Below are 144,179 nucleotides of genomic sequence, written 5' to 3'. Positions count from 1 at the left end.
GAATAGTCCTCATTTACTGAGCAGCACCCCTAGGATGAGGATCAGCAAAGAAAATCAAGTCTGAAGACTTTAATGTAATGTTTGTGATTAAACTGAACATTTTACTGGAATCTACACATATTCAGCAATTATCAAGAAGTTATATCTAATATATAGGAAGTAAAGTTTGTTGAAAGGACAAATATATTAAATCTTCAAAGATTTCTTTTCCTCAGACAAATTGTCAGGAGCATTGATCTGTCATGTGAAAACAAATCTGTGGTGAACTCTATGGAATATCACAACCCAATACACCCCAAACATTTCAGTGATTTTATTTTATATGAAGGTCCTACTTGCTATCTCTTCTCTCTCCCTCTTACAACAAACCTGCTGACCATTATCATTCTCTCCAATGGAAAGTGTGGACATTCCAAACGTATCTCGGTGTACATTTTCTCCATGGCAACTGCAGATTTCCTGGTCCTGTTTTTCGGTATTGTATCACGTTTTGAGATATCATGTTCCAGATTCATTTCTGTCCTACGCTGCAGTTTGTAAAGTCATCCTGTGTTTTATTCCTGCCACATTGGATATGTCAGTCTTGTTGACTGTCTTCTTTACAAATGACCATTTTGTAATTATCTGTTGTCAGATATTTAAAACAGACTATTGCACAGTGCGAACTGCTGCTCTGATGATGACAGCATTCCCTGCCCTGATTGCTTTACAGAACACATCCTGCTGGTTTCCATATGACCCTGGCTGAATAATTTCCAACGTTGCCTGAGGCAGTCGCTCCAATGTGACCTTTTACACATCAACAGCAGATGAGGCAGCCTCCTGGGTGAAAAGGATTTCAGTTGCATGGCTGCCTTTTTGTTTGAGATTACTGTTTAACTCTTTAACAATCTGGTGTATTTTAGTGGACAACAGATCTGCAGGGGATTGTGGGATCTCAGCAATGAGAACAGCACCGACACAGAGATGAAACTCAGTAGGAAATCTATAGTTTTACTGTTCAGTCTATCAGACAGTTTTGTCCTATTGTGGTTTACAGCCATCATTAACTTTTTAACCAGTAAAATGACAGTGACAGTACATGACCGAGGTGCTTATACAGCTCCAACATACATCGCCACTGATACTGGGGACATTCTAATGTATTTGAGTTTCTGCACAAACACATGTAATTATGCAGCTACCCAAAACCAAATTCAGGGAAGAGATGAAGAAGGTGATGAAATCTCCCTTCATTTTGATATTGACTTTGGTTAAAAAACACATTAAACTGAAACTTTCTTCCCAGACTGAGTAAATGCCAACCTGTGGTCTCACTCAGAATGGCCTGTTCTATTACAGATAAGAAGGATTCCACTTGTGAAAATGAAACGTACTTGGAATACATTTTTCAAACTGTCGGCTTTGTTTGATACCTGCTCATTTCTCAGGGGGTAACAGTCCTGATGGTGGTTACCCTCCGTCCAGTCAAATTGTTCTCACGGTTTAACCTGCCAGGGGCTAACACCACAACAGCCTCTTTTTGTTCACCAGCATCTCCACTTTAATCTTTGAGCAGTAGTCCAGCCTCACCTCCATTTCCCAGTTGGATGGGAATGCCAATTTCTGATTCCATTCTCACTGTGAGAGTGTGTTGGTTAGCGGACAGCTGTTTTGAAATGCACAGTGATGTCAACAGCATGGGTTCAATCCCTGTCACTGACTGAGGGTCAATCCCTGTCACTAACTGAGATCCAATCCCTGTCACTAACTGAGGTTCAATCCCTGTCACTGATTGAGGTTCAATCCCTGTCACTGACTGAGGTTCAGTCCCTTTCACTGACTGAGGTTCAATCCCTGTCACTGACTGAGGTTCAATCCCTGTCACTGACTGAGGTTCAATCCCTGTCACTGACTGAGATTCAGTCCCTGTCACTGACTGAGGGTCAATCCCTGTCACTGACTGAGATTCAATCCCTGTCACTGACTGAGATTCAATCCCTGTCACTGACTGAGATTCAATCCCTGTCACTGACTGAGATTACAGTGGACGACTCTCCTCCTCAACCCCACGATGGAAAACAGAAAGCAGCAAATAATCCATATGTTAGTCTAACATTTATCATGGGGAAAACATTGCTGAAATGCCCTTTGAGGAGGTTGGGGCAGAATATGTTGAAATGAAGCAAAGTGATCAGTGTTTGATGAAAAATACAGCATGATGACCATTAGCCCGTATCCTATGGGGATAAATCAAGCAGGATGGATAAAGGGCAGTCAGCAGATGCAGCAGGTTTACATTTCTAAAGGAGTGTATAATATTCCAGAAATAATGTTACAACCCAATATGAGAACACATGGTGATGGGGTTCTTACTTTAGTTTAGAGTGAGAATTAAATCATGACGAGAAACAGATTCAGGAAAGAATGGGTCAGTTTCAGGTCATCAAACTATAACAAGGAGAGTGTCAGAGATCAGTGCTGGGCCCTTCATATTTACAAACTGTACTCACACTAATACAAAGTCAAAAAGGAAATGAATGAGTTGGACAGTAAGAGTCTGCAAAGGGAACACGGTGTTAAGGTGAGTGAACAACATAAATGGCAGATGGTATGAGTATACGACTGTATATCGTCCATCTGGTATACTGCATGGAAAAGTGAAATATTCATTAACTGAAGATAGTTGGAGAATGTTGTGATACAGGGCAGTCTGGGTGATCTATACAAATAAAAAATAGTTCTCACACAGGCACAGCAAACGGTTAGAAAGGAGAAAGAAAAGCCTTTGCTTGATGAGGTTGGAGATTAGCTGGAGTTGAGAGTTCCTACAACTGAACAGTGTTTTGGTGAGATGGCACAGAGGAAACACTGCAGAGTTTTGGATCTTTACTTCAGGAAGAATGGATTTAAAGGGAAATAGTTTAGCACGGAGCGACTCGGTTGGTTTCCATGATGACGGGTTAATCTCTGTTAGCAGGGGGCTCAGTAACAATGGGCCTGAGATGTAAATATTAGAAGGCAGTTGAAAATGATTATTCACCTCACAGGGAGTAAGTGTTTGGTACTCACTGCTTCAAAGCTAACAAGACCTTCACGAAGTTTAAATAAAATCTTGGATAGGAGCCTAAGGGTCATAACTTTACAGGCTCCATCCCAACAGCTGGGAAGTGGGTGAGACTGGCGCCCTGCTTTCCGTTAGTACCAAGGCATTGGGCTGAAAGGCCTCCTCCTGCACTGTACATTTCCCCTGTTCCTGTGAGCTGTTTATTACCTTCTCCTCTCTGGACAGACTGAGCCTGGGATTGTTACTTCGTACGAGTACGCTGGCTTCTCCTGACCTAAACCAGATACAAACACTGGTTCATGTCCAAGGGATACAACTGGATTCTTGCGCGAGGGGAAATCTTCTGCAACATTATTTTTAAATTCCTGTGTAATCTTTGACATCTGAAACAAAGCTCATTCATAAAGATGGACTGATATTTCTTTCTGTCCCAGTGTTTGCTGTGGTTCAGCAGTAACACAATAACTTCTGATCGTTTCACTCAGGTAACGGTGAACTGAAGGTATCCAGATACAAATCCAAGGCTCAGTCTGTCTAGAAAGGACAAAGTTAAAAATCACACAACACCAGGTTATAGTCCAACAGGCCGATTTGGAAACACTAGCTTTCAGAGCGTTGCTCCTTCATCAGGTTGTTGTGGATTTTAATATCAGAATTTATAAACAAAGGAGTCCAGTGTCATGGGGATGTGATACATTCAACAATTTTAAATTAAATCTTTCAACTTTTAGAATGGGATTTGCTGGTTTCTGTTCTTTGAAATGTAAACCCCAGAAGTTCTTTTTAATTTCATTCTCAAAATAGCTCAGCTTTTCTAACAATAGGTGTAAAGTCTATCCGTATTTACTGTGTTCCTGAACTTCACTCTGAACCGAGACAAAGTTGCTGCATAATTAAATGTTTGGTGGGTGGGGGTCTGATGATGTCATGTGATCACCTGCCACAATTTCTCACATTGAGACAGCTCTTAGGTGGCTGTTTGTGGCAGGAGTATGGGGGTCTGTTAAATTGTTGCTGAGAAGGGCGGCACGGTAGCACAGTGGTTAGCACTGCTGCTTCACAGCGCCAGAGACCCGGGTTCAATTCCCGCCTCAGGCGACTCTCTGTGTGGAGTTTGCACATTCTCCCCGTGTCTGCGTGGGTTTCCTCCGGGTGCTCCGGTTTCCTCCTACAATCCAAAAATGTGCAGGGGTTAGGTGAATTGGCCATGCTAAATTGCCCGTAGTGTTAGGTGAAGGGGTAAATGTAGGAGAATGGGTCTGGGTGGGTTACGCTTCGGCGGGTCGGTGTGGACTTGTTGGGCCGAAGGGCCTGTTTCCACACTGTAAGTAATCTAATCTAAGTAATCTAATCTAAAAGGGAGACCACGTATTTAATAGACAACCATTTTCTGATGAACTATTCTATCTAATTACAGCGGAACACTCCAAAGGATTTGATTTTGATGGAGATTTAGACAGGGTTTCAAGCTGACAGGAATTCCACAGTGGGAAAGGCCATTGTCCCTGACAATTCCACTGGGTTGTGCTCCGATGGGGAATCAGCAGGATCCCGCACTGGGACAGGGACTCTCTGTCAGGAATGTGATGGAATAACCCCCCATTTGCCTGGATGGGGGCAGCTCCAACAACACTCAAGAGCTCAACACCAGCCAGGACAAAGTGGTCTTGGTTTGATTGGCACCACATCCACAAGCATCCACTCTCTCCACCACTGACGCTCCATGACAGCAGTGTGTACCAGCCACAGGATTTCTCCAGAAATTCACCTATGATCCTCAGCCAGCACCTTCCAAACCCCCAACCACTTCCATCTAGAAGGACAAGGGCAGCAGATACATGGGAACACCACCCCCTACGAGTTCCCCTCCAAACCACTCACAATCCTGACTTGGAAACATATCGCCGTTCCTTCAGTGTCATTAGGTCAAAGTCCTGGAACTCCCTCCCTAAGGGGCACATTGTGGGTCTACCTACATCACACGGAATGCAGTGAGTTCGAGAAGACAGCTCGCCATCACCTTCTCAAGGCGCAACTAGGGACGGGCAAAAAACACTGGCCCAGCCAGTGCTGCCCATATCCCACGGGTCAATGAAAAATATCATTCCACAGTCTGGGAACAATGGGGCCATCCGTTTGGCTTCAATGAAGAGTTTTATTTATTCAGAAGGTAATGAATTTGTGTAGCCAGAGGTTTTACTGTGTTACTGATCTTCCCTCTGAATGTAGACAGCGTTGCTGCATAAATAAATCTGTTTGTACAACAACGTAACCTCTGCAGCATATAACCAACAACACTGAACACTAACAGAAACGGTGGGTAATCATCAGGATTGATGCCTCGAATGACATAATCTCAGAAATCTACAACATTGATGAACCACGGGAGGGTGAAGCTCCCAGAGATGGTGAAGAGCAGAATCTCAGTCTTCCTTCTGCTCTCCATCTCTGGGTCTCTGCGGGTCTCTCCTTTGTTCTCACCCTTCAGCCTTTTAGTGATCAACTGGTCACTAAAATAGAGGATGGAACATTAGAGTGCAGAACAGGCCCTTCGGCCCTCGATGTTGCGCTGACCTGTGGAAAAAATTTGAAGCCCATCTGTCTGACACTATTCCATTTTCATCCATATGTTTATCCAATCACCAATCAAATGTCCTTAAGGCTGGTGAGTCTTTAACTGTTGTAGGCAGGATGTAGGCCTTGGTGAAGAATGGACTGATGACAGCCATGAGGGGGCATGAAAAGGCTAAAGGAGGTGGGATGTAGGAAAACCCCAAGGTGTTGCACACTTATGTGAGGAACAAGAGGATGACCAGAGTGAGGGTAGGGCCGATCAGGGAGAGTGCAGGGAATTTGTGTCTGGTGTCGGAGGAGGTAGTGTCGGTCCTCAATGAATAATTTCCTTCAATATTCACTACTGAGAGGGAACTTTACGTTTGTGAGGACAGCATGAAATCTTGGGAATTACAGACCAGTCAGTTTTATGTTTGTGTTGGGCAAATTATTGGAGAGGATTCTGAGAGACAGGATTTATGATTAATTGGAAAACCATAGCTTGGTTAGAGATAGTCAGCATGGCTTTGTGAGGGGCATGTCATGCCTCACAAACCTTATTGAATCCTTTGAAGATGTGACAAAACACATTGAGGAAAGTCGAGCAGTGGATGTGGTGCACATGGATTTTAGCAAGGCATTTGATAAGGTTCCCCATGATAGGCTCATTTACAAAGTCAGGAGGCATAGGATACAGGGAAATTTGGCTGTCTGAATACAGAAAAGGCTGGTCCATAGAAGACAGAGGCTGGTATAGATGGAAAGTATTCAGGCTGGAGCTTGGTGATCAGTGATGTTGTACAGAGATCGGTTCTGGGACCTCTGCTCTTTGTGATTTTTATAAATGACCTGGATGAGGAAGTGGAAGGTTGTTTAGTAAGTTTGTCGATGAGATGAAGTTTGGTGGGGTGGTGGATAGTGTGGAGGACTGCTGTAGGTTACAACGGGACATTGACAGGATGCAGAACTGGGAGAAAGTGAGGACTGCAGATGCTGGAGATCAGAGCTGAAAAATGTATTGCTGGAAAAGCGCAGCAGGTCAGGCAGAATCTAAGGAGCAGGAGAATTCCTGATGAAGGGCTTATGCCCAAAACGTCGATTCTCCTGCTCGTTGGATGCTGCCTGACCTGCTGCGCTTTTCCAGCAGCACATTTTTCAGGATGCAGAACTGGGCTGATAAATGTCAAATGGAGTTGAACCTGGAAAACTGTGAAGTGATTCATTTTGGGAGGTCAAATTGGAATGCAGAATGCAGGGTTAAAGGCAGGATTCTTGGCAGTATGGAGGGACAGAGGGATCTTGGGTTTCCATGTCTCTCGATCCCTCAAAGTCATCCCCTCCACCCCTCCCACAATTGTTAAGACGATGTATGGTGTGTTTGTTTTCATTAGCAGAGGGATGGAGTTTAAGAGCCGTGAGGTTATGCTACAGCTCTACAGAGCCCTGGTTAGACCATACTTGGAATATTGTGTTCAGTTCTGGTTGCCTCATTATAAAAAGGATGTGGGAGCTTTCAAGAGGGTGCAGAGGGAATTTACCAGGATACTGCCTGGACAGGAGGGCATGTTTTTGAAGAAAGGTTGAGGGAGCTAAGGCTTTTCCCACTGGAGTGAAGAACGCTGAGAGCTGACTTGGTAGAGGTGTACAGGATGATGAAAGGCACAGATAGAAGGAATAGACAGAAACTTTTGCCTTGGGCGGAAATGGTCATCATGGGGGGACCATAATTTTAAGGTGATTAGAGGGAGGTTTAGGTGAGATGTCAGAGGCAGATTCTTAACATAGACAGTGGTGAGTGTGTGGAATGTACTGCCAGCAGTGGGAGTAGAGTCAGATACATTAGGGACATTTAGATCTTGGAACATAGAACATTACAACGCAGTACAGGCCCTTCGGCCGCTGATGTTATGCTGGCCTGTGGAACCAATCTGAAGCCTATCTATCCTGCACTATTCCATTTTTATCCACATGTTTATCTAATGACCATTTAATGCCCTTAAAGTTGGCGAGTCTACTAATGTTGCAGGCAGAGTGTTCCATGCCCTTACTACTGTCTGTGTAAAGAAACTACCCCTGACATCTGTCCTATATATATCACCCCTCAATTTAAAGCTATGTCCCCTTGTGCCAGCCAACACCATTTGAGGAAAAAACCTCTCACTGTCCACCCTATCTAACCCTCTGATTATCTTTTATGTCTCAATTAAGTCACCTCTCAGCCTTCTTCTCTCGAACAGAAACAGCCTCAACTTCAACAGCCTGGGTGGCAACTTTCAGGGATCTATGTACATGGACATCAAGATCTCTCTGCTCATCTACACTAACAAGAATCTTATCATTAACCCAGTACTCTGTATTCCTGTTCCTCCTTCCAAAGTAAATCACCTCACACTTTTCCACATTAAAATTCATTTTCCACTTTGCAGCCTAGCTCTGCAGCTTATCTTTGTCCCTCTGTTAGCTGCAATATCCTTCAGCACTATTCACAACTCCACCGACCTTAGTGTCATCTGCAAATTTACGAACCCTCTTTCTACCCCTCATCCAGGTCATTTATAAAAATGATAAATAGCAGTGGACACAAAACAAATCCTTGCGATACACCACTCATAACGAACTCCAGGGTGAACATTTCCCATCAGCCTCCACCCTCTGTCTTCTTTCAACTGGCCAATGTCTGATCCAAACTGCTGAAACACCCTCAATCCCATGCCTCCGTATTTTGTGCAATTTAAGCGACTCTTGGATAGGCACATAGAGAAGAGAGCAATAGAGTCAGATAAATGGTCGGCACAACATCGAGGGCTGAAGGGCCTGTACTATGCGGTATTATAGTATGTTCTATGTTAACAGCACAGGTTCAATCCCCACACTGGCTGAGATCATCATGAAGGTCCTACCTTCCCAACCTCACCGTTCCCCTGAGGCACGGTGACCCTCAGGTTAAACTCATGGCCAGCTGTTTCTCACTAATGAGAGAGCAGCCCTATGGTCCACTGGGACTTCAGGGACTTTACTGAAGGAATATATATCCAAGTCAGGATGGTGAATGGCTTGGAAGGGAACATCCAGGTCATGGTGTTCTCATACATCTACTGCCTTTGTCTTTAGGAAGGTAGTGGTCATAGATGTTGAAGATGATGTCTACGTAGCATTGGTGAGTCTCTGCAGTGTGTATTGTCAATGATACTCAGTGCTGCTACTGAACACCGGTGGTGGATGGACTGAATGTTTGTAAATGCGGTGCTAATCAAACTGGTTACTTTGTCATAGAAGAGAAAATGTTGGAGAAACTCAGCAGGCCTGGTGTACCTGTGAAGAGAGAAAGTGAATGAATGTTTCTAGTCTGACATGACTCCTGATCAGCACTGTTCTGAAGAAGTCTTATATTGGACTCAAAAGGTTAACTCTATATTTCTCTCCACAGGTGTTGCCAGATTTGCTGAATTTCTCCAGCACTTTCTGATTTCATTTCGGATTTTGAGTGTCTGCAACATTGTGCTTTTATATGGCTGCTTGGTCATGCTGGGATCCCATTTCTTGAGGGATCTTGGAGATATTTCCATCCAGGCAAGTGGGGAGTATTCCATTACACTCCTGACGTGTGCCTTGGAGATGGTGGAGAGGCTTTTGGAGCCATGAGGTACATCCCTCACTGCAGTGTTCCTGCCCCCTGAGCTGCTCTTGTAGCCACAGTACTTACATTGTAAATCCATTTCATTTTCAGCTCAATGGGAACTCCCAGCTTGTTGATTGTGGGGGATTCAGCAACAGCAAAGCCTTGAATGTCACAAGGCGTTATCGATGTGATCTCTTCTTGGAGGTGATAATTGTTTTGTATTTGTGTGGCACGCATGTTAATTGCCATTTGTCAGCCCAGGCCTGGAACATAGAACATAGAACATGACAGCGCAGTACAGGCCCTTCGGCCCTCGACGTTGCGTCGACTTGTGAAACCAATCTCAAGCCCATCTAACCTACATGACTTCGTTATCATCCATATGTTTATCCAATGACCATTTAAATGCTGTCAAAGTTGGCAAGTCTACTACTGTTGCAGGTAGGGCGTTCCATGCCCTTACTACTCTCTGAGTAAGGAAACTACCTCTGACATCTGTCCTCTATCTATCACCCCTCAATTTAAAGCTCTGTCCCCTCATGCTAGCCATCTCCATCTGAGGAAAAGGGCTCTCACTGCCCACCCTGTCTAATCCTCTGATCATCTTGTATGTTTCTATAAAGTCACCTCTCAACCTTCATCTCTCTAACAAAAAACAGCTTCAAGTCCCTGAGCCTTTCCTCATAAGTCCTTCCCTCCATACCAGGCAACATCCTGGGAAATCTCCTCTGCACCCTTTCCAATGCTTCCACATCCTTCCTATAATATGGCGACCAGAACTGTACCACATTTCAAGTGCGGCCGCACCAGTGTTTTGTACAGCTGCAACATGACCTCATGTCTCTGAAGCTCAAATCCTCTACTCATAGAAGCTAACACACTGTACACCTTCTTAACAACCCTATCAGCCTGGGTCGCAACTTTCTGGGATCTATGTGTATAGACATGGTGATACGGTGGCACAGTGGTTAGCACTGCTGCCTCACAGCAGCAGAGACCTGGGTTCAATTCCTGCCTCTGGCGACTGACTGTGTGGAGTTTACACATTCTCCCTGGGTTTGCTCCGGTTTCCTCCCACAGTCCAAAAATGTGCCGGTTAGGTGAATTGGCCACGCTAAATCGCCTGAAGAAGGGCTTATGCCCGAAACGTTGATTTTGATGCTGCCTGACCTGCTGCGCTTTTTCAGCTCTGATCTCCAGCATCGGCAGTCCTCACTTTCTCCATGCTAAATTGCCCATAGTGTTAGGTGAAGGGATAAATGTAGGGGAATGGGTCTGGGTGGGTTGCGCTTCGGCGGCCCGGTGTGGACTTGTTGGGCTGAAGGGCCTGTTTCCAACTGTAAGTAATCTAAGACACTGAGATCTCTCTGCTCACCACACTACCAAGAATCTTGCCATTAACCCAGTACTCCGTATTCCTGTTCCTCCTTCCAAAGTGAATCACCTCACACTTTTCTGCATTAAACTCTATTTTCCAGCTCTGCAGCTCACCTATGTCCCTCTGTAACCTGCAGCATCTTTCCACACTACCTACAACTCCACTGACCTTCGTGTCATCCGCAAATTTAACAAACACATCCTTCTATATCCTCATCCATGTCATTTATAAAAATGACAAGCAGTAGACCCAAAACAAATCCTTGCGGTACACCACTAGTAACTCCCCGTTAAACATTTCCCATCAACCACCACCCTCTGTCTTCTTACAGCTCACCAATTTCTGAGGCAGAAAGGCTAAATCACCCTCAATCCCATGTCTCTGTATTTTATGCAATAACATACCGTGGAGAACCTTATCAAATACCTGACTGAAATCCACATACACCACATCAACCACCTTACCCTCATCCACCTGTTTTTCATCTTCTCAAAGAACTCAATAAGATTTGTGAGGCACGACCTACCCTTCACAAAACCATGTTGACTATCCCTAATCAACTTTGTCCTTTCTGGATGATTATAAATCCTAACTCCTATCACCTTATCCAACACTTTATCCACAATCAAAGTAAGGCTCACTGGTCTATAATTACCAGGGTTGTCTCTACTCCCCTTCTTGAACAAGGAGACATTTACTATCCCTCAGTCTTCTGGCACTATTCCTGAAGACAATGACAGCATAAAAATCAAAGCCAAAGGCACTGCGATCTCCTCACTGGCTTTCCAGAGAGTCCTAGGATAAATCCCGTCTGACCCAGGGGACATATCTATTTTCACACTTACCAGAATTGCTAACACAATTGAGGTTCCTCCTTATTCAATTGCTAACATAATTGAGGTTCATAAGGAATTCCTCCTTATGAACCTCAATCCCATCAAGTCTAATAGTTTGTACCTCAGTATTCTCCTCAACAACATTGCCTTTTTCCAATATGAATACTGATGAAAAATATTCATTTAGTGCATCTCCTAACTCCTCAGACTTCACACATATCTTCCCATTAATGTCCTTGACTGGTCTTAATCTTACTGCAATCATTCTTCTTTTCCTGATATACCGATAGAAAGCTTTAAGGTTTTGCTTGATCCTACTTGCCAAAGGTTACTCATGTCCCCTCCTGGCTCTTCTTAGCTCTCTCTTTTGGTCCTTCCTGGCTAACTTGTAACTCTCAAGCACCTTAACTGACCCTTCACGTCTCATCTTTGCATAAGCCTCCTTCTTCCTCTTGACAACAGATACAACTTCTTTAGTAAATCACGGTTCCCTCGCGCAACCTCTTCCTCCCTGCCTGACAGGTACATACTTATCAAGGACACACAGTAGCTGTTCCATGAAAAAGCTCCACATTTCAATTGTGTCCATCCTCTGCAGTTTCCTTCCCATCCTATGCATCCTAAATCTTGCCAAATCACATCGTAATTGCCTTTCCCCCAACGATATCACTTTCCCTGCGATATATCCCTGTCCCTTTCCATCACTAAAGTAAACATAACCTAATTGTGGTCACTATCACCAAGGTGCTCAACTACCTCCAAATCAAAACCTGGACGGGTTTATTACCCAGTACCAAATCCAATGTGGCCTCGCCCCTTGTTGGCCTGTCTATATACTGTGTCAGGAAATGCTCCTGCAACATGCTTTCCTTTGGAGTTTGCACATTCTCCCCGTGTCTGCGTGGGTTTCCTCCGGGTGCTCCGGTTTCCTCCCACAGTCCAAAAATGTGCAGGTTAGGTAAATTGGCCATGCTAAATTGCCCGTAGTGTTAGATGCAGGGGTAAATGTAGGGGAATGAGTATGGGTGGGTGCACTTCAGCGGGTCGGTGTGGACTTGTTGGGCCGAAGGGCCTGTTTCCACACTGTAAGTAATCTAATCTAATCTAATCTAATCTAATCACACATTGGACAAAAACTGACCCATCTAAAGTACTCGAACGACAATGTTTCCAGTCAATATTTGGAAAGTCAAAAGCCCCCATAGCAACGACCCTGTTACTTTCTATCCTATCCAGAATCATCTTTGCAATCCTTTCCTCTACATCTCTGGAACTTTTTGGAAGCTTATGGAAAACTCCCAAAAGGGGGATCTCTTCTTTCCTGTTTTTAACCTCAGCCCATTCGACCTCAGTACACAAGTCCTCATCAAATGTCCTTTCTGCCACCATAATACTGTCCTTGTCTAACATAGCCACACCTCCCCCTCTTTTACCACTTTCCCTGTTCTTACTGAAACATCTAAACCCCGGAACCTGCAACAACAATTCCTGTCCCTGCTCCATCCATGTCTCTGAAATTGCCAAAACATCGACGCCCAGATACCAACCCATGCTGCAAGGTCACCCACCTTATTCCGGATGCTCCTGACGTTGAAGTGGACACACTTGAAACCACCTTCCTGCCTGCCGATGCATTCCTGCCACCTTGAAACCTTATTTCTGACCTCACTATTCTCGCCCTCCTGGACACTGGAGCTACAATTCAGGTTCCCATCCCCCTGCTGAATTAGGTTAGACCCTCCCGAAGAGCATTAGCAAACCTCCTCCCCAGGACAGTGTACCCCTGTGGTTTAGGTGTAGACCATCCTGTTTGTACAGGACCCACCTACCCCAGAATAAGCCCCAATTATCCAGGTATCTAAATCCCTCCCTCCTGCACCATCCCTGTAGCCACATGTTCAACTCTTTTCTATTCTTTGCTAGCATGTGGCATGGGTAACAAACTGGAGATGACATCTCTGTTTGTTCTAGCACTAAGCTTCAACCTAACTCCCTGAATTTCAGCCTTAAATCCCCATCCCTTTTCCTACCTATGTCGTTGGTGCTTATGCGGACTATGACTTGGGGCTGCTCCCCCTCCCCCTCACGGATCCCGAAAACACGATCCGAGACATCACGGAGCCTGGCACCTAGGAGGCAACTAAATCAAATGTGATTCTCTCTCGTTTCCACAGAACCTCCTATCTGTTCCCCCAAACTGTTGAGTTCCCAATGACTAATTCTCTGCTTCTCTTTCCCCTTCCTTTCTGAGCAACAGGGACAGACTCTGTGCCAGAGACCTGTACCCCATGGCTTACCCCTGGTAAGCCATCCCTCCCAACAGTATCGAAATCAGTATGTTGTTAATGAGGGGAACAGCCACAGGGGGTCCCTGCACTGTCTGCAGGTTCCCTTTCTGCCCCCTGACTGTAATCCATCTACCTTTCCCCTGTACCTGAGGTGTGACTCCCTCCCTGTAACTCCTCTCAATTACTCCCTCAGTCTCCCGAATGATCTGAAGTTCATCCAGCTCCGGCTCCAGTTCCCTAATGCTGTTTCCGAGGAGCTGAAGTTGCCAGGATCTTGCTGCAGAGCCACATGGAGTGCTTCAGTATCTGAGGAAGGAAGAATGCTGCTGAACATTGTGTGAGTATTAGCGAACCCTCGGACCCATGACATTCTGCCTGAGGGAAGGTCAGTTATACAGTCACTAAAGATAGTTAGGGCTAGGACACAATCTTGAGGACCTCCTGCTGTGAGGGCCTGGAGCTTAGATGGCTGACCTCCACCAACCACACCAATTGCTGTGGGTCTGGTGTCACGTGTAGCCCAGACAAGACAAGGACAGCCCTAATCCCTAAAGGGCATTAGAGAACCAGATAGGTTTTAACAACAATTGACAAGGGTTTCATGACCAACATTAGAGTCATAATTCCACATGTTTATTAAATTGAAGTTCTGACATCTGTCATTGATAGGATTTGACCCGGGTCCACGATAAGAGTTGGGAAGTGTCTGAATATGAGCCAGTTCGATGGCTGGCCTCTTGGCTGATTTAGAATCCAACTTGATATTTCTGTCCCAATTATGAAATAAAAGTTTAAGTTTTATTATTTATCATTGAGCGTCATATTAATTTGTCTGTATTTGGTCCCTTGAAAATGGCAACACAGACAGACTGAGTGAGGGCTGTCAACTCCATGAACTTGAATCCTATCTGAACGATTGTGAGATCACCCAATCTGATCCTGATTGAGATAGGTTCGTGACTTCACTTAGTACATTGTTTGAAGGAAATCTAGATGAGCAGAGTAAATTGTTTTTCCCACGCAAAGGAAAGTATCACATAGAAAGGCGGAAACATTATTTACATGTGTGTGATGCATATCTTGTCTGTGTGTGAGAGCGTGTGTTAGAGGGAGAGAGAGAGGGGGAGAGAGAGAGGGAGAGTCGGAGAGAGAGATCTAGAATCATAGAGATGTACAATACAGAAACAGTCCCTTTGGTCCAACTCATCCAGGTATCCTCAGTTAATCACATCCCATTTGCCAGCACTAAACCCTTATTGTTTGTATACCCTTCTGGATGCCTCTTAAATGTTGCAATTGTCCCAGCCGCCACCACTTCCTCTGTTAGCTCATTCCATACTTGCACCACTCTCTGCATGAACAAGTTGCCCCTTAGGTCTCTTTTAAATTTCTCCCCCGAGCCCAGGTAAAGTCCTTGTCTATTTGTCCTATTCATGCCCCTCATGATTTAATAAACCTCGATAAGGTCTTCCCTCAGCCTCCAACACTCAGGGAAAACAGCCCCAGCCTGTTCAGCCTCTGCCTACAGCTCAAATCTTCGAACCATGGCAACATGCTTGTAAATCTTTTCTGAACCCTTTCAAGTTTCATAACATCCTTCCGATAGGAAGGAGACCAGATTTGCACACAGTATTCCAAAAGTGGCCTAACCAATGCCCTGTACAGATGTCACATGACCTATCAACTATTATAGTCAATGCACTGACCAATAAAGGAAAGTATACCAAATGCCTTCTTCACTATCCAACCTGCCTGTGACTCGACTTTCAAGGAACTATGAACCTGCACTCCAAGGTCTCTTTGTTCAGCAACAAAACCCCAAGACATTACTATGAGTGTCTAAGTCCTGCTCTTATTTGTCTTTCCAGAATGGGTTGACACTGAGGTCACATTGATGGCCCCGGCTGGTCTAGAAAGGGTTTCAGAAGACCACCCTCTCTCTGTGGTAGTTCACAGCCTGCTATCGGTCAGACGGGTTTTGTAACAACCCACCTCGCAGTGACACCTGGTGTTTCCCATTCCTTGATGGAAAGGGATTGTGTGGGTGGATCTTGTTCAGGCAGCTCACTCCAAATGGGAGCCCAGATACAACAGGGCAATGGGTGGGTTCAGCAGGTCATTAGGAATGAGGAGACAGTGGGGGCTGCAGATAGAGCATGGTGCTGGAAAAGGCACAGCAGGTCAGGCAGCATCTCAGGAGGAAGATAGTCAAGGTTTCAGGCAGGACTCTTCTTCAGGACAGTTACAGTGACCAATAGATGGATTCAGATTTTATTTGTCTGAGGGCTGTGCTGTACCACCGTTGGCTGGGGGTGGGGTGGGGGGGAATCTCCTGCCCGAAATGTCGACTCTCTTGTTCGTGGGATGCTGCCTGACCTGCTATACCTTTTCCAGTGCCATGCTCTATCAGGTCAGGTCATTAGCGGGGATAAGTAATGGTCAGCACGGATGATGTTAACCATCTTGTGAGTTTTCGTCAGTCTGTGGATGTTTGGGGGCATAGTATTTGTGAGGACAGATCACTGGGAGGAATGTTGAGCACAGGGATCCAACTATGATGTGTATTGTTGAATTATTGAATTGTCAGAAAGACGTGTGCAATGTGCCATTTGTAAAATGATGCAGCGTGCCGTGGTGCAGTGTCTCATCGGACAAACACTGAGATCTGGAGTATCGTGGCAGCAGCTCGTCAAAAAAGGCTAAAACATTTTGTCCAACAGGATGTTTCCCAAGTTGCCCTTAGGTGCTGTTATCCCTTGATGTTCCCCAAACAATAATGGTCTGCATGGACGTGCTTTCATTTGGGATTATTATTTTGCCTTTGGCTATCAATTTCGATCAATATTCATTAGGCTGCAATGCCAAGCTGTGGTACAATTCAAGTGATCTCCATGGAGAATGCTGGGTAAACTGTGGGGTTGTCTCGCCCCAGCGTGCACTCCCAATCTGGGAGAGGGAATCTCCATTCACAAGGAGAGAGATGAGAAGAGGAGCTTGGGAGCGTGAGCCTGGATATCAGGCAGCAAACTTTGCTTCAACCCAGATAAAACGTCTGCTTTCTACCCCAGAGCGTTACCATGACCAGTGTTGTGGGGATTCAGATTTTATTTGTGTGAGGGCTGTGCTGTTCCATCTTGGACAGGTAGAAGGAGTCGTATCAAACGTTGAAGTTTTTCTGATTGAGGTGGATATCCAATCTGGCACATGATGATGGATCCACTGCTGAATACCTTCATGAGAAAAGGACTCAATGCCCTATCATTTGCTCATCGTTATCGTAGCGACCATCCCTTCCTGGATACTGTGGGGTGATTCAATGCCCTGTACTGTAGTTCATACAGTGTGGGAAAAGAAGTCTGATAGCAAATTGAACTATGGAGACTCCAAAACCAAATACAGAAATTTTGCAATCAATGTCCATATTAGGTGTGTCATATTCCTTGTTTTCCTGATCCCAGGTGTGTTTGTGTGGGTGCTGTGGGCTTATGGGTAATGCCAGTTAGTCAGAGTAACCTGGAAAGCAGGTGAAATCAACTGCTGCTGACCCAAAACCACCTTGAGTATATGACCGTTTTTCTGTGAGTAATCTGCTACTCATGTTCTTCCCTATGTCCTTTAAATGTGCAAATGATTCATTTAGAGAGAGTTTGCTGCTGTGGTTCAGATTCTTTAAACTTCATATGACATGTAACAACCATTATCTTTGTGTCATTACCTACAGTCTGGGCTCAGGCACAGAGAATGTTTGAGTATTAACTTCAAGACTCTTTTTTTCCTTTCTCTTACAATAAGTCTAGCAGTGATTACAATCTTAGCTCGGGGCAAATGTGGCCTTTCTCCATGCAGCACTCACTATCTGGTGGCCATGACAGCGTCAGATCTACTGTTCATCGTTTTTTTTATCTCATCCTTCACCAGTTTCAACATTATTATTATCCACTGTGTTTTCTGCAAATCACTCCTGTTTGTGGTGCTCTCTATGTCCTCATCCATTTGACCTTTGATTGTTCTGCGTGGTTCACCATTACTATTTCCTTTGATCGATTTGTTGCCATTTGTTTCCCTGAGATAAAAACTAAGTATTGCACAGGAAAAACTGCAATGAAGGTTCTAGCAACAATCTACATCTTCTTTTGTTTCAAGAACATTCCCAACTTTTTCATGCATAAACCTGGAAAGATGATCAACAATGTTAGGTGGCACTGTTGTGTCACGTACAGTTATCTTTATGACTCTCAGTGGATATGTTTTAAATATTTTCACACTTTTTTAACACCAGTGTTCCCATTCTCTTTTATTCCCATATTTGAATTCAGGCCTTTCCGAAGCCGTTTTCAATGTATTTGGCTGGGCAGTGTGTTGGGAAGGTGACTCAGCTGGTTACTGCAGTCACTGAATTGAGAAATAATCGGGTGTGTACTCTGATTATTGAAGCAAACGAGAACTAAATTTAGTTCCGCTTGATTTTAAAATTGAAAGAAATCAAGAGGTGTTAACTCTTTCTTGTATAACACTTAAAACTGCCCTGTAGTATATTCCTCACAGACTAATCGAGCAACAATCGAACATAGTCACACTCACAGAATCCCACTTTACAGACAATGTCCCAGACAACACAATGATCATCTCAGGGAAGATCCTGTCCCACTGGCAGGACAGAGCCAGCAGAGGGAACAGCTCCGTGGGATACAGTCAAGAGGGCTGTGCTCTGGAAGTGCTCAGCATTAATGCCAGACCCCATGAAGCCTCATGACATCAGGTTAAACATGGACACGGAGACATTCTGTGTGTCTTAAAAAGTATTAAGGTAAATAAGTCCCTGGGTCCTGATGAGATCGATCCCAGAATATTGAGGGAGACAAGAGAACAAATTGCTGCAGCATTGACAGACATCTTTGTATTCTCTCTGGCCAAAGGTGAGGTCCCAGAGGCCTGGAGAATAGCTGATGTTGTCCCATTGTTTAAGAAGAGTAGCAGGGATAATCCTGGGAATTACAGAGCTGTGAGCCTTATGTCAGTGTAGGGAAATGATTGGAAAATATTCACACGGACAAGATCTATTTGCATTGAGAAGAAAATGGATTTATTAGTGACAGACAGCATGGTTTTGTGAGGGAGAGGTCGTGCCTTCCTAACTGGACCACGTTTTTTAAGGAGATGATGAAGATGATTGATGAGGGAAAACCAGTCGATGTTGTCTACATGGACTTCAGTAAAACCTTTGACAAGGTCCCTCATGGCAGACTGGTACAAAAGGTGAAGTCACATGGTATCGGGGGTGAGCTGGCAAGATGGATTTTCCTGTTTAGAACTGACTCAATCATAGGAGACAGAGGGGAGTGGTGGAGGATGCTTTTCAGAATGGAGGGCTATGACTCGTGGTGTTCACAGGGATCAGAGCTGGGACCTCTACTGTTCATGGCCTTTATAAATAATTTGGAGGAAAATGTGATGAGTCTAATTAGTATGTTTGTGGAAGATACAAAGATTGGGACGATACAAAGATTGGTGGATTTGCGGATAATGAGGAGGATTGTCAGAGGATACAACAGAACATAGATCAGTTGGAGGCATGGGCAGAAAAATGGCAGATGGAGTTGAATCTCAACAAATTTGAGGTGATGCATTTTGAAAGGTTAAATACAGCTGGCAATTATATAGTGAATGGCAGAACCCTTCGGAGCATTAACATGCAGAGGGATCTGGGTGTACACATCCACAGATCACTAAAGGTGGCAGTGTCACAGTGTCATAAAGTCATAGAGATATGCAGCATGGAAACAGACCCTTACATCCAACTCATCCATGCCATCCCAAAACAATCTAGTCCCACCTGCCAGCACCTGGCATATATCCCTCCAAACCCTTCCTATTCACATACCCATCCAGATGCCTTTTCAATGTTGCAATTGTACTAGCCACCACCACTTCCTCTGACAGCTCATTCCATTTACGTAAAACTCTCTGAATGAAAAAGTTGCTCCCTAGGTCTCTTTTATATCTTTACCCTCTCACCCAAAACCTATGCCCTCCTATGTTCTGTACTCCGACACCCCAGGGAAAAGACTTTGTTTATTTATCCTATCCATGCTCCTCATGATTTTATAAACCTCCATAAGATCACCCCTCAGCCTTTGACGCTCCAGGGAAAGAAGTCCCAGCCTATTCAACCTCTCCCTATAGCTCAAATTCTCCAACTCAGGCAACATCCCTTCAAATCTTTACTCAATCCTTTCAAGTTTCACAACATCTTTCCAATAGGAAGGAGACTGGAATTGCACACAATATTCCAGCAGTGCCTTAACCAATGTCCTAGAACATAGAAACATAGAAAAAATACAGCGCAGTACAGGCCCTTTGGCCCTCGATGTTGCGCCGATCCAAGCCCACCTAACCTACACTCGCCCATTATCCTCCATATGCCTATCCAATGCCCGTTTAAATGCCCATAAAGAGGGAGAGTCCACCACTGCTACTGGCAGGGCATTCCATGAACTCACGACTCGCTGAGTAAAGAATCTACCCCTAACATCTGTTCTATACCTACTACCCCTTAATTTAAAGCTATGCCCCCTCGTAATAGCTGACTCCATACGTGGAAAAAGGTTCTCATGGTCAACCCTATCTAAACCCCTAATCATCTTGTACACCTCTATCAAATCACCCCTAAACCTTCTTTTCTCCAATGAAAACAGCCCAAGTGCCTCAGCCTTTCCTCATACGATCTTTCTACCATACCAGGCAACATCCTGGTAAACCTCCTCTGCACCCGTTCCAGTGCCTCCACATCCTTCCTATAGTATGGCAACCAAAACTGCACACAATACTCCAGATGCGGCCGCACCAGACTCTTATACAACTGCAACATGACCTCAGGACTCCGGAACTCAATTCCTCTACCAATAAAAGCCAGTATGCCATATGCCTTCTTCACCGCACTATTTACCTGGGTAGCAACTTTCAGAGATCTGTGTACATGGACACCAAGATCCCTCTGCTCATCCACACTACCAAGTATCCGACCATGAGCCCAGTACCCCATCTTTTTGTTACTCTTACCAAAGTGAATCACCTCACACTGACCTACATTGAACTCCATTTGCCACCTTTCTGCCCAGCTCTGCAGCTTATCTATATCCTACTGTAACCTGACACATCCTTCCTCACTGTCAACAACTCCACCGACTTTCGTATCATCCGCAAACTTGGGTCACCCAACCTTCTAACCCCTCCTCCAGGTCATTTATAAAAATGACAAACAGCAATGGTCCCAAAACAGATCCTTGCGGAACACCACTAGTAGCTGCACTCCAAGATGAACCTTTACCATCAACTACTACCCTCTGTCTTCTTCCAGCCAGCCAATTCCTAATCCAAACCTCCAACTCACCCTCAATGCCATACCTCCGTATTTTTTGCAGTAGCCTACCATGGTGAACCTTATCAAACGCCTTACTAAAATCCATATACACCACATCTACCGCTTTACCCTCGTCTACCTCCTTAGTCACCTTCTCAAAGAATTCAATAAGGTTTGTGAGGCACGACCTGCCCTTCACAAAACCATGCTGACTATCCTTGATCACATTATTCCTATCCAGATGTCCATAAATCCTATCCCTTACAATTCTCTCTAAGACTTTGCCCACAACAGAAGTGAGACTCACCGGCCTATAGTTACTAGGGCTATCCCTACTCCCCTTCTTGAACAAGGGAACCACATTTGCTATCCTCCAGTCTTCTGGCACTATTCCTGTAGACAACGAGGACATAAAAATCAAGGCCAATGGCTCTGCAATCTCCTCCCTTGCTTCCCAGAGAATCCTAGGATAAATGCCATCAGGCCCAGGGGACTTATCTATTTTCACCCTTTCCAGAATTTCCAACACCTCTTCCCTACATACCTCAAAGCCGTCCATTCTAATTAATTGTGACTCAGAATTCACATCGGCAACAATGTCCTGTTCCTGAGTGAATACTGACGAAAAGTATTCATTCTGTGTCTCCCCAATCTCTTCAGCCTCCACACGCAACTTCCCACTACTATCCTTGACTGGACCAATTCCTACCCTAGTCATTCTTTTATTCCTGACATACCTATAGAAAGCCTTTGGGTTTTCCCTAATCCTACCAACTAAGGACTTTTCATGTCCCCTCCTTGCTGCTCTTAGCTCTCTCTTCAGATCCTTCCTGGCTACCTTATAACTCTCAATCGCCCCAATTGAATCTTCACGCCTCATCTTTACATTGGCTGCCCTCTTCCCTTTAACAAGGGATTACAATTCCTTATTAAACTACGGCTCCCTCACATGACCCTTTACTCCCTGCCTGACAGGTACATACTTATCAAGGACACTCAATAGTTGCTCCTTGAACAAGCTCCACATATCAATTGCGCCCTTCCCTTGAAGCCTACTTTTCCAAGCCATGCATCCTAAGTCGTGTCTAACCGCATCATAATTTCCCTGCCCCCAGCTATAACTCTTGCCCTGCAGTGCATACTTATCCCTCTCCATCACTCGAGTAAAAGTCACCGAATTGTGGTCACTGTCCCCAAAGTGGAAGAGGTTTGAAGGGGTGTGGGCCAGATGCTGGCAAATGGGACTTGATTGATTTCACCTTATACAATTATTCTCTCTCATTTAGTCTGAAAATCCCCTTTTCAAATGAAGGAATACTCACAGAGCTCCCATCTGCAGCATATGAGACAATGCTGAAGCAAACCAATATTCTGTTCCTCCTTCATTCAGCTTGAATAGTATGTACTACTTCGATATTCAAGTAATTCTCCTCTTTTGAATAAGGCTGAACTAATCCCACTAATTATCCCTCTAATCTGCAAGGGCACATGGCAATACTGCAGTTGGGAATTTGCCACACAGGGATTGACATTCTTAAGAGACCATAAAGTGCATTAGGCCTGTATTCTATAGGCCAAGAACTCATGGGAAAGCTACATAAAAATAAATTTTCAGGGAGTTTGTGCAAAAGTTTATCAACTGTAAAGTAGTGATGGTAGGAGCCATTTTGGGAAAGCAAATATTAGCAGGAATTATACACTTAATGGTAAGGTCCTAGGGAGTGTTGCTGAACAAAGAGACCTTGGAGTGCAGGTTCTTGCACCTTGAACGTAGAGTTGCAGATAGGATATGATAGTGAAGAATGCGTTTGGTATGCTTTCCTTTATTAGTCACAGTATTGAACACAGGAGTTAGTTGCAGCTGTACAGGACATTGGTTAGGCCACTTTTGGAATATTGTGTGCAATTCTGCTCTCCTTCCTTTTAAAAGGATGTTGTGAGACTTGAAAGGGTTCAGAAAAGATTCACAAGAATGTTGCCAGGGTTGGAGGATTTGAGCTGCAGGGAGAGGTTGAACAGGCTGGGCCTGTTTTCCCTGGAGCGTCGGAGGCTGAGGGGTGACTGTATAGAGGTTTATAAAGTCATGAGGGGCATGGATAGGATAAATAGACAAATGGGGTGGGGGAGTCCAGAATTAGACGGCATAGGTTTAGGGTAAGAGGGGAAAGATATAAAAGAGACCTAAGGGGCAACGTTTTCACACAGAGGGTGGTACGTGTATGCAATGAGCTGCCAGAGGATGTGGTGGAGGCTGGTACAATTGCAACATTTGAAAAGGCATCTGAATGGGTATATGAATAGGAAGGGTTTGGAGGAAGATGGGCCGAGTGCTGGCAGGTGGGGCTAGATTGGGTTGGGATATCTGGATGAGTTGGACCGAAGGGTCTGTTTCTGTGCTGTACATCTCTATGTCTCTATGACCCGATGACTCTAAATGGGCGGAGTGGACAAGCTCGATCTCAGGTGTCCTGTTTCACCTCTATCTTGGAATTGTCGCTATTTTAAAATCACTATTTTAACTGCAGTGTAAGAATAAAGTGCGCTTTGCTTCAAGCCTATCAATTTGTCCAATTGAATTGCCTCTGGAACACAATGACTGACACTTACCTTTAGAAAATAAGAAATAACTATTCTTTTGCTAGTTATTCTTACTCCTTTTTACTTAAAGAACCTCTTTGGATGCATCCTAACCTTCTCAGCCAAGGCCATCCCATGCCCCCTTTTTGCTTTCCTGATTTCTTCTTCAGTAAACCTCTGTATCCCCTGTATACATCCAGGGATTCCCTTGGTCCCAGCTGCCGGTACCTCAGCCATACCTCATTCATTTTCTGGTCAAAGCCTCAATATCTCTTGTCATTCAGGGTTCCCTATTCCTGTCAACCTTGCCTTTCACCTTCATAGGAACATATAGACCTTGAACTCCAGCGATCTCACTTTTAAAGGCCTCCCACTTGCTTGAGGTCCCTTTGCCTGCAAACAATTACTCCAATTAACCCCTGCAAGCTCCTGTCTAATTCCATCAAAATTCACCTTTCTCCAATTTAGAATTTGAACCTGTGGACCAGTTCCTCTCCATAACTACTTTAAAATTAATAGGACTGGTCCCAAAGTGCTCCCCCACTATCACCTCCATCACCTGTCCTGCCCTATTTCCCATGAGTAGGTCGAGTTTTGTCCCTTCCTGAGTAGGATCCTCTGTATACTGCTTGAGGAAACTTTCATGAATGCATTTAACAAATTCATTTGCTCGCTTGAACCTATTCCACTCTTTCATAAGTTTATGGCTGATAAGTCTATGTTTTGAGTTCCCATCTACGCAGTGTAATCTTAGATTCTTGTTATGCAAGGAAATAAATCTACCTGTGACTTAAAAATATCCATTGTCCTCACCTCTCCTACTTTCTGGGACAGACAATTCCAAAGTTACACACCCAAAAAAAGAATTATCTTCATCTCTGTCCAAAAAGTGTGACCCCTCACTAATTTTATAAACATGGTCCCTAATTCTGAACTCACCCACAAGAAGAAACATCCATTCCAAGATCATTAAGAGCCTTTATACAGTTTGATCAGATCACTCTTAACCCGTCTAAACTTCAGCAGAAACAAACCCAGTCTGAGCACCTAACCCGATTGCACAAGCCACTCATTCAAAGTATTCATCGAGTAAACCTCCTCTGAACTGTCTTTAATGCATTTACATCCTCTTTCAAAATAAGGGACTGTTGAAATGAATTATACGGTCAGGGTTAAATAGACATTATTATACCGTAGTAATAGAAAAACAGCAGGCTTCAATTAATGAACCTTGTACCAAGTGAACCTTATGCATCCTCGAGGTTAGTGTCAGCAAGAGTCTCCAAACAGCAGTTAGTGCCATCAAGTCATTCCAGACAGGCCTTGGGGCCAGAAGAGGTTTAAAGGCCGGGAGGCAATGGTCACTGACAAGGGATGGGGCAAAACATTGACAGACTAAATGATCTCTGACTGAGTGAAGTCTAATGAATCTTGGGACATTCAAAGAATTTGCATTAATGCATCTACAACCAAATTAACAACCTCTTTTAAGACTCTGGGATGAAGACAGAAGGTGATGAGACCTATTATCAGTTTGACTGAGTCCAGCCTCCTTAGTGACTGTAATTACATTGTGTTCATCCCTCCCTCCTACTTCCTGACTTACAGTTGGGTTGACACTGAGGAGTAAATGCAGTATTGTCTCGGGAGATGCTTGCTCATGCATGGGTGAATGCGATTGGTTGAAGTGTTTCAATCATGCATCTTCTTTCCATGTCTGCTCAGTTTCACTGGATGTTGAAATTTGGAGGGATAGAGTGGGGGTGGGAGAGAAAGTCTAAGGGTGAGAGGTGGATTGTGACCTGGAGAAGAGAGAGATTAATGTCCAGTCTGATGGTGGTTGGGGCTCGTGGAGGTGGTGCGGAGAATGGTGGTGATGTTCAGATTCAGAGAGGAGGGAAGAGGGTGAGGGAGATTGGGATGATGATGCAGACAATCTGGAACTGTGCATGAGCTCAGTTCTGAGTCAGCATGCAGACACAGTTGGCCTGAAGTTTCAATGTCAGCAAAACAGTGTCTTACCACTATTACTGAAATGCTTTTTGTATCTTCTATAGTGAAGATAGAAGCAAAGTACTTATTCATTTAATTCGTCATTTCCTTAACATCTATGGTTTATGCCAGAAACATCGATTCTCCTGCTCCTTGGATGCTGTCTGACCTGATGTGCTTTTCCAGCTCTGCACTTTTTGCCCCCTAACATCAACCAATAACTCCCATATTCTCACTCCCTAGAGGATTAGATTAGATTAGATTACTTAGAGTGGAAGCAGGCCCTACGGCCCAACAACTCCACACCGATCCGCTGAAGTGCACCCACCCAGACCCATTCCCCTACATTTACCCCTGCAACTAACACTACGGGCAATTTTAGCGTGGCCAATTCACCTAACTTGCACATTTTTGGACTGTGGGAGGAAACCGGAGCACCCGGAGGAACCCACGTAGACACGGGGAGAATGTGCAAACTCCACACAGTCAGTCTGAGGTGGGAAATGAACCCGGGTCTCTGGCACTGTGAGGCAGCAGTGCTAACCACTGTGCCACCGAGCCGCCCAAACATGGCACTCACATTGCATACATGTTTTGTTTTTAAATACCCATGGAAACTCTTGCTTTGTTGTTTTTAACATTTTGAGTTGGGTTCTGAGATTCTAATTTCCTCCTAATTAACCTTTTTCTCTGCCATACTTTATTTTCTAATCAATCATCTGACCTGCCACCCATGTTTGCAATATCCTCAAGTTGGACGGTTTCTTCAACTTTTCAGTCAACCACAGAAAGCGAGTCCTCCCTTTAAAGTCTCTTGTTTCAGTCAGAATATACTTATTCTGAGGTATCCTCTTAAATCTCTGCCATCACTGTCTCTACTGATCTCTCTCCGAGCCAGTTACGCCATTCACTTCAGCTGGTTTAATTTATATGCCTGCAGAGTGGAACTTTATTGCTGGAACAGCACAGCAGGTCAGGCAGCATCCAGGGAACAGGAGATTCGACGTTTCGGGCACAGGCCCTTCTTCAGGCCCTGAAGAAGGGCCTGTGCCCGAAACGTCGAATCTCATGTTCCCTGGATGCTGCCTGACCTGCTGTGCTGTTCCAGCAATAAAGTTTCAACTTTGATCTCCAGCATCTGCAGACCTCACTTTCTCCTGCCTGCAGAGTGGATCTTGTTTAAGTTTGAAATACTTACCTCAGAGTCAATCTTCTTCCATTCAAATTGGATGTAAAATTGAATTATATTGTGATGGCTGCTATGTAGGAGAGCCTTTACACTGAGATTGCTTCATAAATCCTGTCACATTACACAGTATCAATAAGATGATAATAACATAACCTTCTGTCTGGTTGCTTCAGAACACGCAGCTCTAAGATACTTTCTCGAAGGTCATCAATAACCTCTCATCCACGTTACTGCTGCCAACCTGATTTACACAGTCTTTGTGTAGATTCAAGTCAGCAATGATGATTGCCATCTCACTATCACAAGCAGCCAATATCTCTTCATGTCTAACATCAGGGGGCCTATCGATCAGCCCCTTGAGTGGCTGCTTTCCCCGAACTTTCCCCTCATGCTGTATTTATTTACATCAATGTGTGCTATGGATTTATTTAAGTTGACACAAAAGCTGCCCACGTTCAGATACAGAGCTATTATTTTGATTTGTTTAAATACAAACATATTGGACAGGCTCATATGAACAGAAACCATTTATATTTGTATCTTGGGAAAACGGTCTGTCTTTATGTTGCCCATCAAAAGAAGCCAAAGCCTTTTTAACAGGGCAAATGAGAGGGATTTAAATTGCATGCACATTTCCAAAACACAAACTTTCATGTCTGGAAACTGAGCTGTCTGAGTTGATATTACTCAGCAAATGAAGATTAAAATATCTGCTCCAAAATGGGGGTGGCAGAGCTGCTTATTGAAGCCAGTGGAGAGAAAGTAGAGTTAACATTTCAAGTCCAATTCTGCAAAAGGGTCAAAATGTTAACTCCATGGGTCTGGCAGCATTGGTAGAGAGAATTCAGAGAGAAATATCCAGCAATTTCTATTTGTGTTTCAGATTTTCAACATCCACAGTTCTTTCTTTATATGATTGAAAATAGTGACTGTTCATTTGATTATCTCCTGTTTGCAATATCTAATTTATCCAGACTGCACCATAATCCAAACTTTTAGCACCAAATGCCAATGAGCATTCAATGGGCATTCAATACTGTCTCACATGCCACCTGACTTACTGTCTGTCTGGCCTGTTGCATTAGCCCTTGAGTAAGTCAGTTACGCAACACAGCAAAAAAGAGAGTCAGTATTTCACAAGTTTACAGGTGGACAACAGACTTATTAACTGTTAGTCTCTGTCTCGTAGTGATTGGTATTTGAACATTTTATATTGGACAATTGCTGAGCATTCAGGTCCTTGATAATCAAATAAAATGGAAGGAACTGCAGATACTGTAAATCAGAAACAAAAACAGAAATTGCTGGAAAAGTTCAGCAGGTCTGGCAGCATCTGTGAAGAGAAATCAGAGTTAACGTTTTGAATCCAGTGACCAGAAACCAAACTTTGGTCTCAAGAATTCTGTTTGGAAATCCATCGAATGTAACAATTCTGTCCCCAACCCGGAGTTCTGATCTCTGAAACTCTCCAGAGCAGCTTGATGGAATGTGACTGTGACAGATTCATCGCACATAATCATGAAATTCTGTCGCTTAGCTGATACAGAGCTGCAATCTTCACAGAAGATTTTTGTCAAATCTATGTGTTTCCTGAATCTCATCCTTCCTTCACATTTCAGACGATGGCTTTGAAATGGTTAAATAAACAAAGATTGGATAATGCAGATTGCTGAGCTGGTACAAGGATGAGCTGGTCATTCTGCCTTGAGTGTACCCGGATAGTTGGGAAAAGGGGCAGTATAATCGGGCCTGACTCTATTGTGTCAATGCATTTCAATGGGGGTAATTGTGTCTGTTTGGGGGCAAAAGCTGGATGGTTGAGGTTGAATTGCAGAGTCCAGTTGGTGGGAGTAATTAGAATGTGTGGGTGGTGGTGTTTTCTGGTCAGTTCTGGTTTGGAGGATGGTTGTAACAGTCAAGGTGTTTGACAGGTCAGATAAGGGGAGGGTCAGGGGTGGGGCTGAAATCGGATGATCCATGATGTATGTTTGTAGTTTCAGCTGACAGGGTTCAGAGGGTCTGGAGGTTTGTGGGACTGGATCTGGAGGTTAGCTTACTCACTCGGTCACTGAGTATTCAGAAGGTAATGTGTGGGTTTGGATAGTAATCACATGGACAAAGGAACAGAATGATAGATGGGAAAGGGGACTCAGTGTGTGTGATGATGCTATCAGGAGTTTAGTTACCCAAGAGGTGGTTGAAGCCTAGATTTAGCAACAGCTACCAGGAAACGAACGAGGACTTTGCAATGTCTGTGACTGAAACTCACTGCAGAAGGCAGAGGATTTCTTTGAAATGTCTAAATAAACCAAGGTAAGATATCACAGGCTTGGGAGCTGGTACACAGGGGAGCTGGGAGTTAAGCCTTGGGTGTTCTTGATGGCAGGAAGAGGGGTCAACAGAGGGTCATGGGAATTTGAAATGTGCAAGTCATATCATCAGGATTTCCGTATGTATCTTACTTACATATCTAATCTTTAGTGATCCAGTGACCATGATAGTTCCAAAATATCCCATCTGTGTTTCAAATGTCAGCACAGAGAAAATATTCACTGTCCTGTGTCCTCAGCAAGATTTTATTGCTCACTGTACAAAGTATTTATTGTTGAAATAAAACAAATTCTAGAAACAGGTGCATTGTTCATTGCAGTTTTATTATGTTCAGAGGGAAGGGCAGACTAAACTCAATGATCAAACATTCTTGCAATCAATTTATTTTGTTTGTTTGCCTTGTTCTGAGCCAATGGAAATGCATTATTTTCAATTGTAGCTTGGTTTGGCTTGGTAGCTGGGCTTTAACCCTTGACCTTGTCCAACAGGTATGAGATTCTTGCTCCCTGTACGGATGAGGAAAAGGGCTCTGGACAGGATGAGCCAGCTGCCCACGGCACCATGGTGCAGAAGGCCATTCAAGAGGGGGGAGCTAATAGACAAGTAGTTTTTTATAGGGGATTCTATAATTAGGGGGACAGATAGTATCCTATGCAAGCTGGATCAGGAGTCTCGCATGGTGTGTTGCCTACCCGGTGCCAGGGTTCGGGACATCTCTGACCGGCTTGAAAGGATATTGGAGTGGGAGGGGGAGGATCCAGTTGTTGTGGTCCATGTTGGGACTAACAACATAGACAAAGCTAGGGTGGAGGACCTGTTTGGGGATTATCGAACACTAGGAAGGAAATTGAAATACAGGTCCTCAAGGGTCATAATCTCCGGATTACTACCCGAGCCACGTGCCAATTGGCATAGGGATAAGAAAATTAGGGAAGTAAACACGTGGCTAAGGGATTGGTGTGGGAAAGAGGGATTCCACTTAATGGGGCATTGGCATCAGTTTTGGAACGGGGGGATCTGTACCGTTGGGACGGTCTCCACCTGAACCGATCAGGAACCAATGTTCTAGTGAAAAGAGGATAAATAGGGTGGTCAGTAGGACTTTAAACTTCTGAGTTGGGGGAAGGGAAAGTGAAAGCGACAGGGAGTATGGAGTTAAATGGAAAGATAAGCGGCAGGATAGCATATGTACAGGCAGATTTAAACTTGAGACAAACTGCGAATGCAGCAAAAAGGAAGGATAACTTAGGACATCTTATGACTTCCAAATCTCTGATGATAAGAAAGTTAACATTAAGGCACTTTACCTGAATGCTCGTAGCATTCATAACAAAGCAGACGAACTAATGGCACAGATCATCGTGAATGATTATGATGTGGTAGGCATCACAGAGACGTGATTACAGGGGGGTCAGGACTGGCAGTTAAACATCCAAGGGTTTTCAACTTATCGAAAAGACAGGGAGGTGGGCAGAGGGGGCGGGGTTGCCTTGTTAGTTAAGAACAAAATTAAATCTATGGTGCTGAATGACATAACGTCGGATGATGTGGAGTCTGTGTGGGTGGAATTGAGGAACCACAAAGGCAAAAAAACCATAATGGGAGTTATGTACAGACCTCCTAACAGTGGTCAGGACCAAGGGCGCAACATGTACCGGGAAATAGAGAAGGCATGTCAGAAAGGCAAGGTCACAGTGGTCATGGGAGACTTCAATATGCAGGTGGACTGGGTAAATAATGTTGCAAGTGGATCCAAAGAAAGGGAATTCATGGAATGCTTACAGGATGGCTTTTTGGAACAGCTTGTCATGGAGCCCACAAGGGAGCAGGCTATTCTGGACCTAGTGCTATGTAATGAACCAGACTTTATAAAAAATCTTAAAGTAAGGGAACACTTAGGAAGCAGCGATCATAATATGGTAGAGTTCAGTCTGCAGTTTGAAAGAGAGAAGGCAAAATCGGATGTAATGGTGTTACAGTTAAATAAAGGTAATTATGAGGGCATGAGAGAGGAACTGACGAAAATAGACTGGAAGCAGAGCCTAGCAGTGAAGACAGTAGAGCAAAAATGGCAGGAGTTTGTGGGTAAAATTGAGGACACTGTACAGAGGTTCATCCCCAAGAAGAGAAAGATTATTCGGGGAGGGATTAGACAGCCATGGCTGACAAAGGAAGTCAGGAAATCTATCAAAGAAAAAGAGAGAGCCTATAAAGTGGCCAAAAGCACTGGGAAATCAGAAGATTGGGAAGGCTACAAAAACAAACAGAGGATAACAAAGAGAGAAATAAGGAAGGAGAGGATCAAATATGAAGGTAGGCCAGCCAGTAATATTAGAAATGATCGTAAAAGTTTCTTTCAATACATAAGAAACAAACGACAGGCAAGAGTAGACATTGGGTCACTTCAAACTGATGCTGGAAGCCTAGTAATGGGAGATAAGGAAATAGCAGGAGAACTTAATAAGTACTTTGCGTCAGTCTTCACAGTGGAAGACATGAGTAATATCCCAACAATTAAAGGGAGTCAGGGGGCTGAGTTGAGTTTGGTTGCCATTACAAAAGAGAAAGTGCTAGAAAAGCTAAAAGGTCTTAAAATTGATAAATCTCCTGGCCCTGATGGGTTACATCCTAGAGTTCAGAGGGAGGTGGCTGAGGAAATAACGGAGGCGTTGGTTGAAATCTTTCAAAAGTCACTGGAGTCAGGGAAAGTCTCGGATGATTGGAAGATCGCTGTTGTAACCCCCTTGTTCAAGAAAGGATCAAGGAAAAAGATGGAAAATTATAGGCCAATTAGCCTAACCTCGGATGTTGATAAAATTCTAGAATCCATCATTAAGGATGAGGTTTCTAAATTCTTGGAAGAGCAGGGTCGGATTAGAACAAGTCAACATGGATTTAGTAAGGGGAGATTGTGCCTGACAAATCTGTTGGAGTTCTTTGAAGAGGTGACAAGTAGGTTAGACCGGGGAAACCCAGTAGATGTGGTCTACCTAGACTTCCAAAAGGCCTTTGATAAGGTGTCACACGGGAGGCTGCTGAGCAAGGTGAGGGCCCATGGTGTTCGAGGTGAGCTACTGGTATGGATTGAGGATTGGCTGTCGGACAGAAGGCAGAGAGTTGGGATAAAAGGTTCTTTTTCGGAATGGCAGCCGGTGACAAGCGGTGTCCCGCAGGGTTCAGTGTTGGGGTTGCAGCTGTTCACATTTTATATTAATGATCTGGATGAAGGGACTGGGGACATTCTAACGAAGTTTGCCGATGATACAAAGTTAGGTGGACAGGCAGGTAGTACTGAGGAAGTGGGGAGGCTGCACAAGGATCTAGACAGTTTGGAGGAGTGGTCCAGGAAATGGCTGATGGAATTCAATGTGAGCAAATGCGAGGTCTTGCACTTTGGAAAAAAGAATAGAAGCATGGATTACTTTCTAAACGGTGAGAAAATTCATAAAGCCAAAGTACAGAGGGATCTGGGAGTGCTAGTTGAGGATTCTCTAAAGGTAAACATGCAGGTTGAGTCCATGATTAAGAAAGCGAATGCAATGTTGTCAATTATCTCAAGAGGGTTGGAATATAAAAGCATCATTGTGCTACTGAGACTTTATAAAGCTCTGGTTAGGCCCCATTTGGAGTACTGTGTCCAGTTTTGGCCCCCACACCTCAGGAAGGACATACTGGCACTGGAGCGTGTCCAGCGGAGATTCACACGGATGATCCCTGGAATGATAGGTCTAACATATGAGGAACGGCTGAGGATCCTGGGATTGTATTCATTGGAGTTTAGAAGATTAAGGGGAGATCTAATAGAAACTTACAAGATAATACATGGCTTGGAGAGGGTGGACGTGAGGAATTTGTTTCCGTTAGGCGAGGAGACTAGGACCCGTGGACACAGCCTTAGAATTAGAGGGGGTAAATTCAGAACAGAAATGCAGAGACATTTCTTCAGCCAGAGAGTGGTGGGCCTGTGGAATTCATTGCCACAGAGTGCAGTGGAGGCTGGGACGCTAAATGTCTTCAAGGCAGAAATTGATAAATTCTTGATGTTACAAGGAATTAAGAGCTATGGAGAGAATGCGGGTAAGTGGAGTTGAAATGCCCATCAGCCTTGATTAAATGGCGGAGTGGACTCGATGGGCCGAATGGCCTTATTTCCGCTCCTATGTCTTATGGTCTTAATTGCAAAACCCTCATACTAATTCCCAAAATTTACACAGGCTTTAACTGCTTAAACTGTAGCCATTTGAGTAGGATCTGGCCCTTGTACAAAACTTGAACATGAACATCAATCCTGAGCCACCAGAACAGAACTAGTGGGAGGTTCTGTCATTCAGAGGAGACCTTAAATTGTCATGAAAACTGAACATTGAACTCAAAATGTTAACTCTGTCTGTCTGTCTCTCTTTCCACAGACGCTGCAAACTTGCTGCATTCCCTCAGTACTTACTCTTTTTCCTTGTTTTAAATTGTCTCCCACCTGCACTCTCAAATGTCTTTATTGTTTAATGTATCAGCCATGGATTACTTGCGAACAGTGTCCCGTAAGACACAGATATGATGGCTTTATCTTCAGATCTGCTAAAGGCAAAAACTGTGGATGTTGGAAATCAAAACAAACATCGAAAATGCTGGAGAAACTCAGCAGGTCTGACAGCATCCGTGGAAAAAGAAACAGAGTTCTGAGGAACAGCCACACTAGACTCAGGGTTAACTCTGTTTCTCTTGCCACAGATGTTACCAGAGCCTCTGAATTTCTCAGGCATGTTTTGAATTTGGTTCGTTCAGATCTCCAGTTCCATCTGCAGTTCTTTGTTTTCCTTTCTATTTGCAATATATTATAAAATATTTCAAAACACAAAGTAAAGTCCCATTTCCTATTCAAAAACTGCAGTCATTCCAAAAACAAAAAAGACTCAGCAGGTCTGGCAGCATCTGTGGAGAGAAATCAGGAGTTAATGTTTTGGGTCCAGTCATCCTTGCTCAGAACAAAATCTGTCAATGATTTTTGTTACAAACTAGCACAATATAACAAATAACCATTAATATTCCAGGAGGCACATTCCACCTTTAAGTCATGGTTCCAGAAAGACATAGCTAGATAAATATTAAGTGCTTTCAAATAATTAGGACAAAACATATTTGTTATTAGTTCAAAATCCCATACGTTTTACACACACATATATTTTACATCGGGTCTTTTGTAGCATCTCCCGGTTGAGGTGACCTGCAAATACATCCAAGCTGTCACTGATGCCTCTTTCTCCAGCTTACACTTGTGTACATCATTCACCCATAACAAGGAGAGCCAAGCAACCTGGGCAGTGGGATTCTCTGCCATCACTACCTTCCCTCAGCTGTAGAGTGCCATAGCCTGTATCCATATTGCTTTCAGACTGCCCTATCACCAACCTGCAGAGCTGGAGAGTGGAAAGGTTTTGTCACTTCAAAAATGTTTAACTTATATGGAACCATCGATGCCAGAGTTTGGAGGATTGTTTCAGACCGTCTTGGAGCTACCATGATGTTGATGTAGAAGACAAGTCCCGAGATCCTGCCTCCTTCCAAAGACCTTGGGCCACAGAAGAAGAGCTGCAGGGAATTAAATGAAAAATTCTCTAAATTTGGTTCATAACATGTTTTTCTTTTCTTGTTATTCTTTCCTGGGATGTGGCTTTTTTGGTAAGGCTGCCATTTGTTTTCCATCCATTATTACCTTTGAACTGAGTGTCTTACTTGACTATTTCAGATGTCAGTTAAGAGCCAACGTAATTGCCATGGGTCTGGAGTTTCATTAATAAACCTGTAATCTGAGAATCAACAATGGTTATATGGTCATCATAGACTAGTTTTTAAATCCAGATTTTATTGAATTCATATTTCACCATCAGCTGTGGTAGTATTCGACACCATGATTTCCAGAACAGTGGGTTAGTGCTCAGGATGACCACATGACAATAATGCCATAAGAAACAGGAACAGGAGTAGGCCCTTAAGCTCTTGATCCTGCTCCACCATTCAATAGGATCGTGACTGATCCAACATTCCTCACTTTCACCTTCCTGTGCTTTCCCTGGAAGCCTTGATTCCCTGACTGATCAAGAATCTATCCATCTCAGCCTTAAATATACACAAGGACTCTGCCCCCACAGGGAGAACTGTGACAAGGACTTCCAAAGACTCAAAGAGAAGAAATTCTTCCTCGTTTCAGTCTTAAACTGGCACCCCTTGATTCTGAGACCATGCTTTCTGGTCCTAGACTCCCCCATGACGAGAAACCTCCTCCCAGCATTTTCCCTGTAAAACCCCTTAAGAATCTCATATTTTTCAGTTAGATCATTCTTCCAAAGTTCCAGTGAGTAGACTCCCAACCTGTTTAGCATTTGTTAATAAGACAATCCCTGTACTCTGGTGATTAGCCTAGTAGACCTTCTCTCAACTGCCTCCAATGAAATTTCCCCAAACAAAGGGACCAAAACTGCCACATTACTCGAGACTGATAGAAGTTTATAAAAGAATGATGGGTATGGATAGAGTTAATGCTACTTGTCTTTTCCCAAGGGTGGGCATTTCAAGACTAGGGGGCACATTTTGAAAGTGAGAGGAAAGAGATTTTAAAAAGATGAGGAACTTTCTTTATGCATAGGGTGGTTCGCATGTGGAATGAACTTCCTGAGAAAAGGGAGGATGTGGGTACAATTATAAGGTTTAAAAGACATTTGGATAAGTACATGAGTGGGAAAGGGTTGGAGGGCTATGGGCCAGGAGCAGGCATGTGGAACTAGTTTAGTTTGGGATAATGTTCGGCAAGGCTTTGTTGGACCGAGAGTCTGTTTCCGTGTTGTATGACTCTATGTGGTCTCACCAGTACCTTTGTCAGTTGCAGTAAGTCTTCCCTACTCTTACACTCCAATCTCCTTGAAATAAGGGTCTATGAATGTTATCAAGGTGCTAGTGCATCCCTGAGGCAACAGGAAAATGAAGATACAACACTGCCCATGCTTCCACCAGGGCCATAGTTGAACAATCATAACTCAACCACTTCAAGATGAGTTGGAAGCTCCAGTGGGGCATTGCAGTATAGATCAGAAATGGTGCACTATGCCTTTCTCAAGTGCAGTTGACAAACAGGGTGTGGACTGTTGGCAGAGGAAATAGGGGATCAGCAGTAATCTTCTGAGAGTGAAGATGAAGATAAAGACAAGGACATTGAACAGGGTGAACATACATGAGAGCAGACATACCTACATTGTAGGGTAATGCACTGTCAAAGACAAGAAAACAGAAAGAACTGAATTGCAACACACGTCTTGGATGAATAAACTGGGTTTAGACTTCCTCATGTATAATTGTTTTTGGTGATATGGTAGCAACCATGGTTCAGGCAAAATATATGTGGACCAAGTTATTTTTGTAATCATCCAACATTCCTGTTGTTGAGTAAATGTTTTCTTAATCATATTAATGTATGCTTGGTGAAGGTAAAGGTAAAGTCCACATAGTCTGAGTCGACCATGGGTTGTTCTCATTACAGAGAGATGTGTATGCTCAGTTTGTACTGTCTAGTATCTACACATCATAGACCCTTCAAACTGTTGAGGAGATAGCAGCAGTCAGTGAGAAAGGGACACTAACATAGCTTGCTGCTAAAGTTCGGTCGTTTTATAGCCTGCAGTCAAAACATGTAATTCAATGTAATGTCATCTCTCACAATAGTAAGTTAAGAGCATTCCTGAGGCATTTTATAAGAATGATCCCAGGAATGAAAAGCTTGTCACATGAGGAGTGGCTGAGGATTCTGGGTCTGGACTCAATGGAGTTCAGAAGAGTGAGGGAGATCTGATTGAAACTTACAGAATACTGAGACCCCGTGGTAGACTGGATATGGAAAGGTGTTTCCACGAGTAGGAGAGACTAGAACCAGAGGACATAGCCTCAGAATGAAAAGGTGATGCTTTAAAGCTGAGAGAAGCTATAGACCGGTAAGCCTGACATTGGTGGCGGGCAAGTTGTTAGAGGGAATCCTGACGGATAGGATTTACATGTATTTGGAAAGGCAAGGACTGATTAGGAATAGTCAACATGGCTTTGTGTGTGGGAAATCATGTCTCACTAACTTGACTGAGTTTGTTCAGAGAAGTAACAAAGAGGATTGATAAGGGCAGAGCGGTAGACGCAATTTATGTGGACTTCAGTAAGGTGTTCGACAAGGATCCCCATGGTAGACTGGTTAGCAAGGTTAGATCTCATGGAGTACAAGCAGAACTAGCCATTTGGATACAGAACTGACTTTGAAGGTAAAAGACAGAGGGCGATGGCGGAGAGTTGCTTTTCAGACTCGAGGCCTGTGACAGTGGTGTGCCACAAGGATCGGTGCTGGGTCCACTGCTTTTCATCATTTATATAATGATTTGGATGTGAACATAGGGGATACAGTTAGTAAGTTTGCAGATGACACCAAAACTAGAGGTGTAGTGGATGGCAAAGAAGGTTACCTCAGAGTACAACAGGATCTTGATGAGATGGGCCAATGGGCTCAGGAGTGGTGCGTGTATGGAATGAGCTACCAGAGGAAGTGGTGGAGGCTGGTACAATTACAGCATTTAAAAGGCATCTGGATTGATATATAACGAGAAAGGTGCAGAGGGATATGGGCCAAGTGCGGGCAATTGAGTCAAGATTAGGTTAGGAGAACTGGTCGGCATGGATGAGTTGGATTGATGGGACTGTTTCTGCATTGTACATCTCTATGACTCTGTAACCCCTCCACCCAGTACACTCCTCCCTATCTCTGTAACCTCATCCAGCCCTGACACCTTCCCTAATTCCAGAAACTCCTCCACCCCCTACACCCCACCCTATCTCTGAAACCTCCTCCAGTCCCAATAACCCTCTCTTAGCTGTAACATCAATGCTCATTATCACTCCATGATGTCAGCCCTCCTGCGATTCCAGCCTCTTGACCATCCCCTAATTCCATCACTCCACCGGCCTTCAGCTGCTTGGGCCCTCCATGTTATCATCTCATAAGACTTTGAGCAATTTGCATTTCCCTTCTCTGATGAATCCTGTCCATTTTTCCTGGAAACAAACCTATGGATTTACTAGAGTAATTCAGGAAGGGTCCCTCAACAGCACCTTGTAAACCCAACATCAATATCACCTTGAAGACAAGGCCAGCAATATGACGCAACACTACTCCTTCTGCAGTTACTCTCCCTTTCACCCTTAATCCCAACTTTGAAATTAACCATCCTTCCTTCAGTTTTTCTGGGACAGAATCCTGGAGCTCTCTCCCCATGTGACTTTGCATTTGTGATCAGGGTTCTTAAAACACAAGGACAGTGGAGTTAAAGAGGAGAGTTCCTTATCATTTATGCCGTAGAGATTAGGGGGATGGCTAACAAGGCTGTCCCAGTCAGTGATGCCCACTTCATGTGAATCCACAAACAAGTCTGTCATTGTGATGTTGCCATGGGAATGCACATTACATTCCTGTTCTGAGGGATACACAGGAAAAGTAGGAAATGAGACTTGGTCGAATCAGTCAAAGAGCCAAGATGTTTCACATCAGTGTCCCAGCGAGATGTGGACAGTTACAAGGGGAGTCAGGGTGAAACAATGCCTGCTGGAGTGTGATGACCTTCATTGTTCAGCTCTCTGAATATTGGAGTTGGGATGGTGTGCTGAGGTTGGACAGGAAGTTGGTAAAGCCAATTCTGGAAGACTGTGGCCTGTTCTGCTCATGCTGCTGTAGGAAGGATATTATTAAACTGGAGACGGTTCAGAAAAGATTCACCAGGATGTTGCCAGGAGTGCAGGGTTTGAGATATAAAAATAGACTGGAGAGGCTGGGGACATTTTACAAAGAACATTACAGCACAGGAACAGGCCCTTCAACCCTCCAAGCCTGCACTGACACATTTTGCCTTCCACATTAAAATTGTCTTCACTTACAGGATCCGTATTCCCTTGTTCCCTTCCTATTCATGCCTGCTGCTGGATGCTTCTTGAAAGCTACAATTGTGTCTGCTTCCATTGTTTGTTCTGGCAGTGTGTTCCATGAACTCACCACCCTTTCCATGATAAACATGCCTCACATATCTCTTTTGAACACCCCCCTGACCCCTGCACCTTGAACCTGTGTCCCCGAGTAACTGACTCTTCCACCCTGAGAAAAGGCCTCATACTTTCCACCCTATCCATGCCCATTCACAATTTTACAAACCCCTCAACCTCCTGCATTCTAGTGGAAACAAACCCAGTCTATCCAATCTTTCTTCACAGGTAAAATCCCCCATTCCAGGCAACGTCCTGGTAAACATTTTCTGTCCCCTCTCTGAAGGATCCACATCAGAACTGTACGTGTTTTTCACTGCAGCATAGGAAATTGAGGGGTAACCTTGTTGAGTTTATAAAATCATGACAGTGATTGATAAGGTGAATGACAAGGGTCTTTTCCCTAGTGTGGGGGAGTTCAGACTCAGGGCCATGTTTGTAAGGTCAGAGGAAAAAAAATTAAAGATTGAGGAGCAACTCTTTTTTCCCCAGAGTGGTTTGTGATGGAATGTATGTGGGCACAGTTACAATGCTTAAAGGATGCTAGCTCTTGATGCCAGTCATTTTTTTTCTCCATTCTGTGCTACTGAATGCCCAAATTTCTGTGACATGCATTTCCGGAGGACTAACATGGCAAGGGAGTACACATTAAATAGGAGGATCCTGGCAAGCACAGAAGATTAGACAGATCCTGGTTTGTGTGTCCAGCCATCCGTGAAGGCAGCAGGACAGGCAGGTAAGGGAATTAAGAAGGATCAAAGCCACTGAATACATGAGCAGGGAGGTGTCATGTTGGAGCTTTACAGGATTTTGGTGAGACCACAGCTGGAATACTGTGTGCAGTTCTGGTCACCGCATTATAGGAAGGATGTGATTGTACTGGAGGGGGGGGCAAAGGAGATCCACCAGGATGTTGCGTTAGATTGAGCATTGCCTAAACCTGCAGGAGTGTTCTGCTGTGTGTGTATGTGTGTGTGTGGGGATTTGGTAACCCACCTTGCCTAGACATTATGGGCAATTCAGCATGGCCAATCCACCTAACTTGAAACATCTTTGAAATCAGAGCACCCGAAGGGTACCCAAGCAGACAACATGCAAAACTCCACACAGCCACCCAAGGCTGGAATCAAACTCTGGTTCCTGGCACTGTGCTCCAGCAATGCTAACCTCTGAGCCACTCTCGGCCAGGGGCATTTTTTTTTTATTCATATCAACTTGCTGTGCTCAGGTTCACTGCTTTATTATGAACGGTCAAATCACCATAATTCCAATTTCGCATTAGAGAGAGAGAGAGATGAAGGGTGGTGAAGTTTGATTTAATTTGATTTACTATTGCCACTTTTTTTCAAATAAATTCATGGGATGGGGGCACCGTTAGCCAGGCCAGTGTTTATTGGCCATCCCTAATAGCCCAGACGGCAGTTAAGAGTCACAATACAAACAGGTAACCACCTTCCCGTCTCCTGGTCTCTCTTCATCCAAGGGTTACCCCTCCCACATTGTTCTGGGCTCGATGGCAGGTTCCTTCCTGAAAGAGCATCTCAGCCCAGGCTGGGGCGTGGGTCCAATAGGACTTGGCTGGCTCTGTGTCTCTCTGGTTGTAGGTTCTCCGATCCAGACTGCACACCATCGCGATCCTCTCGTTTACTTCACCCGGGCAACACCGGTCCAGGAACGGCCGGAGAGAAGCAGAGACCGGGGAAGGAAACGCCTGTAGTCAGGCAGGCAGACAGGAGCGAGAGGAGCCCGGACTCCGACAGAGAAACAACGGAACATTGGCTGGGTTTCAACCAGAGGAGGGCGGGAGGAGTTACTGAGAGAGACAGAGAGGAGTTACCGAGAGAGAGAGAGAGTTACAGAGGGAGAGGGAGGAGAGGAGTTACTGAGGGACAGAGAAAGAGAGGAGTTAGTGAGAGAGAGAGAGAGAGAGGAGTTACAGAGGGACAGAGAGAGGAGGAAAGAGAGAGAGGAGTTACTGAGGGAGAGGGATGAGTTAGTGGAGGAGAGGGATTACAAAGGGATAGGGGTTATAGAGGGAGGGGGGTTACAAAGGGGTCACAGAGAGAGGGAGAGGTGTTAATGTGAGAGAGGAATTCCAGAGGGAGAGCAGTTCCGGGGGGGGGGGGGGGGGGGGGGGGGAGGGAGTGAAAGTCGGAGTCATTTGTTGAATCTTGGGGAAAGGGAAGACAAGTGTCTAACAAGGAGGGGACTGGAAGCTGCGACCTCTCCAGCAAATTGCAGTCACTCCTTCCCCACGGCCTGGTGGAGGCAGTGCTGCCCAGCACAGAGAGCATCCAATCTGCATTTACCTATCGCCTATAGGCTGAGGACACTGCCCTCTGGAAAGTGCTATGCCCAAGCTGAGCCAGCGTTGTACCCGCTGGTCGTGCCTCAGATCAGCGCTGTGTGTGCTCAGTGTGGTCTTGTTGTGCCAATGGCTGCTGGTCCATAGAGGAGGGGGCCGGCTGACCCTCAGGCTGGTGAAACCAGGCGCCAGTCCAATGCAGGAACACCTTCTGCTGGTCGAGGAGAACTCCACCTGCTGGCAGATCATCCAGGGGGACAGGCAGGAGGTGGAAAGGGCCCTCCTCAACTCCATTACTGTCTCCCTCAAGCACCAAGCCGTCACTGAGGGAGATTATCTGAACATGACCCGAAATTGCAGATCGTTTGTGAGGGGCCGCAAGTATATCACTGTGCCCCTGAGCCCTGAGGAGGAACACTTCCCCTTGGCTTACTCCATGGTCATCCACCAGAGCATTGAGATGTTTGAGAGGCTTCTACGGAGCATTTACGCCCCACAGAACGTCTACTGTATCCACGTGGACCGCAAATCCCCGAGTCAATTTCATGCGGCCGTTCGGGCCATCGCTTCGTGTTTCCACAATGTCTTTGTCGCAGCCAAGCTGGAGTGGGTCACCTATGCTGGCTGGAGCAGAGTTCAGGCAGATCTCAACTGCATGAAGGAGCTACTGGAGAGCCCTGTCCCCTGGAGGTACTTCATCAATGTGTGTGGCCAAGACTTCCCCCTGAAGACCAACCGGGAGATAGTCCGCAGCCTCAGAGCTCTGAACGGCTCCAACGTGATTGAGTCGGATCCTGCACCAGGGTTCAAAAAGGTAACTGCCTTCCTGTCTGCTGGACCTCTCTTCATCCAAGTGTTTTCCATCCTCCCTCCCTCCCTCCATCATCTCTCTCTCTCTCCCCTCCAGTCCTTCACTCCTGCCTGTACAAAGAGAGACAGGGTTGTTAAAACAGTTCAATTGCATGGAGGGAGGTTCAGAATGTACAAAGGAATATAGAGGAGTTGGAGAGTTGAGCTGAAAACAGAGTAGAAGAGCAATTGACGTTTCAGGTCGGAAACTTTCATCAGAACCCGGGGAGAGGAAGGGGCTGCAGAATAAATGGGGGTGTGGGGCTGGGGAAAGGTGGGTGGGATGGCGATTGATGGATGCAGGGCGAAGGTGGCTGTGATTGGACAGTGGGTGGGGTGGAGCAGACGAGCGAAAGGGAACATGGGCAGGTGAAAGGGATGGGGTAGAAAGAGAGGGCTGGGCCTGGGATAAGGAAGGATATAAACTGATTACGAGAGTATACAGGAATGTCGGTAGGTTAAGAGTGTAGGAGAAAGTGAGGACTACAGATGCTGGAGATCAGAGACAAGAGTGTGGCACTGGAAAAGCACAGCGGGTCAGGCAATATCTGAAGAGCAGAAGAATCAATGTTTCGGACATAAGCCCTTCATCAGGAATGAGGCTTGTGGACCAGGGGATTGAGAAATAAGTGGGATGGGTGTGGGGCTGGGGTTGGAAGGTAGCTGGGAATGTGATAGTTGAAGGTATTGGGGGGGGAAGAGGTTGTGGAAGGTGGAGTGGACAGGTGGGAAGGAAGATGGACTGGTCAGGAGGGTGATGCTGAGTTGGAGGCTTGGGACTGCGATAAGTTGGGGTGGGGAAATGAGGAAACTACTGAAATCGACATTGATCCACCTGGTTGCAGGGTTCCAAGGTGGAATATCCAAGTGTCAGCTGGTAAGGGTTTGGTGATTGAGGAGGCCCAGAATCTGCATGCCCTTGGTGGGAGGGGGAGTTATAGTTCTGGATCAGTGGTGCTGGAAGAGCACAGCAATTCAGGCAGCATCCGAAGACAGGCAAAATCGACGTTTCGGGCAAAAGCCCTTCATCAGGAATGGGTAAAACGTTGATGGATGTGGAAAGCTCCTTTGGGGCCTTGGATAGAGGTGAGGGAGGAGGCATGGGCGCAGGTTTTACAGTTCCTGTGGTGGCAGGGGAAAGTGCCAGGATGGGAGGGTGGGTCGTAGGGGGGCGTGGACCTGACCAGGTAGTCACGGAGGGAACGGTCTTTGCGGAAGGCGGAGAGGGGTGGGGAGGGAAATATATCCCTGGTGGTGGGGTCTGTTTGGAGGTGGCGGAAATGTCGGCGGATGATTTGGTTTATGCGAAGGTTGGTAGGGTGGAAGGTGAGCACCAGGGGCGTTCTGTCCTTGTTGCGGTTGGAGGGGTTGGGTCTGAGGGCGGAGGTGCGGGATGTGGATGAGATGCGTGGGAAGGCATCTTTAACCACGTGGGAAGGGAAATTGCGGTCTCTAAAGAAGGAGGCCATCTGGTGTGTTCTATGGTGGAACCGCTCCTCCTGGGAGCAGATACGGCAGAGGCGGAGGAATTTGGAATACGGGATGGCATTTTTGCAAGAGGTAGGGTGGGAAGAGGTGTAATCCAGATAGCTGTGGGTTTGTAGAAGATGTCAGTGTCAAGTCGGTCGTCACTGATGGAGATGGAGAGGTCCAGGAAGGGGAGGGAGGTGTCAGAGATGGTCCAGGTAAATTTAAGGTCAGGGTGGAATGTGTTGGTGAAGTTGATGAATTGCTCAACCTCCTCGCGGGAGCACGAGGTGGCGCCAATGCAGTCATCAATGTAGCGGAGGAAGAGGTGGGGAGTGGTGCCGGTGTAATTACGGAAGATCAACTGCTCTACGTAGCCAACAAAGAGACAGGCATAGCTGGGGCCCATACGTGTGCCCATGGCTACCCCTTTGGTCTGGAGGAAGTGGGAGGATTCAAAGGAGAAATTGTTAAGGGTGAGGACCAGTTCGGCCGAACGAATGAGAGTGTAGATGGAGGGGTACTGTTGGGAACGTCTGGAGAGGAAAAAACGGAGGGCTTGGAGGCCCTGGTCATGGCGGATGGAGGTGTAGAGGGATTGGATATCCATGGTGAAGATGAGGCGTTGGGGGCCGGGGAAACGGAAGTCTTGGAGGAGGTGGAGGGCGTGGGTGGTGTCTCGAACGTATGTGGGGAGTTCCTGGACTGTGGGGGATAGGACAGTGTCGAGGTAGGTAGAGATGAGTTCAGTGGGGCAGGAGCATGCTGAGACAATGGGTCGGCCAGGGTGGTCAGGCTTGTGGATCTTGGGAAGGATGTAGAACCGGGCAGTGCGGGGTTCCCGGACTATGAGGTTGGAAGCTGTGGGTGGGAGATCTCCTGAGGTGATGAGGTTCTGTATGGTCTGGGAGATGATGGTTTGGTGATGTGGGGTGGGGTCATGGTCAAGGGGGCGGTAGGAAGAGGTGTCCTCGAGTTGGCGTTTGGCTTCAGCGATGTAGAGGTCAGTGCGCCAGACTACCACTGCGCCCCCTTTGTCTGCTGGCTTGATGGTGAGGTCAGGATTGGAGCAGAGGGATTGGAGGGCTGTGCGTTGTGAGGGTGAGAGGTTGAAGTGGGGGAGGGGGGATCGACAGGTTGAGGCGGTTAATGTCCCGGCGGCAGTTGGAAATGAAGAGGTCGAGGGCAGGTAATAGGCCAGCGCGGGGTGTCCAGGTGGATGCAGTGTGTTGGAGGTGGGCGAAGGGGTCCTCGGAAGGTGGGCGGGAGTCCTGATTATGAAAGTCAGCTCGGAGGCGGAGGCGACGGAAGAATTGTTCGATGTCACGGCGTGTATTAAATTCATTGAGTTATAGTGTTCAGCCACGGGGCGGTGGGATTGGTTGGTGGGTGTGGGTGTGCCAGAGATGTTCTCTGAAACAATCCACAAGTCAGAGTTCTGTCTCCCCGCTGTAGAGGAGACCACATCGGGTGCAATGGATGCAGTAGATGACATTGGTGGAGGTACAAGTATATTTCTGTCAGATGTGGAAGGATCCTTTGGAGCCTTGGACGGAGGTGAGGGGGAGGTATGGGTGCAGGTTTTGCACTTCTTTCAGAGGCCAGGGAAGGTGCCAGGAGGGGAGGGTGCGTTTTTAGGGGGTGTGAATATGACAAGGGAGTTGCAGAGGGAATGGTCTCTGAAATGCAGATGGAGTGCAGAGGGAAATATGTCCCTAATGGTGCAGTCTGTTTGTAAGTGGCAGAAGTGGTGGAGGATAATGCAATGTATCTGGATGTTGGTGGGGTAGAAGGTGAGGACCAAGGGGTTCTGTCCCTGTTGCATTGGGAGGGGTGTGGTTCAAGGGTGAAGGTACAGGAAATGGAGCAGATGCACTGGAGGTCATTGTCAACCATGTGGGAGAGGAAATTGTAGTTTTTGAGGTAGAACGCCATCTGGGATGTTCTGTGGTGGAATTGGTCCTCCTGGGAACAGATGCAGCAGAGGCAGAGAAATTGGGAATAAGGGATAGTGTTTTTACAGGGGCAGGGTGGGAGGAGGTGTATTTCAGGTGGCTATGGGAGTTGGTGGGTTTGTAGTAGATGTCTGCGGTTAGTCGGTTGCCAGAGATGGAGAGGTCCAGGAAGGGGAAGGAAGTGTCCGAGATTGTCCGGGTAAATTTGAGGTCAGGTTGGAAGGTGTTGATAGAATTAATGAACTTTTCAACCACCTCATGCATATACGAGGTAGTGGCAATCCAGTCATCAATGTAGTGGAGGAAAAGGTGGAGAATGGTGCCGATGGATGTAGAGGCAGGCATAGTTGGGGCCCATGCGGGTGACCATGGATACCCCTTAAAAGTTAAGAGTGAACAGAAGAATGTAAGTTTGGTTCAGAGCATGTAAAGGATTGTTCTTAGGTTGATAGTGAAATAGTCTCACAAACTTGATTGAGTTTTTTGAAGAAGTAACAAAGAGGATTGATGAGGGCAGAGCAGTAGATGTCATCTATATGGACTTCAATAAGGTATTCAACAAGGTTCCCCATGGGAGACTGATTAGCAAGGTTAGATCTCATGGAATACAGGGAGAACTAGCCATTTGGATACAGAACTGGCTCAAAAGGGAGAAGACAGAGGGTGGTGGTGAAGGGTTGTTTTTAAGACTGGAGCCCTCTGATCAGTGGAGTGCCACAAGGATCGGTGCTGGGCCCTCTACTTTTTGTCATTTACATAAATGATTTGGATGCGAGCATAAGAGGTACAGTTAGTAAGTTTGCAGATGACACCAAAATTGAAGGTGTAGTGGACAGCGAAGAGGGTTACCTCAGATTACAACAGGATCTGGACCAGGTGTGCCAATGGGCTGAGACGTGGCAGATGGAGTTTAATTCAGATAAATGTGAGGTGCTGCATTTTGGGAAAGCAAATCATAGCAGGATTTATACACTTAATGACAAGGTCCTAGGGAGTGTTGCTGAACAAAGAGACCTTGGAGTGCAGGTTCATAGCTCCTTGAAGCAGAATTGCAGGTAGATAGGATAGTGAAGGCAGCATTTGGTATATGCTCCTTTATTGATCAGAGTGTGGAGTACAGGAGTTGGGAGGTCATGTTGCGACTGTACAGGACATTGGTTAGGCCCTGTTGTAATATTGCGTGCAATTCTAGTCTCCTTCCTATTGGAAAGATGTTGTGAAACGTGAAGGGATTCCAAAATGATTTACAAGGATGTTGCCAGGGTTGGAGGATTTGAGCTATAGGGAGAGGCTGAACAGACTGAGGCTGTTTTCCCTGGAGCGTCAGAGGCTGAGGGGTGACCTTATAGAGGTTTACAAAATTATGAGGGGCATGGATAGGATAAATAGACAAAGTCTTTTCCCTGGGATCGGAGAATCCAGAACTAGAGGGCATAGGTTTAGGGTGAGAGGGGAAAGATATAAAAGAGACCTAAGGGGCAACCTTTTCATGCAGAGGGTGGTACGTGTATGGAATGAGCTGCCAGAGGATGTGGTGGAGGCTGGTACAATTGCAACACTCAAAAGGCATTTGGATGAGTATATGAATAGGAAGGGTTTAGAGGGATATGGGCCGGGTGCTGGCAGGTGGAACTAGATTGGGTCGGGATATCTGGTCGGCCTGGACAGGTTGAACCGAAGGATCTGTTTCCATGCTGTACATCTCTATGACTGTAAGTGGGTACTGCAGATGCTGGAGATTTCAGTCAAGATTAGAGCAGTGTTGGAAAAGCACAGCAGGTCAGGCAGCATCCGAGGAGCAGGAAACCCCTACATCAGGAATAACTTCACAGAGGCCATTATCCAGTCACCAACTCACTCTTTTGTTTTCACATGGAGTCCTTGACATGGATCCAGCTTCCTCAGAGCCAGCTCAGAGTGAACAGAACATCTGATCGTCCTGTTTATTTTTTTTCGGAATAGCAGTCGAAGTCACCCCCAGGTGTAGGTAGGCCAGGCAGCAGCAGCAGGGGTGCAGGCGAGGTCCAGGCTTCAGTAGCAGGAGCAGGCCCAGACTGTAGCAGCAGTGGTGGCAGTAGCTGCCTGTGCAGCTGAGCACAGCTTCAAATTAACAGAAATAAGCAGAAAGAAACCCCAGAAAACAATCACAACAAACTATGAAAAATAAATTAAAATTAAACTCCTCCTCAGTAGGAAGACACCAACAGCAGCACATAAGACACACTGAGGCTGTTTCGAAGTCAATCTCCTCTCAAGAGGATTGAAGAGTCCTTCATATGCTGATCCAGCTCCCCTAGAGCCAGCTCAGTGAGCAGATCCCTTGACATGCCTGTTTATTTTTCTTCCACTACCACCCGACAGCAGTCATGCTTATTTTTCCCAAGTACCCATGTCATGTGTAGGTGTCAGATGCAGTGAAAAATAACAAGTGTGTAAATCTTAATTTATGTGGGAAATAGAACCCACTCACTTCATAATTTCAGTCCAAGACAAGATCTGCAGCAGCAGTATCATCTGATATACTCTTGCAAGAGTGGTGTCTACAAGGTAGGCACACAGTACAAAACCTTAATACAATTCATTTCTCTTTCCCTCCTCCCACTATTCTAAACCCAGCGCCCATTCCTCTTGTTTATCTCTTGCCTTATCTGGCCTTGTGCGTAACAGTACAGGTTTTGCTTGGCCATTTCACCATATCCCTCTGTGGTCTATTGTTAGCGTATATCCTCCTTCACTGCCATCTGCTTCCTTGCTTGCTAAAGCAACATTTCCTCTCATTCTTCGTCCACACTGAGCCTTATGACCTCTTGATTGTGGTTTTTCTTTTTGCAGAAGCAGGAAACAGATGCTTATAACTGTTTGTACGAGCATATCTAGCTTAACCTACACTCCCCTTCCTCTTTCATGATTCAGCTTTGTGATTTTTGCAGACAACATTTATAATTGCTCCTAACAATTTATATTCCATCACCAGGAAGGAAACAGACAGTCCTGTTTATTTATATTTTATTAAACAATTCACAGTTTATACAAACAATTACATTTACAGCTGTATACAGAGAAACAGCAATTTTACAACGGAGGGGAATGACAAAGCCAAGTCCCAAACCCTGACATTCAACCGGTTTTCAGGGAAATTAGGAAAAACCTCAAATCCCAGTTTCAATCATTATAAACAGTAACAATGACATTCATACATATAAGACAGTCCACTTGTGTAAGAAACAGAGCATACAATACAGACCCCCAAAAAACCAGTGAGCCTCCCCCCCCCCCACCCCAATCCCTCCCACCTTCCGGCCACTCTAAAGCAACCCGCCCCTATGCACCTTCCGGCTCTCGGTCCGCCCTGACACACCTTTTGACCACCTCTAGTTCTGCCCGCCCCAGTACCCACCTGGAGTGACCCACCTTCTAGCTCTCGTTCTGCCCCTACGTACCATTGGGCTCTCACCCACCCTGATGGGCAATCTGGCCAGTGGCTATCCTGGCACACCTTTCGGCCACCTCTAGGACAGCCTGTCCCCTTCCCTGGGACGACAGCGTGCAGGGCAGCCCACAAGCCTTCTGGATCGCAGCCCGCCCCTACGCACTTTCTGGCTTTCGGTTGCTCTGACACAGCTTTCGACCACCTCTAGGACAGCCCATCCCGATTACCCCTTTTCAGGATGACAGTGCTCAGAACGGTCTACCCACCATCTAGCTCTCGGGGAGACTGTCATCAGGGTGGCCTACCCACCGTCCGGCTTTCGGGACAGCCTACCAACCTTCAGGTTCACAGGATGGCCTACCCACCCTCCAGCTTTCGGGGTGACAGCTTTCAGGACGACCCATGAGCCTCCCAGCTCACAGTAAGGCCTGCCAGACCCAGGGACATACAATACAGTGCAGATTCCTGAAGAAGGGCTCATGCCCGAAACGTCGATTCTCCTGCTCCTTGGATGCTGCCTGACCTGCTGCGCTTTTCCAGCAACACATTTTCAGCTCTGATCTCCAGCATCTGCAGTCCTCACTTTCTCCTCCAGTGCAGGTGATAAGCCCAACAAACCATATGACAGTTAATTACCAACAAACAGAGTCCTTTCTAGTCCAGAGTCCATTAGCACAGACATTTTTCTTCAAAATGTAGAGTCCATTTCCAGGCCTGAGGGGTGGAGAGAGTGCCATACAAGGCCTTGATGAGACCACATCAGAATCAGTCTGTACATTTTTCTCTCATTTAAAATAATTACATTGACAGCAAGTTTCACCTGCCTTTTTCCTGGGAATGAAGGGTTTATCTTATGAAGGAAGGTTGAACAAATTAGCTTTTGCACATTTAAGTTTGGAAATCTGAGAGATCTTTTTGAAATGTATAAATTTCTCTGAGGGGACATGTTAAGGTGGTTGATGGGACATTGCTTTCTCTTGTAGGTTTGACAAGATGTTTTGTAGAATAAGATATCGTCAGAGTCCTACAGCACCGAAACATACCCTTTCGTCCAACTCATCCATGCCAACCAGGTATCCTAATTGGAACTAGTCCTGTGTTTGGTCCATATCCCTCTAAACTTGTCCTATTTATGTCGTCTGTTAAATCTTGTAATTGTACCCACTACAACAATTCTTTTTGGCAACTTGCTCCGTATTTGTACCACCCTCAGGTCTCACCTTAAACCTATGCCCTCTGGGTTTGGACTCCCCCATCCTGGGGCTATTCACTTTTATTGATTTCCCCCACAATGTTATAAATCTCTATATGGTCACCCTTCACCCACCAATACTCCAGTGAGAAAAGTCCTAGCCTATCTAGCCTCTCCTTATAACTAAAATCATGCAGTCCAGGCAACATCTTTGTAAATCTATTCTGCAGTTTAACAACACCCTTCGAACAGCAGGGCGATCATAAATTTTCCCAGTACTCCAAAAGTGACCTCACCAATGCCTTGCAGAATTATTTTCCCCTGAGAGGGCTGTTGCACTGTGTAAATCTCTTCTGTACAAAATTGTGAAGGCTGAGTTGATGAAGTTATGAAAGGGTGAGCAAGGTGACCTTTTTTTAAAAAAAGATAAGGACCCCGGGGCAACCGATAGAAATGTGGAATTGAAATTGCAACCAGAAGAGCAGTGATCTCCTTGAATGGTGGAGCAGACTGGAAGGGACGAATGGCTGACTTTTGCTATGATATTGGTGGAGACAGGTTATGCCTTAGTTCATGTAAAGAGTAGAGAGTTTTCTGACCTCTCAGCTAAGGAAAGGGCTTTGGTGTCCCTCCTGATAACATGAACCTTGAAGTTAATCTCCCTCTGCGTCAGTCACAGAATTAAAGAATTCTTGCGGAAGGATGCCCTTCAGCCCATCATGTCTATAATTATTCCACATCTCGTACCAATCTCCTGCATTTCCACACTCAACTCTGGCAACATCCTTGTAAATCTTTTCTGAACCTTTTCAAGTTTCACAACATCCTTCCTATAGCAGGAAGACCAGAATTGCATGCTGTATTCCAGAAATTGCCAAACCAATGTCCTGTTCCACCACAGCATGACCTCCCAACTCCTACACACAATGCACTGACCAATAATGGCAAGCGTAGCAAACGACTTCTTCACTAACCTGTCTATCTGCGATTCCATTTTCAAGAAACTATGAATCTGCATTCCAAGATCTCTTGTTTCATCATCACTCCCCAGACTTTACCATGAAGTGTATTATTCCTGCCCTGATTTGCCTTTCCAAAATGGCCTCACATTTATCGACATTAAACTCCATCTGACACTCCTCGGCCTATTAGCCCATCTGATCAAGATACCGTTGTACTCTGAGGTTGATTCGAAATATTACTCTGGATGTAGGTTTGCTCGTTGAGCTGTAAGGTTCATTTTCAGATGTTTTGTCACCATACTAGGCAACATCTTCAGTGAACCTTCCAGCTCAGCGAGCAAACCTACATCTAGAACCTCAACCTGAGCTACAAACCTTCTCAAACCTTGCTGATATATTACTGTCATGTATAATCGAGTTACAGTAAAAAATGTTGTCTTATGTGCTTTACAGACAGATATTGATCGGTTAAGTTGGCAAAAATGTTGGCAAATGGAGTGCAATGTGGGAAAATGTGAAGTTGTTCATTTGGAAGGGAAATCAAAAGAATAGAATATTATTTAAATGGAGAAAGCTTCAGAAAGCTGCAACACAAAGGGAGTTGGGGGAACTAGTGAATGAAACATGGAAAGCTCGCACATGGGGGCAGCAGGTAATTGGGAAGACTAATGGAATATTGGACGAAAACAGAAATTTCTGGAGAGACTCAGCAGGTCGGGTAGCATTCGTGGAGAGAAAACAGAGTCAATGTTTTGAGTCTGGTGACCTTTCTTCAGAACTGAAGTGGAATGTTTGCCCTTATTTGAAGGGGGGTTGGAGTATAAAAGTCAGGAGGTCTTACTGCAACTGTGCAAGGTGCTTGTGAGAGCACATCCGGAGTACTGTGAACACTTCTGGTCACCTTATTTAAGAAAACATGTTGTTTCATTGGAGGAAGTTAAGAGAAAATGTTCAGTGGGATTGCCCCCATTATGGAGGGATTGTCTTAAAGACAAAGGGCTAAACAGGATTCTACTCACTGGAGTTTAGAAGAATGAGAGGTAACCTCATTGAAATGGACAGGATTAAGGGGCTTGACTGGGTAAATGCTGAAAGGATGTTTCTCCTCATGGGAGAGTCCAGGACCAGGGGGGGTATTGTCTCAGAATAAAGGGGCACCAGTTTAAGACTGAGATGAGGTGGAATTTCTTCTCTCAGAAGGTTGTGAATCTTTGGAATTCCTTGCCACAGAGAGCTGTCCTTGTATATATTTAAGGCTCAGATGGATAGATTCTTGTTCAGTTGGGGAATTAAGCGTTACGGGGATAGGGCAAGAACATGGACTTGAGGAATGTTGAATCAGCCACGATCCTAGTGAAGCTGGCTTGAGGGACCAAATGGCCGACTCCTGTCCCGACTTGTTAATGGTCTTACATTTACTGATGAAACTGTTCAAAGACGTTATCGCACAACTCTGGAGCAGAAGCGACTTGAACCTGTGTCTCCAAGGCTCACACCGCATGGATCCTAGTTTACTTTATATCATGCACTTGTCATTCATGCTGGTATTATGGCTGCAATTCGCACCAACCTGCCTTAGATCAAATTAATGAAGCGAAGCCAGTGCAGGTTTTCAAAAAGTAAGTCTCCAACCTCGTATCATGCATTGATGTGAGAATTTGAATACAGAGAATGTTGTCTGAACTGGATTCAATGAAGTGTTTCACTAGGCACTAGATAAAAATGGCTGGACAACAAAATTGACAATACAAGCCCTGATTCATGGATCTTGTTTTGGACGAGAGGTTGGTAGGTTGGTAGGTGGGAATGATCCACACAGCTGGGACATATAAACATCAAGACCCGGAGCAGGAGAAGATGATTTGGCCCTCCATGAGGCCCACCATACTATATGATCCTGGCTAACCCTCTATCTCAATGCCATACTACCACTTTCTCCCCATGCCTTTGATGCTTTTGAAACCTAAATATTTGTTAATCGCATTCTTGGAAATATTCAATGACTCAAATTCCACAGCTTTCTGTGGTACAGAATTCCATAACTTCACTATCCTGTAAGTTAAATGTTTCCGCATCTCAGCCCTAAATAGACGACTGCTTTTATTCAGTATGTCAGTGATATCAATCTTGGAGTATGTGGCAAAATGCCCATATTCGGGGCAATGATAAACCTGGAGGATTGGCAAATGGTGAGGATGATGTGAATTGTCCAGAGTCACCACAATGAACAGACAGCATCCAGTCAGAGGGGAATACAGAAGAGTGTAAGGTGATATGTTTTGGGAGAAGGATGTGGAGAGGTAATAGAAATGTAATGGCACAATCGTAAAGAGTGCGAAGGATTAGAGGGATCTGGCGATAAACATTCATCAACATTAGAAGATGGGGGAGGCCATAAGAGGGTAGAAAAGCAGAAGGCTTCATAAATAGAGGCATTGATGCCAATAAATGGTTGAGTTATGCTGCATGTCGAATTGGTTTAGCCCCAGTTGGATTTTGTGGTCATTTCCGGTGACTATAAAACGATGTGAGGGCCCTCAGGACAGGGAGGAGATTTCGCAGAATGGTGCCAGGGTTTAAGTTGGATGGCTCAGTTGGAAAGGTCAACGATGCTCCCATTGGAACAAAGGAGATTGGGGTGAGGTTTATTCAATGGGTACAGGGTGAGCACTCGGTAATGAAGACAAGGAAATATACTTCACTGTTCACCGATTGTACAAGTGCAATGGAATGCAGATGTAAGATTTTGGGTTAAAGCTGGAAATGTGTTGCTGGAAAAGCGCAGCAGGTCAGGCAGCATCCAGGGAACAGGAGAATCGACTTTTCGGGCATAAGCCCTTCTTCAGGATTCCTGAAGAAGGGCTTATGCCCGAAACATCGATTCTCCTGTTCCCTGGATGCTGCCTGACCTGCTGCGCTTTTCCAGCGACACATTTCCAGCTCTGATCTCCAGCATCTGCAGACCTCACTTTCTCCTCAAAGATTTTGGGTTAAAGGCATGGTAGGGAGATCTGAGGAATTGAAACGCAAATGAAGCCTAAACTACATTTGTATGAGATGATGGCAAGTTCCGATGTAAGTTGAATGAAAAAAAAAGATCTGCTCCCATACATACAAGGAACAAGAGTAGACCATTGGCCCGTTTGATCCTGTTCCACCATCCACATTCCTGCATACCATCGATAATCTATCCTTTCCTTGGTAACCAAGGATCCATATCTGAAAATGTGTTGCTGGAAAAGCGCAGCGGGTCAGGCAGCATCCAAGGAACAGGAGAATCGATGTTTCGATGTTCCTGAAGAAGGGCTCATGCCCGAAACGTCGATTCTCCTGTTCCTTGGATGCTGCCTGACCTGCTGCGCTTTTCCAGCAACACATTTTCAGCTCTGATCTCCAACATCTGCAGTCCTCACTTTCTCCTCAAGGATCCATATTTCCCATGCATGATGCCACAAGGACCGAGGATAAAAGATATCTTTTGACACAATGTAAATAAAGTGTCTTGTGTCTTGTGGAAGGGGTGGCACGGTGGCTCAGTGGTTAGCACTGTTGCCTCACAGCGCCAAAGACCTGGGTTCGATTCCAGACTTGGGTGACTGTCTGTGTGGAGTTTGCACATTCTCCCATGTCTGCGTGGGTTTCCTCCGGGTGCTCTGTTTTCCTGCCACAATCCACAAAGATGTGCAGGCCAGGTAGATTTGTCGTGCTAAATTGCCCATAGTGTTCGGGTGCATTAGTCAGGGGTAAATATCGGGTAGGGTAATGGGTGTGGATGGGTTGCTCTTCAGAGGATTGGTGTGGACTTGTTGGGCCAAATGGGCTGTTTCCATACTGTAGAAAATCTAATGTGTGGTGTCCTTCACTCTGAGGGCGGAGCTTTGGATTCAAGTCCTACTCCAGGAGCTGATGGCCATAGGAAGGTGTCTTCATTGCTATTGTGAGACACTCAAGAGTATGAGCCAAGTGCTGCAAAATGGGATGAGAATAGCTCGGAGCTTGTCTTTTTGACCAGTGCAGACACGATGGGCTGAAGGGCAACTTATTATTTTGGTGCTCTAAACCTCAATAACCAGAGAGCATGGAGTCATAGCATCATACAGTATGGAACAGACCCTTCAGTTCAACCTGTCTGCGCTGACCAGTCATCCCAATCTGACCTAGTCCCATTTGCCAGCCTTTGGCACATATCTCTCTCACCTATTCCTATTAATGTTCACATCTAGACGCCCTTTAAATATTGTCATTGTACCAGCCGCCTCCACCACCTCTTGGTAGCTCATTCCAGGCACACATCACCCACTGCGTGAAAACGTAACCCCTCAGGTCTTTCCCCTCTCACCTTAAACCTATGCTTCTAGTTTTGGACTCCCCCATCCTTGGGAAAAGACCTTTGGCTATACAGCCGACGTGGAAGGAATCAAAATGGGGCAAGAACAGAAAAGGAGGTCAGCTAAACAATTCTGAGCAGCAACAGAAAAGTGCAGCCAAGCATGTATGCAAGCTAGCTAGCTTACTGAAACTGGCTCCAGTTAAGTGAGAAGGCAGGAAGACCGAAACAACACTCAACAGGTGTTGTAGAAGTCTAAGGTCAATGATCTAATGCTAAACGTCATATACCTAGATCAGGATCTGATTGATCAGTTGTGTTGCTAAGGCTTGAAATCAAAATGTAATTCATGAAAAGGGAACGCTGATTTGTGTGTAAAAGTGTGATTGCAACTGCCTGTTTCAGACTCTCCAGGCAAGGGTGGGCTTTGACCCGGCTGGTTGAGTCTTCTTGCATGTATGTGATAAAGGAAGCTGTGTGAAGTGTACTATCATCCGGCTGATCATTTCAACATCTATCCATGCTCCTCCAGATTTTATGAACTTCTGTAAGGATACCCCTCAGCATCCGACACTCCAGGGAAAATAGCCCCAGCCTATTCAACCTCTTACTGTAGCTCAAACCCTCCAATCTCGGCAACATCCTGGTAAATCTTTTCTGCACCCTCTCAAGTTTAACAACATCCTTTCTTTCGAAGGGTGACCAGAAGTGTATGCAGTATTTTAAAAGTGGCCTCACCAATGTCCTCTACAGACAATAGATCACACTTGGTAATGGCAAAGGCATATCAGAGATAGTCAAAGATACTCCTACTTATAGACAATAGGTGCAGGAGTAGGCCATTCGGCCCTTCGAGCCAGCACCACCATTCATTATGATCATGGCTAATCATCCACAATCAGTATCCTGTTCCTGCCTTATCCCCATAACCCTTGATTCCACTATCTTTCAGAGCTCTATCCATCTCTGTTACAGCTGCAACATTTCATCCCAACTCCTATACTCAATGCACTGACCAATGAAGGTAAAGGTATCAAATACCTACTTCACCACCCTGTCTATCTGCAATGCAACTTTCAAAGAACTATATCCCTGCACACCATGTTCTTCTCTCTAAGGCAAAAGCTCTGTGTTCAAGTCCCATTCCAGGAGTTGATGACCACAGGAAAGTGTCTCCATTGCACTGGTGAGGCATGAAAGGCAATGTTCCCAGTGCTGGAAAAATGAGACTGGAGTTGCAAGGAGCCTGTTTTGCCAGCGCAGACACGATGGGCTGAAGGATTTATTTTTCTGGTGCTCTCAACCTTTATGACCAGAGGGCACAGCTTGAAGTATATTTTTGGAGCTAGATGCACTGGGAGTGTTTGAGGATGAGTTTTATGTTTGCTCAGCGAATGAGCATTGGGAGATGGTTTAGGAGGCAGGGATATGGGGAAATAGACAGGTGACTGGCAATAGGCAATAGGAGTGAGAAAGGCCTGAGGGGCTGAATGGCCTTGTTCTCCACTGTAAGGTGAGTAATTGAGAGAAGGAGTGTGTATGGATCTTGCTGGAGCTGGGGGCGAGGAGAATGCAGAGGAGTTGGGGAGGGAAAAAGCCATAGGCGAAGTTGAAAAGCTATCATTTCTACTTTCTCGTCTCTCTCACTCTCTCTTGTGCTTGCCTTTTAGAAACGTTGGCAATACCACCACGATACCCTCGACCAAGTCGTCTTGACGGCGCAACTGAAAGACCAGCCGAACATCAGCACCTCCATCTTCGTGGGCAGCGCCTACTTCATGGCCTCCAGAGAGTTTGTTGGCCATGTGTTTGACAGTGCCAAGATCCAGGCCTTCCTCAAGTGGTCAGAGGACACCTACAGCCCAGACGAGCATGTGTGGGCTACCCTGCACAGAATGCCCAATGTACCCGGATCCATCCCATACACCCAAGGAGCCACCAGGACACTTGGCCGGGCAGTAAAGTGGTCCTTTGAGGCTGGTGATGTTGCGAGGGGTGCCCTATACCCTCCCTGCACGGGAAGGTATCGCCACTTGGTTTGTGTGTATGGGGCAGGAGATCTACAGTGGGTGGTCCGTCAGAGATATTTTTTTGCAAATAAGTTTGACCCCAACATGGACAACACTGCAGTACAGTGCATGGAGGAATATCTCCGAAACAGGACACTTGGTAAAACTGGGGCTGTGTTGGAGGTTGGGACAGATTAAACCTCGGTGATGGTGGTAGAGATGGTGGGTGAGACATCGGAAACACTGAGAGACTGGGCACTGTGAAACTGGGCACTGTGAGACTGTATACTATAACACTGGCTGCTGTGGAGGCCAGGCACTGTGAGACTGCATGCTGTAACATGGCCACTGTAACACTAGACAGTGTGAGGCTGGGCACTATAGTGTTGGGCACTGTGGAGATTGGATACCTTAATACTATCCACTGTAACACTGGGCACTGTGAGACTTAGCACTGTAACATTAGTTACTGTGAGAGTCAAATGTGTGGTGCTGGAAAATCACGGCAGGTCAGGCAGCATCCGAGGAGCAGGAGAACCGATGTTTCAGGTATAAGCCCTTCATCAGGAATGTGGAGGACTAAGGGGGTTGAGAGATAAATAGAGTGAGGGTGGGGCTTTTGGGGAAGGTAGCTGAAAAGGTGCTCGGTAAATCCAGCTGGGGGGGTGATTGTGATTGGTCGGTGGGGAAGGTCGAACATATAGTTAGGAAGGAAGATGGTCAGGTCAAGAGGGGAGAGCCGACTTGGAGGGTTGGATCTGGGATGAGGTGGGGGGAAGAGGAGAGATTTGGAAACTAGTAATGTCAATGTTGATGCCATGTGGTTGAAGGTCCCAAGGCAGAAGATGAGGTGTTCTTCCTCCAGTCATCAGATAGCTTGGATTTGGTGGTGCAGGAAGTGTCATTGTGGAGTGGGAGGGAGAGTTGAAGTGGTTGGCCACAGGTCGATGGGGTTATTTGTGCCCAGTCTCACAGGGACACATCCACCAATAATACTCAACACTGCACGAGTGGGCACTGCATTACTGGAACACTGCACGAGTGGACACTGCATTACTGGAACACTGCACGAGTGGGCACTGCATTACTGGAACACTGCATTACTGGAACACTGCACTAGTGGGCACTGCATTTCTGGAACACTGCACGAGTGAGCACTGCATGACTGGAACACTGCACGAGTGGACACTGCATTACTGGAACACTGCACTGTACAGCTGGACACTGTAAGATCAGTGTTGTGACCATCACTATTTTTTTATTTTTCTCATTTTGGTTAGGAACTGTGAGTCCAAATTGAGAATTGAAGTTTGAACAGTGGCTAGTTCTTCTTTAAAAAAAAACTAGAGAGACAAAAGACTGATGTTTGCTGTTAGGATCTGGCCAGGAAAGATAATGCAGGTGAATTACTGCTCTCTGAACACAGCAGACGTTTCAGCACCGAGATGTAGTTCTGCTCAGGTACTGACAGCTGGATGGATATTGAATGGGTCAGTCAGTAAGAGGAATGCTGCCGGGCAGGTAACCACAGAGAATGGTGAGAAAGAAAGCAAAAACCATGAGTGACCTCGCTCTGACTGGATTTTGGGCTTGGAGGAAGTGCTTCTTTGGAAGTTGCTGGACTGATCTGGTCTTCTTTTTGGTTTGACTTTGTCTAGTTATTTCCCCAGTTGTTAACTTGTTAAAAGGTCTGAGATAAGAATGTGAGTCTTCGGGAATGAGTATTAGTCTCCACAGGTCTGCAGAATTTGTTCGCATTGACTGGTGACTTTAAGTTCAAACATGGTGTATAGTTCTTGTGCCTGTAATACAACCCAGCATCAAAGGATTTCATGATGGCCTAGTATTTATCATTGAAACTGTTATCAACTGGCAAATTAAAATTTTAAACAAGTTTATCTCTTAATTGTCTGCTGGTGTGCGAATTGGAGGGGTGCGTGGGTTCATGATCATCTGTGTTCTGCTAAAGTGACATAATCAGAAATTAACAATTTATTAAGTTATAAACTTGATATCCAAGATCTGTTATTTGTAAATTCTGGTGAGGAACAATTGAACGATTTTGAGGGTCATTGAATGGTTGAATGTCACTGTGTTGCAAATCCAGTGATCGGGAGGTTGGTTTTGGTTCAGCTTCATTTTCCTGTGTCACTCCGGACACTGTACCTCCGGGCACAATAACTCTGGACATTATCACTCCCTGTATGACACTGTCACTCCGGACACCATACCTCCGAGCACAATAACACTGGACATTGTCATACAGGGAGTGGCAGTCAGTCCGGACACTCCAACGCTTGACACAGTCACCCTGGTTACAACACTGTCACTCTGGACACTGTCACTAGATACTGTGAGATCAGACTGTGACACATGACAGTGTAATGCTGGACATTGCGATGTCAGATGTTTTAACTATAGACACTAACACCGGAAATAGTGACATTGGATATCATTTGGATGCAGATAGAAATGAAAACAGTCAAAAAGAAAACAAATGAGATAGAATCTACTTGTAGAAATGGGAACTAAATGGGACTGAGTGAGAATGATTATGGCTGTTTAATGAACAGAAATCAGAACACTGCAATAATGTCGACATCTAAGTGATGGTCTCGGGGTGGTTTGTATAAAGAATACCAGATATGCAGGAGTGAGTTTCAGACTGGAATCTAATCGAGGGGTTCAGGGTGGTTTCTGTACAAATGACGGAAGCTGACCGATGTGTGTGAATGTCCCGTGTTAGTCTAACATCCAGGGATTGTTTAATGGAGCTTGCTTCATACTTCAAGGACTCAGACATCTCCATTTTATCCATCTCCCACCAAAATTGACAGGGCAATGACAGCAGAAGCTATACAAAGAGAAATGTTGCCTCTGTAATGCCACATGTAATGCCAACTGTATACATCCAGGACAGGAACAATCCTGGGATTGATAAGAGTAATTCTCCCTCCACTCCATCCTATTCAAACACTCCCAGGACAGGGACAGAATGGTGTTAGGTACAGAGGAAGTACTCACCTTGACATTGTTCCCATCATTGTTCCTTTGGCCATGGGTTTGAAATGCCATCCCCACACTGTCATTGACTATAGATCTGTCTCTGAATTTTGTTTCATCATTTAGGGATGTATTCAGCCCAGTGAGCCCTCACAGCTCTCTCTCCCTCATAGGCATAGACAGTGTGTCTGTCTCTCCTCTTCTGTCTCCCTATTTCTCTCCCTGTGTGTGTGTCTCTCTCTCTCTCTCTTTGCCCCTCACTTCTCTGCCTCCCTCCCTCATCTCTGCTTTCTGTGGGTTTTCTGTGGGTTCGTGACACCATTGCGATGTTAAGAGAGACGGTACCATGAATGTCAGTGTTTGCTGTGCCCTGGAGGGTGGAGGACTCGCTGGTGGGCAGTAAACAAGGTCATTTCCAGCTTGATGAGCTAGTACCACCCCAGCCTCAAATTTATCTGCACCGTCTCAGACTCCTCCCTCCCCTTCCTAGACCTCTCCATTTCTATCTCGGGCGACCGACTCAACACAGACATTTACTACAAACCGACCGACTCTCACAGCTACCTAGATTACACCTCCTCCCACCATGCCCTCTGTAAAAATGCCTCCCATATTCCCAATTCCTTCGCCTCCGCCGCATCTGCTCCCAGGAGGACCAATTCCACTACCGAACAGCCCAAATGGCCTCCTTCTTCAAAGACCGCAATTTCCCCTCCGACGTGGTCGACGATGCTCTCCACCGCATCTCCTCCACTTCCTGCACCTCCGCCCGTGAACCCTGCCCCTCCAATCGCCACCAGGACAGAACCCCACTGGTCCTCACCTTCCACCCCACCAACCTCCAGATACATGTACCATCCTCCGTCATTTCCGCTACCTCCAAACAGACCCCACCACAAGGGATATATTTCCCTCCCCACCCCTATCAGCATTCCGGAGAGACCACTCCCTCCGCAACTCCCTCGTCAGGTCCACACCCTCCACGAGCCCAATCTCCACTCCACTTCCCCTGCAACCACAAAAAGTGCAAAACTTGCGCCCACACCTCCCCCCTCACCTCCCTCCAAGGCCCCAATGGATCCTTCCATATCCATTGCAAATTCACCTGCACCTCCACACACCATTTACTGTATCCGCTGCACCCGATGTGGTGTCCTCTACATTGGGGAGACAGGCCGCCTACTGGCGGAACGTTTCAGGGAACACCTCTGGGACACCCACACTGACCAACCCAACCACCCCGTGACTGAATACTTTAACTCCCCCTCTTACTCAGCGAAGGACATGCAGGTCCTTGGCCTCCTTCATCGCCAGACCTTGGCCACACGACGCCTGGAGGAAGAGCGCCTCATCTTCTGCCTAGGAACCCTCCAACCACATAGGATGAATGTAGATTTCTCCAGCTTCCTCATTTCCCTCCCTGCACCTTATCTCAGTCCCAACCCCGGATTCAGCACCGCCCTCTTGACCTGCAATCTTCTTCCCGACCTCTCCGCCCCCACCCCTTCTCCGGCCTATCACCCTCGCCCTCACCTCCTTCCACATTATCGTATTCCCAGCGCCCCTCCCCCAAATTCCCCCCCAACCTTTTATCTCAGCCCACTTGGCAAATTAGCCTCTTTCCTGAAGAAGGGCTTATGCCCGAAACGTCGATTCTTCTGCTCCACAGATGCTGCCTGGCCTGCTGCGCTTTATCAGCACCACACTTTTCAATTCTGGTCTCCAGCATCTGCAGTCCTCACTTTCTTCGAGTTAGTACCCAGTGGGGCTGCCTGAAGGGTCACTGCTAAAGACACAGGCACTTACAATTGATAGCAATGAGTAGCTGAAGGGAACAAATGTAATGTTTCAAGGTTCACTGAAAAGATCTACAGTGAGTGGGAGAGAAGGCTGTGGACCAAAGATATGGGCAACTTCATTGAGTGAGGAAGGAATTAGCAGATGGAATATAATGTGCAGCAGATATTTCCAAGCTAACTAAGTGACTGATTAAAATTCCCATTCCTTGCCCAGTCCAACCTTCTACACCTAGTGTCGCTGTGGGACAGCTGTGTAGGTCAAACTGCGGGATATGAAGATGGGAACTGTGAAGTGTTCCCAGTCTGAGCCACAACATGAGGAGCACAAGGATTGAGATGATTATTCTGTCGTGAAAGTTGAATGAGTTTTGGAAACAGGGTCCCTGTGATTGACAACACTATAAACCTGGCAGCATCCAGAACCAAAGTAAGGCATCAGAAGAATCACAGATGGAAGTGGGAAGGGACTGGGCAAGGGCAGAAAAAATCGAGTCAATGTTCTGGGGACATGAGTTTGAATCCTATCGTGGCAGATGGTGGGAATTGAATTCAATTTCAGTGGAAAAGGAAGGAGTCTTCCCCATTAAAACATTGTTGTGAAAACCCGTCTGATACACTCATGTGCTTTAGGTAAGGAAATTTGCCATTTGACCTGGTCTGGCTTACATGTGACTCCAGACCCACAGCAATGTGCTTGACCTTTAACTACCCTCTAGGCAACTGGGGAAGGAAAATAATGCCGGCCCAACCAATGATGTTCCCATTTGTGAACAAATTTACATAAAGTTCTCCAGCTCTGGTACCGTCCTGGTAATCTTCATGTGCCATCTCTCCAAGATTGATGATTCTTTGGCAATGCAGTTCAGTTCAGTTCCCAGTTCAACGTTTAGCTCAATTAACAGGGTTCATGTAGCTCTAACTTTTAATGTTTGCTTTAATGATTAATTGCATTAGGTACTTATCTGTGATCATCACTCAACTTATCAAAGATCATAGAATCCCTACACTGCAGAAAGAGACCATTTGGCCCATTAAGTTTGTATCGACCCTCCACAACCCAGGCCCTGCTTCAGGCACAGCCAACTCCATTTTCACCTGTAGCTCCATGATCAGCTTGTCTTTCTCCCTGCCTCACAATTATTCATCCCTTTGTCTGCCAGACTGCTCTTCTCTCTCTCTTTCTAGGCTCCATCTATTGGAGGAGCGGGACACAAGTAAGTTGTTCTCTCTTACTGGTTCCCTTCATGCGAGTTTCAGGTCTAGTCTGGTTGACCATCTCCTCACAAATTGACGAATTTGGTCCCTAGTGTTGCTACTGCGAATCTGATGCTTCCCAGTCAGAATCTGTTCTCCGTCTTTGCCATTTGAAGCACGTCTTTGAGGTGGTGTTTAAAGGGCAATCAACATTTAGGACTGAAGTGATGTAATAATCAGCAAAAACAACCGAGACCATGTCTGTCTTGCTACCAGTTGTTAGGAAGAAGTACTTTACTGTGTTCATTATGTGTGTTGCCAATTTCAATGTCGAAGCTGAAACCGAATAGCATTCCTGTTTTCATTGCTCACTCATGTCTGAAACATACAGCTTTAACCATGCATTATATATCAGTCAGAACTATTTAATGTCTTCTGAAAACACATCTGGGCCAGACCAGGTAAGATTCCCAGATTCCCTTTGGTGAAGGACATGAGTGAAGCAGATGTGTATTTACAGAATTGGTGTTAGGTTCTGCAATGGGACTATGAAACTAACTTTCAATTCCAGATGGATTAATTATTTGAGATTAAATTCTGCCAATTGCGGTATTTGTATCCTGGGTCACTGCATTACAAGTCCAGTGAGGTTCCCCCAGTCCAACGACATCACAATTTAATTATTCCCCAAATATCAACACCTTAGTTTCCTACAGCACTGTCTGTGTGTGCAGCAGCTCATTTGATTCTCTCTCCCCCACCACTTACACCCATTTGTTACTGTGTAGCTGCTACAGTTTGATTTCAAAATGTGTGCATTTCAGTTGGAAAAAAAGCAATGATTCTGAAATTTTAACTTTATTAATTGGTTGGTTATTAATCATTTATTTCATTCTTAGATTATGGATAATCAGTTCATTTCAGATGGAAAGAAGTAGCTCTGATCACTGAGATAATGCAGGGCTGGTGTCTGAGTATTTGTGTGATCAAAGGATCAAAAAGTTGCCAACTATTTGGACTCGATATTACAGTGTGGTGTATTTCTCTCACCTCTATAAAGGATAAAGCAAAACACATGAGACATTACATTGACTCAAGAAAAGCAATTCCTGGAATTCTGAAATAAAATGGGAGTGATGTGGAGTCTTCCTTGTTTCAACAAGATTCAGTGGAAAACTTCAGTAGCAGCTGGTGAGCGTTGGGGTGTGGGTGATAGTCACTGTCAAGCAGAGGGAGATGGAGCTGTGATTGTAAAGGATTTATAGAGTGCTAGAGGTCTACAGCATGGAAACAGGCTTTTCGGCCCAATTTGATGATGCCACTCAGTTTTCACTGTTAAATAGTCCCATTTGCATGTGTTTGGCCCATATACCCCCCCCCCACCCCAGTTGTCCCTCACTCCCAGAGAATATGGATAAAGGGGACTCAGTAATAGCAGTGCCACTGAATTTCATGATAAAATGGTGAAACTTAACAATAAGTCTCTAAACAGAAAGTAATCCTTCATGTCGAGGAAACAGCAGTAATGAGGTGAGGTGATGTAATGCACATGAGCAGGACAAACAAGACAAGGAAATACACGATGAACAATAGGACCCTGGGAAGCATTGACAATTAGAGAGATTTGGGGTGAATGTACACCAGTCTCTGAAGGTAGATAAAGGATGGAGATAATATACTTGCTTTTATTAGCCTGACATCTTGTTTCTGTCCTTGGGATTTTCACTTGCGGTCTCTTCCTCCCTTGAACTCTCTTTCTCTCATTCCCTCCCTCTGACTGTCATTATCTCATTCTCTCTCCCTCTCTCTATCTGTTGGTTCTTCTCTTTTTCTCTCAATGCATTTTCTCTCCCTCTTTCTCCCTGGCCCCTCTGCTCTGTCCCAGTGGCAGGGAAGGGGGATTGGGAAGATTTGGACTTCCCAAATGCAGTTAATGCAGTAGGATACACATTTCCCCTGTCTCTCCCAGGTTTTACCCTCACTGTTGTCCAAACCAGGCCAGGGGGTGGAGGGATGAGTGGAAGGGGCATAAAGTACCTTTCTCATTGAATGTGTGATCGGTTGGCTGCAGACTGGAATCTTGCTGTGCATTACAGCAGTCAGTCAAAAGACCAGTTAGTCTCTGAACATACTCACCATGTCCTTCAGCCCAGGGGTTGTGAGTCTGTGAGAGGAGGCGGAGTAGCCATGCCCCTGAGTTCTTGAGCGGAGGAATGGGAAGCAAGGAGGTGGTGAGAGAGAGCCAGGGAGAGGGGGAGTGTTTGATGGGGCTTGAGGGGGGGGAAGGGGCTGTTGTAGGAGAGAGAGAGAGATGGAGGGGTGAGAGGACAAAGAGGCAGAGTATGAGACAGGGCGGAAGAGCGGTCTCCCCAGGTAGGGGAGTAACAATGCCATTCGGGGCAAGGCCTGAGTAGCTGGACAGCACCAGGATTATTTAATGGGGGTGTGGTGGGAGGATGGGGTGTTGTTGGTGGTTGTGGTGGTAGGGAGGCATGATGGGCTGAAAGGATTATCTGTGTGATGTGAAGCTTCCATAATTCTAGGACTGTGATCTTGCTGTGCACGAAAGCAGTCAGCTACAGGCCAGTTAGTCCAGACAAACTCATTAATCTCTACACCAGGGAGTGGGGCTCAGCATGATATGGGGGAACAGCAAAATATTTGTGAGGGTACACATTTGATGAGGAATATATTTGGGAGGGCAAAATAATTGGGGAAGGGCAAACATTTGGGAGGGGAGTAAAATGGGAACAGAATAGGGGGATGCAATGTTGTGTGGGCACTTTCAGATCTAAGAGAAAAAGACAGGGTGAAAGAGAGAATGAGAGAAAAAGAGACAGAGGGAGTAAGTGACAGAGAGAAGAGAGGAAGAGTGGGGATGAAGAAACAGGAACAGAGAGAGAACAGAGAGATCGAGGAGGAGAGCAAGCGAAGAACAGAGACAGAGAGAGCGAGAGAATCTCAGAGAGGGAGAGAGAGAGAGAGAGAGAAGGGCAGAGGGAGAGATAGGGAAGAGAGAGAGAAATAGAAAGATGGAGACAGAGAGAAAGAGAAGGACAGTGAGAGGGACATAGAAAGAGGGAGTGTGGTGTAAAATTATGTCCCAATACATGTGTGAATCATAATGTAACACATGTATTGGGCCAAGCAGTGGAATGTGGTGAAAGGGTTAAAATTATGTCCCAATACATGTGTGAATCTAACCGGAATGGAGGTGTTGCTTAGTCCCGTGTGAATCTTATTACACACCTCCCCGTGTGAATCTTCTTATCTGTATGTAACCAGAATGGAATGTGTTTTTTAGCCTTGCTCTGCTGTTCACATGAATGTTTATATCTGGAAAAGAGTATATCAGCTGGAAAAGTCTCCAGTTCGGTGAGTCTGCTCCGGGGTTACGTTTAACCGCCGAGCGTGGGTTGTTGGCAACCGCTCTACGAGAACTGATGGCTCCCAGTTCCGGTAACATGTAGAGTGAGTATAAGCCAGACCCGGGAGTCTGCTCCGGGGTTACGTTTAACCGCCGAGCGTGGGTTGTTGGCGACCGCTCTACGAGAACTGACGGCTCCCAGTTCCGGTAACATGTAGAGTGAGTATAAGCCAGACCCGTTGTAAGTATGAGACCTGGTTGTGGCGACGCTGCGGGGAATAAAATGCTCATATTCTAGCAGACTCGCCTCTTGGTCGTTTGTTCTGTGTCAGACTACTCTCCTACAAACCTGACCTTGAGAATTTTTTAAAACAGGGAGGCAGACAAAAGGACACAGAGAGAGAGGAAAAGTCAGACAGGGACAAACAGAAGTTAAGACATGGACAGACTGAAGTGGTGATACTCATATTCCAGTTAGTCCCAGCTCTCTTGATGGTGTCTCATATTCCCTCTCTCCCATGAGGTTTGCTTCAGCCTGGGAATGTATCAGTGTGTTGTATATTTGTGAGTAATCTCTGTGTCTGTGTCTCTGTCCAATGGAGTGTCTTTTGTTTTGGGGGTTAATTCCCTCTTTCTCTTTCTCTCTCTCTTGTGTTGAAAATGATACCCTCTGCTGAACACCCCATGCCATTGCACAAGCATCAACAGCATTTTCTTCGAGTGAACTTTTTTGGAATTGAAGTAACAGGTTGTTATTCCATCAAAAAGTCTGATCCACTGCATTACTCCCTTGATGTAAAACATGCTGTGCCAGCAGCTGCCCTGACATATATAATGTACTGGGGGAATGTTCAGCTCAGTGTTGTTGTTACTGCAAACATTTATAAACTTTCAATTGTTAGCTGGCAATAACAAGTCCTTTAAATACTACCTTACTCCCACCCTGATATATTTTCCAACCATCAATAACCACAAAGCAATCTGGGGTTATTCAGCACCTAAATGTGATCTTCAATAAATCACCTCACTTTCACACAGTGGTTCAAACAACATGAAAAATGACAAATAAAAACTGAAAGAACGGAGGATGTTGTAAATCAAAAACAAAAACAAAAGTTGCTGGAAAAGCTCAGCAGGTCTGGCAGCATTGGTGGAGAGAAATCAGAGGTAATGTTTCAATTTAAGTGGCCCTACCTCAGAACTGTCATCCAAACAGGAGCTGAACATACTAAACTGCCCTATGTGAGGTCAGTTCCCTGAATAGCCATCCCCAACCAGCAAAGGGTCTCGTCATGAACAACTACCCATAAAGTGAACACAGGCGAGCAGTCATTCCCACTCACCTCCTTTCCAATCACCCAGAATGCAAGGAAGATGCAATAAAAATTCTAAGAAGCAGATTGGCTAAAATTGCCCAGCAAGATCTTGAACTGACTTGTACTACAGCAATTATAATGGTTGGAATTTATATATCTATATAAATCTGCCTCTGTGGTGTGAATCACCATCACTGCTTGGACAGACATCCCATGTGACAATCGGTGCAATGATGTCCCACACCATGATGCAAAGAGCATCTTGTAAATCACGGTTGACAGATGATTCATATTCTTCTGGCAGTGTGCAACTGATGGACTATGAATTAACTGGTGATCCATTTACAGTTTCCAACTCACGAGTCTCTCAATGTTGAATTTCAGTTCAACTGGAGGGCACAACAGAGAGAAAGCACTGCAGATGCTGGAGATTAAAATTAAAGAGTGTGGTGCTGGAAAAGCACAGCAGGTCAGGCAGCATCCGAGGAGCAGGAGAATCAACATTTTGAGCATAAGCTCTTCATCAGAAATACACAATAGCAGCACTGACTTTCACTCTGTCGGGCCAAATGTTCTTGATCCTAATTGGAGCCTTGGAGCAGCACAAAAATATCAAATATCCTAAATCACACGTCAGTCACCATAAACCAACTTGGCTTTCACCTGTGAAAAATCCTTTTGGACCAAACAATTTCCACAGTGGTGAGGCCTCTGGACCAGGTCCAATAACAGAGATTTCACAAAGTTGATGGAGTACTACATCAAGGTGTAACACTATGGCCTCACAGTGAATTGATCTAAAAATATATCTGGGCATTTATCTCTAAAATATCAGTACCAACAAAATAATAATAACAATAATAAATACTTATGCAAATTAATAGCCTAAAATGAAATAACAATCCCAAGGAAATGTACATGGGAGTATCTTCACATAGACCATTATCGTTTGGGGAACATCAAAGGATAACAGCAACAAAGGGCAACATGGGAAACATCCTGTTTGACAAAGTTGTTTGATCCTCTGTGGGACAGCTGCTACCACAACACTCCAGATCTCAGTGTTTGTCCTGTTAAACTGTGCACCACAGCACTATGCCTCTTTCTACAAATAGCATAACTCACACGTCTTTTTGACAAACAAATAATTCAACAATACACATCATAAATGGAACTCTGTGCTTAACACCGCTCCCAGTGAGCTGTCCTCACAAATACTGTGTCCCCACACATCCACTGATTGATGAAAACACGTAGATAGTCAATGCCATCTGTGCTCACCATCAGTTATCACTCCATAATGACCTGCTCAACTCACCTTTTGCTAATATTGTAGCTGGGCTCCCATTTGGAGCAAGCTGCCTGAGCAAGATCCACTAACAACATCTCTTTCCATCAAGTAATGGGAAACACCAGGTGTCATTGAGAAGTGGGTCATTACAAAACCAATCTGAGAAATAGCAGGCTTTAAACTACTACAGGGAAAGACCATCTTGCTGAACAGTTTCTTGACCAGATAGGGCAGTGCTCAGCCAAATTCCATCAATGTGGCCTCAGTGTATACACATTCTGTACAGCATAGAGAAACCCACAATACTGCATATTACTGAGGAGCCTCCTATCTGAAACTATTCACTTTAAACTCAGTTAGTGAGCATACTGTCATCTGGCATATCAGGCGTACAGTGGAAATGTAGAGATTTATATAACTTAAGTTGTTACAAGATTTACTAGGCATACTAACAATGTGAAGGATGATGTAGCATACTTTCAAGATAACTAGCCTTCGAAAGTACATGTTGTTGTTTGTGAAATAACCTCTCCCTTCCTGCTGCTGGCAATGTCTCAGAATTGGAGAATTATCTCAAAATTGAAGAAGAGACAGTTTCAGAGACTATTTTATCTTGTGTGGTATCTCATTATTTTTAAAATCATTGAATGACAGCAGGTTTATTTTAATGATGTGATATCCAAAGACAGGCTTAATCTGATCCTATTAGGTCTCACATGCTAATTCCAACTTGTATTCAAACAATAAGACTTGCAGATTTCACCCACTATCAGTCCCATCAAAATTGAAATATCTTTCAATATTCTTTTCAGCGATGACCTTCATTTTGCTGAGGCTAGTCAGCCAATCAATACGTCATGTTGTAGAACACCCTGAAAGCTGTTTTACTAAGTACTGTTATCCCACTGCTTTTCTTGTTAATTCAGTTTTGCACTAGGAGAAAGTGAGGACTGCAGATGCTGGAGATCAGAGCTTAAAAATGTGTTGCTGGAAAAGCGCAGCAGGTCAGGCAGCATCAAAGGAGAAGGAAAATCGACGTTTCGGGCATAAGCCCTTCTTCAGAAATGAGGAGGGCGTGCCAGGCAGGCTAAGATAAAAGGCAGGGAGGAGGGACTTGGGGGAGGGGTGTTGGGAATGCGATAGGTGGAAGGAGGTTAAGGTGAGGGTGATAGGCCGGAGAGGGGGTGGGACTGAGAAAAGGGGGAGGGGAAATGAGGAAGCTGGAGAAACCCTCCAACCACAAGGGATGAATGCAGATTTCTCCAGCTTCCTCATTTCCCCTCCCCCCACCTTTTCTCAGTCCCAACCCTCAGACTCAGCACCACCTTCTTGACCTGCAACCATCTTCCTGATCTCTCTGCCCCCATCCCCTCTCCAACCTATCACCCTCACCTTAGCCTCCTTCCACCTATTGCATTCCCAATGCCCCTCCCCCAAGGCCCTCCTCCCTACATTTTATCTTAGCCTGCTTGGTACACCCTCCTCATTCCAGAAGAAGGGCTTATGCCCGAAACGTCGAATCTCCTTCTCCTTTGATGCTGCCTGACCTGCTGCGTTTTTCCAGCAACCCATTTTTAAATTCAGTTTTGCAACCCATTTAGGAAATTCTATCTGTGAATAAGCACTCTGGTACAGAACCAAAAGCTGATGCTGACTACAACAACTGCTCGAACTCACACTAGGTAATACTTTCTCAAAACAAATACAAAGATAAACAGGAACAAATTCAGATCCTTATCCTCAGAATTCTCAAATAACAGAATCACATCGAACAGGAGAGGCCCTTTGGACCATCATTTTTGTCCCACCAAAATGACACTAAATCTACATCAGTCCCATTTTCTACCACTTGGCCCATAGCCTTGAATGTTATGTCATTTCAAGTGCTCTTCCAAGTACTTTTCTGAGGTTTCCGATTTCAATTTCAGGTCCCTTACCAACCTCTAGGTGGGAAGAATTTTCCTCATGTCCCCTCTGAACCTCCTGCCTTTCAGCTTAAAATTACACCACCCCGTTATAGGCCCTTTGATGAAGGGGAACAACTGCTTTCTATTCACCCTGTCTATGGTCTTCATAGATACTCCAATCTCTGTTCTTAGTGTAGCAACCCGAGCTTATCCAGCCTCCCTCTTCACAGCTAAATTGCTACAGCCTAAGCAACATTCTGCTGAACCTCCTTTGCACTCCCTCCAATGCAAACACATCCTTCCCATGCTGCGGTGACCAGAACTAAACACAATAGTCCAACTATGGCCTAAACAAAGTCCAACAGCACTTCCCTGCTCTTATAACCTACATCTTGACTATATCATCTACGCCTTCTTAACTACCCTATTAGCCAGTCCTGCCACCTTCAGAGATCTGTTAACAAGCACCTTAAGATCTTTTAGTTGCTTTATGCAGCCTGGTGTCCTCCCATTCACTGAGTACTGCCTTGTCTTGCAACTTCTGGCAAAATGTATCACGTCAGGTTTATCAGGATTAAATTTTATCTGCCGTTGATCTGCCTGTTTGACCAATCTACCTATTTTTGTTTGTAGCCTTAGAATATTTTTCTTACTGCCAACCACCCAGTCAATATTTGTGTCATCACAAACTTACTTAATATCCCCAACCACCCCCCCCCCCACCCCCAACAACACACACATTCACCCACATACATGAACACACACATATGCAGACATAGCTGAAAATGTGTTGCTGGAAAAGCGCAGCAGGTCAGGCAGCATCCAAGGAGCAGGAGAATCGACGTTTCGGGCATAAGCCCTTCTTCAGGAATCCTGAAGAAGGGCTTATGCCCGAAACATCGATTCTCCTGTTCCTTGGATGCTGCCTGACCTGCTGCGCTTTTCCAGCAACACATTTTCAGCTCTGATCTCCAGCATCTGCAGCCCTCACTTTCTCCTCCCATATGCAGACATACACACACACACTCTTTATTATCATTTATGAATATCACAAACAATAAAAGATCCAAAATTGATCCCACTGGATGCCAGTCTCCAATTACACTAACAGTCTTCTTTCAGCTTTGCCTCTGCTTCCTCTGACTGAGTCAATTTGCTAATTTATTCTGAATTCCATGTGTTTTTACTTTAGTTGTTAATCTCCTATGTGTGGCTTTGGGACAGTTCAGTGACTCAGTGCTTAGCACTGCTGCCTCACAGCACCAGGGCCCTGGGTTCGATTCAAGACTTGGGTGACTGTCTGTGTGGAGTTTACACATTCTCCCTGTGTCTGTGCGGGTTTCCTCTGGGTGCTTGTTTTCCTCCCACAGTCCAAAGGTGTGCAGGTTAGGTGAATTGGCCATGCTAAATTGCCCATAGAGATAGGTGCATTAGGCAGGGGTAAAGGTCGGGGAATGGGTCTGGGGGGTTAACCTTTGGAGGGTGAGTGTGGACTTGTTGGCCTGCATGGCCTGTTTCTATACTGTAGGGAATTGAATATAATCTTGTCAAAGGCTTTGCTAAAATCCATATAAACTACATCAATTGCCCTACTCTCCTCCAAAGACCTGGTCACTTCCTCGAAAAATTTCACCACACTTGTGATGCATTTTGTCCCTCTGACAAAACCACGCTAACAAAAAAGAACAAAGAAAATTACAGCACAGGAACAGGCCTTTCAGCCCTCCAAGCTTCTGCTGATCCAGATCCTCAATTAAAACCCGTCACCTATTTTACAATGATCTGTATCCCTCTGTCCCCTGGCCATTCTGTAGCTGTCTAGATACATCTTAAGCAACGCTATCAATTCCATCTCTACCTCCTCCCTGCGTAAAGAACTTTCCACGCATATTTCCCTTAACCCTTTCCCATCTCACCTTGAACTTGTGACCCCTAGTAATTAAGTCCCCCACCCTGGTAAAAAAAAGCTTCTTGCTATCCACCCTGTCTATACCTCTCATGGTTTTGTCGACTTCAGTCAGGATCCCCCCCCCCCTCAAACTCCATCTTTTTAATGAAAATAATCTTATTCTACTCAACCTCTCTTTATAGCTAGCACCCTCCATACCAGGCAACATCCTAGTGAATCTCCTCTGCACCCTCTCCAAAGCATCCACATCCTTCTGGTAATGTCACAACCAAAACTGTATGCTGTACTCCAAATGTGGCCAAACCAAAGTCCTATACATGACCTGACAAATCTTGTACTCAATACCCCATCCGATGTAGGAAAGCATGCTGTATGCCTTCTTGACCACTCTATTGACCTGCATTGCCACCTTCAGGGGAATATGGGCCTGAACATGCAGATCTCTCCGTATGTCAATTTCCTCAGGGCTTAAGTCCAAAGATGTGCAGGATAGGTGAATTGACCTTGCTAAATTACACATTGTGTTTGGGGATATGTAAGCAAGGTGCATTAGATAGGGGAAGTCTAGACTAATTAGTGTAGGGGACTGGGTTGGTGTGGACTTGTTGGGCCAAATGGCCTGTTTCTACACTGTAGGGATTCTAATTTACTGTATAGTTTGCTTGAGAACTGGGTCTTCCAAAATGCATCACTTCGCATTTGCCTAGACTGAACTCCATCTGCCATTTCTCTGCCCAACTCTCCAATCTATCCATAATCTGCTGCATTCTCTGACAGTCCCCTTCACTAACTGCTACTCCACCACTGGTCATAGTTCTTCATTTTGAGAAACTCCGTTCCACTATTACTCACAGTCTCCTGTTGTCCAGCCAATTCTCTATCCACCTAGCTAGTACACCCTGGATCCCATGCAACTTCACTTTCTCCATCAGCCTGCCTTGGGGAACCTTATCAAACGCCTTATTGAAGTCCACGTATATGACATCTACAGCCCTTCTCTCATCAATCAACTTTGTCACTTCCTCAAATAATTTTGTTAAGTTGGTATTATCTCAGAGAATAGATAAGGGAGATCTAGTGGACGTGGGTATTTAGATTTTCAGAAATCTTTTGACAAAGTCCCACATGAAAAGTTAGTTTGCAATATCAAAGCAAATGGGATCGGGATAATACATTGACTTGAATTGAGAATTCATAGCAAACAGAACGTATATTGTTTGGAGTGGAAGGTAATGACACTGGGTATTATAAGGTTCAATGCTTGGGTTCTAGTTATTCGCAATAGTCTTTGTGAGTTTTTTTTCATTCATGCGATGTATATACTGGGTTCTCTAGACTACTCTCAGATATTTTGTTTATTTATTAATTGGATAATTAATATGACAGGATACTTCATTTCTTTGACTTGCAGTCTGAACTTGAACTGAGTGTTTATGCAGCAATTTAAATTCACCAGTGAAACGCCAACCATTGCAAATATAAATTCCGAACTGTTGTAATGTCTCAGGTATGTTCCCCGAATGTTACAATAAAAAAATTCTATAATTCTTGCACTGACCACAGAATGATGAAAATGTCGGATAACAACAAAAGTAAAATCACAGACTTTCTTCTGCTTTCCACCTCTGGGTCACCGGGATTCTCTCCTTTGCTATGGCCCTTCAGTCTCTGATGGGCCCGACTTGTCACAAAAATATGTCTCACTGTCAGTACTGAGCGACAGAATTAAAATGTATGGAACCAAGGGCATTAAAACCCAATCAAAACAGTCAAATCCCACCCAACGGGCACAGAAAAATAATTCTGCTTTGGATAACAGAAACAATTGGCAATTACCTCTGTCAGTTCGTATCTATAGTAGAAGGGGATGTTTTTAAAAATAGACCAGAATGCATGTTATTCAGAGGACGACAGCTGCATTTTTCTTGGCGCATTACTGTGTATCCACGTTCTGGAAACAGATGACAATTACATCGATCAAAGGAGGAGGTAACTGTCAACCAGACAGAACAGTTTTTGGCTGAATGTATCAGAGCATTGTGAACACTACACATAGTGGTGAGATCCAGGAAAGACAGGGGAAATTAATACATTTAATCTGCCATAGAATAACCTCTGTGAATATAATAAATAGATCTGCTGTCACCACAGCCATGAGGTAATGGCTAGTGCAGGTTGAGAGGTTGCACTTTCCTTCGGCCAGTATCATAATTCCGAGTAAACAGGTCCTTCTCCTGTTTAAGATACCCCTTAAAATTCATGTCTTTGAATAAGTTATTGTCATCTGACATAATATAGACAATAGGTGCAGGAGTAGGCCATTCTGCCCGTCGAGCCAGCACCACCATTCATTATGATCATGGCTGATTATCCTCAATCAGTATCCTGTTCCTGCTTATCCCCAAAACCCTTGATTCCACTATCCTTAAGAGCTCTAGCCAACTCTTTCTTGAAAGTATCCAGAGACTTGGCCTCCACAGCCTTCTGGGGCAGAGCATTCCACACACCCACCACTCTCTGGATGAAGACGGTTCTCCTCAACTCTTTTCTAAATGGCCTACCCATTATTTTTAAACTGTGTCCTCTGGTTCGGGACTCACCCATCAGCGGAAACATGCTTCCTGACTCCAGAGTATCCAATCCTTTAATAATCTTATACGGCTCAATCAGATCCCCTCTCAGCCTTCTAAACTCAAGGGTTTACAAGCCCAGTCGCTCCAATCTTTCAAGTAAGATAGTCCCGCCATTCCGGGAATTGACCTCGTGAATCCAAGCTGCACTCCCTCAATAGCCAGAATGTCCTTCCTCAAATTTGGAGACCAAAACTGCGCACAATATTCCATGTGCGGTCTCACCAGGGCCCTGCACAGCTGCAGAATAACCTCTTTGCTTCTATACTCAATTCCTCTTGTTATGAAGGCCAGCAAGCTATTAGCTTTCTTCACTGCCTGCTGTATCTGCATGCTTGATGGGTCAAAATTAACTTCATTTAATCTGTCATGATAAAAGTGGGTGACATCAGCATCAGGCCAGGATGAACTGAATGGAAACAGACCAAGTAAAGTATTGCTGAAAATGCATTTGCAATCAAAAGACACAAATTTTAAAAAAGTATGTGATTTAATCTTTATAATGGAGCATGTTGTCCTCTAAATTCTCGAATTTACATTCTCACCTGTTTACCTGTATTCAAAATTTATTTGCTTTCTTGGACAGGTGTGAATCACGTTCTGTAAAATCTCTATGAAAGTGTTAGCTGTTCTGTTGTGATATAAATGTTACCAGCTGCTGTGATCGTGAAAGAAATGACCGATTTCATAAAATTAAGTGAAATGAAATGCAGGTAAGAATGCCAGAAACAACAGTAAGTTTAACAATTGGGAACAATCCTGTGTCATTGCACTGTCCAAACTTCTCGATTCCTTCTCTAAGTCCTTCTGATTATCCAACTCCGTCTCCTAAACCTATACCCTCTAGTTTTGCACTCCTCTCCCCTGGGAAAAAGACCTTGGTGATTCAGCCTATCCATGCCCCTCATGATTTTAATAACCTCTATAAAGGTCACCCCTCAGCCTCCAATACTCCAGGAAAAATAGCCTCATCCTATTCAACTTCCCCCTACAGTTCAAACCTTCCAACCCTGGCAACATCCTCGTAAATCTGAAACTTTTCGAGTTTAACAACATCTTTCCTACTACAGGGTGACCAGAATTGCGCACAGCATTCCAAAAGGTCTAACCAATGTCCTGTATAGCCGCAACATGACTTTCTAACTCTCATACTCAACACGCTGCACAATAAAGGCAAGCACACCGAAAGCCTACTTCACTACCCTGTCTACCTGCGACTTCACTTTCAAGGAACAATGAACCTGCAACCCAAGGTCTCTTTATTTGACAACACTTCCCATTAAGTGTATTGGTCCTTTCCTGATTTGCCATACCAAAATGCAAAACCACATACTTATCTGAATTAAACTCCATTTGCCACTCCTTGGCACATTGGCCCATATGATGACTATTCCATTGTACTCTGACATAACCATCTGTACTGTCCACTACACTACCAATTTTGGTGTGATTTGATTTTGATTATTATTTTATTGGCATGTGCATTTTACATAAAAAATACAATAAAAAAGTGAAAACATTTCATTTGTCACAATGACACAGCACTATTTTGAATAATTTAACAATAAGAAAAAATGGAAAGATATGGCTGAAGATGAGCCGGCTAAACACGGTAATCAATGCCTATGCCATCATCCTCCAGTTCTTCCTCTTATGTAATATGAACTGTTTTTAAAATATCAATATTTATTTCCCGGAGTTCTCAAGCCCCCATTTCTTTTCAACAGTAAAAATTGATGTGAAATATTCAGTTACCATCTCTCCCACCTCCTGAGGTTCAACACAAAGACAACATTGTTGATCTTTAAAGGGTCCTACTCTCTCTCTCTCTCTCTCTCTCATTGCTCTCCTGCTCTTGAAGTGTTTATAGAATCTTTTTTGGGTTATCTTAAATCTTACTTGCCAAAGCTGTCTAATTTTCCATTTTTGCCTTTCTGATTTCCTTTTTAAGCATGTTTCTACCCTCTTTACACCCTTCCAGCAACAGGACCATATGCTTCTGAATTCTCATTATCACACTTTTAAAGACTCCCACTTGTCAGTCATACTTTTACCTGTAAACAGTCTGCTCTAATCAACTTTTGAAAGTTATTGCATCATTCCCTTAAAATTTGCCATATTCCAATTAAGAGCTTTAACTTTTTTGGAAGATTTATCCTTTTCCATAGCTATTTTAAAACTAACAGCATTACAATCACTAGTTGCAGTCACTTGCTCTGCCTTATTTTGCAAAAGATATTCAAGGTTTGCTCATTCTCTACAGGAACATTTATATATTGATAAAGAAAATTTTCTTGAACACATTTTACAAATTCTTCACCAACCAAAACTTTAACACTATGACAGTCCCTCAGAAATATCTATTCTAATTGCAGTAGTAATGTATTCCTTAATTAAATATGCCATTCCCTCTCCTCTCTTACTATCCCTCCTATAACACCTAAAGCCTGGAATGTTGAGCTGCCTCTCTTGTCAATTCCTCAGCCAAGCTCCTGGAGTAGCTTTGACATCCCAAACCCACATTCCCATACATGCGCTGAGCTTATCAGCCTTACCTGAAAGTTAAATCATTCTCTGACCGCTCATGTCTGTCTTTCGAATTAACTTGCTCTTTTCTGATTCAGAACCATCCACATATTTCTGTCTATGCACTGTTACTTAGAAGCTCCCACCTCACCACTCTAAAAATGTTGGCAGGATCCGAAAGTAGAACTAGCAAATCTCCCCAGTTGGATATTGGTCCCTTTCCAGTTCAGGTGAAACCCATCCTTTTTGAACAGATCTTTTATGTCCCAGAAGAGATCCCAACGATCCAAGAGACTGAATCCCTGCACATTCCACCACCTTTTCAGCCATTGATTTATCAATCCTCTCCTTCCCTCAAGGGAAACCCCAAAAACGCAGAAATGATGTGCCGTCCACATTTCGGAAATAAGTCCTTCATCAGGAATGTGACTTGTTTTCAATAGATTCCAGTATCTGCAGTAATCTGCTCCTACATTTTCCCCTGTATCAGCTTTTATTTCTCCCTGCCTCACAATTATCATCCCCTTTATCTGGGTCTCTTCTCTCTCTTTCTGGGCTCCATCTCCACCTCTTGCAGGATTGAGAGCCACTAACTGCACTTTTTTTCCGAGCTACTTTCAGTACTGATGAAGGGTCACTGAATCTGAAACGTTACCTTTGTTTTAACTCCACAGAAGCTGCCAAACCTGCCGAGTTTCTCCAGCGATTTCTCTTTTCATCCACATTCACTTCCAGATGACGTTCCCAACGCGGGACCGCACTTCTATTGGCTATAAGCACGAGATTGACAGATGTTCTGATCAATCAGAGCTGGAAGAGAGTAAAGGCCCGCCCCGAGGGCTCACGCGGGGTCTCGAGGCGCGGCCGTTTAACCGACTCTGCGCGAGCTCGTGGTTAGGAATTTGGAGAGTTTATTTTCAAATGTTTCCAGTGAGGGTAAGAAAACATCTATGATACTAATCAGTAAACTGTTAATGTGCGGATACACTGAGGAGGAAAGTTTTTCTATCCAATTACCTGTCCAAATGATGTTGGCGCTCGGGGTTAACAGGACACCAGATCAGGATGAGATACATCCAAGGATTCTGATTGAAGTGAGAGGGGCACTGGCCACAACATTACAGTCTCCTCTGGACTGAGAGGAGGTGTCAGGAGACTGGAGGGTTATCGACATTATGACCTTGTTCTGTGAAGACTTGTAAGTTAATCCTGGAATTGACATCCTTGTCAGTTTAACACTGGTGTTGGGAGAGCTTCTGGAAACAACTATTGTGATAAAACTGATAATCACATGTGTGGGATATTGGTAAAGTAGTGTTACTTCTGCAAGCATAATTGCTTATGCAAGGTGAATGAACTAACCTACACCAGTGTATAATGGTTTCAGCAAAGAGCTGAGTAAGCTAAAATGTGCATACAAGAATGGAACATGCCTGCAAACACTGGAAGAGGTTACAGACAAATAGATAAGTTGAAAAAGAACATCAAGATATTCTAAGCTCAGCAAACTTCCCTCATGTCAGCACTGAGGCAAGCCAAGTCACTGATGGGGGGAGGGTCACCCGGCTTGGAGTAGGGGAGAAGTAAACAAGGGCGGAGCACAGCTGGGCAGGGGCAGAACACAATAAGGAATATTGATAGGTTTGAAGGCCAATGAGGTAAACGGGGAAGTACTGAGAATTAAACTGTATAAATTGTGGAGTAATTTTTGGATCGGGTGGCTACCTACTAGTCACCCCTTCTTGCAAGAATGTTTCAATAAAATTTGCTGCTTCGGAATTTGACTCAGATTGAAATTTATTATATTGTGAGCTCTGTTTCTCACACATCAAAAAAGGTGGGTTGGTTAAAAAATGTCAAGGTGAAATTGTGTAAAACTATCTTGCTGAAGTTTTCTGATGACTTAACAGAAAGAGTCAATGAGGGCAATGTTATTGATGTGATTAACATGGATTTCCAGAAGATAGCATACAACAAATTGTGCAGAAGATTATAAGTCATGGTACAAGAGGCACGGGCAACATGTATACAACATTAACTGAGTGATAGGAAAGAGAGAGTCAATGGTCAGTGGATATTTTTCTGGCTGGAGGAAGATTTGGAGTGGAGTTCCCAACGGGTCAACATTGGGACCGGCATGTTCCAGTAAGGAGAAAGGATAAGGATAGCAAGGCAAGGGAACCTTGGATAAAGAAGGAGGTTGTGAATTAACTCAAAAAGAAAAAAAGCAAATGGAAGGTTTAGGAAGCTAAAATTGGACAAGGACTGTAAAGAATATAAAGAAAGCAGGAAAGAATTCAAGCAGGGAATTAGTAGAGCAAGAAGGGACCATGAAATTGACAAATAGGTTTAAAGAGAATTCCAAGGCATTCTAGGCATACATTAAAAATAAAAACAAGAGGATAATGAGGGAGAAGGTAGGACCTTGGAGGCTTGCGAAATCCTAAATGAATACTTTGTGTCAGTATTGACCCAGAAGAAGGATTGAGAGGATAGTGAGATTAGTGTGGAGCATGCTAATATGCAAGGGCATTTTGAGATCAAGAAAGTAGTGGTATTGGGTTTTTTGAAGAGCATTAAGGTTGATAAGTCGCAAGGGCTTGATGCTATCTACGCCAGGTTTTTGAGTGAGGCAAGAGAGGCGATTACTGGGACCTTGACCAAGACATTTGTATCTTCACTAGCCACTGGAGAGGTACTGGAGGACTGGCAAGCAGCTAATGTTGTTCCTCTGTTCAAGACTGCAATTAGGGATAATCCAGGAAGTTATAAACTGGTGAGACTTTCATCAGTCGTTGGGAAGCTATTGACAGAATTCTCCAGGATCGGATTTAAGCACATTTGGAAAAGCACTGCCTAATTAGGGGCAGTGAGCATGGCTTTGTGTAGGGCAGGTTGTGTCGTACTAACTTGGTTGAATTGTTGGAGGTGATCGATGAGGATAGAGCGGGTGGATATTGTTTCCATGGATTTTAGTAAGGTTTTTGACAAGGTCCCTCATGGTAGGCTCATCCAGAAGAGTATAATGCATGGGATCCACAGTAACTTGGCCACATGGATTCAGAATTGGTTTGCCCATAGAAGGCAGAGAGTAGTTGTGGAAGGGTGTTTTTCTGGCTGGAGAATGGTGACTAGTGGTGTTCCGCAGGGAATCATACTGGGACCTCTGCCTTTTAACAGATATAAATGACTTGGATGAAGTTGTAGATGGGTGGGTTAGTAAGTTTGTAGATGATGCAAAGATCAGTAGAGTTGTGGATATTGTAGAAGGTTGTGAGAGGATGCAGCGGCATATAGATCAGTTGCAGATATGGGCGGAGAAATGTCAGATGGCATTTAATCTGTCTAAGTGTGAGGTGCTACTTTTTAGGAGATCAAATGTTCAGGAAAAGTATATAGTTAAGGGCAGAACCCTGAACATATCGATGTACAGCGGGATATTAGGGTTCAAGTTTGTAGCTCCCTGAAAGTGGCCATGCATGTCGATAGGGTGTTAAGAAGGTGTGTGTCGTACTTCCAGTATTGGTCAGGACATTGAGTCCAAGAGTCAGGATGTCATGTTGCAGCTTTATATTATGTTGGTTAAGCATACTTAGAATATTGCATTCGGTTCGAAGTTAAAAATCACACAACATCAGGTTATAGTCCAACAGGTTTATTTAGAAGCACTAGCCTTCGCAGCGCTTTCGATGGTCGTGGAATATAAGATCGTAAGACACAGAATTTATAGCAAAAGTTTACAGTGCGATGTAACTGAAATGATATATTGAAAAAGACCTGTGTCTTATAATCTTATACTCCACAACCACCTGATGAAGGAGCAGCACTCCAAAACTAGTGCTTCCAAATAAACCTGTTCGACTGTAACCTGGTGTTGTCTGATTTTTAACTTTCTCTTCCATCATTGTATAATTTGTTCGAGAAATAGACTTGCCTTACCTATGAGATAGTATGCTTACTCGCATGACTTATGAACTGCCTTATCTGGACACTGTCGCTAATCAGCATTTGAATATAGAGTATTGACCCAAGTCCTGAGAACAATACACCATTAATACCCACTCTTGGCAAGGTCTCAACTCTGCTGCATGCAAGTGTAAGTCGGCCATCTAGTGGCTAATTGTGGTAGTGAGTCTAGTTAAGCAAATTGTCGTTGGGCCATTTATAAATCCCGACTGAACTGGAGCTTTTCGACGCAGTCACGATCCATTTGTTTTGTGGACTGGCTGCTACCCATGACATATTATGAGATGTAATAAGCTTGGTCAATTCCCAAGGTCTGCATCTGAGATTTTCTTCAACACCGTCCGATGAAGGAAAGCATGGCGTATGCCTTCTTGATCAGTCGGTTGACCTGCATTGCCACCTTCAGGGCCTGAACACTCTGTACGTCAATTTTCCCAAGGGCATTTCCATTTACCGTGTAGTTCGCTGTCGAATTGGATCTTCCAAAATGCATCATCTCACATTTGCCCGGATTGAACTACATCTGCCATTTCTCTGCCCAACTCTCCAATCTATTTATATTCTGCTGCATTCTCTGACAGTCCCCTTCATCATCTGCTAACCCACCAATCTCCGTGTCATCTGCAAATCAGACCACCTGTACATCACTCCAGATCATTGATGTATATGATAAACAACAGTGGTCTCAACACGGATCCCTGTGGAACACCACTGGTCACAGTTCTCCATTTTGAGAAACTCCCTTCATTGCTACTTTCTGTCTCCTGTTGCCCAGCCAGATCTCCATCCATCTAGCTAATACACCCTGGAGCCCCAGCAACTTCACTTTCTCCATCAGCCTACCATGGGGAACCTTATCAAATGGGAAAAAGTGAGGACTGCAGATGCTGGAGATCAGAGCTGAAAATGTGTTGCCAGAAAAGCGCAGCAGGTCAGGCAGCATCCAAGGAGCGGGAGAATCGACGTTTCGGGCATGAGTCCGAAGATTCCTGAAGAAGGGCTCATGCCCAAAACGTCAATTCTCCTGCTCCTTGGATGCTGCCTGACCTGCTGCGCTTTTCCAGCAACACATTTTCAGCTCGAACCTTATCAAATGCCTTACTGAAGTCCATGAGTATGACATCTACAGCCCTTCCCTCATCAATCAGCTTTGTCACTTTATTTTTAGATTAGATTAGATTTCTCAAAGAATTGTCTTCAGTTTTAAAAAAAAAGCCAAGCATTAAAATCCCTGTTACTCTTTCTTTCGTCAAAGTTTCCAATGGAAGTATTTCAAAATACGAACTATATTGCACCACTGTTACTTTAACTTGAAGTAGTTAAAACTCTCTCTTTGCTCAAAGTTTTTTGAAAAGGAACAAGCATTTGGAAAGGCCTTGGACATAAAGATGCAGGTTAGATGGAGATCTAAATGAAGACAGAATATACTCAAAATGAATTTCACTTCTGGTGAGAATCCAGAAGTCATTCAGGAAGGGCACTGCAAAACATCATTTTTTTTCCCCAATCACTGCATAGTCAGTTGCTCAAAACAGAAGAGACCTTTGAGATGATATTGTAAAATCAGGCAGTCAGTGGAATGAAGAAGGGCTCATGCCCGAAACGTCGATTCTCCTGCTCCTTGGATGCTGCGCTTTTCCAGCAACACATATTTTCAGCATTTTTACATCATCCTCAGCTGCAAAATGCAGTCCAATTACTGAGCATGGGGAGAAGGCAGAAAGGTTTCATATTTAGTATGATTTTTATTGCTTTTGTAGGATGTTTCAGACAAGCTGACCAACCAATTTAGTTTTAAAACCTGTTGTGGCTTATGAAAAGTTGTCGGAGTTATAAGATGTTTACCTGTTTTAAGGACATTCCCAGAACAGCTCCAATTATCATGCTCTGCTCCCAAAGCAAAACGTTTATTTCCCTCTACAGGAACTAAATAGTGCATCTACAGACTGAGTTATAACATAGATTAGACAATCAATCCAAAATTGCACCTCATAAATCCATAATTTGAAGGTCTCTTAGGTAAAATCTGTGTGTCTTGTCAAGGAGGCCTGGGATCAAATCCCACCTGCTCTAGAGATGTGCAATAACTTTGAACATAGAACATATCTATAAACAATGCACCTGAAATGGAGCTCCATTTGTGTTAAGAGGTTATGGATACGTGATTTTACAGCAATCTTGTTTTTAACTTACAGTTTAGCAACAGGGCCAACACTAGCAAGGCTTGTCATTCACTTCCATTGAGACAGTGCTGGTGAGTTGCCAACTTGAACAACTGGTCTATCTGGTGAAGATGCATCGATACTGATGTTAGGCAGGGACTTCCATGACTTTGATTCAGTGACAATGCAGGAATACCAATCTAGTTCCAAATTAAGGTAGGACACGAATGTGAATGCACCTGTCAACTTTGTCTTTTTCAATGATGGAGATTCCAGAATTGGAAGCAACAGCTTGACAAGTGGCTCCAGGATACAGTAAGGACAGGAGCTGCACATGGTGCTTAACATTGTACGGTCATCAGTAAATATTCTCGCCTCTGACATTATGAAGGAGCAAATAGATACAAAGATTGCAATAAAGCAAAAGATTTTCTCCCGATTTTGAAAAATCATTGGTTAAGTCCCAGTCAGAGAACTCTGCTCAACACTGGGTAACATAATATAGGACGAATGGCAACACACAAAAAGGGGATTCACTGAAATGGTATTGAGGATAAAGGATGATAGCAAGAATAGTTGGAACCAAGAGAAGCTAGGAATATTCTTCTTACAGCAGAGTAGGTGAAGGGAAGATTTGATAGAAACTATTTATAGAAAAAGAAACAGGCTCCACTGACAGCAGGATGAATGGCCAGTGCATGTATTTGATGGAGGAATGATAGTTGATAAAAGGTGGTTTGGTTCCACATGGGACTTCCCTCCAAGTGTCCCTCTTCTCCATCTCCATTTACCTTTTCCCCAGGCAGAATTCAGCCCCGTTCCCTATTCTCCCCCCATTCACCAATCCTTCCATTTCCCCTGCTTCCTATAGTTCCTTGACCTCCTTATCTCCCCCCAGTCTCCTTCAAGCCCTCCAACTTCCCTTTTGCTCCACCCTCAGTGAATGGAAGTTGGTTTCTCTTGCTCTGTGACTGCATGGATAGAGCGTGCAAAAGCAGATAAGTTAGGAATACCTTATGCTTACCTATGCAGGGGCTATCACCAATCCGGCCAACCAAGGTGTTGGTTAGGCCTCCAGTGGAGGTGGCACAGGCCACATTCCCAAAACTGTCTAATGCAATAGCACATGGTCACTATGTTAGCTAAAAACGAAGCTTAAGAAATTGGAAATCATATATAAAGTATCAGTGCACAGCCCTTCAGTATTAAACTACTTTAACCAATCAAGCACAGCAACTAGGTTAAAATGACCTCTACTTGTCCACTTGAACTGAAGCAAGTGTTAATGCTCCAATAATGACATAATATTGTTCGCAGATCGTCAAACTTCAGGACATGAAGTTAGTGCATGGTGTACTGAAGTTATGCTCACGTTTCTGCACAGCCTTAGTCACAAAGATAAAATCTTTTATGAGTGACGGCAGAAATTGAACTCCCCCTCCCACTCTGACAAGGTCATGCAGGTCCTGGGCCTCCTCCACCGCCACTCCCTCACCCCCAACGCCTGGAGGAAGAATGCCTCGTCTTCCGTCTCGGAACACTTCAATCCCAGGGCATCAATGTGGGCTTCACCATTTCCTCATTTCCCCTCCCCCCACCTTACCCCAGTTCCAACCTTCCAGCTCAGCACCTTCCTCATGCCCTGTCCCACCTGCCAATCTTCCTTCCCGCCTATCCACTCCACCCTCCTCTCTGACCTATTGCACACTTAGCTACCTTTTCCCCATCCCCACACCCCTCCCATTTATCTCTCCACCTCTGAGGCTCCCAGCCTCATTCCTAATGAAGGGCTCCTACCCGAAACATCGATTTTCCTGCTCTTCGGATGCTGCCTGACCTGCTGTCCTTTTCCAGCACCACTCTAATCTTGACTCTGATCTCCAGCATCTGCAGTCCTCACTTTCACCTAAAACTTTAACATAGTAGAAGGAAACTGCTGGTTACTGCAAGTATAAGTGATTAACTCTGATATCACATGCCCGGTGACTGTGTTCTGAGGATCTGTGTACAATGTGATAAACACTATTGCGAATGTGACTATTTTAGGCAAATGGAGGGTGAATGAATAACATCCAAGTGTAAAAGTAGCTCTGGCCATAACCCAGGCTCGTGCTTCTTTCTACATTTTGGCTCAGATTCTGCAGATATGGGAATTCAGAAAATCATGCTCAACTCCAGCTCCACATCTAACACCATAGTAAAACAGGGAAGGTAACAGGCAACTTGATTCAAACAAGTACCATATTGTAAGAAATGCTAATTATATCAAATGAGCCCACACTAAAACCCCATAACCATAATGATACTGAGGTCAATAAAAATCATTGTACAGGATTCTGTACAAGGTATAGTTTAATGAACAAAATAAGATAGAATTCAATACACTTCCATTTGCGAATCCACTGGGGTGAAAGCTGCTTGGAGGTTTCGCTGCCATCAATCCCCTAAATGTTCTGTAATCAAAGCCTCCATTGGGACTTCGGGAAACCCCAGTGTTTCAGCAAATCGCAATGTTCCTTGGTCACTCAGCATCACATGATTGGTCTGGAACAGCAGCAGCTTCCAATCAGCATTTAATTAAACAAATCACAACATATCACCAACAAAAATAGAATTTGCTGGAAGACTTTAGCAAGTCTGGGCAGCACGGTGGCACAATGGTTAGCACTGTTGCCTCACAGCGCCAGAGACCCAGGTTCAATTCCTGCCTCAGGTGACTGTCTGTGTGGAGTTTGCACATTCTCCTCGTGTCCGTGTGGGTTTCCTCTGGGTGCTCCGGTTTCCTCCCACAGTCCAAAAATGTGCAGGTTAGGTGAATTGGCCATGTTAAATTGCCCATAGTGTTAGGTGAAGGTGGGGGGGGGGGCGGAAATGGGTCCGGGCGGGTCGGTGTGGACTTGTTGGGCAGAAGGGCCTGTTTCCACACTGTAAGTAATCTAATCTAATATCACCAACAAAAACAGAATTTGCTGGAAGACTTTAGCAAGTCTGGCAGTGGCTGTGGAGAGAAATTAAGATTTAACATTTTGGGTCCAGTGACTCTTCCACAGAGCTGCTAGTCACTAGGAAAGCGTTTTTTTATGCAGAAGATAGAGTGGGTTGGAGGTGGGAGAGGGAAGGAGTAAAGTGGAGATAGAGCCCAGAGAGAGAGATAAACAGTTGGGCAGACGGAGAAGTGGAGCAGCCTGGGAAATCAAATAGCTAATAGGGGGATAAATTAATGGCTAATAATGGGTTGGTATGTAATAGCAGACCAGGCAAGGACAAGGCTTGGGTTGGGGCAAGGAATGGGAGAAGGTGTTTCAAGTTCTAAAATTGTTGAACTCAGAGTCTAGAAGGCTCTAGAGCTCTCAAATAGAAAATGAGGCACTGTTCTGGAACAATGCAGCAAGCCTGACACAGTGATGTAGGCCAGAGAGCAAGATGGGATGCTGAAGTTTCAAGCAACTGGAAGCTCAGGGACATTTTTTTGCACACAGAACATGGATGTTCTGCAAAGCAGTCACCCAGTCTATGCTTTGTTTCCCCAGTGTAGTAGAGACCACATTTTGAGCAGGGATTGCAGTAAACTAAATCGAGTGAAGTATAGATTAAGCATGATTTCATCTAGAAGGTGTGTTTAGCCGCTGAGATATTGATGAGGGAGGAAGTAAATGGGCAGATATTCCACCTTCTGGGGTTGCAGAATGAAGGAGGAGTGCACCAGAGTCTCCCAGGGAGAATGGTCCTTGCAGAAGGCTGATACGGGAGGAGAGGAGATGGGAGGACATATTTGTTGATGACATTTGGAGGTGGCAGAAATGGGGCTTATGGAGTGTAGAGAGACCTAACTCAGTTCTTCTTTTCTTCCCTTGTCCACATACCCCACAAAGAGACAACATAACTGGGCTCTACGTGGGTATCCATGGCCACCTCTCTGACCTGAAGAAGGTAAGTGCCATTAAGAGAAGCTGTTCAGGTGAGGATAAGCTCAGCCAGGTGGAGGAGGGTGGTGGTGGGTAGGGCCCATCAGGCCATTTTTCCAGGAAGAAGCAGAGAGCCCTGAGACCACCCTGATGGGGATGGATGGGGAAAGGATTGCTTGTCCACGGTAAAGGGGAGGTGGCTAGAGCCTGCAAACTGAAAATTCTGAAACTGACGTAAAGTATTAGAGAAATTATAGATGTAAGTGGGAAGGGACTGGTCAATGGAAGAAAACCAGATGTGAGTTAGGCATCTCTACACTGCATAAGCCCCATTTCTGCCACCTCCAAACACCATCAACAAACTGTTCTAGTAACTGTTTGTGTGTAGTTTGCACGTTCTCCTTGTGTCTGTGTGGGTTTCTTCAGGATGCTCCAGTTTCCTTCCACATTCCAAAGCTGTGCAGGTTCGGTGAACTGGCCAAGTCTCCCATGAGAGGAAACATCCTCCCTGCATTTTCCCTGTCAAAGCCTATGTTTCAGTGAGATCACGGCTCATTCTTCTGAATCCCAGTGAGTACAGTCCCAAACAGTTTAATGTTTGTTCATAAGACAATCCATCCATTCTCGGGACCATCCGAGTGAATCTTCACTGAACTGCCTGCAATGGAATGATGCCTTTCCTTAAATAAAGGGACTGAAACTGTTCACAGTACTCCAGATGTAGTCTCACCAGCACCTTGTACAGTTACAGGAAGACTTCCCTACTCTTATACTCCAACCTCCTTGAAATAAGAGCCAACAATCACAATTGCCTTTTTTTTCCAGAATCCCTACAATGTGGAAACAGACCCTTCGGCCCAACAAGTCCACACTGAGCCTCTGAAGAGTAACCCATCCAGACCCATTCCCCTACCCTACTACTCTACGTTTACCCCAATCTAATGCACCTAACTTGCACAGCCCTGAACACTATGAGCCATTGGTTTAGCTCAGTTGGCAGGGCAGCTGGCTTGTAATACTAATAGCAGAAGTTCAAATGGCACCCTGGCTGAGGTTACCAAGAAGGACTCTCCTTCTCAACCTTTCCCTTTGTCTGAGATGTCGTGATCTTCAGGTTAAACCACCACCAGTGACCTCTGGATCAGTGGTGCTGGAAGAGCACAGCAATTCAGGCAGCATCCAAGGACAGGCAAAATCAACGTTTCGGGCAAAAGCCCTTCATCAGGAATAAAGGCAGAGAGACTGAAGCGTGGAGAGATAAGCTAGAGGAGGGTGGGGGTGGGGATAGAGTAGCATAGAGTACAATAGGTCAGTGGGGAAGGAGATGAAGGTGATAGGTCAGGGAGGAGAGGGTGGAATGGATAGGTGGAAAAGGAGCTAGGCAGGTCGGACAAGTCCGGACACGTCAGGGGATCGTGTTGCTGGAGGTTAGAAACTAGGATGAGGTGGGGGAAGGGGAAATGAGGAAACAGTTGAAATCCACATTGATGCCCTGGGGTTGAAGTGTTCCGAGGCGGAAGATGAGGCGTTCTTCCTCCATGCGTCTGGTGGTGAGGGAGCGGCGATGGAGGAGGCCCAGCACCTCCATGTCCTCCGCAGAGTGGGAGGGGGAGTTGAAATGTTGAGCCACGGGGCGATTTGGTTGATTGGTGCGGGTGTCCCGGAGATGTTCCTAAAGCGCTCTGCTAGGAGGCGCCCAGTCTCCCCAATGTAGAGGAGACCGCATCGGGAGCAACGGATACAATAAATGATATTAGTGGATGTGCAGGTAAAACTTTGATGGATGTGGAAGGCTCCTTTAGGGCCTTGGATGGAGGTGAGGGAGGAGGTGTGGGCACAGGTTTTACAGTTCCTGCGGTGGCAGGGGAAAGTGCCAGGATGGGAGGGTGGGTCGTAGGGGGGCGTGGACCTGACCAGGTAGTCACGGAGGTAACGGTCTTTGCGGAAGGCAGAGAGGGGTGGGGAAGGAAATATATCCCTGGTGGTGGGGTCTGTTTGGAGGTGGCGGAAATATCGGCGGATGATTTGGTTTATGTGAAGGTTGGTAGGGCGGAAGGTGAGCACCAGGGGCGTTCTGTCTCGAACATATGTGGGGAGTTCCTGGACTAGGGGGGATAGGACAGTGTCGAGGTAGGTAGAGATGAGTTCAGTGGGGCAGGAGCATGCTCCCAGGAGGAGCAGTTCCACCATAGAACACACCAGATGGCCTCCTCCTTTAGAGACCGCAATTTCCCTTCCCACGTGGTTAAAGATGCCCTCCAACGCATCTCGTCCACATCCCGCACCTCCGCCCTCAGACCCAACCCCTCCAACCGCAACAAGGACAGAACCTTCGCATAAACCAAATCATCCGCCGATATTTCCGCCACCTCCAAACAGACCCCACCACCAGGGATATATTTCCTTCCCCACCCCTCTCCGCCTTCCGCAAAGACCGTTCCCTCCGTGACTACCTGGTCAGGTCCACGCCCCCCTACGACCCACCCTCCCATCCTGGCACTTTCCCCTGCCACCGCAGGAACTGTAAAACCTGTGCCCACACCTCCTCCCTCACCTCCATCCAAGGCCCTAAAGGAGCCTTCCACATCCATCAAAGTTTTACCTGCACATCCACTAATATCATTTATTGTATCCGTTGCTCCCGATGCGGTCTCCTCTACATTGGGGAGACTGGGCGCCTCCTAGCAGAGCGCTTTAGGGAACATCTCCGGGACACCCGCACCAATCAACTAAATCACCCCGTGGCTCAACATTTCAACTCCCCCTCCCACTCTGCGGAGGACATGGAGGTGCTGGGCCTCCTCCATCGCCGCTTCCTCACCACCAGACGCATGGAGGAAGAACGCCTCATCTTCCGCCTCGGAACACTTCAACCCCAGGGCATCAATGTGGATTTCAACTGTTTCCTCATTTCCCCTTCCCCCACCTCATCCTAGTTTCTAACCTCCAGCAACACGATCCCCTGACGTGTCCGGACTTGTCCGACCTACCTAGCTCCTTTTCCACCTATCCACTCCACCCTCTCCTCCCTGACCTATCACCTTCATCTCCTTCCCCACTGACCTATTGTACTCTATGCTACTCTATCCCCATCCCCACCCTCCTCTAGCTTATCTCTCCACGCTTCAGTCTCTCTGCCTTTATTCCTGATGAAGGGCTTTTGCCCGAAACGTCGATTTTGCCTGTCCTTGGATGCTGCCTGAATTGCTGTGCTCTTCCAGCACCACTGATCCAGAATCTGGTTTCCAGCATCTGCAGTCATTGTTTTTACCAGTGACCTCTGTCTAATGAGAGATCAGGACTACGGTCACTTTGCCTTTTCTGTTCTGTATGATTTGAAATGGAGTGTATTGCACATATTATTTCATAAAATACTGCATACTTTTGCAACAAAAAAATTCATTGATTCACATAAATTATCCAATTGTATTACTTAACAATTCAGTATCATCATATTCTACCTCATCAGTGTTCTGATGTGGATAGCTGCCAGAATTTGTTAACCCAAACTGTACACAAAATCTTTGAAAATGCTGCAACCTGAATGTCCCTGTGGAGATTTCCAGAGAATATAGATAATTGGCTTCATTGACTCCAAGTTTAATTCAGTCGGGTTGTTCGAGGCAGAGTAATGCAGTCAGAAAATGCACGGAATTATTCGCAATGTCAGCAAAATATATGACATGATCCTGGCCATCATTGGTATTCCGGGTAAGTGGGTTTGTACAGAAACTGTGTAAATATGCTGGTTTTACTGTGGGACTGATACTGCTGACCGTCTTTCTGCAGATACCAGGTCACTTTTTATCATATATTTTCAAACTGGTCGGTTGGTCTCAATTAACTCTGGAGTTTTGATTGACTGCCTTGGATACAAGTGAGGTTCTGATTGTAGTTGGCATGACTGTTTAGTACAGTGATATCTAAACCAGCGATGCCTGCAAAAGAAAAATTGATATTATCAAATCAGAAACAGAAATTGCTGGAGAAACTCTGGAGGTCTGGCAGCATCTGTGGAGAGAAAACAAAGTCAACGTTTTGAGCCTGGTGACCCTTCCACAGAATTAAATCTGTTCCAAAAGCTTTGGTTTTGTTTCTATTTGCTTTATTGTCCCAACTCATCTTACTCTTCTGCTCCCACCCCTACCCAAATGGGGAATCCAGAGCAAACTGAGGTCCAGCTGCATTTGGTCCACTTTGGTAACTGAGGTCACTGCTCATGATATGATTCTTTAGCAATGTGTTTAAACTTTGGTCAGAAGACAACTCTTCCATACAGGGCTTCATCCTCGTATTTGGACCTTCTGTTACTCATCTGCAAGAGGCCACTCAAGTCATCATCCAGAGGTGTGATGGGAAATGGGGTAACATGGTGGAATCTGGAGTGGAATTCTGGTCCAGGTAATGTCTAAAATTAGGAATGTCTGACCAAACTTAGATTGACCAAATCCCAGTACGATCTGAAGATACAACCGGAATGGGATCCGATCTTCAACATTGTGCAGCTTTAGCTTCTCGTGACTCTAAAATAGGTGAGCTAAGTCAAAGAAAACCATTCCCATTTTTCCAGCCTGATAAGAAGCGTGCTTACATTTTCACTGATTCTGGGTTTACCTCCTTTCAGCTTCCTGATTTCCCACACCAGGCTGGGAAATGCTCAAACTGCAAAGTCAGTTAAATCAAGGTTCAAAAATCTCATTGAAACTTACAAAGATGTCAATCAGCTTTCAGGAAGTGGACTAAAGTTTATCCCATAAACTCTCTGTGTATTAAACCTTGGAATAGGTATGTCTGAGATTAAATGAGATCGCAGTTGTGATGTTTAACCATTTGCTTAATTCAAAGTCCATGTCTTTTTGTATCAAAATACAGATATGATAACCTGGACTCGGACAGTATGTTTGCTTCAAACTATTTTAGTCTATTTTCTTTTCTCTCCCTAGCAACAGTTAATTTAGTGGCACTTAATATTTTGTCTCTGGAAAGTGTGGCCTGTCTTCCTGCACCTCTTGCTCCCTGGTGGCTATGGCAGCATCTGATCTGATGGTTGTTATCACTGAGGTCATACTGAGGCAGATCAATGTTTATTATTTCCCTTTATCTTTCTTAGATAAAACTCCTGTGTGAAGCATAAACTATGTCCTGTCAATAACAGCCACTTCTTGCTCTGTTTGGTTCATTGTCACTTTTAGCTTTGATCGTTTTGTCACTATCTGCTTCCAGAAAATGAAAAACTAAATATTGCACAAAGAGAAATGCTGTTGTAGTTCTAACAACAACCTACCGTGGTTTTGTATTTCAAAGCCGATCTATTATAGTGAATCCCAGCTGGGTGGGATTTAAATGGTTCCTTACAGTTCTTAATCCATTGTTGCCATTTGATCTAATTCTGCTGCTCAACGCTCTGACAGTCAGACACATTATAGTAGCCAGTTGAGTCCGTAAGGGACTAAGGGGTCAGAACAAAGAAAAGAATCACAGTGATCCAGAGATGGAGAGCAGAAGGAGGTCTATAATTTTACTCTCTACCATTTCTGGCAGCTTTGTTATTTTGTGATCCACATATGTGATAAATTTCATTTACAATACTATTCCTCGAACTGATCCCATCGATGGAAATCATTCTTTACACGTATTTGAACAAGTCGGAGTTATTTTGGTGAATTGAAGTGGTTGCACAAATGCATTTATTTGTGGGGCAACATAGTCCAAATTCAGGCACCAGATCAAGAAAGCAGTGAAATGTTCTTTTACATAAATCAGCATTGTAATGAACAAATAGAACAGCATAGAGTGACCAAATACAGATCCTAGTGTTTCCAAAGCATGGAAAGTTTATTAATATCTTAACTTGACATTTGCATATCTCTAGTGGCTGATTTTGTGGGTGGATGAATGAGATGCTGCTGGGAATGGTGTGTAGGGGGATGCAGGTAGTGTTGTAGATGGTAAAATAATTGTGATTCTGAAAAAACTGCACAGAGCTGGTATCCCATTATCAGGTCACCTTTTATCTACATGTGCACAGTACACTGGCTGTGGGTAGCCAGCTCAGAATCAGCCCCTGAAGTGAGGAGACTGAATTTCCTATTTATTTTTTCTTTTCTCTTAAACTATTTCAGATGGTGGTAATTCTGTGTGAAATTGTGCTCTGTTATTATCCTTATGCAGCCTGTTTTGGAAGTCAATTGCTCATTCATTCTCTTTGCCCAATCTGTCTAAATCATAGAATCCCTACAATGCAGAAGGTGGTGATTTGGACCATTGGGTCTGCCCTCACCCTTCAAACAGCATCCCACCTAAACTCAGTGCATCACCTTAACACTGTAACCCCAATTTACCATGGTCAATTCACCTAGCATTGTACACCCCTGGACACTACTGCATAGTGAATCCACCTAACCTCTACACCTTTGGACTGAAGGAGGAAACCCATATGGACACAAGGAGAACATGCAAACTCTACACAGACAGGGGGTGGAATTGAACCCAGGTCCCTGACACTGTGAAGCAGTGATGCTAATCACTGAGCCACCATGCCAACTTTCCCACAGATGGAAGAAACTGGAACCAAATCAATGAAAACAGAGGAGTAGTTGTGGCTATATCTTCACCCCAATATTGTATAATGTTGCAGAACCATTGGCATTACCTCAGTGTCCCTTAGCTTGTTGTCAAGGAAGAGCTGAATCTCATGGTCATTTGTACAATTAACAGACTTGTTTAACAGATCTGTGTAATCACTGGATGGCCGTCTGTGAAAAGGATTGATGTTTACCCTCAGAAACTCAATCAAAAAGTAAAACTTGCTGACTTTACAGGTTCATGTCAGTCTCATTCATACCTTGTGTTGATCCCTTGGGAATTGTGTGAAACAATTGCTGGAATAGGGAAGGATCCAGCAATTCCTTTCCCTCCAGCTCAGTCTGAACAGCATCAAGAAGCTGTGACTCTGGGACTGGAACAGATCTGCAGCAATCTCGGCTGGTTCTAACAAGTCAGTCTGACAGAGAGAGAGAGAGAGGTTTGTGTGTGGATGTGGGGATGGCACGGGCTGGGTCCTGGTCACTGGATATCCCACACTTAGTCTAGGTTCAACCCTCCCTGTTCCACTAAGCTGCCATCACCTGACTGGTCGCACTGTATACTGCAAAGGTAGTGCATCCTGACAACATCAGTCTCTAAAAATTGTCACATGCCTAATAAAGGTGTGCCAGTACAGCTACAGTGCTGGCGTGGAATACAATGTCTACAGTATGAGATAACTGATGTATGGACAGTCCACAGTGTGCAACGTATGTACTGTCTACAGTAATACAATATCTATAGTAATGCAACATCTATAATATTTGATAACTAATATACGGACACTCTAGTGTGCAAAGTGTGAACTTCCAACAGTGATTGCTGTCTACAGTGTGTGACAATGACATGTAGACAGTTAGCAGAGTGCACGTTTGTATTGTCTACAGTAATACATAGTCAACAGTGTGGGAGACTGATATTTGAATATTTAGCTGAGTGCAGCCTGAATTGAACACACAGGTGCACAATGAGATGCTGGGTCCTTTCCAGTCTTTACCATTGGACGATGCACCATTTGTTGAACTCTAAGACTGAATGGAACCTTGTGGAGATCTGTGTTAGAGGCAAATATTTTACAGACAAATCGACAAAATTGCCGTTGGACATTGACAAGTTGACCCGACCCTGCAACCCGACATGAGATAGGGACCAGAGATGGTCAAAGTGAAATCACGGTGAATGCAGTGGGAGCATCAAAAAATGGCCTTTTAGGGACTGGGAGGGAGATTACTTAATTAATCTTCCCTTACAAATGTGATTTCTTTCAGAGTTTTGTTAGCGGGATCTCTGCAAGTGTCGGGGTCTCCAGTGTATTTGATGAGAGTGGGACAGGCACACGTTGTGCAGATGGTCACTGGTTCCAAACTACGACCTGATACTGACTGATTTTACACACACTGTTGATGCAGACCCTGTCATTCCCACAGGGGAACAGTTACAGCGCTGATCAATCTCTGACCCAGTATTTACACACACTGTTGATGCAGACCCTATCATTCCCACAGGGGAACAGCTACAGCACTGACCAATCTCTGACCCAGTATCTAACACAGACTGTCACTAAAGTCTAACGCTAGGAATAATTACACACTTGAACATATGTTTATTACACAAACAACCATATGTTTATGACAAATTGAGTATAGCTTTATGTACAACTGAAGACAGGTAGTAATAAGAAATAATTAATAACAAACAGGTTTATTGTAAAATTGAACAAATTGCAGAGTATGGAGTACAGGAGTTGGAATGCCTTGTTGCAGGTGTACAAGAGCTCTTTGAAGAAGTAACAAAGAGGATTGATGAGGACAGAGCAGTAGATGTGATCTATATGGACTTCAGTAAGGCTTTGACAAGGTTCCCCATGGGAGACTGATTAGCAAGGTTAGATCTCATGGAATACAGGAAGAACTAGCCATTTGGATACAGAACTGGCTCAAAGGTAGAAGACAGAGAGTGGTGGAGGAGAGTTGTTTTTCAGACTGGAGGCCTGTGACCACTGGAGTGCCACAAGGATCCTCTGCTTTTTGTCATTTACATAAATGATTTGGATGTGAGCATAAGAGGTACAGTTAGTAAGCTTGCAAATGACACCAAAATTGAAGGTGCAGTGGACAGTGAAGAGGGTTACCTCAGATTACAACAGGATCTGGACCAGATGGGCTAATGGGCTGAGAAGTGGCAGATGGAATTTAATTCAGACAAATGCGAGGTGCTATATTTTGGGAAAGCAAATCTTAGCAGGACTTATATACGTAATGGTAAGGTCCCAGGGAGCGTTGCTGAACAAGGAGACCTTGGAGTGCAGGTTCATAGCTCCTTGAAAGTGGAGTCGCAGGTAGATAGGATAGTGAAGAAGGCGTTTGGTATGCTTTCCTATATTGGTCAGAGTATTGAGTATAGGAGTTGGGAGGTCATGTTGCAGCTGTGCAGGATTAGGCCACTGTTGGAATATTGCATGCAATTCTAGTCTCCTTCCTATTGGAAAGATGTTGTGAAACTTGAAAGGGTTCAGAAAAGATTTACAAGGATGTTGCCTGGGTTGGAGGATTTGAGCTATAGGGAGAGACTGAACTGGCTCGGGCTGTTTTCCTTGGAGCGTCGGAGGCTGAGGGGTGACCTTATAGAGGTTTACAAAATTATGAGGGGCATGGATAGGGTAAATAGGCAAAGTCTTTTCCCTGGGGTCGGGAAGTCCAGAACTAGAGGGCATAGGTTTAGGATGAGAGGGGAAAGATATAAAAGAGACCTAAGGGGCAACTATTTCACGCAGAGGGTGGTACATGTATGGAATGAGCTGCCAGAGGAAGTGGTGGAGGATAGTACAATTGCAACGTTTAAGAGGCATTTGGATGGGTATATGAATAGGAAGGGTTTGGAGGGATATGGGCCGGGTGCTGGCAGGTGGGACTAGATTGGGTTGGGATATCTGCTCGGCATGGACGGGTTGGACTGAAGGGTCTGTTTCCATGCTGTACATCTCTATGACTCTATGACATGAGTGAGGTCACATTTGGAATACTGTACGCAGTTCTAGTCGCTCTACTATAGAAAGTAACTATTAAACTAGAAAGAGGGCAAAAAGGATTTACTAGGATGTTACCTGGACTGGAAGGTTTGAGCTACAAGAAGAGATGAGATAGGATGGGACATTTTTCCCTTGAGCGTAGGAGATTCAGGGGTGACCTTATACAGAACTATAAAATCATGAGAGGCGTAGATAAGGTAGGTAGCCAGCAGCTTTTCCCCAAGGGAGTCTAAAACTCTAGGGCAGATGTTTAAGTTGAGAGGGGAGAGATACAAAAGGGTATAGAGAGGCAGTTTTCTTCACACTGAGGATGGTGAGTGTCTGGAATGGGCTGCCAGAGGTGGTGGAAGTGAGTGCAATTTCATCATTTAAGAAACATTTAGACAGGTGTATGGATGGGTTAGATATGGGGGTATGTGGACCAAACACAGGCAAAAGGGACTAGTTTAACGGTGAAAACTGGACAGCATGGGCACGCTGGCCGAAAGGCCTGTTTCTATGATGGCGATCTCTCAGACTCTTTTATAAAAGCTTCACAGTCACAGCTCCATCTCCCTGTGCTCGACGGTGAATATCACCCACACACCAACACACACCAGCTGCTACTGAAAGTTTCTACTGAATACTCCACATCGTTCCCATTCTATTTCAGAATTCCAGGAATTCTTTTTCTTGAGCCAATGTAATATCTCATGTGTTTCACTTGATGGAGGTGAGAGAAATACACCTCTCAGTAATATTAAGTCCAAATAGTTGGTAATTTCTTGATCCTTTGATCACACAAATACTCGGACACCAGCCCTGCATTCTCTCAGTGATCGGAGCTGCTTCTTTCCATCTGAACTGAACTGATTCCTCCATAATCTAAGAAAGAAATTAATGATTAATAACCAACCAATTAATAAAGTTAAAATGACAGAATCATTCATAATTTTCCAATTGAAACACACATTTTGAAATCAAACTGTGAGCAGCTAAACAGTAACAAATGGGTGTAAGTGGTGGGGGAGAGAGAATCTAATGAGCTGCTGCACACACAGACAGTGCTGTAAGAAACTAAGGTGTTGATATTTGGGGAATGATGTAAATTGAGTATGTAGTTGGACTGGGGGAAATCGCATTGGACTTGTAATGCAGTGACCTAGAGTACAAATGCCAGCAACTGGCTGAATTTTATCTCAAATAATTAATCCATTTGGAATTGAAAGTTAGTTTCATAGTCACCATTGCATAACCTAACCAGTGATTGCTGTAAATACACATCTGCTTCACTCATGTCCATCACCAAAGGGAATCTGGGAATCTTACCTGGTCTGGCCCAGAGGTATTTTCAGAAGACATTAAATAGTTCTGACTGATATACAATGTGTGGTTAAAGATGTATGTTTCAGATATTAATATGGAATGAAAATGGGATGGATATCTGGTTTCAACTTTGGCACTAAAGTTTACAACACACGTAATTAACACGGTAATGACTCCTTCCTAACGACTGGTATCAAGACAGATATGGGCAAGGATTTTTATTTTGCTGATTTTTCATCACTTTACACTGAAATGTTGATTGTACTTTGAACACCACCTCAAAGACGTGCTTCAAATGGCAAGGACGGAGAATAGATTCCGACTGGGGAGCATCAGATTCTCAGTAGCAACACAAGGGACCAAATTCGTTAATTCATGAGGACATTGTCAACCAGACTAGACCTGAAACTAGCGCAAAGGGAACCAATAAGAGATAACAACAACTTGTTTCAACTTAATGAGATGGGAATCGCGGAGGCCATGGGACTCAGCAGGAGAAAGAGCATCCACCAGAGGGTGGTAGTGAGAAGTGACTGAGGAAAATTCTGGAAGTTGAATCACTAGAACAGGGAAGGAGATTGCTGAGTATTCAGTGTCAAAGAACAGCTGGATTAACTCCTGGAAAGGGAGGGTGAACAGCGGTGTGTGAGATTCAGATGGGAACTAACAATCAACAACTTTAAGGCAGAGCAAAGAGTGTCTTTCAGCAAGGTGACGGTCCTCCAGGAGTAGTTGATGTTTGTCTCGTTATGCGTCCCGGGGAACAGACTGTAGAGCACAGAGTCTTGCGTCATGGAGCTGCTCAGGATGAACCTTGACAAAGGCCACTGCATCTTTCTCCAGACTTCCTTTGCAAAGACAAATTCCAGAAGGAGATGTGGGACAGTCTCTCTTCCCCCCCCACAACCCCTTAGAGAGTAGCATGCTGAGGCGAAGAGAGTCCGGGTGTGAGAGAGGCAGAGAGAGAGAGAGAGAGAGAGAGAGAGACAGAAAAAGAGAAAAAAAAGAGAGAAGAGGATTCAACGACAGGAGCAGGGCTGTCTAGTTGCCTATATGCAGTGCCTTGGTGTGACTACACCTGAAGTCATGTGTATAGTTTTTGTCCCTTATCTAAGGAAGGACATTCATGCATAGAAGGAATACAACAAAGGTTTCCCAGACTGACTCGTGGGATAGCAGGACTGATGAATGAAGAGAGACTGGATCAGTTAGGACTATTTTCACTGTAGGTTAGAATAATATGGGGCACCTTTTAGAAACCTACAAAATTCTAACAGGAAAGGTCAGGGTAAACACAGGAAGGATGTTCCCAAGGTCCAGAACAAAGGGTCAATGTCTAAGGATCTGGGGTAGGCTATTTCGAGCTGAGATGAGGATAAATTTCTTCACTCAGGTTGAGGTGAGTCTGTGAAATTCCCTGTCAGAGAGAGTGCTTGTTGGCTAAAACACTGAATGGTTGGAAAGAAAAAGTTAAATATTGTTCTCAAAAAGAACAGAAATTTCTGGTGAAACTCAGCAGGTTTACAGAGAGAGAAACAGAGTCAGCTGTGAAGAAGGATCACTGGACTCGAAACATTAACTTTACTTTCTCTCCACAGATGCTGTCAGGCTTGTTGAGTTTCTTCAGCAATTTTGGCTTTTGTTTCAGGTTTCTACTATCTGTATTTCTTTGCTTTAGTACGTCATGTTGTGGCTGTGCAGGCCATTGCTCTGGCCACTTTTGAAATGCTGCATGCAGCTCTGGGCTTCTTGCTATAGGAAGGATGTTGTGAAAGTTGAAATGGTTCAGAAAGGATTTACAAGGATGTTCCTGTGGTTGGAGGATTTGATCTAGAGGGAGAGGCTGAATAGGCTGGGGCTGTTACCCTTGAAGCGTGGGAGGCTGAGGGGTGACCTTATTGAGGTTTACAAAACAATGAGGGGCATGGGTAGGTCAAATAGACAAGATGTTTTCCCCAGGGTTGGGGGAGACCAAAACTAGGGGCATAGGGTTAAGTTGAGGGGGCAAGATTTAAAAGGGTCCTAAGGGGCAACTTTTTCACACAGAGGGATGGTATGAGATTGGAGTGAGCTGCCAGAGGAAGTGGTGGAAGCTGGTACAATTACAGCATATAAAAGGCATCTGGATGGGTTTATGAATGCAAAGAGTTGAGGGGGATTAGGGCCAAATGCTGTCAAATAGAGTCTGTGATGATGTTGCTCCTTTAACAAGGTTCTGTTGTACTTGGTTTTCTTCCCCCCAGAGAGATCGTAAAAGACACAGGTTCCAAAAGGTTTGGGTTTCGAAGGGTTTTAGGGCCAGTTTGATTATAGCTACAGATACTGCCTCCAGCAAAAAGTTTTATTTTTAAAAGAATTTGTGCAATGAAAGGGGAATGGTCACTTCCGCCAGCTCAGCTTTTCTCTGGTTTGATTTGGTTTTTGGACGTCTGGCTATTCACTGAAAGCAGGCAGGTAGTGTTTTGAGGCTGCTGATCCAAGAAACAGTTACGTGAAAGAAGCAGGTTCGTGCTGATCCTCTCTGTCTGACATCGCTCTCCTGTAAGACCATGTGTTTGATGCTACCTTTTGCGTCACGAGGTATTTATGGGGATTGTTGCAAGTATAGGGAACAACAGGTAAAGTCTGTTTGGTTTTTGGATAGGTGAGGTTATTCTGCATTCGGTTCTCTTTTGCTTCTATTGCATTGGGTAATCTTGTAAATAAATTTGGTTTTGTTTAAAATGAAGTGGTTTGACCAATGGCACCTCTCCTGGAATATCCACTTTACACCTTCTTAAAACAACGAGCAAAGTTAGGGTCTAGGCTACTTTCTTGAAATGTTTTGAGGGGGTCTGGCCTGGTCCATAACAAGTCAGAGACATGTACAGCACAGAAATAGATCCTTCGGTCCAACTCGTCCATGCTGACCAGATATCCGAACCTAATCCAAAAATCATTCAACACCAGGTTATAGTCCAACAGGTTTAATTGGAAGAACTAGCTTTTGGAGCACTGCTCCTTCATCAGGTGGTTGTCTGGAGCAGCGCTCCGAAAGCTCGTGCTTCCAATTAAACCTGTTGGACTATAACCTGGTGTTGAGTGATTTTTAACTTTGTATACCCCAGTCCAACACTGGCAGCTCCACATCCTAACCTAATCTAGTTCCATTTGCCAGCGCTTGTCCCATTTTCTTCCTATTCTTGTACCCACCCAGATGCCTTTTAAACGTCATAATTGTACCAGCCTCCACCATTTCTCTGGCAGCTCATTCCATACAAGCACCACCCTTTGCATGAAGAGGTTGCCCCTGAGGTCCCTTTTCAATGTTTCCCCTCTCACCCTAAACCTATGCCCTCTAGTTCTGGACTCCCCCATCCCAGAGAAAGACCTTGTCTATTTACCCTAACCATGGGACTCATTATTTTATAAACCTCTATAAGGTCACCCCTCAACCTCCGACGCTCCAGAGAAAACAGAGTTTATTCAGCCTCTCCGTACAGCTCAAAGCCTCCAACACTGACAATAACTTTGTAAATCTTTTCTGAACCCTTCCAAGTTTCACAACATCCTTCCTCTAGGAGAGAGACCAGAATTGCACAGAATATTCCAAAAGTGGCCTAACCAATGTCATGTACAGCTTCAACATGACCTCCCAACTCCTAGACTCGGTCCTCTGACCAATAAAGGAAAGCATACCAAATGCCTTCACTATCCTATCTACCTGTGACTCCACTTGCAAGGAACTATGAACCTGCACTTCAAGGTCTCTTTGTTCAGCACAGTCCCCAGGACCTTCCCATTAAGTGTATAAGTCATGCCCTGATTTGCTTTTCCAAAATGTAGCACCTCACATTTATCTAAATTAAACTCCATCTGAACTAGATTAATTTGGGGTCTGTTCGACATGGACAGTTAGACAAAATAACCTGTTTCCGTGCTGAACATCTCTATAACGCCAGGCAGATAAAGTTCTTAAGGGTTAAAGGGGTCAAGGATATCAGGGAGAAAACAGGAACAGGGTTCAAAGTTGGATAATCATCCATGGTATATATAATGATAGATCAGGGTCTATGGGCTGAATGGCCTGCTGCTGCTCTGATTTTCTATGTTCCGGTGAATTAATATGTTAAGCACCCCTGAAGAACTTGCTGTGGACATGACTTAAGGAAATTATTGTTTACAATACAATGGAAATGTTTAATGTTTTAACATATGCACTCACTGAATCAGCTCCAAATTCTTGCAGTTGATGATGAAGTTTCTCATTTTCGGAATGCAATCATCTGTGAATTTATTTCCATCCAGGTATAGCATTGACAATGATTCGCTCTGACTAAATGCCATCCTCAGGTCTTCAATGCAAGCAAATGTCAGATTGTTATCCTGCAAACTAAAGATTGATAATTACAAATCAGTTTTCAATACAGCTCGAAAAGATAAAAGAAATTCCACTGAGAAGGAAGAGCAATAATTGGATCAGCATAACAAAGTGAGAAAGCTTTTGAACCATCAGCCTCCTTTTCATTTTATTTGACTCAGTAATGACGAACTAATAATCAATTAACTTTAATGCTTTTAGTCTTTAACACTATTATTCCTTAACTGAAAGACCTTACTCTTAATTTTGAAAAGAATATGCGTTCCTACAGCCTCACAGAATCAAACAGGGTACAGTGCAGGAGGAGGTGATTCGAGGCTCCGAATGAGCAATTCACTTCCTGCCACTCTGTATCCCGTATCCCTGTGCACTGGGCCTTTCCAGACCAAAGTTTAATTCCTTTTTGAACACTTCAGTTGAACCGGCCTCTGCCATGATGTCAGTCAGGCACAACATTCCAACCTTAACCAGTCACTGTGCAGAAAAAATTATCTCACATTGTTCTTGCTTCTTTTGACAATTTCTTGAATTTTTGTGCTGATATACTTGATCATTTCATGGCAGTGAACAGTTTATTATTACCGACTCTTTCCACTGTCATTATCATTTTTAATACTTCATTCAAATTACATCACAGCTTCCTTTCCTTAATGGAGACGGATCCAATGTTTTCAATCTATCTTCAGACCTTATGTTCAAGATCCATGAAATCCTTTTCATGAGTCATTTCTTCCTTTCTCCGATGCCCTGCATCTCTCCTCAAGCATTGTAACAACGTGGGATGTAAACACATCAGCTTAGGCCAAATTGTATTAATTGAACAAAAAAATTAACTTAACTTTTTTACTTTTGTCTCTGAATCTTAACAACACTTTTTGTTGAGAATCTGAAAATTGTGCTTCTCTAGTTGGAAGAAGTGTGGTTTGAACTGGCTCCTGAATGAATGGCTTAACTGTAACTTTAAAATAATGCTCTTTCCTTGATCTTTTAGCTAACGATCCTGTCCCATCATTCAGCATTTTAAACAGCTCCATTGGTTACCATGTGACCATAATTTCCACAAAAAGATTCTGATTCAATTTCTCCCTAATATCTTCCTGTTGAAATTTGATTGCAGTCTAATATATACTTGTTGTGCAGAACAGAACAGAATACTCCAGATGCAGTCTAGCAAGATCGAAGAATGTGGTGCTGGAAAAGCATAGCCGGTCAGGCAGCATCCAAGGAGCAGGAAAATCAACATTTCGAACATAAACCCTTCATCAGGAGTCCTAATGAAGGGTTTATGTTCAAAGCATCGCTTCTCCTGCTCTTCGGATGCTGCCTGACTGGCTGTACTTTTCCAGCACCACATTCTTGACTCTAATCTCCAGCATCTGCAGTCCTCACCTTCCCCTATATATTCAACAGTGGTCATGCCAAAGATACAGCAAATTCCCGACTTGCCACAAATCATTGCACATAAAATTTGGGGTTAATGTTGGGAAGATTACCTACTCCAATCGTTTTGTTTTGCATTCCGAATGCGCCAATGATGCAGACAAAATGTTGACTCCTGTATCTCCAATGTTATTGTCATTCAGCCTAACAGCCAAGAAAAAAAACAATCAAGGAGTGGGAAATCTCTCCGATTAACATAACATAAACTTCACCTTACAGAAACTCCATCCAATTGTTTCTCATTGACACACTGAGGCATGGGTAGATAGAACAGTGTTGTGCAGTATTAGAAAACAGATTGAAATCTTGCATAACTATTCTCACTGAATTAGTTGGTGACCAGTGAACACATATTTCAAACAGTAGATTAATTGCTTGAATGGTGAAAAATGAGAGGTGTACAGTTCTTATCATATATTTTACTCAGTAAATTGCTGTTACTCGTTCACTGACTGAAAGGCTATTGACAGTACAACCCAGTACAACTCTGAAAAGAGGAATTTGATATATACCTGAAGAGAAAACATGTGATAGCTTTGAGGGAAGAGGAGGGGAATAGGATGAAGTGTGTAGGCCATTTAAGGAGCCAGTGCAGACATAATTGGCCAGATGGCCTTATTATGTACTACCCATTTTATGACCTGGAAATAGAATATATATTTTAACCCAAAACTGGACACATGGGATTCAGGGAGAGCTTGCCAATTGGATACAAAATTGGCTTAACAGCAGGGGACAAAGTGGAGGGTTGTTTTTCAGACTTGGAGGCCTGTCACCACTGATGTTCCATGGGGATCGGTTCTGGGTTGTCTTTTGTTTGTCACTTATAGAAACGATTTGGATGAAGGCATGGTTAGTAAGTTTGCAAATGATATCAAAATTGGTGGCATAGTAAAGAAGAGGATTTTCTAAGGGATTTTGACAAAATGGGTCAATGGGTTGAGAAATGGCAGATGGAGTTCAATCTAGATAAATGCATTTTGATACAACAAACTTGGGGAGAGGTTAATCAGTTAATGGGAGGGCTTTGGACAGTGTTGTACAACACAGGGAGCTAAGGATTCAGGTACATAATTCCTTGAAGTTTGCTTTGGTGAGGCCTCTTCTGGAATTCTGTGTCCAGTTATAATCACTTAGGTAAAAGAAGAATATTGTTAAGGTGGAGAAGGTTCAGAAAAGGTTTACCAGGAAGCTTTGATATGGAAGGTTTGAGTTATAAGGAGAGGCTGGATAGACTGGTATTTTTTTCCACTGGAGCATAAGAGCTTGAGAGGTGACCTCAGAGGGTTATAAAATCATCAGCGGTATAAAAAGGCTTAATGGTAGGTGTCTTTTCCCGAGGATGGGGGATTTCAAGACTAGGGGCACATTTTTAAGGTGAGAGAAGACAGAGTTAAAAAAGTCACAAGAAGAAATTGTTTTAAACTCAGAGGGTATATGAATAGGAAGGGTTTGGAGAGATATGGGCTGGGTGCTGGCAGGTGGGACTAGGTTGGGTTGGGATATCTGGTCGGCGTGGACAGGTTGGATCGAAGGGTTTGTTTCCATGCTGTACATCTCTACGACTCTCAAAGATATTTCGATAAATACATGAGAAGGAAAGGTTCGGAGGAATATGGGCCTGGAACAGGCAGGTGGGACTAGTTTAGTTGGGATTACGTTCAGCATGGACTGGTTGGACCAAAGGGTCTGTTTCCATGTTATTTGACTCTATGACAAGTTGAACGCAAGACAGAAAATTGATTGTCTTATAACCATTTTTTTTTTAAACATTTATGCAATTATATTCCATTGAACTCATCCATATGTCATCCAGCAAAGAGTAAAAGCAATGGTTAATTGTGAGGCATTATTGCCCTGCTTGGATAACACAACAAAGAAAAAGACTTATAGACATCAATCAATCAATAAATTCCTGCTTCTCTGATGTATTTAACAATCACATGCCATGTTTTCAGTTCCAAGCAGAATGGATAATAGTTTATCCCAACAGTCATGTAAAATATGTGGTGATGAGCTGCCCAATCTCCCTGCTGCTGAGGTGAATGATGAATGTTGTATGACCACAAAGGGCAAATCATGCCTCCTGTAAATTACAGACTGTTGAACCTCTATTTCAAACCCACCCTGACCTCACCCGGAACAGTTTCAGATACATGAATGGCAGCCTTGCTGTGTTAGCAACGTATTCTGCATTGAACTAGGTACAGCATTCACTTACTATTTATCTAGTGAATGGTTGGGTCAAATACAATATCAGATTAGCTTTGGTTTGTAAATGTAAACTACAAAGGATGATATTCATCTCTGCAATGGCACACAATTGGTGACAGAGGTTGGGTTCAACAGTTTGATTTGCCACCTGATCTCCATTGCTATTCTCTGTCAGTGAACTGTGTTCAGTCACACACCAGGTCTGTTCATTTAATTGAGGGCCTCTTAGGATTATTGTTCAAACCTTCGCCAACTTTTCGTTTAATTTATTATTTTATCAATTTTGATTTGTAGCTGTGAACTGCAATGAGCTGGAGATGATCTTTGGATTGTGAACAGCAACTTGTGTTTCAACAAAACAAACAAGCTGCTGTTTGTTCACGAGGTGGGGCCTCACAGTTAATGGCAGGTTAGCTCTTGATCAATAGGATCCTGTAGATGTTTCAGCACAGTGGGAGAGCAGCACATTGAACCAGATAAGAAATGTTTGGGAATTGATCAGGCCAGTACCTGGGAATTGTTGTGTACAAGCCTGGGATAGAACATAAAATTGAAAGAACTGTGGATACTGGACATAGGAAACAAAAACAAAAATTGAGGGAAAAGCGCAGCAGGTCTGGCAGCATCTATGGATAGATATATTTCGGTCCAATGAGCTTTCCTCAGAACAGCAATTTCCATTTGTTTCTGGGAGAGAACGAGATGGTCAAACATAGGCCATAGATCACGGTTTAATTTGGTGTTTGGGACTGTGCTTTTGAGAGAATGAACTTAGCTATTGACGTTACAGCATGAAGATTTAAATGCTCCCTGCCTAACCTTCCACTTTATTTCAGAATTTCAGTCCTCAGAGTGAATTCAAAGGTGGCACAGATCGATATCTTCAGAAAATTAACAAAGAAACCATCAAATATACATTGAGAGTAAGATATGAAAACCACTTAATCTGGCCAGTTTTGTTACTTTATTTTAATTATCCCTTCACTGTGTTTATTTGTCTGTCTGTCTGTCTGTCTTTTGTGTGAATTGCCCTGAAAACAAGGTTATTGGTTTCAAACTTTGTTGTTTAAGTTTGCTCTGCTAAAGTTCCTATATTGGTAATAAATTGCTTTTTTTTTAGTTGTTTCAGTTATTAACCAACCGTTTCATTATCAACAGAGTCTGTGATTGGTTATAAAGTCTGGTTAGGAATTGTTGAGGTTAAAATCTTTGTAGGTTTTAATTTTACTCTGTTGTGAACACAGAGGTTCATGATTTGGCTCGGTTCTTTGTTTCCTTGTCATAGCACTAGTTAAAGACTCTGCCAGACTCCTTGTGGCTTTGAATGTCTCACAGTGTAAGACCAATCAAGTTAGTCTGGTGCTTTTTTTTTGTTATAGTTAGAGCACTCAGTATCAAGGTCAATGCGGTAGTAGCGTTAAAAATAAATAAAAAGCATGGAAAACTCCTTGATTCTCAGAAAAAAAAATGAATAGTAATTGTGATTCAGCTACAATAGTAACAAGTGGCTCAACAGTTAGCACTGTTTCCTCACAGCACCAGGGATCTGGGTTTGATTCCACCCCTGGGTGACTGTTTGTGTGGAGTTTGCACATTCGCCCAGTGTCTGCGGGGGTTGCCTCTGGGTACTCCGGTTTCCTCCCACAGTCAACTATGTGCAGGTTAGATGGACTGATCGTGCTAAATTGCCCATAGTTTCCAGGGATGTGCAGACTAGATGGGTTTTGGAGTCATAGAGATGTACAACAAGGAAACAGACTCTTTGGTCCAACTCGTCCATGCCGACCAGATATCCTTATAAATCTAATCAAATTTGCCAGCATTTGGCCCATATCCCTCTAAATGATTCCTATTCATATATCCATCCAGATGCCTTTTAAATGTTGTAATTGCACCAGCCTCCACCACTTCCTCAGGCAGCTCATTCCATACCCACACCATCCTTTGTGTGAAGAAGTTGCCCCTTAAGTACCTTTTAAATCTTTCCCCTCTCACTCCCAGATCCCAAGGAAAAGACCTTGCCTATTTACCCTAAACATGTTCCTCATGACTTTATAAACTCTCTATATAAGGTCACCCTCAGCCTTCAATGCTCCAGGGAAAACAGTCCCAGTCCATTCAGCCTCTCCCTATAGGTCAAACGCTCCAACCCTGGCAATATCCTTCTAAATCTTTTCTGTAGCCTTTCATGTCCCTTGGAAAATGCAGGGATAGGGGAGGGGTCTGGATGGGATGCACTTCAGAGGGTTGATGCAGACTAGATGGTCCAAATGACTGTTTTCTGCTCTGTAGAGATTCTATGATCCTATGAAATTCATATCAGGTGGAATTTACAAGAGAAAATCAATGGGTCATTGCAGACATGTTATCTAATTTCACCCGGATCAATACATACCTTAGAACTTTGCACTTGTGGATTGCAGGGGCCAATCGTTTGATCCCCTCCTCCTGAATATAACATTTCTCCAAATTCAACTCCATCACTGATTCACAAAGTTGTACAACATGAGACATTACAAAACAGTCCATTGGGTTTAATCTCAGTGCATTCTTTGGACTGGAGTCCCCAAAGTTCAAACGCTCCACAGATCCAATGGTCTTCTGAACTAAAGCTCTATTCTGAGACTCCGACAAATAATGGAATGTGTTCAGCAGTTTCCTCTTTCCACTGACTCTGTCCATGTGTTTGATTTCTGCCTGAACATTGGCCTGAAGCCAGTCTATCACCTGACTGGTCGTGTGATGAGACAGCGGACCCAGGAATGGTTCCAGATTTCGAGATGAAGTGGGTGTTGAAAGACCAACTAAAAATCGAATAAAAATCTCAAACCGACCATCATCCTCCTTAAAAGCACAGTGAAGCATTTCCACCACGTTCTGATGCTTTGGACTCAAATACTGAGCCAGGGCGGCCAAGAATTCCTGGATGGTAAGGTGAAGAAATGTGTACACAATGTTTTTAGCTGTGTCATCCCTTTCCAAGATCTCCATCATGAATCCTGAAATGAATTTGCTGGACTCCAGCTGATGCTGAATGAAGTGATTCTCATTAAAAACAATTCTCCTTTTCAAAACTCCCTGGTAAGCCAACTCCCCGAGTCGCTGTAAAACCATCCGCTGGTCCTCAACATCTCGCTTGTGGTTGTCCAAGAGATTGGAAAGGTAGATGGAGAAAAGTTGAGTGATGGTTTTGGGAAGAGGTTGCTTGCACTTCAGCTGTGTAAAGAGCGGGCCTAAGGTTGAGCAAATGATCCAGCAATATGAAGGGTTGTAGCACATGGTGTACAGGATCTCATTCTCCTCGACGTGTTTGAAGACATTGGTAGCGAGTTGCTCACTGCCAAAAAACTTTCTGAAAAATTCTTTCCTTTCATCAGCAAGAAAGCCCAGGATCTCAGCCCAAAGGTTGACATTGGCCTTTTCCAATGAGTCAAGGGCAGTTGGCCGGCTGGTAACCAGCACAGAACAACCTCTGAGCAGCTGTTGCTGTACCAGGGAGTACACCATTTCAAAAACTTCACATCTGCAGTCAGGCGCAACACAGTGATTCGCAGAGACATCACCAGCCACGCGGCCAGTGAAATCAATCTGGTGTTTGTACTTATCTAATCCATCAAAAACCAAGAGAAGATATTCAGGTTTCATCCAGATATCTTCAATTATCTTTTCTAAATAAGGGTACTGATCCAATACCATCTCAGTCAGAGAAACGGCTCTGTTGATGGCATTAAGATTTCGAAATGTGAAATGTAGAACAAATTGGAACTGAGGATAGATGTTTCCTGCTGCCCATTCATGGACCATCCTCTGCACCATTGTTGTCTTACCAATGCCAGCCACTCCGCTAACCACCATGGTGCCAGACAGGCTGGAGTGGCCAAAACTGCTCCTGAATAATTGATCAATCCGGATTTTTTCAAGTTCGCTGGTGACGTACTTCCACTGCCATTCTTCATGTTCCCTGCCTCTGGAAAGGAGCTCATGTTCCACTAGTCTCCGTTCACGCAGAGTGGAAATAATGATAAGCTCTGTATATCGATCAGTGAGGGAAATGGTCGTTATTTTGCTGTCTCCTTTGATGGTGTGTTTGACCACATGTTCGGTTTGGTGGAAGAGGTGTTGCTTGTGTTGATCTTGTATACCTTTCATGACAATGATCAAAATTATGTTGGCATTGTTCTTATTTGTTAATTAACTACATTAAAACAATTAACGAGAAGCAAGGAGGAGTTTGAGTTGGGTAGCAATACAAAATATATGTGAGTCGAATCCAAATTTTACTACACCGTGCTAGAAATTAATCTTACCGAATAAATACTGAATTAAATATAAATCAGGGAGAATCAGATGGATTATAGTAGATTTTACATTATAACAGACAAGCCCCTCCACTCTATCGTCATCTCCATCTCCATTTGAGGAGAATTTAACATTGGAACATCTGAGAAGCCAAACATTATCACATTGTTCACTTATAATTATTTACTGTATTCATTTTTGTTTTGTCTGTTGTCCCCAGTGGAGATAGTATCAGAGTGTTTATAAGATTGATGTCTGCTTCAATCTCAGACAATTTATACCTAATGTAAACGTATGGCCTACTGGCTGAATAGGGACTGTGCATAACACTCACTTTTTCAATGCTTAATGTTGGGAACAGGATGACAAACCAGTGATACAATTAAATGTGCTATGTGAACCATAATTATAAAATAACACTGTCGATGTATAAGGATCACATTGGGATCTTCCACCAATTTTATCAACTCATTGGCCATTTCAGTGTGAAAGCTGAAGCCTCTCATTGTACAGTCTAGGATTGTATGTGAATGGACTCCCTGTCTATTCTGAATCTTCATGTGAATCTACCTATACCCAGCTTGACCCCATATTTGATTTCATGTTTTAACAAGTCCGAGACATAGATGAAGCAAATCTTATCTCGATATGAGCCTAAATATGTTTCCAAGTCAACTAATTGCCTGGCCAGACAATTGAGTACAGTCTTTGACACAGCCACTCTACGTCAGTAAGATTTCAGCAAATATGGGCTCTTCACAAATCCAATGTTTCAGCACTGTGTGTAGAAATGTGTTTCTGGGATATGTGACTTATTGAAAAACAATTCCTTATCTAGTCCTGGTTGATCAATTAGGTCAAGCTAATATCATTGTAGCCCTATTTGTGCCTTCATTCAATGTCCAAACAACATGTGTGCAATCTGATACATGTTGAACTCTAGTACATATGCAGTCGGTAGAAATATGACACTTGGATGTTTAAAGATTCTGTTTCTATACGTGACCCATATCCTCACCTTCTTTAGGTCAATGTGCGTTTCAAGTCATTGCCCAGGGTGGAGCCGACATATGAATCAAGACCTTCTTCAACCAGTACATACATATCAGTTCAGTCTATCCACACTATGGGACCACACTCTAACTTCTGTATTCATCAGATCTGACTTCATCAGTAACTAGTCTAGAACCAATTGTGATCCTATAAATGACATCATCTTTACTCAGTCTGTCATGTATTTGATTTAAGCTTTAACTGGGTCTGGAGCTCTATGTGACTCCAGCCCAATACAGACTTTGTAGACTCCGAGACTCTGGTGATATTGAGGTTTACATTTTCATAAAGCCACCCGAAGGCCTTGTATTGACAGTAAAAGCAAGACTTCTTTTCAGACCCTGATGTGACTGAAGGGAAAAGAAATAATGGCCTGACAAAGTACCAGGGAAGAATTTGAAACCAACTGACTTGCAAAACTGAATGTGACTTTGTGGTTCAGCATCTAAAACTGGAAGGTTGGGCTCAGTCTGCTCCAGAGCAGCTGGGAAAATCAAAATGAGCATTCAGCAATTTCCAACAAAGCTCAATATCACACATGTGGCATATAATCTGTGGCAGATGGAACACTGACCATGCCCAAGTTCCAGTTCATTTGCTTCGTGTTGTAACTTGGATTGCATTTTATAGAAACAGTTCATGGTAATAATTTGGAGGGTTTGTTTCCTTTCAGTGATGAAATGTGAGACACAAATAAAATGTTAGAACTTAATTAATGCGGTACGTTTTTATGATTAACGATTACTTTTATTTTGACTTACCTTTGAGGTGATCTGATAGCTCTCCTTCCATCTCTCCGATGCGTGCATTATAAAGCAAGTCAAAACCTGGGAAAGATGTTTCATTTCATTAGTAGTGTGTGGCAGCCTCACCCATTAAAGAGGCAACCATGTTTGATTGCTAGAAATACTTGGACTGTACAATACCTCTGCTCTGAATTTCTTTCAGAATGAGTTTCAGTTTTGGCTTTGATTCTTGCATTTTCACCAATGTTTCCCAAAATATTCGTTCTCTGCAGCCATTGGTTTTGGTCACTGTGTTCAGAAGATGTTTTGTTGCTTCCTTTCTCTGTTGATGCTCTGACAGATTACGGATATACTGGAATAAAAGAGAAGAACAGGTAAAATAGAAAGGGAAAAGGGAAACAATAGATGAAGGAACGGAATGGAAGAATGAATTGATGGAGGAAATGAGGGAAAAAGATGGGAAAGAAAGAAACAAAGGAAGAACAATGTTTTCCTTTCTATTTCTTCTTTTTCTTGTTTCTTTCTGGTTTATTTCAATGAAAGAGAGAAAATGATAAACAGCAGTGTCGTAATTGTGAAAAGCTGTTACATTAAGGATGTTCGATTGGTGAAGAATATTCATCTCAGCACACTGATGAGACCTTGCCTCCACTTGTGAAGAAGAACTATGAGGGAGACATTAGTAGTAGGCAAAAACAAGGGCTGCAGATGCTGGAAACCAGATTCTAGGTTAGAGTGGTGCTGGAAAAGCACAGCAGTTCAGGCAGCATCCGAGAAGCAGGAAAATCGATGTTTTGGGCAAAAGCCCTTCATCAGGAATAGAGGAATCTATTGGATATGACATGAAACTTGCAGTTAACAAGTCATGTGATAAACAAAATCGGACTCTACAATATTGGAAGTGGAAGTTTTGGGGTTTGGGTTTGAATCCATAACTGAGCTGAAAATGTGTTGCTGGAACAGCGCAGCAGGTCAGGCAGCATCCAGGGAACAAGAGAATCGACATTTCAGGCATAAGCCCTTCTTCAGGAATCCATAACAGGAATCCTGTTTGAATCCATAACACTTGAACTATGATGCGAACATGAGATCCATGTTGTCACTTTAATAGTTTGTTGTGCGTTGCCTTTGATGCTAGAACCACAACACCTTCAATGAATTCCTACATTAAAAGTGGACTAGTTTCACTGCTATATCCAAAGAAACAAAAAGGAAATCCAAAACAATAGATTAGAAATTTTGTAGGAAACATTGAAAAGTTTGTAATTGCCAGGATTTTATTACAGTAAGAATTGAAAGGATATCAACGGTCATTTATGGTATTTGGGGCAATTTGAGTAACTAGTTCTGATAACATCATGAAACTCCAATAATTGAAGTCATAAATATCCTTCAGCTCACCAACAGACACAACATTAACATCACTGCAACTGCATGAGGTGTTGCCTTTTCAACGTGTGTGCTTACAAAGAACAAAGAGAATTTACAGTCCAGGAACAGGCCCTTCGGCCCTCCAAGCCTAAGCCGATCCAAATGTACTGTCTAAACCTGTCGCCCAATTCCTAAGCATCTGTATCCCTCTGCTCCCCACCTACTCAAGACCTGCCCTCACAAAGCCATGCTGACTATCTCTAACCAAGATGTGGGCGGCACGGTGGCACAACGGTTAGCACTGCTGCCTCACAGCGCCAGAGACCCGGGTTCAATTCCCGCCTCAGGCGACTGACGGTGTGGAGTTTGCACGTTCTCCCCGTGTCTGCGTGGGTTTCCTCTGGGTGCTCCGGTTTCCTCCCACAGTCAAAAGATGTGCAGGTCAGGTGAATTGGCCATGCTAAATTGCCCGTAGTGTTAGGTAAGGGGTAAATGTAGGGGTATGGGTGGGTTGCGCATCGGCGGGGCAGTGTGGACTTGTTAGGCCGAAGGGCCTGTTTCCACACTGTAAGTAAATAATCTAATCTAATCTACTCATGCATCTGTCCAGATGCATCTTAAATAAATCTGCTGTGCCTGCCTCTACCACCTCTGCTGGCAACACACTCCAGACACCCACCACCCTCTGTGTGAAGTACTTGCCGCTTTTTTTTTTACTGTGGAATAGCTGGCATGATATACTTTTATAAAAGTATGTCATCTATCCAAGCATGAAAGGCTCTTAGGCTCTTTCCTTCAATATGAATTGATAAATTTTCAAGCTGACAGGGATATTCACTATGGCAAACTGTTTACTGTATTCATTACATGTAACTTGTTTTTGTTTTGTTTAAAAATATTTTGTAGTTATAAGAAACCATTTTGAATGAACTCTGCGTGTTAATTTCAAGTCACATTTACCAGTTTGTTTTGTACGTTTTACAATCTGACACATGAGCACGTGGAAAATCTATATTATGATTTGACTAGAGACCAATTACCTTCATCTAAAAAGTAGACACAGTGAGTTCAAGGAACTTAGTCAGCGAAAAAAGCTGAATAATTCTCCAGCAACATACAGCAACAGATTTTACTTAATACATTTATGACAGTGGGCCAGAATTTATGTACTGTTTATATTCAACATCCAGAATTAACAAGAGGCAAATATGGGAACAGACTTTGATAGAGCACACTATGGAGCACATTGATTAGCAAAAGTAATTAGAACAGTGTCCAGAGATTTCTCAGCTAAACTCACCGGACATGAATAACATGGAACACTACCAAGTCAAGAAAACTTCACAAGGGGTGAAGTTCCTCACTTTCAATGATCTGGACAGGACACTTCTTCAAGAGTCCCTCAACATTACCTGCCTCAGTGACATGAGTGGCACCTTACTGGTACTTGAACTTGAACTTCATAAGGTGACCTGTTTAAAACTTGACAACATATTTCTTATTTTTTTTAGATTCCCTACAGTGTGGAAACAGGCCCTTCGAAGTGTAACCTACCCAGACCCATTTCCCTCTGACTAACGCACCTAACCTATGGGCAATTTAACATGGCCAACTCACCTGACCTGCACATCTTTGGACTGTGGGAGGAAACTGGAGCACCTGGAAGAAACCAACGCAGACACAGGGAGAAATGTGCAAACTCCACACAGACAGTTGCCTGAGGCTGGAATCGAACCTGGGACCTTGGTGCTGTGAGGCAGCAATGCTAACCACTGAACCACCGTGCCGCCCTGTGACAATGTTTCACTTATTTCTAGGTCGAGCCAAACTTAGCTCTCTCAGTAATGAATGACATAATGACCAAAGTGTTAGGGCTTAAACCAAAAGCTGCATACAACATAAACTGAAGAATTCCATCATAACCGATTTGGAAACTGAACTCACTGGGTATTCCAGCGTCTCCTTTAAAACCGCTGACACCAATCCCTCCCCACCATGGTATTTTTATTTGTGCTCTCTGCGAGGATCTTGTTGCTTGCAGAGCACACACAAGCTGTTCTTCCCAGTGAAATATTCATCATGGCATTTCTTCCATCTCGCTGAAACTGATCTGGTATCCTGACATTCTCTGATATGTGGTTTTCATCATCACATGATTTCATCCACTAACCACTAAGCCATGGGGTCCCACCTCACTAATTTCTATTTTGCTCTCAGTTCGTTATCGGTCCTTCAAGTAAACAACTTTTCATTATTGTTTTTTCTTTGAAAAAAATATTGTTTCAGTATTTTCTATTTTCTGGTGCATTTTTATTTTTGTACCCCGACCCTTACTTTTATTGTTTTTCATATCATTAATGAGATGCACAACCTTGTTACTTTTCCTTAAATTTCCAAAGGTTCCTTCAATTACATGCCCACTTCAATCATTTTACTGATTAATAATAGAATAATGGAAAAATTCTATAATATAACTTACAGCGTAATTTCCATTGCTCAATGAGCCAGTTGCTGTTAATGTCAGGGCAATGCTCTCCACCAAGTCTAATATCGCATCCTCCAATCTCTCACAGTAGAATCGGGTAATCAGGTTTAACTCCCTGTCGCTGTAACTATTCAGCAATTGACTAATTCCTTTTCCATCATCGTCTGTCGGAAGAAAGTGAACAAAACATGCAATTAAAAAATCTGATGTAAAAAGTTAAAGAAATATCACACCGAAAACCTTCTACTTTCAACCATTGATACAAAATATTAATTTGCAATAAATAATTGTGCGATTTTACTCGCAGACTCTTCCTGTCTCTATGTAGCAATTTCAAAAGGATTAATGGTCTCTTTCTCCTCATACATGACAGAGTCAAAAACCTAAATTGTTTCAGTTCTCATTAGTTATTTCTAATCACTCTGCCCATAGATATTACACATTTAGGATAGCAGGCTGAACTTGAACACACTTAAGAATTCTAATCCTGCACCATAGGAGCCCTTCATTGCTGTGTTTTATTAGTATGGGCGGCACGGTGGCACAGTGGTTAGCACTGCTACCTCACAGCGCCAGAGACCCGGGTTCAATTCCCGCCTCAGGCGACTGACTGTGTGGAGCTTGCACATTCTCCCCGTGTCTGCGTGGGTTTCCTCCGGGTGCTCCGGTTTCCTCCCACATTCCAAAGATGTGCAGGTCAAGTGAATTGGCCATGCTAAATTGCCCATAGTGTTAGGAAAGGGGTAAATGTAGGGGTATGGGTGGTTTGCGCTTCGGCGGGTCGGTGTGGACTTGTTGGGCCGAAAGGCCTGTTTCCACACTGTAAGTAATCTAATCTAATCTAATATGTTTCTACCCAGAAGTGTTATCACACAAAAATGAGTTCTTTCCCACTGCAACTTCTTTTGTTGTTTTTTTTGTATAACGAGCAGCCACCACCAGTAAAAACTCATGTGTATCCAATTGATGATTTACAAGCGCAGCCTTTTTTGGGGCAATGCAATACCAAATATAAACATGGCAGGGGACGTAGTAGGAAGAGAGGGAAGGGATAAAATCGAATGGAGTTGGACGGGAAATAAAGCACTGTATGCCTCTGTGGTGTTCCATCCCTCTAAAGGCATTGAGATGGACATTCTGCGCCCCATCTCCAAGGACACCCGGGCTTGAATGGAACCACAGAAGGACAGATAGTTACCTCCCTCCACAGCCACACTGCCAAGACCTGTTTACAACCAGCCTGACCATCCAATTGATGTTACGAGCTGGTTCAGTAAACTGAATTCTGTGTTTCCATGTAGCAGGATTGTGAGCCTACATGATCTCTCCTGCTGCCACAGATCATGTATGAGGGGATAAAACAACTGTTTTTGTTCATAGGTGGTCTGCCCAGTGGCCAAGCACCAAATATCATTCATCTGCAAGTTGTGCTCAGGCTATCCAGTCTCCTGAGATGCCTGCCATGCTGTTTACCATTCTGATAGCCACAGTTACTTCTCAGCCTTTCCTGAAATTGTAACATTCTATCCTGGAGTGTCTGATACTCATCAGGGAATATTGCCAGTAACACAGCTGATCTTTGAACTTTACCTTTTCCATTTCTTCCTTCCATTGAAGTACATTGTATTTGTCCCACATTTACTCCGTCCGTCGTAATTTTGCATTTGTTCACCAACTAAACAAAAGAATATGTACCATTGTTAGACTGATCAAAATGCTGGCGGAATTTTGTTGCTGCTGCTATTCAACAAATGTAAGCAAACTACATTCTAATAACAGCAAAATGATCATGTTGATATCAAAATGCAATGACACTAAAAATATTTAACTGTATTGATTAGGATGAAGAGTCATCTAGACTCGAAACGTTAGCTTGTTCTCCCTCTGTGAATGCTATCTGACCCGCTGTGATCTCCAGTATTTGTTGTTTTCAGTTCCGATTCCAGCATCTGGAGTCATTTGTTCCCGCACCTTGATTAAGATCTCAGTGTGTTACCTTCTGGTTATATGATTGTCGTAGAGATCGACAGCACAGAAGAAGGTGATTCCGATTTATCCCCTTTTTCACACCTCTCTCAGAGACAGGTTGAGCAGATTAATATTTAACCGACACTATCAACACCCAGCACAGTCAAGGCTTCCTGTGACCCGGCATGAAACGGTCTCACTCAGTGGGAGCTTCCACATCAATCCCGAAGGAGCGGGCTCGGGTTTGAGGACACACCTTGAGGGGCTGAGGCAGCGGAAGGAGCTTCCGGGGCCAGACCTGGAGGGGAGTGACGTCACAATGCCAGAGTAACGTTTTGGACAGAAGGGCTGCTGATTGGTCAGTAACGGTCAGATGACTCACTGTTCTTACCTGAAACCTCCATTCACCTTTCCCTCCCCATCAGGTTTAAGGGCAATGGGAGTCAGGCTGGTGGGGGAGCAGTACAGTCCTGGGATTTAGAGTGGGATCTAGACTGCTATTTCTAGAATTAATTGCACATTTAATGTTCTTTAATGAGATTCTAACTCTCGGGCCATCTAGTTTACTGTAAGTTAATTTTAATAGACATTAATTTTCAATGGAATAGTTGTGAGAAGATTAAAATGGTAGTACACTGGGTAAGTTTGCTTATCATGTAGGAAGGATTCGTGAAACTTGAAACATTTCAGAAAAGATTTGCAGGAATGTTGCCAGGGTTGGAGGATTTGAGCTATAGGGAGAGGCTGAACAGGCTGGGGCTGTTTTCACTGGAGTGTCGGAGGCTGAGGGGTGATCTTATAGAAGTTTATAAAATCGTGAAGGGGCATGGATGGGATCAATCGACAAAGTATTTTCCCTGGGGTGGGGGAGTCCAGAACTAGAGGACATAGGTTTAGGGTGAGAGGGGAAAGATAAAAAAAGGGACCTAAGGGGCAGCATTTTCACACAGAGGGTGGTGCTTGTATGGAATGAGCTACCAGAGGAAGTGGTGGAGTCTGGTACAACTACAGCATTTAAAATGCATCTGGAATGGGTACATGACTAAGAAGGGTTCAGAGGGATATGGACCAAGGTGCTGGCAAGTGGGACTAGATTAGGTTAGGATATCTGGTTGGCATAGATGAGTTGGACCAAAGGATCTGTTTCCATGCTGTACATCTCTATGACTCTGAGTAGCCAAAGAGTGTGGTACAGGTTGGTATGAATAACATAGGCAACCCCTCTGGGGTTCACATCTCGGGATTACTCCATGTGCCAGTGAGGCGAGGAATAGGAAGACAGTGCAGTGAAAAACATTGCTAAAAGGCTGTCGGATGGAGGGCTTCCAATATGTGGATTGTTGAAATGTCCTCCAGGGCGATTGGGACCTCAACAAGAAGGAAGGATTTAACGCAAATTGGAGAGGCACCAATATCCTGGCAGGGAGGTTTGCTGGTGTCACTCGGTAGGTGTTTAAAGCAGGGTGGGAGAAAGGGAGGACTGCAGATGCTGGAGATCAGAGTCAACTGTGGTGCTGGAAAAGCACAGCAGGTCAGGTAGCATCTGAGGAGTAAGAGAGTCAACGTTTCAGTCATAAGCTCTTTATCAGGAATGGGGCTTTTGGGCCAGGGGTTTGAGAGATCAATGGGAGAAGGCTGGGGCTGGGGGGAAATGTAACTGGAAATTTGTTAGGTAGGTGAAAGTGGCAGGGAAAGGTGATAGGGTGGAGTGGATAGGTGGGAAGGAAAATGGACAGGTCAAGAGGGTGGTGCTGAGTTGGAGGCATGGGACTGGGATAAGGTGGAGGGAGAGGAAATGAGAAACTGGTGAAATCCATATTGCTCCTGTGTGGTTGCAGGGTCCCAAAGTGGAAGATGAGGTGTTCTTCCTCCAGGTGTCGGGTGGTTTGGGTTTGGTGATGGAGGAGGCCCAGGACCTGCTTGTCCTTGGTGGAGTGAGAGGGGGAGTTAAAGTGTTCGGGGGGATGGGGTTAGTTGGCGCTGGTGTCCCAGAGATATTCTCTGAAACAATCTGCAAGTTGGCGTCCTGTCTCCCCAATGTCAAGGAGACCACTTCAGGTGCAACGGATACAGTCGATGACGTGTGTGGAAGTACAGGTAAGTCTCTGTCAGATGTGGAAGAATCCTTTGGGGCCTGGGATAGAGGTGGGAGGGAGGTGTACGTGGGATCAATGTGGACTTCACCAGTTTCCTCATTTCCCCTCCCCTGCACATTATCACAGTCTCAACCCTCCAACTCGGCACCGCCCTCCTGATCTGTCTATCTTCCTTTTCACCTATCTGCTCCATCCTCCTCTCAGACTATCACCTTCCCCCACCCCCCCACCTTCACCTACTTATCATATTCTCCCACTCTCCCCAGCCCCACACCCCTCCCATTTATCTCTCAGCCCCCCTGAACTACAAGCCTGATTCTTGATGGAGGGCCTTTGCCTGAAACATCGAGTCTCCTGCTCTTCGGATGCTGCCTGACCTGCTGTTCTTTTCCAGAAGCGCCCTCTCAGTGAAGTAGAAGAACAAACAGGAAGCGGTTACTGAACACTGCAGGACTGGCGATCTGAAGTGAATTTGTTCTAATGCAAGGATTATGACACATTAAACAGATGAACTTAGGGCTTGGATTCATGCATATAACTATGACATTGTAGCTATTACTTGGTTCAAAGAAGGAAAAGAATGGTAGCTTAATGTTCTATATTTTATCATGCAAAATAGAGGGGGATGTAAAAGATGTTGAGGATTATTGATTAGAGAGAATATCACAGGTTTACTGAGGGAGGACATCTTGGAGGGCTTATCCAGTGAGGTCATATGGGTAGAGCTCAGGAATAAGAGGGCTGCAAACCTTGTATTACAGGCTTCCCAACAGCCAGTGGGAGACAGAGGAACATATCCATGGAGAGTCAATGGAAAAATGTGAAAACACCAGGTTTGTGGTGATGTGTGATTTTAACATTCTAGAAATTGACAAGGACTCTCTTAAGGAAAGGGGCTTTTGTGTGGGTGGGGGTAGAATGTGTTAGTTGAGTCCAAGAGGATTTCTTGAAGCAATATGTCTCTAGTCCAATTGAGGAAGGGAAATACTTGACCCGGTATTAAGGAATGAGCCCAGTCACGTGATCAAAGTTTCAGTGGAAGAACATTTTGGGAACACTGACCATAATTCTGCAAGTTATACATTACTTATGATGAGGATAAAAGTGGTTCCTGGCAAAATTGGGAGAAGCTAGCGATGGCGATATTAGTCACAAACTGGAGCATATAGATGGGAGTAGCTGTTTGCTGATAATATGAGACTCTTTTAAAAGCTAGTGAATTCCAGGCCAACGTTTCCTGTGAAAGTGAAGGATAATGATGGCTAGATTCAAGTGCTTTGGATGACAATTGGTTAAGCTACTTTTGGAATACTGTGTGCAATTCTGGTCTCTCTCAATATGTTGTGAAACTTCAAGGGGTGCAGTAAAGATTTACAAGGGTGTTGTTAGGGTTGGAGGCTTTGAGCTACAGGGAGAAGCTGAATAAACGGAAGCTATTTTCCCTCTAGCATTGGAGGCTGAGGGGTGATTTTATAGAGTTTTATGAAATCATAAGGTACATGTACAGGGGGGAATAGTCAATGTCTTTTTCCCAGGGTATGAGAGTCCAATGTCAGAAGGCATAGGTTTAAGATGAGAGAGGAAAGGTATAAAAGGGACCGAAGGGGCAACGCTTTCACACACAGGGTGGTGCATGTCTGGAATGAACTGACATTGGAAGGGATGGAGGCTGGGACAATTACAACATTTAAAAGGCATCTGGATAGGTACGTGTATTGGAAGGGTTTAGAGGGATATTGGCCAAAGCTGAAAAATGTGTTGCTGGAAAAGCGCAGCAAGTCAGGCAGCATCCAAGGAACAGGAGAATCGACGTTTCGGGCATAAGCCCTTCTTCAGGAATAAGAAGGGTGTGCCAAGCAGGCTAAGATAAAAGGTAGGGAGGAGGGACTTGGGGGAGGGAGGAGGGAATGTGATAGGTGGAAGGAGGTTAAGGTGAGGGTGATAGGCTGGAGAGGGGGTGGGGGCAGAGGCGGAGAGGTCGGGAAGAAGATTGCAGGTCAAGAAGGCGGTGCTGAGTCCGAGGGTTGGGACTGAGATAAGGTGGGGGAGGGGAAATGAGAAAGCTGGAGAAATCTGCATTCATCCCTTGTGGTTGGAGGGCTCCTAGGCGAAAGATGAGGCGCTCTTCCTCCAGGCATCGTGTTGCCATGGTCTGGCGATGGAGGAGGCCAAGGACTTGCATGGCCTTGGCGGAGTGGGAGAGGGAGTTAAGGTGTTCAGCCACGGGGCGGTTGGGTTGGTTGGTTAGTGCGGGTGAGGGAAAAGCCAGGTCCAGTTGAGGACAAAGAAGGAAATTTCTGCATGAAGCCAGAGGATGTGGGTGAGGACCTTAGTGAATAATTTGCATGTGTATTCAAAAGAAATGGACATGGTGAATCTAGACAAGGGTATGTTGATAATTCTAGGGCATGTCTATATAAAAAAAGAAGGAAGTGTTGGGCTTTTCAAAAATCCATGAGGTTACAAGTTCCCAGGAGCTGATGGTGGCTATTCTAGGGAGGAAATTTCTGGGTCCTTGTACAAAATCTTTAAATCCTCTTTAGTTACAGGAGAGATCCAAGAGGACTGGAGAATAGCCAGTGTTGTTCCCTTGTTTCAGAAGGGCAACACAGATAATATGGGAAATGCAGTGAACCTTATCTAAGTGGTAATTTAGCATATCTGGTCAGTATGGATGGGTTGGACTGAAGGGCCTGTTTCCTTGCTGTACAACTCCATGACTCTATACCGCCAAGCCAAGAGATCTTGGAGATGGGCCAGGATTGACTCACGTTTGAAAAAAAAAGGACTAATTAGTGACAGGCAGCAAGGCTTTGTGTGGAGAAGGTCATGTCTCACAAACTTGATTGAGATTTTTGAGGAAGTGGCAAAGATCCCTGAAGAGAGCAGAGTGGCAGATATTGTCTCACAGGATTTTAGCCAGGCCTTTGTCAAGGTCAGTAATGGTAAGCGGATACTGGGGGTGAAGTCATATGGCCATATGACCAGTATTGTTGCACAGGGATCAGTATTGAGACCCCTCATTTGTTTATAAATAATTTGGAGGAGAATGTCCATCGTCTGATCAGTAAGTTTGCCGATAACACAAACATTGAGGGAGCTATGGATAATGTGGAGGATTGCCAGAGGATACAGCAGGATTATAGATAATCTGGAGATTTGGGTGAAGAAATGGCAGATGGACTTTAATCTGGAAAAATATGAGCCGATACATTTGGAAGGTCCAATGCATAAGGGAAGTTACACAGTAATTGGCAGAACCCTTAGAAGCATTAAAGTACAGGGGCTTGAAGCATACAGGGCCACAGTTCCCAGAAAGGGACAATGTCAGTGGATGAGGTAGTCTAGAAGGCATATGGCATGCTTGCCTTCATTGTTTAGGACACAGAGTATAAAAATTGGCAAGCCATGTTGCAGAGCATTAGCAAGGTCACATTTGGAATATTGTGTACAGTTCTGGTCATTGCATCATGACCAGAAACATGTGAGAGCATTGGAGAGGGTATAGAAAATGTTCTCCAGGATTTTATCTGGTTTGGGAGGTATTATCTGTGAAGGAGATTGGACAAGATTGGTTTTTACTTGAACACCAGAGGCTGAAAGGCGGCCTGATAGAGATTTACAAAATTATGAAAGGCATGGATAGAATGCAGTTTTTTTTCCCCCAGGATAGAAATCTCAATTACTAGTGGACATCGATTTAAGGGTAAAGGGGGAATGATTAAAGGAGGTGGGAGGGGCAATTTCTTTTTCCACAGAGGGAACTTCCTGAAGAAGTAGTGGATGTGGGTGTAATTACAATGTTTAGAAAGAGATGAGAGAAGTACATGAATAGGAAAGGTTTGGAGAGTTGTAGGCCAGGAGCAGGCAGGTGGGACTAGTTTAGTTTGGGATTATGCTCGGCATGGACGGGTTGGACTGAAGGGTCTGTTTCCGTGCTGTATGACAATATGACTGACTCAATGTGCCTGGAATGCGCTTTCAGAGGAAGTGGTCGAAGCAGACATTATAGCAATTGGCATTTTGACAGACATGATTGGCAGGAAATAAAAGGATACAGACAATACAATATACAATACAGTTCACCTCCATCAACATCGACCTGGCAAAGGAAACACTTACCACACTTTTAGAAGAGACCATCTCACACACCCCAACCACCATCCAATCACATTACCAACAAAAACATCATGAAGCTAGTGGACGTGTGCCTCACCACCCACTTCACCTTCAACAACATAATCTGCAAACAAACCAACGGCACACCCATGGGATCTCCGCTATCAGGATTCATAGCGGAAGCGGTAATGCAAAGACTACAACAAACAGCCCTACCGACCATCAAACCAAAAATCTGGGTCCGCTACACAGATGACACCTTTGTCATGACAAAACGAAACAAGATAGAAGAGACATTTAACATCATCAACAACACCCTCACAGGAATAAAGTTCACCAAGGAGGAAGAAACCAACAACAAACTCGCATTCCTGGACGTCACAGTCAAAAGAAAGGACAACAGAGAACTACAAACCTGCGTATACAGAAAACCGACAAACACTGACCCAATACTTAACTACACCAGCAACCATCCCAACACACACAAACGAAACTGTATCAGAACACTATTCCAACGAGCCGCCACACACTGCAGCACAGACGAACTTTGGAAAACAGAGGAGAACCACCTATACAACGTATTCGAGAAGAACAGATACTCAAAAAATACAGTCCGCAGATTCCTCAAGAACAAACCACGGCAAGCAGACCAAACACAGCCAGAAACCCTAACTACCTTACCATACATCAAAGAAGTTTCAGAAATGACAGCCAGACTACTAAGACCCTTCGGAATCCTAGTAGCACACAAACCCACCAACATTCTCAAACAAAAACTAACAAACTTAAAAGACTCAGTACAACCCATGGACAAAACCAACATCATCTACAAAATTCCATGCAAGGACTGCCACAAACACTACGTAGGACAAACAGGAAGAAAGTTAGCCACCAGGATACACGAACACCAGCTAGTCACAAAAAGACATGACCCTCTCTCCCTCGTAGCCCTACACACGGATGAAAAAAACCACCAATTCGACTGGGGCAACACATCTATCCTGGGACAGGCTAAGCAAAGACATGCCAGAGAATTCCTAGAAGCCTGGCACTCCAACCACAACGCCATAAACAAACACATAGATCTAGATACCATCTATCAACCCCTCAGAGAAAGAACAGGAAATGACATCACCACAAATGCCAGGAACCCCATCCAGGACAAACATATAAATAGAAAGCAGGAGACAACAGCTTCGCTTCACTTGGAGGTCACCACTGATTATGTTACCTAGCCAGGTAATGCAACGTTTGGATATCAAACCTACAGCTCAGCGAGCAAACCTACACCCTAAACCTCAACCTGAGCTACAAACCTTCACAAACCTTGCACATACAATACCAGTCCGATTAAAACACCCCTGATTAAGATTTACAAAAAAAACCAAAACTTCTTATCTCAAAACCAGGCAGCTTTTGTTCTTCTCTGTATTTCAGTCTTCTTTCAGTCTCCTTGGGGATATTGCGTCACAGGTTACTGATCGATAAAGGGACCTTTGAAGAGAGCTATTTTGCTGGGCAGTGTGCAGATGCTGTTGCAGTTGAGAAGATGCTCCTCCCAACTGTTCAAATTTCCCTGGTCTTATACCCCTAAAGCACTGGATTGTATCATTTTAAGATTGTCAATATACCAAATTCAAACTGGATTGGAGTTTGGTATTTTTTGGGGTATAATTTAAACTGATTGGCCTAATTCGATTCTGTTTTGTCGTTTCCTGGCAACCAGCTACCCTAGCTACACCAGTAGCTGGGGCACGTTACATTATCTTTTTTTTCTGTCAGGTAGTTCTGTAGCTTTTAACTCTCTTAAAGGTACAGTACACCCCACATCTTCACAACACTCACCCAAAATTAACTTGTAGGATAAATTAATTTTGTACTTATGGATGCTTCTTAACCTCGCATTCAGATGCGTTGTGGCACAGCTCTGAAGTAGATGTGTTTTAAACAGAGGCCTCTGGGCTAGGGGAAGCAATGTCCTAGTGGTATTGTCACTAAACTGTTAATCCAGGGATGCTGGTAATGAGCCTGGTCCCCAAGTTCAAATTCCACCGTGGCAGCTGGTGGAGTTTGCATTCTGTACAAAATCAGGAATGAAGAGTCTCACAATGACCGTGAATCTATTGTTGACTTTTGGGAAAAGCCCTCCTGGTTCACTGATGTTCTTTAGGGAAGGAAACTGCCATCCTTACCTACATGTGACTCCAGACCACCTAGCTAATGTGACTCAATCACAACTGGCCTCTGGGCAATTAGCGAGGGGAATTAAATGCTTCCTGAGCCAGCAAAGCCTTTCTCCTGTGAATGAATACAAAAACCCAGCCAAAAGAGTCTCTAAATATTTCAATCAATCTGTTCAGACCCATCTTTAGAGAAGCAGGGTCTTGAACCTAGGGCTCCTGGGCCAGAGGTAGAAGTATCGCAAGAGCCCAATTTTGCTCCCGTGTTGAATATTGGGAGTAGCAATCTAAATTTTTCACAAGTACTTAAAGGGTGAGGTGCAATGTTACTAAGCGTAATGTGCCTTCAGAGGCATATTGTGCAGTGGTAATGTCCCCATCTCTGAGTCAGGTGGCCAGAGTCCAAGTCTTGCCTGCTCCAGAGGTACGCAATAATATTTCTGAACAAGTTGCTTTGCGGAACGTAAAATGAACAGAATGGTTAGTTTTCAACCATCATTTATTGGTGCCCTGTTGCTCAGAATTTGAAATGCCCATTTTTAGGATGGTGCTTTTGCCTCCAAGGCAGAAATATATGGGATCCTGCTCCAGGTGGATGCTTGTTGCATAATAATAATGGAAAGTCACTCATCATCTGTGACATTCTCTGGAAATTTAAAACTCCATTACAGGAGCCAGAAAACATCACACCACTGCTAGTTCAGTTTGGGAAAGCTGGGCAGCATGGACAAGTTGAACCCAAAGGTCTGTTTCTGTGCTGTATAATTCTATGACTGCAAGATTAGAAGAATTTTGAGCTGAGTTCTGTTCCTCAACTAACAACCCAGAGGTCACAGACATTTCATGTGATGTCTCTTTATAAATTTAGAAGTTTAAGCGATAATCTGATCAAACTCTTTGGGATATGAACAGGAAAAGACAGGGTAGGTAGGGATCAACTCTTTTCACTGATTCGAGAACTAGGTGATATAGTCTGTGTGTAGGACAAAAGGTGTTAGGAAGCACATCTATGCATAAGGCAGGTAGATATTTAACATCCTCTTCCACAAATAGCTATGGATGCTGTATCAGTTCTAATTTCAAATCTGAGGTTGATAACTTTTTGTTAAGCAGAGATATTAAGGGATCTGCGTCAAAAGCAAGTAAATGGGGTTAGGCCACAGATCAGCCAGGATCACATTGAATGGCAGAAGAGTCTTGAGGGGTTGATTGGCCTATTCCTGTTCCTATGTTTCCTTTCATTTTAGTGTTTATTAGGTTGTCAGTGAAACTGTTGTCAATTTGCCCACCTCTTGACCTCAGCAGGCTTGCGAAGCATGGCAGAGAGTATTTACCAGTCAATCACACCGTGGGTCTGCGGAAAAAAAAAGGGATGGCAGATTTTCTTCCCAAATGTAAGTTGCTGAAAAAATAATCAGCTTTGATGAAAATAGCTGTTACATTCACTGCCACTGTATTCCACGTGATTTCATAGATTTCAAATTGAATCAGCCAACACAGCAGAATTGGTACACTGTCTGGAGCTTTCATCCTATTAGTTCAAGAACCACAATACAACAATACTGCCTCTGTGCAAAATAAATGTTCTTTACTTCTATTCGTTACAATAATGTGAAAGGATTTCAAAGTCTGTGAGAAGATTTATAGCTCGGATGCTCGTTGTTGTGGTTGTATTCGTCGAGCTGGGAATTTGTGTTGCAGATGTTTCGTCCCATGTCTCGGTGACATCCTCAGTGCTTGGGAGCCTCCTGTGAAGCGCTTCTGTGGTGTTTCCTCCGGTGTTTGTAGTGGTTTGAATCTGCCGCTTCCGGTTGTCAGTTCCAGCTGTCCACTGCAGTGGTCGGTATATTGGGTCCAGGTCGATGTGCTTATTGATTGAATCTGTGGATGAGTGCCATGCCTCTAGGATTCCCTGGCTGTTCTCTGTTTGGCTTGTCCTATAATAGTAGTGTTGTCCCAGTCGAACTCATGTTGCTTGTCATCTGCGTGTGTGGCTACTAAGGATAGCTGGTTGTGTCGTTTCGTGGCTAGTTGGTGTTCATGGATGCGGATCGTTAGCTGTCTTCCTGTTTGTCCTATGTAGTATTTTGTGCAGTCCTTGCATGGGATTTTGTACACTACATAGACAGCTAATGATCCGCATCCATGAACACCAACTAGCCACGAAACGACACGACCAGCTATCCTTAGTAGCCAAACGCAGATGACAAGCAACATGAATTCAACTCGAACAACACTACTATTATAGGACAAGCCAAACAGAGAACAGCCAGGGAATTCCTCGAGACATGGGACTCATCCACAGATTCAATCAATATGCACATTGACCTGGACCCAATATACCGACCACTGCAGCGGACAGCTGGAACTGACAATCGGAAGCGGCAGATTCAAACCACTACAAATGCCGGAGGAAAGATCACAGAAGCGCTTCACAGGAGGCTCCCAAGCACTGAGGATGTCACCTAGACAGGGGACGAAACGTCTGCAACACAAATTCCCAGCTCGGCGAACAGAACCATAACAATGTGAAAGGATACTCATACAGGATCGTGTTTAGGGATGACAAAAGATTAGGTATAGCAGCTTAGGAATTGGGTTTTGTTTAGCTTAATGGCAAATAGAAGTGCCGTGGCAATGTATGCTCCAAGTGCAGTCATGTTTATAGTTGTATGAAGTCGTCACTATCAAATAAAAATTGAAAGAACTAGGGATGCTGGAAATCAGAAACAAAAACAGAAATTGCTGGAAAAGCTCAGCAGGCCTGGTCACATCTGTGGAGCGAAATCAGACAATGTTTGGGATTCAGTGACCTGTCCTCAGAACTATTCTCTACTTCTCTTTGTTACAATAATTTCAAAAGGATCCCTTATACAGTGTAAAACATTCTGAGGGAGGATCACTAGACCCGAACCGTTAACTCTGATTTCTCTGCACAGTTGTTGCCAGACCTGCTGAGCTTTTCTAGCAATTTCTGTTTGTTTCAGTCACTATCAAATATCCTTCTATTTAACACTGAGACTCTGGTAATAGCTGCAGATTCAACCACATCAATATCTGGCTTGGGAAATTAACGTGATCAATTTTCCATCTTCTCTGCTGAGCTTTTTCTGACAACTTGCTTAGGAAGGAGGCTGCAAAGAGCAGAGGACAAGTCTGACCATCTGTGAAAATACCCAAAATAGATAACACTCACATTTATTCTTATTTAGGAACAAAGTGACGCAGTAATCAGACTGATACCTCAGGCTGTTGTTTTTTACTCAAATTAGTGGGACAAGTAGAGTTTTACTGGAATGGTGGTGTTTAGAGCCATGCTTCACTGATTTTGTTCCTACCTCATAATGAGCACGGTGCAAAGTGACACAATTGGATGTATACAGTATCATGTTAACCACACAGCCTAACCAAAGGCCACTGATTGAGAGTCTTCTTCCCGTCCTTACAGTCAATTTGTCCCACTCTCTGGTCAAATTTGAGACTCCGATTACAATTATCAAGGGTGACTCAATCTGATAAGCACTAGTTTTTATTGATTTGTAATTATACTTGTTGATAGGAAGCTATCAGTTTACGATCTATCATTGCAAGTCCCGAACAAAGGTTACACAAACGGGCTTCAATCTTTCAACTTTGAGGGCAGGTTACATTCAAAGGAAAAAGTTTAATGATTGATCAGGTCACGTGAGAAGGGTGTGGTGACAACTATTTTTCCTCAGTCAAGAATTATTTCTAGATGCCTGTAACGGTTACGGACAGTTAAAAACAAATGTTTCTGTGGCAGCAATCGGGACACCAAAGTGGTGTGTTGCCTTCCTGGTGCCAGGGTCAGGGACATCCCTGAGTGGTTGCATGAAATTCTTAAGGGGAGTGTGAGCAGTCATTGTACATATTGGTACCAACTGCATGGGTAGGAAAAGGGATTAGGTCCTGAACAGTGATAGTAGCGAGTCAGGCAGAAGGTTAAAATGTGGGGCCTCGAGGGCAGTAATTTCTGGACTACTTCCGGTGCCATGTGGAAGCGGGAGTAGGAATAGGAGGATTTGGCTGATGAGTGCGTGGCTTGAGAGATGGGGCAGGTATTCAGGTACTTGGATCATTGGGATCTCTCCTGGCGTAGAGATAATCGGAACTGGAGGTTGGGAGACCTGCTAGAGCCACAAGAGATGGATGAGATCCTAAATGAATATGTCTTGTCAGTATTTACTGTTGAGAAAGGCATGGATGCGAGGGAATTTGGGGGAATAAATTGTGATGTCTTAAAGACAGTCCAAAGTACAGAAGAGTAGGTGCTTGAAGTCTTAACGTGAATTAAGGTTCAATCCCCAGGACCTGATGAAATGTCTTCCTGGACTGTGAGAGGCTAGGGAGGATACTGAGAGGTCCATGGTGGGGATATTTGTATCATCGACTGCCAGGGATGGAATGGCCGAAGATTGAAGAGTGACTAATGTTGTACTATTATTTAAGAAAGGCTGCAGGGAAATGCGTGGGAACTTTCCACCATTGAGCTTACCATCTGTGTAAGTTGCTAGAGGGGATTCTGAGAGACAGGATTGAAGGCATTCGGAAAGGCAACGATAGTCTGGGATAGTCAGCATAGCTTTTTGCATAGGAAATCGTGTCTCATGAATTTGACCCAGTTTTCGAAGAGGTGATCAAGAAAGTAGATGAGGGCAATGTAGGAGATGTTGTCTATGTGGACTTTAGTGAGGCTTTTGACAAGGTACCACCTGGTAGATTGTTGAGTAAGGTTAAAGCTCCTGCGATTCAGGGAGAGCTAGCCAACTGGATCCAAAATTGGATGTCCAGCTGCAGCTCTTGTTTGACCGTACAACAGCTCTGGAGCTGTGGATAGACTCACTGTGGAGCATCCGCGATGCTGGGGAGGTCGTGGATAGCACGTTTAGTGAACTGGTCACACGCAGGTTAGGATTGCTGAGGGAGACAGTGAATGGGTGACCAAAAGGCAGAGAAAGAGTAGGAAGACAGTGCAGGTATCCCCTGAGCTCATCTCCCTCCAAAACAGGTATATCATTTTGGATACTGTTGGGGGAGATGGCCGACCAGGGTAAGGCAGCAGTTGCCAGGTTCACGGCACCGTGGTGGGCACTGCTGTTCAGAATGGCGGGAAAAAGACTCATAGGGCCATAGTCATTGGGGATTCTATTGTGAGGGGAGTAGATCTGCGGTTCTGTGGCCGAAAACGGGACTCCCTGATGGTATGTTCCCTCCCAGGTGCTCGGGTCAGGGATGTTACCGATTGGCTGCAGAGCATTCTAAAAGGGGAGGGTGAACAACCAGTTGTCTTGGTGCAAACAAGCACCAATAATATAAGTAAAAAATAAGATGAGGTCCTGAAAGCAGAATTCAGGGAGCTAGGAGAGAAGTTAAAGAGGAGGACCTCAAAGGTAGTGATCTCGGGATTACTACCAGTGCCACGTGCTAGCCAGCGTAGAAATGAAAAAATAGGCAGGATGAACATGTGGCTAGCGGGATGGTGTAGGAGGGAGGGGTTCCGATTTGTTGGACATTGGGACCGGTTCTGGGGAAGGTGGGACTATTACAAAATGGACGGTCTACATTTGAACCAGACTGGAACCAATGTCCTTGGGGGAGGTTTTGCTACCGCTGTTGGGGAGGTTTTAAACTAATGTGGCAGGGGACTGGGAACCAGAAGAGAAAACAAGGAGGCAGTGAGGTGGAGACTGGAGATGGTAAGAATAATGAATATAGCATTAGTAAAGGGAAGAGTAGGCAGAGACCAGATGAATACAAAAGAACTGGTGGCCTGAAATGCATCTACTTTAATGCAAGGTGTATAGTGTATAAGGCAGATGAACTTAAGGGCTTGGATTGGAGCCTGGGAGGATGACATTATTGTGATCACAGAGACTTGATTGAAGAAAGGGCATGATTGGCATGTTCCAGGATATAGATGCTTCAGACAGGACAGGGAGGGAAGTCAAAGTGGGGGTGGGGTGGAGTTGCATTGTTGGTCAGGGATGATACCAGGCTGTGCTAAAGGAGGTCACTATGGAGGGCTTGGGTCGTGAGGCAAGATGGGTGGAGCTGAGAAATAAGAAGGGTGCAGTTACATTGTTGGGGCTGTGTTACAGGCCTCCCAACAGTGAGCGTGAGGTAGAAAACAAATAGGTAAACAGATTATGGAAAGATGTAGAGGCAATAGGGTCGTGGTGATGGGAGATTTTAATTTTCCAAACATTGACTGGGATACACTTAGTGTCAGAGGTCTAGATGGAGTAGAATTTGTACAAAGCGTCTAGGAAAGTTTTCTAGAGCAGTATGTCAATAGTCCGATGATGGAAGGGGCCATATTGGACCTGGTACTGGGGAACAAGCCAGGACAGGTGGTAGAAGTTGTGGTGGGGGATTTCTTTGGGAACAATGACTACAATTCTGTAAGTTTTAGAATAATCATAGATAAAGATGAGAGTGATCCTAAGGGATGAGTACTAAACTGGGCCAAGGCCAATTATATCAAAATTAGGCAGGAGCTGGAAAATGTGGATTGGACACAGCTATTTGAAGAGAAGTCCACATTTGAGGTGTGGAAGGCTTTCAAAGAGAGGTTAAAGATAGTGCAGGGTAGGCATGTCCCATTGAAGGCAAAAGATAGGAAGGGCAAGATTGGTGAACCATGGATGACAGAAGAAATTGTATAACTAGCCAAGAGGAAAAGGGAAGTGTACATAAAGTCTAGGCAGCTAAGAACAGAACAGGCCCTGGAAGAATATCGGAAGAGTAAGACCAGTCTTAAGCGAGGAATCAAATGGGCTAAAAGGGGTCATGAAATAGCTTTAGCAAGCAGAATTAAGGAGAATCCCAAAGCATTTTATTCTTATATAAGAAGCAAGCAGGTAACTAGAGAAAGGATTCGTCCACTAAAGGATAATGAAGAAAGGCTGTGTGTCAAACCTGAGAGAGTGAGTTAGATTCTGAATGATTACTTTACATCAGTGTTCACTGAGGAGAGGGACATGATGAATGTTGAGATTAGAGATAGAAGTTTGATTAGTCTGGATCACGTTGACATAAGTAGGGAAGATGTGTTGGGTAGGCTAGAGGTTAGTAAGGTGGACAAATCCCCAGGACCAGATGGGATTTATCCCATGTTGCTGAGGGAGGTGAGACAGGAAATAGCTGGGGCCCTGACAGATATCTTTTTGGCATCCTTCAACACAGGTGAGGTGCTGGAGGAGGGAGGGTTGCTCATGTTGTCCCCCTGTGCAAGAAGGGTAGAAGGGATATTCCAGGTAATTACAGACCAGTGAGCCTGACGTCAATTTTGGGAACGTTGCTGGAGAAGGTACTGAGGGATAGGATCTATTTATATTTAGAAAAGAATGGGCTTATCAGTGATAGACAACATGGTTTTGTGCAGGGGATGTCGTGCCTTACCAACTTAATAGACTTCTTTGAGGAAGTGACCAAGTTGATAAATGAAGGAAGGGCTGTTGATGTCATAAAGTGTTTGGTAAGGTTCCCCATGGAAAAACTAAGAGAAAGTGAAGTCACAGGGTGTGCAGGGTGTTCTAGCTTGGTGGATAAAGAACTGGTTGAGCAACAGGAAACAGAGAGTAGTAGTTGAAGGGAGTTTCTCGAAATGGAGAAAGGTGACAGTGGTGGTCCACAGGGGTCAGTGTTGGGGCCACTGTTGTTTGTGATATACATAAATGATCTGGAAGAGGGCACTGTTGATATGATCAGCAAGTTTGCAGATGACACAAAGATTGGTGGAGTAGCAGAAAGCATTAGGGATTGTCAAAGAATACAGGAGAATATAAATAGACTGGAGAGTTGGACGGGAAGTGGCAGATGGTTTTCAATCCAGACAAATGTGAGTTGATGCATTTAGGTGAGACTAATTCTCGAGCGAATTATACAATGAATGGAAGATCCTTAGGAAAAGTTGATGGGCAGAGAGATCTGGGAGTGCAGATCCTTTGTATCCTGAAGTTTGCTGCACAGGTGGATAGAGTGGACTAGAAGGCATACAGTATTCTTGCCTTCATTGGACGGGGCATTGAGTATAAGAGCTGGCAAGTCATGTTAAAATTGTACAAGACATTGGTTCAACTGCATTTAGAATACTGTGTACAGTTCTGGGCGCCACATTACCAAAAGGATGTGGACGCTTTCGAGAAGTTGCAGAGAAGGTTTACGAGGGTGTTGTCTGGTCTGGAATGTGCTAGCTATGAAGGGAGGTTGAGTAGGTTAGGTTTGTTTTCATTAGAAAAAAGGAGATTGAGTGGGGACCTGATTGAGGTTTACAAAATCATAAAGGATATAGACAGGGTGGATAGAGACAAGCTTTTACCCAGGGTGAAGGATTCAATAACAAGAGGTCGTGCTTTGAAGGTGAGAGGTGAAAAGTTAATGGGGATACACACAACAAGTACTTCGCACAGAGGGTGGTGGGTGTCTGGAGCGCGTTGCCAGCAGAGGTGGTAGAGACAGGCACGGTAGATTCATTTAAGATGCATCTGGACAGATGCATGAGTAGGTGGGGAGCAGAGGGATACAGATGCTTATCAATTGGGCGACAGGTTTAGGCAGTGGATTTGTATTGGCTCAGGCTTTGAGAGCTGAAGGGCCTGGTCCTGGGCTGTAAATTTTCTTTGCTTTTCGTTCTTTGACTTTGAAATGTGTCTGCAAGAAGTTAAAAATCACACTACACCAGGTTATAGTCCAACCAGAATTGTTTGGAAGCACTAGCTTTTGAAGTGCTGCTCCTTTATCACAACCGCTTGATCAGGAACAGTGCTTCGAAAGCTCATGCTTCCAAATAAACCTATTGGACTATAAATTGGTGTTATGTGATTTATAATTTTGTCCACCCCACCCCAGCCCAACACCGGCAGCTCCAAATTATGTCTGCAGGATGAGATTCAAGAGAGAGTGCAGATTTTCAAAACCATGGCGACTTCCATCCAACTAAATCACAAATCTCAAGATTAGATCAAACATCTTTTTTAAAGCTAATGAGGAGTATTGGGCACGATGGCCACATGCTGAGAATTGTTCGCATCTCTGCAAGCTCTTGAGATTGGCACCCTTGGCAATGTTGGTGGAATTGAGGATAATGATGATGTGAAACAGAGCATCATCTCTCCACACTGCCTTCCCCTCTAATCCTCACCATCAGACTCCTCTCCTGCCCTACTCTCTCACAGGGAGCTCCACTTCAATCAATCTCTCTCCAACTCAATTTCTGACCCGTCTTCCTCCCAGTCACATGCATTGTCTCTGGGCTCTCCTCAAACTGTTGGCACATCAGTTCTCTACTGAACAATTTATACCACCCTTAGTATTTTTCAAAAGGATGAACAGAGGGATTGGCCTAGGTCCGAGGAGCAGGGTGGCATTTTGGACAGTTTCTGTCCCTCATTAAGAATCAGTTCTGTGTATCTCACTGCTTTCAATAAGCCCTAAACTTTCTCAGAATAAATCTCTAGAGCATTATTTTACAATTAATCCCAATACTTCAGTCAGTGCAAGAGGAAGAATTTTACACTAACCTTTTTTAGGGCAGCATGGTGACTCAGTGGTCAGCACTGCTGCCTCACAGCACCAGGTCCCAGGTTTGATTCCAGCCTCGGGTGACTGTCTGTATGGAGTTTGAACATTCTCCCTGTGTCTGTGTGGGTTTCCTTCGGGTGCTGTGGTTTCCTCCCACAGTCCAAAGATGTGCGGGTCAGGTGAATTGGCCACGCTAAATTGCCTGTAGTGTTAGGTGCATTAGTCGGAGGGAAATGAGACTGGGTGGGTTACTCTCCAGAGGGTCGGTGTGGACTTATTGGGCTGAAGGGCCTGTTTCCACACTGTATGGAATCTCATCTAATATCTTAAAAAAAAACTTTCAAACTTCCCCATCTTCTGCCTGATCAGATTGCTGATGGTGTTTTCAAAGCTTTGTTTTCTCTTTGTAAAGTCCAGCTGTTTTGATGATCTCTCTGATCATATTCACTCCCAGACAGATCAGCCCGAGACAAGGTCAGTGCAATGACCTCGCCTTCCCTGTGTTTCCTGACAGCCTCGTGTCTCAGTTGAAGCCAGTTTACAAACCCGTTGTGATGTCAGAACTCTCTCTGTGATGTACACGGTGAGGTCACACTTGTTCTGTGAGGTCACACTTGTTCTGTGAGGTCACACTTGTTCTGTGAGGTCACACTTTGACCTGTCCAGTTCAAGTGGCCTCACTGCGATCAAACAGGGAGTAAGCCGGGGAGGATCGAAACCCTCACCTTTCTCAGGTTACAATGTCGTCATATTCCAGAATATACAAAGCAGTTCTAGACATAGACATTAGGGTGTACGGGTGATGCTCAATGACACGGAGTCAGAGACACACAGATAGAGATTGAGACTGCCCTGGAGATGTTTCAGAGCTGACTCTGAGACACATACGATCTGTATGACAGCAAATGGGGGTGAATCTCATTCTTTGTTCCCTGCAGTGTACTGGGCATGCTCAGTCTAGAAACCCAAAACAGCTGACTGATGATGGAGCAATTTGAAGGGGGATGGAGGGGTGAGGCCAGGGAGGGTATGGGTCTGGGCCCACTATACAGAGGGATGTGGGTTTCACTCCTTGTCTGTCATATCCTCTTGCTTCACTGTCTACATCAGTCTGCAGCCTTGTCCACTGTGGCATTTCAAAATATCATCCATATAATTCTGAATTGTCTTCAGGGTTCACACCTCTACCACTCATTTAGGCTGCGCTTCCCAGCTCTTTCTCTTATCCTCCAGGGTTTTAGTTGTTGACAGGCTACTCCTCCCTCAACTAAAGGGTTCAATTTCCTTCACTTAAATCTATGCCCCGGTCCTTAATCCCTCCATCCATAGGAAATGTTCCCTTCCTGTATACCCTACGCCCATCATAGTTTTATACATCTCAGTCCTGTCTCCTCTCCATCGCCTCTGCTTTAATGAAAACAATCCCAGTCTGTCCAAACTCTCTTCAGAACGAAAACTCTCCAAGCCCAGGGAACGTCCTGGTCAATCTCCTCTGCACCCTCTCCAATGCACTCACATCCCTTCTACAATGTATAGAACTCTGTTGGCCAATATTTCAAGTGAGTTTGAGAATCGTCATGTCGAACCTTAGACATCGCTGGTAGTATCATGGACAGTTCTAGAGTGTTCTGTTCTGGATGGAATTCGATTGGTCAGAATGTTGAGCTTTACACAAAACACACTTAATTCTTACACCACAATTAAAATGCAAACAATGAAAAAAAAACACAACTTGAACCTGTTGGAATACAGAACAAAATAATATATTATTTAATTCTACCCATCAACTGTTCCAATACAGCCACACCCTATAAACAGACCCATAGTAAAGGCAAATTCAGCAAAACAGATTTCCCTCAATCCTCCAATCCAAAAGATGGGAACACCAAAACAAACAAGCAATCTCACAGCAGGGAGAGAGTTCAAGCTTTTTTCCTACAGCAGAGAGAGGTGACAGCTGTGACTAACAGCTTCAACACCAAATAATGCAACTTCAGTAACTGAAAGCAGCACTGAGCCCCTGGATCGGTGAGAGCCGGACTCCACTTCCTCATGCTGCTTTAGTCGTAATTTAAGAAAACCCGAAGCTATTTACTCTGCTTTCCATGGAACATAGACCTTGGCACCAGGTTGATAACATCCCTCATCAAGAGAAACAGAACACATCCTCCTTAAAGGGACAAGGTATCAGTCTGCTCTCCTTGGAGTCAGTGACACAGACAGTGGGGTCAGCCTTCCCTCCCTGGGGTCAGTGATACAGACACAGTGGGGTCAGCCTTCCTTCCCTGGGGTCAGTGATACAGACACAGTGGGGTCAGCCTTCCCTCCCTGGGGACAGTGACACAGACACAGTGGGGTCAGCCTTCCTTCCCTGGGGACAGTGACACAGACACAGTGGGGTCAGCCTTTCCTCCTGGGGTCAGTGATACAGACACAGTGGGGTCAGCCTTCCCTCCCTGGGGTCAGTGATACAGACACAGTGGGGTCAGCCTTCCATCCCTGGGGTCAGTGACACAGACACAGTGGGGTCAGCCTTCCCTCCCTGGGGTCAGTGACACAGACACAGTGGGGTCAGTCTGTTCTCCCCTAGGGTCAGTGACAGAGACACAGTGGGGTCAGTCTGCTCTCCCCTGGGTCAGTGACACAGATACAATGGGGTCAGTTTCTTCTCCCCTGGGTCAGTGACACAGACACACTGGGGTCAGTCTGCTCCCCCCTGGATCAGTGACACAGATAAAATTAGGTCAGTCTGCTCTCCCCTGGGTCAATGACAGAGACACAGTGGGGTCAGTCTGCTCTCCTCTGGGTCAGTGACACAGACACACTGGGGTCAGTCTGCTCTCCACTGGATCACTTCCATCTAGAAGGACAAGGGCAGCAGATACATGGGAACACCATCCCCTGCAAGTTCCCCTCCAAACCACTCACAATCCTGATTTGGAAACATATCGCTGTTCCTTCAGTGTCATTGGGTCAAAGTCCTGGAACTCCCTCCCTGAGGGGCACATTGTGGGTCTACCTACATCACAAGGAATGCAGTGAGTTCGAGAAGACAGATCACCATCACCTTCTCAAGGGGCAACAAGGGACGGGCAAATAACATTGGCCCAGCCAGTGCTGCCCATATCCCACGGGTCAATGAAAAATATCATTCCACAGTCTGGGAACAATGGGACCATCCCTTTGGCTTCAATGAAGAGTTTTATTTATTCAGAACATAATGAATTTGTGTAGCCAGAGGTTTTACTGTGATACCGATCTTCCCTCTGAAGGTAGACAATGTTGCTGCATAAATAAATCTGTTTGTACAACAACGTAACCTCTGCAGCATGTAACCAACAACACTGAACACAAACAGAAACGGTGGGTAATCATCAGGATTGATGCCTCGAATGACATAATCTCAGAAATCTACAACATTGATGAACCACGGGAGGGTGAAGCTCCCAGAGATGGTGAAGAGCAGAATCTCAGCCTTCCTTCTGCGCTCCATCTCTGGGTCTCTGCGGGTCTCGCCTTTGCTCTCACCTTCAGCCTTTTAGTGATCAACTGGTCACTAAAATAGAACATCACACATTACAGCACAGTACAGGCCCTTCAGCCCTCGATGTTGCACCGACCTGTGGAACAATCTGAAGCCCATCGATCTGACACTATTCCATTTTCATCCATATGTTTATCCAATCACCATTCAAATGCCCTTAAAGTTGGTGAGTCTTTAACTGTTCCATACCCCAACTACTCTGACATCTGTCCTGTATCTATCACCCCTCAATTTAAAGCTATGTCCCCTCGTGCAATCCATCACCATCCGAGGAAAAAGGCTCTCACTGTTCACCCTATCGAACCCCCTGATTATCTTGTATGTCTCAATTAAGTCACCTCTCAGCCTTCTCTCTAGGATTGTGACCGAGAGATACCAAAGGAATTGCACAATTCAAAAGGCTGTTCTGTCTTGGAGAGAGAGAGAGACAGACAACTGATGGTGAGTTTAACCAAAGTACCACCTCACCTCTCTATATCTCACACCAGCCATCCAGCCAACTGTGCTAACTGAGCCCCTGCAGCACTGGGGGCTGGACGGCTGGTTTGTGATTTGGAGTGACACCAACATCCAATACTGGATTTGGTGCTTGGCAACGAACCTGGCCAGGTGTCAGATCTCTCAGTGGGAAAGCATCTTGGTGATAATGATCATAACTCCATGACCTTCACTGTACTCATGGAGAGGGATAGGAGCAGATGGTCTGGGAACGTATTTAATTGGGGGAGGGGGAATTACAATGCTATCAGGCAGGAACTGGGGCATCTAAATTGGGAACAGATGTTCTCAGGGAAATGCTGAAAAGAAATGTGGAGGTTGTTTAGGAAACACTTGCTGATGGTCCTGGACAGGTTTGTCCCACTGAGGTAGGGAAGGGATGGGAGGTTGAAAGAACCTTGGGTGACAAGGGATGTGGACCATCTAGTCAAGAGGAAGAAGGAAGCTTACTTAAGGTTGAGGAGGCAAGCATCAGACAGGGCTCTAGAGGGTTACAAGATAGCCAGGAAGGAACTGAAGAATAGACTTAGGAGATCTAGGAGGGTGCATGTAAAGGCTTTAGGAGGCAGGATGAAGGAAAACCCTAAGGCGTTCGACACTGTTGTGAGGAACAAGAGGATGGTCAGAGTGAGGGTCGGGCCAATCAGGGACAGTGGAGGGAACTTGTGCCTGGAGTCGGAGGAGGAGGTAGTGTTGGTCCTCAATTAATACTTTGCTTCATTATTCACTACTGAGAGGGAACTTGATGTTTGTGAAGACAGAATGACACAGGATGACATGCTCAAACAGGTTCGTGTTAAAAAGGAGGGTGCGCTGAAATTTTTAAGGATAGCTAACTCCCCCGGCAGGAAGGAATATACGCAAGGTTACTCCAGGAAGCGAGGGAAGAGATTGCAATGCCTTTGACGATGATCTTTGTGTCCTCATTGTCCACTGGAGTAGTGCCAAATAATTGGAGGGTGGCAAATATTATTCCCTTATTCATGATAGGGAATAGGGTAATCTTAGGAATTACAGACCAGTCAGTTTTATGTATGCGTTGGGCAAATTATTGGAGAGGATTCTGAGACACAGGATTTATGATTAATTGGAAAACCATAGCTTGGATAGAGATAGTCAGCATGGCTTTGTGAGGGGCAGGTCATGTCTCACAAACCTTATTGAATCCTTTGAAGATGTGACAAAATGCACTGAGGAAGGTAGAGCAGTGGATGTGGTGCACATGGATTTTAGCAAGGCATTTGGTAAGGTTCCCCATGGGATGGTCATTCAGAAAGTAAGGAGGCATGGGATACTGGGAAATTTGGCTGTCTGGACACAGAGTAGGCTCATCAATAGAAGACAGAGGCTGGTAGTAGATGGGAAGTATTCAGCCTGGAGCTTGGTGACCAGTGATGTTCTGCAGGGATGGTTTGGGACCTCTCCTCTCTGTGTATTTTTATAAATGACCTGCATGAGGAAGTGGAAGGTTGGGTTAGTAAGATTGCCAATGACATGAAGGTTGGTGGAGTGGTGGATAGTGTGGAGGACTGCTCTAAGTTGCAACAGAACATTGACAGGATGCAGAACTGGGCTGATAAGTGTCCGATGGAGTTCAACCTCGAAAAGCATGAAGTGATTCATTTTGGAAGGTCAAACTGAAATGCAGGGCTGAAGGCAGCATTCTTGGCTGTGTGGAGGAACAGAGGGATCTTGGGGTCCATGCCTATTGATCCCTCAAAGTCACCCAGCGCCCCCAAATTTGTTGAGGCAATGTATAGTATGTTTGCTTTCATTAGCAGAGGGATGGAGTCTCAGAGCCGCGAGGTTATGCTGCAGCTCTGTAGAGCCCTGCTTAGGCCACACTTGGAATATTGTGTTCAGTTCTGGTTGCCTCATTATAGAAAGAATGTGGGAGCTTTAGAGAGGGGGCTGTCTGGACTGGAGGGCATGTCTTATGAAGAAAGGTTGAGGGAACGAGGGTATTTCTCACTGGAGTGAAGAAGGATGAGAGCTGACATGCTGGAGGTGTACAAGGTGATGAGAGACACAGACAGATGGAATAGACAGAGACTTTTTCCCTGGGCGGAAATGGTCATCAATGGGGGGCAGGGGGAATCATTTTAAAGTGATTAGAGGAACTTTTAGGGGAGATGTCAGATGTAGGTTCTTAACACAGACAGTGGTGGGTGTGTGGAATACACTACCAGCAGTGGTAGCAAAGTCAGATAGATTAGGAACAATTAGAACATAGAACAGAAACATGACAGCGCAGTACTGCCTTCGGCCCTTATTGTTGTGCCGACCTGTGTAATTAATCTGAAGCCCATTTATCCTCCACTATTCCATTTTTATCCATAAGATTACCCAATGACCATTTAAATGCCCTGAAAGTCGGTGTCTACTACAGTTGCAGGCAGTGCGTTCCATGTCCCGACTACACTCTGTGTAAAGAAACTACCTCTGACATCTGACCTATATCTATCATCCCTCAAATTAAAGCTATGTCCCCTCATGCTAGCCATCACCATCCGAGGAAAAAGCTCTCACTGTCCACCCCATCCAACTCAGTGATTATCTGTATCTCACAATTACGTCATCTTCTTCTCTCGAATGAAAAGAGCCTCAACCTTATCAAACTGGGTGGCAACTTTCAGGGATCTATGGACCTGG

General features: G+C 44.4%; 2 protein-coding genes across 4 annotated transcripts; one reads left to right on the top strand and one right to left on the bottom strand.

Annotated features, from left to right (window-relative positions):
• Positions 1-41,458: 41,458 nt before the first annotated feature.
• On the top strand, positions 41,459-57,916 carry LOC148136039 (beta-1,3-galactosyl-O-glycosyl-glycoprotein beta-1,6-N-acetylglucosaminyltransferase 3-like). The gene is made up of 2 exons (XM_087983930.1): positions 41,459-42,341; positions 57,380-57,916. The coding sequence occupies exons 1-2, from the start codon at positions 41,574-41,576 to the stop codon at positions 57,914-57,916; spliced, it is 1,305 nt and encodes a 434-aa protein (XP_087840056.1). The 5' UTR covers positions 41,459-41,573.
• A 40,818-nt stretch (positions 57,917-98,734) lies between these two features.
• Positions 98,735-117,953, bottom strand: LOC148136038 (NACHT, LRR and PYD domains-containing protein 3-like). 3 transcript variants are annotated; one of them, XM_087984160.1, is made up of 7 exons: positions 117,574-117,953; positions 113,904-114,075; positions 113,739-113,804; positions 110,021-111,767; positions 105,469-105,555; positions 103,816-103,983; positions 98,735-99,170 (listed from the first exon to the last, which is right to left on the bottom strand). In XM_087984160.1, exons 2-7 carry the CDS (start codon positions 113,956-113,958, stop codon positions 99,083-99,085), a joined length of 2,211 nt encoding a protein of 736 aa, XP_087840286.1. In that variant the 5' UTR covers positions 113,959-114,075; positions 117,574-117,953; the 3' UTR covers positions 98,735-99,082. The 3 variants fall into 3 exon arrangements, with proteins under 3 accessions (XP_087840286.1, XP_087840287.1, XP_087840288.1); XM_087984161.1 differs by having other exon boundaries at positions 110,021-111,758; XM_087984162.1 differs by lacking the exon at positions 105,469-105,555.
• Between the last annotated feature and the right edge of the window lie 26,226 nt (positions 117,954-144,179).

The sequence above is a fragment of the Chiloscyllium plagiosum genome, unplaced genomic scaffold, assembly GCF_037043375.1.
Source record: "Chiloscyllium plagiosum isolate Xiang-an unplaced genomic scaffold, Cpla_swu_hap1 HiC_scaffold_47, whole genome shotgun sequence".
In the NCBI taxonomy this organism is placed as follows: Eukaryota; Metazoa; Chordata; class Chondrichthyes; order Orectolobiformes; family Hemiscylliidae; genus Chiloscyllium; species Chiloscyllium plagiosum.
This window is presented reverse-complemented; position numbering and strand designations above follow the sequence as displayed.

Bases quoted from the DNA above. Each gene is read 5' to 3' on its own strand.
- LOC148136039 (XM_087983930.1), top strand. From the start codon at position 41,574: ATGCCCAAGCTGAGCCAGCGTTGTACCCGCTGGTCGTGCCTCAGATCA. The intron at 42,342-57,379 runs GTAACTGCCTTC...CTTGCCTTTTAG, and splicing joins CTGCACCAGGGTTCAAAAAG to AAACGTTGGCAATACCACCA.
- LOC148136038 (XM_087984160.1), bottom strand. From the start codon at position 113,958: ATGCAAGAATCAAAGCCAAAACTGAAACTCATTCTGAAAGAAATTCAG. The intron at 111,768-113,738 runs GTAAGTCAAAAT...TTGTCATGAAAG, and splicing joins GCTATCAGATCACCTCAAAG to GTATACAAGATCAACACAAG. The intron at 99,171-103,815 runs GTGAGTGCATAT...TTTCTTTCTTAG, and splicing joins AAGAATTTGGAGCTGATTCA to ATTATGGAGGAATCAGTTCA.